The sequence below is a fragment of the Diabrotica virgifera genome, chromosome 2 (genome assembly GCF_917563875.1).
Source record: "Diabrotica virgifera virgifera chromosome 2, PGI_DIABVI_V3a".
Classification (NCBI taxonomy): Eukaryota; Metazoa; Arthropoda; class Insecta; order Coleoptera; family Chrysomelidae; genus Diabrotica; species Diabrotica virgifera.
The window spans coordinates 92,951,773-93,095,951 of NC_065444.1; the positions used below are offsets into that span (position 1 = coordinate 92,951,773).

The 144,179-nt window shown below is 32.9% G+C and overlaps 2 protein-coding genes across 9 annotated transcripts; both read left to right on the top strand.

The window, feature by feature from the left end:
* Positions 1-4,233: 4,233 nt before the first annotated feature.
* On the top strand, positions 4,234-72,988 carry LOC114349487 (uncharacterized). 5 transcript variants are annotated; one of them, XM_028299870.2, is made up of 3 exons: positions 4,246-4,441; positions 12,902-13,250; positions 36,018-36,297. In XM_028299870.2, exons 1-3 carry the CDS (start codon positions 4,366-4,368, stop codon positions 36,187-36,189), a joined length of 597 nt encoding a protein of 198 aa, XP_028155671.2. In that variant the 5' UTR covers positions 4,246-4,365; the 3' UTR covers positions 36,190-36,297. The 5 variants fall into 5 exon arrangements, with proteins under 5 accessions (XP_050498679.1, XP_028155671.2, XP_050498681.1 ...); XM_050642724.1 differs by lacking the exon at positions 36,018-36,297 and adding an exon at positions 46,216-46,426 and having other exon boundaries at positions 4,247-4,441; XM_050642723.1 differs by lacking the exon at positions 36,018-36,297 and adding an exon at positions 46,147-46,426 and having other exon boundaries at positions 4,255-4,441.
* Positions 72,989-78,156: 5,168 nt separating this feature from the next.
* Positions 78,157-109,977, top strand: LOC114349488 (uncharacterized). 4 transcript variants are annotated; one of them, XM_050642725.1, is made up of 3 exons: positions 78,157-78,365; positions 91,524-91,569; positions 94,707-95,104. In XM_050642725.1, the coding sequence occupies exons 1-3, from the start codon at positions 78,305-78,307 to the stop codon at positions 95,065-95,067; spliced, it is 468 nt and encodes a 155-aa protein (XP_050498682.1). In that variant the 5' UTR covers positions 78,157-78,304; the 3' UTR covers positions 95,068-95,104. The 4 variants fall into 4 exon arrangements, with proteins under 4 accessions (XP_050498682.1, XP_028155674.1, XP_028155676.1 ...); XM_028299873.2 differs by lacking the exons at positions 91,524-91,569; positions 94,707-95,104 and adding an exon at positions 86,257-86,706 and having other exon boundaries at positions 78,234-78,365; XM_028299875.1 differs by lacking the exons at positions 91,524-91,569; positions 94,707-95,104 and adding an exon at positions 109,484-109,977 and having other exon boundaries at positions 78,257-78,365.
* Positions 109,978-144,179: the final 34,202 nt, after the last annotated feature.

A 144,179-nucleotide genomic window follows, 5' to 3' on the forward strand; every position in this document is an offset into this window, starting at 1 on the left:
TATTAAACAGAAACAATCTACTTAAAAAAATTCTATCGATAATTTTCTACAGTAGATTATTCTCAGTATAATTTTAATCTGATTGGACAGAATTAAACACGTGATCAAATATCTGACTATACGATTGGAAGTTAAAATCATCAAAAAATAATCAGTTTAATTTTTATTTATGTAGCTTTCTATTGGTCAGATTCTCCTATGAATGAAATAATCGCTCTAATTTTCATTCTTGTAGGTTTCTATTGGTCAGAATCTCTATGAATGAAATAATCGCTGTAATTTTTATTTCTGTCTATTGGTCAGAATCTCTATGGATGAAATAATCGCTGTAATAGACTAAGAGCCGCTATTCGCGGTGTGCAACTACTTGGAAGGGAATTGAGAAACGATCGTGCGCGAATAGCGGAGAAATATTGCAACTTTCTTAAATAATTTATATTGTCAATTTAAATTGTCAAATTGACGTATATTTCATATATACTGTCATTGAAAAAGAAAAATTATATGTTGCTCCACAATATTGATATGATATGCAATTATTATATAAAAGTAAATTTAATTAATTGTATTTTGCTTGCAGTACTGCATTTTAATAACTAATTTTATTTACTACATACAATTGTTTAGGTTTTAATAACATAACCTGAATCTTATTTTTTCTTCTTATTATTTTTTTGGACTATGGCCTTGACAATTATCCAGTAACCAGGACTAATATAATTGGCCAATATAATTATAAGTGCGAATAAAGTTGCAGAGCGTAGAAATAGGTGTCGCTTTGCCGAACTTGCACGGTCCCAATAGGTGAAATTTACTAATCATTTTAGGCACGACAAGACCATATCACTTAAATAGTAGAACCTAAAAGAAAACGTATGAACACTGTACCGTCACTTTTTAGTGGCACATGCGTCGACAGTGGCGCATCAAACTTTCCACTTATGAAAGGGAAAAATAAATTAAAAAGTACCCTCCCTCACTCCCAGAATTCAATTTTTTGATTTTTTTAAGTTCTATATGTTCATATGTTTTAAGTTCTTCATTTTTCGTTTTTATTTTTTCTTTAGGTAAGATACAATCAATTTTAAAATTTCAAAAAATTCGTAGGCATATCTGAGGCTTTAACAAAACATGTCTATTTTTGATAGATCCGTAGCTTGAGTATAACTCAAAAAAAATTTAATTTTTTTTTTTTGGAAAATAGCGTATAACTTTTTTTGGATGTGGCTGGAGGTCTAATTTTTTTCTATTTTGTGTATTTTATCAAGCACTATCTTTTAATTTTTTTCAGATTTTTGAAGAAATCTTGGCAAATATTATGGAAAAATCTGAATAAAATTTAAAACATAGTGTTTGATCAAATACACAAAATGGACAAAAAAATAGACCTCTCGCCACCTCCAAAAAAAGTTATACGCTTTTGTCAAAAAAAAAAAAATTTACATTTTTGTTGAGGTTATGTACACTCAAGCTACGTATCTATAAAAAATAGGCATGTTTGGTAAAAGCCTCAAATATGCATGCGAATTTTTTGAAATTTTAAAATTGATTTCATCCAATCTAAAAAAAATAAAACGAAAAATGAAGTTTTTGATGGTGTGGGAAAGGGTTAGGGGGTGGTGGGTTAAAATTACGCTATGTGTTATTGTTTAATCACGAATAACTTAAAAAAGCGAAAAAAACATTAATTCTAGCAGTAAGGAAGGGTACTTTTTAATTTATTTATCCCGTCCATAAGTGGAAAGTTTGATGCGCCACTGTTGACGCATGTGCCACTAAAAAGTGACGGCACAGTGTTCATAGGTTTTCTTTTAGGTTCTACGATTTAAGTTATAGGCTTTTATCGTGCCTAAAATGATTAGTAAATTTCACCTATACCGGGTCGCATCTAAACATTCCGTATATGTATTTGGAACCTAGGAGTTTTCTATTGGTTCGTTGCAGCACGCGGTCATATTTTAACCAATAGGCGGCGAGGTCCCAAACGCATATACGGAATGTTATTCGGTTCCAAATTCATATACGGAATGTTAAATATTCGTACACCGAAAAAGATAAGATTTATTAGAGTCTGTTAAAAGGAGATTAATTTTAAAATAGTTGTTATTCTATTATTAAATAAAAATAAAACAATTATAGTATTTGGAATGTTATTTGGTGCGAAATTCATATACGGTATGTTAAATATTCGTAGAACAAAAAGACAATTTTTATTAAAGCCAGTTAAAATGAGACTGGTTTTTAAACGAGCCGCCTAGCGGCGAGTTTCGTATAGAGTACGAGCTTCATAATGATAATTAAATTCAAGTTTTATACACGATTTTTTCGATGATCGTTCACTAAAAAATATATTCAACTTTATTAATTTGGTAACGCAAACAAATTAAGTAGTTTGTCAGTCTGACAGTTTGTTTACATATTGAGAACTGTCAAAGCGTATATATTTGACTCGCCATTGGTTGCTGCGCGTGTGCCACCTTTATCGCGAATATTATATCGCTATTCTATTGGTTAAAATGCTGTATCATATTGAAAATCTGTATCATAAAGTTCATTATGATACAGGTAGTGACATCATAATTGATATACCTATTATAGTATGAGAATAGAAAAATTATTGTTAATGTATTATTAAAGATCCATAACGAAAAAGGTTTTCCTGTAGTTGGTTGTATACCATATACAAAAAACGAATAAAGTCCTTTATAAAAGGTCTATATTTAAAATCCTTAAAAAGGGCTACATCACAGAACTAGTTTTCGATTGGTTGACCAATCATCATCAGTGCTTTCCTAAAATGAATATAACCTTATAAAATGGTGCAAAGGTTTTAAAATTTTGACTACGGTTAAAAAAAGTTGTAGGTTATACTCACGTGATCTTACATGCTAACCACCAAAATATTTGTAATTATGTAATATATGTAAATAAAATTTGTAATATTATATTTTGGTGGTTAGCATGGTAAGGACACGTGAGTAGGTATAACCTACGACTTTTTTTAATCGTAGTCAAAATTTTAAAACCTTTGCATCATTTTATCAGGTTAAATCCTTTTTTGGGAAAGCACTGATGATTGGTCAATCAATCTAAAACTAGTTCTGTGATGTAGCCCTTTTTAGGGATTTTAAATATAGTTTTTTTATAAAGGACTTTATTCGTTTTTTTTTATTATATGGTATACAGCCAACTACAGGAAAACCTTTTTCCTTGTGAATATTTAATAATACATTAACAATAATTTTTCTATTCTCATACTATAATATATCAATTATGATGTCACTACCTGTATCATAATGAACTTCATTATGATAAATATTTTCATTAGGATACAGATTTTTAACCAATAGAATCGCGATATGACATTCGCGATAAAGGTGGCACAAGCGCAGTAACCAATGGCGAATCAAATACATACTCTTTGACAGTTCTCAATATGTAAACAAACTGTCAGGCTGACAAACTACTTAATTTGTTTGCGTTACAAAATTAATAAATTTGAATATATTTTTTTGTGAATGATCATAGAAAAAATCGTGTAAGAAACTTGCATTTAATTATCATTATGAAGCTCGTACTCTATAAGAAACTCGCCGCTAGGCGGCTCGTTTCGTATCGCTTATACTCGCTTCATAATGACCATAATTAAATGCTCGTTGCATAATATACTATTAAAAACCAGTTTCATTTTAATTGGCTTTAATGAAAATCGTCTTTTTGTTCTACGAATATTTAACATACCGTATATGAATTTCGCACCAAATAACATTCCAAATACTATAATTGTTTTATTTTTATTTAATAATACAGTAACAAGTATTTTAAAATTAATCGCCTTTTAACAGACTCTAATAAAATCTTATCTTTTTCGGTGTACGAATATTTAACATTCCGTATATGAATTTGGAACCGAATAACATTCCGTATATGCGTTTGGGACCTCGCCGCCTATTGGTTAAAATATGACCGCGTGCTGCAACGAACCAATAGAAAATTCCTAGGTTCCAAATACATATACGGAATGTTTAGATGCTACCGGGTCCTAGTCTATAATTTTTATTTCTGTAGCTTTCTATTGGTCAGAATCTCTATGAATGAAATAATCTGAGGAATCTCCGGTCTTGGTTTATCAGGAGAGTTTCTGGACACACTGTATAGTATAGTCCATATTTTTATGTATAATAACTCTTATTTTTTAACATCTCAATTAAATATTAAATACATACACTATCTTTCTAAGAAGTGTTTTTCGAACACCTTAAAAATGAAGGCTGCAAAGAAATATTCACAGTCGTTGATAATATTTTATTAATTTAGTACAGTTGTTATAAACATACAAACTTGACCTATTAACCCAAAGCAAATATGAAGCAACTCTATTTTTTTATTTGTATTGGAATACTTAGTACTATTAACGGTATTGATGCTAGTGATAATGATGGTAAGTTATATAATTTTAAGTTATAAATTTATATGCTCGAATTTTTACCAAGCTGTTTTATGTTTTTTTCTTCTAGTTTCATGATCATTCTCGATTTTTGGGTATCACGTTGCCTACCATATCCGCTGTCCTGACTTTATTCACATTAGTACTAAATAATTATTATTAACTCGATTTTCCATACATAGTATGGTACAGTATAGTTAGACCCAAACCCAGACATCCAAAGTGAAAGTTATCCTCCAACACCAAATTGTTCTCTATTGTCCACATAATGTTCAGAAAAAAGTCACACCATTTTGAGAGTCGGGTTTGGGGGGGGGGGGGAGAGGGGGATAAATCTGCAAATTCGTAGTTTTTTAGGTTTTTCGTCAATATTTCTAAAAATAAGCGGTTTAGCATGAACAACCCTCTACACAAAATTGTTCTACATTAAATTTGAAATAAAAAAGGGTCTATGCATAACCCTTCTAAAATGAACGGTTCCAAAGTTACGGAGGTAGTATAGTATAATTGGTACAAAAAAAGGCCTAACCCAGACATCCAAAGTAAAATTTTTCCTTCAACACCAAATTGTTTTATATGGTACACATATTGTTCAGTAAAAAGTTACACCATTTTGTGCGTCCGGTTTGGGAGGGAGATGGGGAGAAGTCGGTAAGTTAGTAGTTTTTTTACGTTTTTCGTCAATATTTCTAAAACTGTGCTTTAGCGTAAGGAATGTTCTATAGAAAAATGTTCTACATAAAATTTAAAATAAAAAAGGTTCTATACATAATTGTTATAAAATCAACGGTTCCAGAGTTACGGAGAGTGAAAAGTGGAGATTTTCGATACTTTTTATAGTTACTGATTTCTCCCCCCTCTCCCCCCAAACCCGACGCTCAAAATGGTGTGACTTTTTTCTGAACAATATGTGGACCATATAGAATAATTTGGTGTTAAAGGATAACTTTCTTTCACTTTGGATATCTGTGTTTTTGGTATAGTTATATCATAAATATTGCCCAAAAAATATAAAAAGTATCGAAAACCTCGACTTTTCACCCTCCGTGACTCTATAACCGTTGATTTTATAACAATTATGTATAAACATTTTTTGTTTTAAATTTCATGTAGAACATTTTTGATATAACATTGTTTACGCTAAAGCATAGTTCTAGAAATATTGACGAAAAACTTAGACAAACTACTAATTTACCGGCTTCTCTCCCATCTCCCTCCCAAACCGGACGCTCAAAATGGTGTAACTTTTTACTGAACAATATGTGGACCATATAGAACATTTTGGTGTTGGAGGAAAACTTTTACTTTGGATGTTTGGGTTAGGCCTTTTTTTTGGACCAGTTATACTATACTACCTCCGTAACTTTGGAACCATTCATTTTAGAAAGATTAAGCATAGGGGCTTTTTTATTTCAAATTTAATGTAGAATAATTTTGTATAGAGGGTTGTTTATGGTAAATCGCAGAAAAACGTAAAAAACTACGAATTTACCGATTTCTCCCCCCTCTCCCCCCCCCCCCCAAACCCGACGCTCAAAATGGTGTGACTTTTTTCTGGACATTGTGTGGGCCATATAGAACAATTTGGTGTTGAATGATAACTTTCACTTTGGATGTCTGGGTTATGCCATCTTTTGGATCAACTATACTATACTAACAGCTGGCTTAGATTTTTCAAGCATGCTATTGTTCTGCCAGGAACATGTTTACCTTGGATATTTCCTTGTATGATAAGATGCAAAGCTTCATATTTTTCAGCGCGTTTCATTATGTGATCGAAGTATTCCAGGTTGTAGCTCTTTAACACATTGAGTAAGTGTGGAACTCCTCACTTCAAAATCTGTCGACTCAGATTAACCTTAGTAGTCGCCTGTATACCTACATCTCAAAGTCTTCCAAGCGAGTAAGCATGTTCTCACTTAGAGAAAGATACAGCAATTAGACAATGCGAAAACGACGGGTTCGTTGGAAAAAATATTCCCATGAGATTTTTTGCATAATCACATTCGTGCGACACCCCAGAATAAGGTTCAAGAAGTCGCCCACGCGAAAAGTGGTCCATATTTTAAAAAAAATATTTTTTAACAAATTGCCAAAATCAATATTTTCGGTCTCAACAATTTTTTTTTTTTTTTAGATTTTTTGAACCATTCTGGACAAAAAAGGTATCTTGTAATGTTTCTCCAAAATTGATCGTTTTCGCGAAAACGCGAAAATGGCCATTTTTAAGACTTAAGAGGATCGGTACATATTTTTGGCTGCAATGCTATTCAAATGGGAATTCATTTTTTTCAAATCCTGAGAAAACTAATAACTATTTTTGAAAAATTTAAACGCAGAATGAAAGATTACGTTATTAGCGAGGGCCGAAAGTCCCTGAGAACTTCTATAATGTTTATTTTAATAAGTTACAGGGGTGAAAAAACTAAGAGAAAATTTAGTGTGATTTTTAATTTCAAATATCTCATTCAAAATAAACTTTTTATTTATTCTAAGGGACTTTCGGCCCTCGGTAATAATTTAGTCTTTCATTCTGCGTTTAAATTTTTCAAAAATATTTAATGGTTTTTTCAGGATTTGAAAAAAATGAACACAATGGCGTGGTAATATTTTCCAAATCTGTCTTTGTCTTACAACGCACTCAACCGAATATAATATTGTCAGCATATATTGTCAGTCAGACACTGACAATCAGTGACAATTTTAAATATTTGACATTGCATCGGGAATATTTTGAGAAATTGATTAAATATTATTGATATATAGTGTATTTGATAAATAATTGATTTAAGACGTGAACCTAATAAAAAGTTATTTATTGTGTATTATTTGTGGAAGATCCAAGCAGAGAATACATCAGATATATCCTGTGATCCAAGTATTTTGCTGTTAGAGATGTTCAAAATTGTAAGCGTTCCAAAATAACAACATATTATTAAAAAATCACTTTAACACTTTTCCTCTTTTCTCGATTGATTATTAGTTTTTGTTGTACAAATAAATTATTACAATCACTGAAAACATAGTTAGTGAAAAAATTATCACATTTATTAACTGAATTAATAATTTGCAATTATAAAAATAACAGTTATCCAAGAACATTCAAAAGCCATCCCTTTAAATTAATTATGACATTTTCAAGTAGAATGACATTCTAGTAATGTTTACATATCCACACCAGTGTGAATTTTACTACACGTAATTTGCCGTGTAAAGACAGAAAAAGTAGGGATACACGTAAAATATTTGCGAATTATGTACCCATAGCCTTAATAACTCGGTTAAAAATTAATATTATGAAAGTCAGAAAGTGAATAAATGAAATTTTAAAGCCCCCCTACATGATCCTAAAGAAATTTGAGTCGTTAATGTATTACTAAGCTGTTATTTTTAATTATTAACAATGAGCGGTAAGATTGTATTGACGCGGCTGTAAATATGTGAGTGCGAGTAAGATGCACGATTGGACTGCCGGCATGGCATCTCTTTCGCACTCAAAATTGACGGCCGCCTAATACGTGCATGGCGCTCATTAGTATTACATACCTAAAAATAACAGCTTAGTAATAAAATAATGACAAAAATTTCTTCAGAATCTTGAATGGGGGGGGGGGGGGGCTTTAACCTTTGATCACTTTAATCTTTGAGTCTCTTTCGAAAATGACTTTTCAGTCATTTTTTCATAATAACTTTTAACCGAGTTATTAAGCCTTGAAAATCGCCATGTTCGTTTTTATCAATTTTAAATTGCTTATAACTGGAAAACGATCAATTTTAGAGGAAAATTATCAGAAACCTTTTTTGGTCAGAATGGTCCAAGAAACCTAAAAAAATTGTCCGGGTCGAAAATATTGATTTTTGCAATTTGAATAAAAAAAAATTGTTAAAAAAATTTTGACCACTTTTCGCGTGGGCGATTTCTTGAACCTTATTCTGGGATGTCTCACGAATGTGATTATGCAAAAAAATCTCATGGGAATATTTTTCCAACGAACCCGCCGTTTTCGCCTAGTCTAAATGTGCATGTGCAATTCGAATGTGGGGGTAAATACTAAAAACTTTGCTTTAAATTACGTTTCTCATTTTTACAACCATCATATTATATTGTAATTGTACATAATTTTATTTGAGCTAACAACTACCATATATTTAGTTTTATTAAAGTTGAGTTTTAATCCATACTGACTATTATAGGACTGGTATATTTTTATCATTAGGTTTTGAAGGCCATCACTGTAATTAGCTTGCACTAAAATACTGTCAGTATTATATCTAATATAATATATCTAATATTGTTCAGAGTTACACCCTCTGTTAATTCCAGATAAGGCTTCCTTAAATATTTTCTCTAAATACAAGTTAAAGAGTAGAGGTGAGAGTCGAGCGTATAAAGCCTCATCTCACTTCTTTTTTTATTTTTATTTCATCCGACATGCGACAGTTCGATGAAATTCAAGTGATTCAACTTTTCATGTCAGTGTAGGTTTGTAATTACTTATTCGTAAATCTTAATCATCCAATTAAGATTTTTTTAATATATCTAAAATTTTTATGTCAAACCTTGTCAAAAAATCAATTGCTGCTGAGCCGATATACAGGGTATTTCGTTAGTAATTGGAAATATTTTAACTGTACCCAACATGTATTTAAGTTTTAACCCAAATCACTGGTCCGAAAATGCTTCATAAGGGAGCTAGAGCTTTTTGAAGATGTTGTCTTGTAATTAGTTTTTTTAACTACCTCCAGAACGCTTCTATTTAGAAGAACGAAAACTAGTAATATTTATTTAGCTTATTTAGCTTATCTTATTTATTTAGCTTATTTATCTTTCAGAGATAGGCGTTCGTTTTGGGTAGGGCAACGATTAGTTTATCGCATAGCGTTTTTGTCTTTAACTTTTAAGAATTTTTGATACTGGAATATATTAACTTCTGAGGTATTTTAGTACCATAAGGTACTCTTGAATTGAAAATTTTTCGTCTTTAGAATTTGAAAAAATTTTCAAAAATAAAACTATATATCTTTATCTGTCAAATTACTGAATGGGTCTTTTGACCTCTCTTCTTAGGTCCATGAGATTTAGTGTTTTTTCTGTAATTTACCTTTAGTTTCTTCTTGTTCTTTTTTCACTAAATTTGTTCCCTAAACTGACTTAAAATATCGTCTGTTGTCAAGTTTTCGTCAATGCTTTTCTCTTCGCTTGATGTCAACTTTATTGCTTGTTCTATTACACTGGTTATTTCTTGTTTTAGGGTATCATTTGCCATATTTTACGAAACAATAGTAACTATTTGCCTATACGCCTCTGTAAACTTTTTCAGTCACAGTGTTATTTTTCAACAAATATGTTGTTTCTACCTTCTGACGTTTTTCTAACTACGTATTTTTCTTTGTATTATTTGAAATGGATCTGTTCTCTTATGTTGTATCTGTACTTAAGCCACTCTATCCGCCACCGTCGTTGGGATAAACCTAACTAATTAGGGACAGTATTTCAAATTCACTTAATTTTTTTTTTAGTAAGTCTTATTTATTGGATTATTATTATTATTATCTCGGTTATTTATAGCGTTCTTCACATTCCGGTTATCAGTTTGCAGCTTCATCAGTCGTTCCATTCGCCAGGGTGAAGATTCCTTTCCGACATTGCCTTCTGAACGCCGCCTAGCCAGGATGGTTTCGGCCTTTCTCTCTTCCTTCTTTCCCTTGGCATCCAGTTTAGAATATTGATTTGGCAGGCTGTCGTCGTCCATTCTTTCTACACGACCATATCAGTTGTCAAAATAACTGTGTCTCTTCATTTGTAACTTCAAATATTTCGAAAAATAATGACTTTATCGTTACGACTGAAGAGTATATTATTTACAGAGTAAGTATTGGAGAACCGAAAAATTGCGATAAAATAGCAAGTTCGCTAGTGGCCTAGAATTTAGGAAGTGCCAACCATTCACTTTTCCCTGTCGTACGCCTCTGGTAGTAACTGGAAACCTTTATTTATCATAATTTTGTAGGGTGTACATTAGGGTGCATCGAAAAAGGCGAAAAAAATTTTTTTTTTGCAATGGAAAAGTAATACCTCACAAAAGTTGCCCAATCAACTGTTAAGTATTTTGGTAAAATTTTTTCGAAATTGGAAAATATCTTCTTTCCCCCCAAGGCAATTAAAAATTTTGAAAAAATGTTAACAGACGACAAAAATTTTTATTTCGAAACGAAAATGTAATAGCTCATAAATGTTGCTTAACACACTATTTAGTATTTTAGTAAAATTGCGTTCAAATAAAAAGATATTTTCTGCTCCCCACGGCAACTAAAAATTAGAAAAAATACATTAATACGCGAATTTCCTTGGTAAGGGAAATGTAATACCTTATATAACTTTAATAAATAAATTCGGTTTAAATTGGAACATATTTTATGGTTTCACAACGCAATTAAAAATTTTACTTAGAAAAGTATACTAAAACATTATTTTTATAACAAAATAGCCTAACTTATCCGTCTCTCTGACGTCACCTAAGTTTTTTAATACTAAAATAAATATAAAGCAAAGTGCAAAATTAGGTATATAAATATTACAAAAAAATATGGTAAAAGCATCCTATTCGAAGATGTCTTCCGATTATAAGTGGAGCATAGTTTTTCTGGAATTAATTCGAGTTTTTATAAATCCATCCCTCGAATACGCTCCACAAACTGCTAGAGAAGCTTGTGTCACAAGTTTGACACATCGTTCTACACATTGTTTGGGACCGCGATTTTTCTCAATCTCAATGGTAAAACGGTCTAAGTTAGGATTCTTAATAAAATCTCGCAGATTGTCACTCGAAAATCTAGAGAGTATAGATGGTTCTGTAAGGTGATATTCTTGTTAGTTAATTAACTCGAAGTAGTGGTTTGAATCAAAATTTTTTTGAAAGAAAGTTTTAAGACCCTCACGTTTTTTGATTTGGTCACTGGCAAACTTCTTTTTATATCCAAGGGGTAGATCATTTCAATGTCGAAGACATACAAACCACTGAAGCGGTTTTTTAAGATGTTCTTGTAACAGCCGTATTACATCACCCTTAACGCCAGTATTTACGACTGTTTCGTCACATGCAATAGCTGGATTTGATACTTTCTGATATACCAGACAACGGATACCCATATTCGAAATATTTGCACCCTGGCTCATGCACAAGTGTTATGTGTTCTTCCACGATCGATTGACCATAAAACTTGGTACTGTTTTTTACTTGAGCTAAAGTTTTGTCTTTGCGTCGGTAACTTTCTTCTTTTATCGTTGTTCTCTCTGATTATATTTGTTTTTGTTTTCCCTATCAATCAAGCTTATCACCATTTTTCTGGTACCTCTTTGATTTAATATAAATTCGCGCTCATCCAGAGGCACTTTTTGAGATTTGCTACCAAGAAAATTAATCAGAGTGTCACATTTGCATGCTGGAAGATCGAAACGTGTAGTTTTACTTTTGTTCTTAAAGCATTGAATTTTATTTTTGTAAAATTCACTGTTTTGCCTGTTCTTAAATGGTTTCATAAGTTTCATATATTTGTCATGGTAGGCTTTTAAGAGCTGAATAATTCTTGTATGTTAAATTATTGGAATTAAAACCTTTTTCTATATTTTCTCCAATTTAATTGCAACCTGTTCGGCAATACCAGAAAATTCTGGCTCTTTCTTGTTGAGTTTTTTATCCTCTTGCAACCCCAAAACTTCATCGCTTGTTTGTATTTCGGTAAAACATTTTCAGGTATATTTGGCGGATGCCCAAAAATGGGGCGGTCCACAGCACATCTTGATTTTGTTCCTCATGTTCCTGGTTTATCTATTTTAAAAATCTTTAATTTACAAACAACAATAATAACAAAGTAAGGCATCACACCAAACATAAGTGAAAATTACACGCACGGACTCACGAAGCGGGACATTTCAAAGAGGTTGGGGAGACTGAAAAAACACATAAAACTTTAAATATCGTTTAAATTTGTAATTGACAACATTTTAAGTTTTCTTCAATTGATCTTAGATCGACTTAGCACATATTTTATTCCAAATAATATAAATTGAAATTTCCATAAAAATCAGATATTTAATAAAATTCAAGGTCGTTGGGGAGGCAGAAAATTCGCTTAAAAAAATTAAAAATACTAATATGCTGAAAAATAACACTAACAACTTTTTCACGCTATTAGATATAACATTTTCAACTTTTATTTTTTCAACGCACCCTAGTGTACAATACCTACACATCCTGTGTGTGACAAGTAAATGGTTTTAAAGTACTAAGTACAAATAGTTTTTAAATTATTAAATAAACTGCCCTGTAAATCAGGAAGGAGCTATATTTTATTTAAGTAATTTGGGTTAAATCATAATAATTTGAGCCCAGGAAACTACAGTTAAAATATTTCCAATTATTAATTAAACACCCTGTATATGTATATTTTTAGTCGACTTATATAAAGAAAAAAACCGATGCGTTAAAGTCTATTACGTCGATGATGGTTTCTACAATGTAAATTGCTTCGCCAATCTTTCAAATAATGACTATGGTATAGTAACTAACAAAAATGACACAATTGTTGTAAGTGACGCACAGAAGAACAGGCAGTGCTTTAAAATTACTAGTGGGCAACACAGTGGAACATCTGTAGCATGTGTGCAAGAGGTCGACAAAAACTGCATAGAAACGAGAGCAAAAATAAAAGATGTTACGAAGATTAATGAGATACCGTGCAAAATTCAAGTTGATAGAAGAGAGTTGGGATTATCATTTGAGAAGATGCATGTAATTTTTAGGTAAGTTAATATAAAAACAAACTGGGGGTGGGCGCAAAATTTTGGTCCAATGCGATTTAAATGCATTCATTTTTTTTTCGAATCCTGAGAGAACTAATAAGTATTTTTGAAAAATTTAAACGCCGAATGATAGATTACATTATTACCGAGGGCTGAAAGTCCCTGCAAACTTCTATACTATTTATTTTAATAATTTGCAGGGGTGAAAAAGAAAAGAAAATTAAGTGTGATTTTTAATTTCAAATATATACAGGGTGAGTCACCACTAATGGGACGGAAGATTACAGCGAAATGGTAATAGATTTGGAAAAAAATTTAAATTAGTAGTTTGTAAGTTGATAAGAGCTACATTTTAAAGTTATTTTGAAATATACGGGGTGTCCCAATAACTGGCGGCGTATCAAAGTTATATTGTTCTTATGGAACACCCTGTATTTTATTGCATTTTAATTGTTCACAAAAAATAAGGTATAGTTTCATAAGGCTTCCCTATACCTATCTACAGAGTGTTCTGAGTTATGTTGACTTTTCTTAAAATTTAAAGTTTTAAAAGAAGGCTTATTTTAAGTTATTTAAAAAATTATAAAAAAATTACTTTTACATCTAAATAGTTGAATATTGGTTGAATTTACTTCATGATTGATTATTGCTCATTTATTTACAGGGTGTTCAAAATTTATAGTTTCATTATTGGATTATTCAATGTGTCATATGATCCTTATTTTAAATGGAACACCATGTATATTAATAAATAATTATACTAAATAAATTAACCTTTTTCGAATGGTATATGGATATCGTATACCTGAGTCTCATAGTTTTTGCGTAATTTAAAATTATTAAAATTCTTAATCTGTAATTCGATTTTAAAACAAAAGATGTATCTAGTTAATTAATGGCATTGTATGACATTGTCATTTTATGACAGTACGGTCTGGTAACTATCTTGTAATTAATGTATTCAATAATTGATTATTACAAATTTATTTACAGGGTGTTCAAAATTTACAGTTTTATTATTGGATTATTTAATGTGTCATATGATGCTTCTTTTAAATAGAACATCATGTATATTAATATATTATTATTATACTAAACACAGGTTCCTTTTTCGAATGCTATAGGGATGTTCTATAACTAGGAATAATATTTTTTGAATAATTTACAATTTTCTTAAACGGTAAATTAATTTTAAAAATAATATTTATAGTCACTCTCGATTTTTAAACCCATCATCTTGGCATAGTTGTTAGAAACGAGTGTAGTTGTAAATAAATTACTTTACTTTTAGTTGCTGATATGTAATAGCTATTTGTATAACAAGGGAGGAAGGTGTTACTGTTCCTCCCGAGAATGAAGTTTACTGCCCGGCGCGTAGCAGAGGGCAGTAATCATTCGATTGAGGAAAAGGCACTTTACTCCCATGTTATACATATGATTTTTCCACCTTCCTCAAATAAGAAGTCATTTTTTCATTTTTAAATCATTTATTTATGTAACTAACTAACAAAATTTATTACAGTACTAAAACTAACAAGTAGGTACAGTAGAACTGTCAACTGTCAAATATACGTCAAATTATTAATGTAAACATTGTTAAACCAAAGTAACAGTTTACTGTTTTTTACCTTTCTACAAAATACAGGTTGTTATTTCATCAATGACATACCATGACGTCACTTTTAGGAGGAAAAGAACTTTTATTCCCTAGGGAGGAAAAATAAGACTTGGCTCCCTACAATCAGGTCAGGTAAACTTTCGGTAGAGATAGCTGGAAATAGTTATTTTTCTACAACCACTATTCAAAGTGCACTTTTCTGCACGCTTTCATGTTAGCAAACTTGATATTTTCTCACAGTATAAGATATTTGACATTAGTGTGCAGAAAAGTGACGTTTCTGTGCCGCAAAGTGACGTTTCTGTGCCGCAAAGTTCTTTTCTGCACAGTTGACTACCTCATACTGAGTAATGTTATATTCTGTTTACATCCGTGGTTAAACTTTAGACAAATATATAACCTATAAGACAATTATTATATTTAACTATAGCATAGAAATTAAATTATAGATGTTACAACTGTTTTATTTTACAATTTTATTCTTATTAAATATTTTATAATTATCAAATAACCAATAAGGATTTAGCAACTTGTGCAAGAGACGTCGAATGAAGTAGGTTTTGTGTAAATCCGTACCTGCATAAATATAATGTCAATAATGTGTAATAATTGTTTAAATTTAAACAAATTAAGGCAGTGCATTAATTTTTTAACTGATTTCTGTGCAATTTATTTAGGTATAAGGAATTTAAATTGATTAGTAGGTATTAATTAAATACAGTTTAAAATTTATCACATTATTATATTTTTTATTAATAATTAATATTATTATATTAATATTATATTAATATTAATAATTTATTATAATTAACCTATTATAATTAATCGTCGTTTGGAAATTGTGATTTTTATTTTTAGGAAAAACTGTGCTTGTAGAAAAAGTATAGTGTGAAACACGTGCAGAAAGGTAATTTCTCACTCGTTTGAATTGCGGCACTCGCTTGCGCTCGTACCGCAACTTTTCAAACTCGTGAGAAATTAGTACCTTTCTGCACTTCTTGCACAATATACTATTTCCTAACAAGTGCAGAAAGTCATTCTTTCCCGCGCGCGACTGCAGTTTGCCGAACCACGCGAAGTGGGAGTTCTGCAAGCAGTCGAATGCGGAAAAGAGACTTTCTGCAGGAGTTAGGAACAATATTTTTCTACAACCACTATTCAAAGTGCACTTTTCTGCACGGTTTTATGTTAGCAAACTTGATATTTTCTCACAGTATAAGATATTTGACATTAGTGTGCAGAAAAGTGACGTTTCTGTGCCGCAAAGTGACGTTTCTGTGCCGCAAAGTTCTTTTCTGCACAGTTGACTACCTCATTCTGAGTAACGTTATATTCTGTTTACATCCGTGGACTACCGCATTCTGAGTAACGTTATATTCTGTTTACATCCGTGGTTAAACTTTAGACAAATATATAACCTATAAGACAATTATTATATTTAACTATAGCATAGAAACTAAATTATGGATGTTACAACTGTTTTATTTTACAATTTTATTCTTATATAAACATTTTATAATTATCAAATAACCAATAAGGATTTAGCAACCTGTGCAAGAGACGTCGAATGAAGTAGGTTTTGTGTAAATCCGTGACTGCATAAATATAATGTCAATAATGTGTAATAATTGTTTAAATTTAAACAAATTAAGGCAGTGCATTAATTTTTTAACTGATTTCTGTGCAATTTATTTAGGTATAAGGAATTTAAATTGATTAGTAGGTATTAATTAAATACAGTTTAAAATTTATCACATAGGTACCTATTATAATTAATCGTCGTTTGGAAATTGTGATTTTTATTTTTAGGAAAAACTGTGCTTGTAGAAAAAGTATAGTGTGAAACACGTGCAGAAAGGTAATTTCTCACTCGTTTGAATTGCGGCACTCGCTTGCGCTCGTACCGCAACTTTTCAAACTCGTGAGAAATTAGTACCTTTCTGCACTTGTTGCACAATATACTATTTTTCTAAGAGTGTTTAAAAAATTACCAAATCATAAACAATTAATTTAATTAATATGAAAATTCCACACCTGTAATTTTGAACCAATCAAAATACGTTATTTTGACAGATCACCATGGCAACGGAGGTATTTTATCGGAAATTTTTTGCTCGTGGGGTACCCAACAGCGAATTATAGTGGAAATTTTTTGACGTTTACAATAACAGAACATTTTTGACAGACTGGTTTTTATTTGTTTATATAATTTAGTTTTCGTACTTCCGGGCCTAAAGTGACAACTTCACTCCCTTGTGACAGGTACTAAAGTGTCACATTTAATCCCTCCGGGATTAAATATTGACGAAACTCCCGGAACGATTAAATCACAAACAAACGAATTTAAGGGATATTTTATTGAAAAATATAATTAATTAGAATGGTAATTACTTCGGCTGCTCTTTTATCAATATCAGATACACCTTCTTCACTCATGATACCAATAATTATCAATAACAATGTTTCTTTACAATGACACTAGTAATGACAATGTTTCTAAATTATAACTGTCACAACGCAATGTTACTATGGTAACTTATTTTAAAGACAGTTTATTAAATGAGTTGAAGAGAGAAAAAACTGATTGAAATTATTGAAATAATTAATAAAATCATACCGGAAGTACGAAAAGTATCGTATATACCTTGCGACTGAAGTACATTTAATCCTTCAGGTAAATTATGGCCCTCCCTGCGGTCGGGCCATAAACTTTACCTTCAGGATTAAATGTACTACTTCAGTCCCGCGGTATATAATGTACTATTTGATTCATTTTCTATCACTTGTAGTTACTCAAAACTTATGTAAAATTAAAGAATATACTATTTTCTATCTTGAAATGGTATTCCCATGCAACTACAATGAGTAGAAATTACGAATTTGAAAGCCTAAATAATTGCTGACAAATAGTCCAGGGTAATAAGGTTTTTTCCATGACACTCGAGCAGCCAGGGTACTGAAGCGTTTTTTCGACAGGTAATACCTATGAGAACAAATTGTGACTATTTCCTGCGTAGGATCTGGCGGCCATTTTTATTTATAAACAATTTAATGTCGAAAAACGGCATTTTTTCCGATTTTTTTCAAATCAATGGAAAACAGTGCACCTTCTGGTTACATTAGAACAAAAATCTTCGAAAGCATAGAAAAACCTTTAAAATGACGTATTACAAAGGTTGATACACTTATTTATTGTTAATATAATTGAGAAAAAAGTCTAAATTTCAAAAAAATTAATTTTGCAATAACTATTGTAAAAATTAGTGTACAACTTTGAATTTTTTGTCAAATGAGGGTTAATTAGTGCTTAACACGTGACAAAAATTTCAAAGCGATTCATTTAATTGTTTATATTTTATTCAAATTGTTTATCCCAGAGAGCTTTTTTTTGCAATAACATAAGTCAGAAAAACAGAATGTTAAAACCACTCTGCAGGTGTCAAATGTAAGAGCATAAGCTAAACTTTCAAACCTGTTTAAAAAATGTTAATAAAGAGTGCACTTATTAGTAATAAATAATTATGAAAAATTCTCGTTAATTTTTCCTTATAAACAATTTGAATAACTTTCTTGTTATGGCCGGTACAAACATTTTTTTTGCACATTCTAAAAGATGGCATTTTTATACGAACTTAGGAAAAAATAAGTTAGCCTAGGTCAATTAGGGCCAAAGTTAGCAACATTTTTTTTTAAATCCACAGCTAATTTGTTTATGATAAATAAGAATCGAAAATAGCGCTCTTCCACTTTTAAAGACACGAAGTATTCAGAAAAAATTTTGGATTTATTTGCTCTTTAAGGGAGTCGTCAATAAAGCTTCAAAAATGAAGTAGAAGCATAAAATCCGTGCGACCTAAAATTGAAATATCAACTTCAAAATCCTACAATTTTTTGTAACTTGGGAACCAACCAATGGATTTTAATGTTTTTTTTAATTTGTATGTACTTTTAGCGTACTTTACAAATATGGGGTCTGTTGATTTATAAATTATTTAATAAACAATTTAATTTGTTTAAAAAAATTTTTTTCAAAAAAAAATTTTTTACCGTATTTTAGGTGAACAACTACAATGTTATGTATGTAATAATTGAAAAAAAATTGTAATAAATATATTATTACGACACTCACCGGCACAAAATTCCACCACCCAAAATTTTTGATTAAGTTTAATAGTTTATAACTTTATTATTTGTGCTCCGATTTTTAAGATTCTTGCACCAATTTGTAGATACATATATTGATATCGTTTCCTATTTTTCCGGTAACAAAAAAATTTGCTTGCGTGGCATTATACAGGGGTGAATGGAAGCGTTGTATTTTCTACTAACTTTAAAAAATTCTGTGGAAAAACGGAAGGGCTCATTTTGTGTCATAGTGCTGTCATATTATCCCAGAGACATCACTAAAATTTTGTTTTTTGAATTATCCGAATATCTCTTTTCGTGTAAGAGCTGTACCATTTTTTGTAAATAAAAACACTGATTGACTCATAAAATAGAGGTTGGATTGATAAGATTAGAATGGCCCGCATGCAGCCCAGATCTCAATCCTGTTAAGCATTTATGGGATGAATTAAAAAGAGCTATTCGCCGTTATCCCAGGCCTCCAGAAAATTTGGTACAGTTATGGCCTTGGTAGAGGAATATCGGACTATTCCCCAGGTAATATTATTTTTTATTCATATAAATATAAAATCTAAGACATAACAATGATTTGATAAACAATGAATCAAAAAAATTACTGCAACTGTAAGCTTATAGAGTAAAAGTCACACTTTTATAGAAATTTTTAAAAGTCACACTTTTATAGAAATTTTTCTTTTATTATAATAATATATACAGAGAGGGCTAAATTATGGAATAAATTCATTTTCTCTAAAATCGACGACTTTGAAGAAAAATCCCGAAACAGGTCGATTTTTATTTTTAAATTACAATTTTTTTGGCATATATTTTATACTAGTGTCGTCATCCATCTGAGCTTGATGACGTAATCGATGATTTTTTTAAATGGGAATAGGGGTCATGTGACACCTCACTTGAAAGGGTGTTCAATTGTCTATTCAGTAATATAAACAATTATATCCTTATTTATACAGGGTGACCAAAATAATAATTTTTGGAATAAATTAATTGACGCAAAAAGAAGAATGTGTGTAATTTATTTAACTCAAAATACATTGTACTGCTGCCAGTAAATAAAAAAAATTATTTCACAAATAAACATTTCTTTTCGCTTAAATTAAATCACAGACAACCTCTTTGCAGTTTTAACATTTAATTTGAGCGAAAATCAATGTTTATTTGCCAACTAAACATTTTTTTCAATTTTCTGACAGCGACAGAAAGTATTTTGAGAAAAATAAACTGTATACATTCTTCTTTTTTTGTCAATTAATTTAATTCAAAAATTATTTTTTTGGCTACCCTGTATAAATAATGATATTAATGTTTATATTACTGAATAGAGAATTGAACACCCTTTCAAATGGGGTGTCACACGACCCCTATTCCTATTTAAAAAAATCATAGATTACGTCATCACGCTCTGGTGGATGACGTCACTAATATGAAATATATGCCAAAACATTGTAATTTAAAAATAAAAATCGACCTGTTTCGGGATTTGTTCACAATCCTCCATTTTAGAGAAAATTAATTTTTTCCATAATTTAGCCCCTCCCTGTATATATTATAATATATTCATAACAATTTTTTATCAATTATTATATACATAACATTACTTGGTAGTAGTGCACCTAAAACACGGTAAAAAATTAAATAAATTGTTTTTTTTTTGTTTAAATAAATTAAATTGGTTATTATAATTTATATCAACTGACTCCATACTTGTAAAGTACGCTAAAAGTACATACAAATTAAAAAAAAAAACATTAAAATCCATTGATTGGTTCCCAAGATACAAAAAGCTATAGGATTTTGAAGTTAATATTTCAATTTTAGGTCGCATGGATTTACATACTTCATTTCTAAAGCTTTATTGACGACTTCCTTGAAAAGCAAATAGAGCAAAACAATTTTTATGAATACTTCATGTCTTTAAAAGTGAAAAAGCGCTATTTTCGATCCTTATTTTTTATAAACAAATTAGCTGTAAATTTTTAAAAAAATGTTGCTAACTTTGGCCCTAATTGACCTAGGCTAAATTATTTTTTTTAAAGTTCGTGTAAAAATACCATCTTGTAGAATATGTAAAAAAATGTTTGTGCCGACCATAACAAAAAAGCTATTCAAATTGTTTATAAGGAAAAATTGACGAGACTTTTGCATAATTATTTATTACTAATAAATGCACTTTTTATTAACTTTTTTTAAACAAGTTTGAAAGTTTAGCTTATGATCTTTTATTTGCCACCTGCAGAATGGTTCTAACATTCTGTTTTTCTGACTTATTTTATTGCAAAAAAAGCTCTCTGGGATAAACAATTGGAATAAAATATAAACAATTGAATAAATCGCTTCGAAATTTTTGTCACATATTACGCACTACAGAACCCTCATTTGACAAAAATTTCAAAGCTGTACACTAATTTTTACAATAGTTATTGCAAAATTAATTTTTTTGCAATTTAGACCTTTTTTCTCAATTATATTAACAATAAATAAGTTTATCAATCTGTGTAATACGTCATTTTAAAGATTTTTCCATGCTCACGAAGATGTTTGTACTAATGTAACCACAAGGTACACTGTTTTCCACTGATTTGAGAAAAAACGGAAAAAATGCCGTTTTTCGACATTAAATTGTTTATAAATAAAAATGGCCGCCAGATCCTACGCAGGAAATAGTTACAATTTGTTCTCATATGTATTACCTGTCGAAAAAACGCTTCAGTACCCTGGCTGCTCGAGTGTCACGAACAGGGTATATTTTTGCCTTATTACCCTGGCCTAAAAGCTATGGCGCGCTATTAATCTGTTCATGCAGCTTTGGATTTTCAAATGCAAATTTGGTGTGGAATTTTCTTACCGAATACCACGCGAAGTCAAATTAATATCCGGAAATTTTTTTTGATCATGAATATTTTTAGAAAATTTCCCTCGTCTGCGACTCGGGAAATTTTCAAAATATTCATGATCTCAAAAAAATTTCCGGAAATAATTTGACCTCTAGTGGTATTACTAGTGAAAATACATACACAAATTAATTCTTTGACAAGGTTGTCAAAACCAAACTTTCAATATAATTAGTTAGCATGACGACGATCTTGGTTTCCATGACGATGATTCAAAACGACTGTTATTCTCTACCGATTTGACTTTCGAATATTATGTCAAAATAATTTTATTTCATCGAATTGTCGCGTTAATTTCATTAAAACAGGAACACAATAAGATATACTTGAAATAAATTAGTAAATAATATCTAAATATTAGTTTATTGCATGTATTATAAGTACTTTAAGGCCATATTAAGATATCTAAATTAACACGCGTGCGGAAAAGTAAAAACCGCGTGCGGAAAAGTAACACGCGTGCGAAAAAGAAACACGCGTGCGGAAAAGTGAATCTTTCTAAATTAAAATGCGTGCGCAAAAGTAGACATTTTTGCACGCTCGTAGAAAAAATAATTTTTTTCCTTTAAAATATTTAAATACCTAACGAGACTTTGCCTTATCCCTATGCGGGGTCGGCTTCCCTAATTACATTTCTCCACACAATTCTATCTTGGGTCATATCAATGTTAATCCCCTTTACCAACATGTCCTGCCTTATCGCCTCCCCCCAGGTCTTCTTTGGTCTTCCTCTCCTACTCCTTCCAGGAATCTGCACTTCAGCTATTCTTCGTATTGGGTGATTAACGTCTCGATGTTGAACACGACCAACCCATCTTAACCTATGCTCTCTCATTTTGGCATCAATTGGTGCCACACCTAGACTTCCCCTAATATAATCATTTCTAATTTTATCCTTCTTTGTCACTCCACTCATCCATCTAAGCATTCTCATTTCCGCCACGTGCATTCGTTGTTCCTCTTTCTTTTTCACTGCCCAACATTCAGTTCCGTGCATCATAGCCGGTCTTATGGCTGTTTTATAGAATTTTTCCTTCAGCTTCATTGGAATTTTTCTGTCACACAACACACCACTCGCTTCTTTCCACTTCATCCATCCAGCCATAATTCTACTACATGCATCTTAATCTATTTTTCCATAACTCTGTAATTCCGATCCTAGGTACTTAAAACTATTACTTTTCACAATCATTTCACCATCCAAAGATACCATTTTATTTGTAGTAACTCCATCTTTAAATGAACATTCCAAATAATCTGTTTTTATCCTACTTAATTTTAAACCTTTTTCCTCCAGAGCTTGTCTCCACTGTTCCAGTTTTTGTTCTAAGTATCTTTCACTATTTCCTATTAACACTACATCATCAGCATACATTAGGCACCATGGAATACTATCCTGTAGTTTCGCTGTTATCTGGTCCAAAACTAAAGAGAATAAATAAGGATTAAGCACCGAGCCTTGGTGCAATCCTACTTTCACCTGAAATTTATCAGTCTCTCTCACACCTGTTCTAACACTAGTCGTTACTCCCTCATACATATCTCTCACAATCTTTACATATTCGCCCGGGACTCCTTTCTTATTGAGTGCCCACCACAGAATCTCTCGAGGAACTCTATCATATGCTTTCTTAAGATCAATGAATACCATATGAGCGTTGGTCTCTTTATTCCTGTATTTTTCCATCAATTGCCTTACAATGAAAATTGCATCTGTTGCTGATCTGCCCTGCATAAAGCCAAATTGATTATCGGATATATCGGTTTCTTCACGTATCCGTCTATCAATTACTCTCTCCCATATTTTCATGGTGTGGCTAAGTAGTTTTTAAAATATATACAATATTTTTAATATAACGCCATAAAAAATCCAGATTTGTCAATCCTGGTGACCTAGGTGGCCAAAATATGGACCGCCTCTACCTATCCATTTATTTTTAAATTTTTTGTTGAGGTACGATTCCGACACCGACGCGCGACGGCATGCGGGAGACGGCAACTGCAAACGGCAGTTACAGTTGTTACCATGAGATACGTATTTACTTTAATGTCCGGCAGAACGTCAGTTGCTAATAATTATACAAAAATAATAGTGCAAAGTAATGACGACTGTCATGGTAACAACAACTGTTACTGCCGTTTGCGGTTGCCGTCTGCCGCCTGTCGTCGATGTCGGAATCGTGCCTTTAAGGTAGTCCTTAACATCACGTCAAAAATGAGCAGGAGCTCCATCCAATTGGAGCCACATGAAACGTTAATAAATTCATTTTTTAGTAAAGTTGTGGCTTATTTCCCATAGAAAATAATTCATTAGGAAATTTAAAAAATTGTTCCATTCAGATTTTCGTAAAAAAAATACGGGTCGATAACGTACTCGCCCAGAATACCGCCCCAAACATTAACACTCTGTCGGTGTTGGCGATCAACAGTGGGAAATAAATGTTTGTTTACTGTATCATAATGAAATGAAAATTATGTATATTTACTAGACAATTATTATGAAAAGTAGGTAGATGGTAGATTGGTCTGTATACAATACATTTAAAAATATCTTCTCCAAATTCTAAAGTCCATAAACGATAAGTTAAATATTTATCATAATCCTGTTCGATCTAATACTGGTGGAGTTGAGTTTTATACGGATATTAGTGGTTTCTCTTAAGTACTCTAACACTCGTTTGACTGATTTCCAATTCACCCGAAATTTTTTCTTTACTAGTATTTGAGTTTTCCGTAACAGAACGCAGGACATCAAGTTCCTCGACGTCATTACAAATAACTGGTTTATTTTTATTTATCGGATGCAACATTACCAGTAGCACGGAATCTATTGAGATATCTCTCAAAAACGTCCTTTTTTGGGTGTCTTCTATCAGGATACTTTTGAGAGTAAACTTTAGAAGGGAAGATACAATTTTGGAAACACTCCCCAATGCAAAGTGCCATGTCTACTCTTTCGTAGATAACGTTATTATTCATTTTTGGGAAGAATTAAATTTGAATAACATACACGAATGTTTATATTTTTGATGATTACCCGACCGTAGTCATAAAACGACAATGTCATACAATGAGATACATCTTTTGTTTTAAAATTTATTTACAGATTAGGAATTTAAATAATTGTACCTAAATTACGCAAAAACTATGAGACGTAGGTATAGGACATCCATATACCATTCGAAAAAGGTAAATTTGTTTAGTATGATTTATTAATATACATGGTTTTACATTTAAAATAAACATTATATGACACATTGAATAATCCAATAATGAAACTGTAAATTTTGAACACCCTGTAAATAAATGTGTAATAATCAATAATGAATTACATTCAACCAATATCTAACTATTTAGATGTAAAAGTAATTTTTTTATAATTTTTTAAATAACTTTAAAATAAGCCTTCTTTTAAAACTTCATAACTCAGTCAACATAACTCAGAACTATACCTTATTTTTTGCAGACAATTAAAAAATTCAATAAAATACAGGGTGTTCCATAAAAAAATATATAACTTTGATACGCCGCCATTTATTGGGACACCCCGTATATTTCAAATAATTTTAAAATGTAGCTTTTATCAACTTAAAACTACTAATTTAAAAAAAATTTAAATCTTTTACCATTTCGCTGTAATCTTCCGTCCCGTTAGTGGTGACTCACCCTGTATATATTAGTATGAAGTTGCAGTTTTTACATAAAAAAATAATGACAATAACAATAATAAATAAATAAGAAAACACAAACATAGAACATATAAAATTAAAATTATTTTAAAGTCGAAGGTTACATCCTCGAAGGCAATCTTTTGCCTTGGCACGGTGTTCAAGAGAAAATCTAAATAAAAGTTGATCGAAACCCCTATTTTTTTTGCTTTTGTGCTTGCATTATCCCTTGTAGATCAAAAATACGTCAAAATTAAAATCGGCTACGGGGCACTTTTTTGCGCATGCATAAAAGAAAATTTTTTCTATTTATTTTCCTGTTTTTTTATTTTCCTTTATCTGTATAATCAGATTTTCATATATTTTAATATGTGTGAGTATGTATATGATATATACACACTCACATATATACACACAGACATACACATACACACACAAATATACCGGGTGTTGAATAGTCAAACGGGTAATAGGAACCAATGGGGAATCCTAAACTGTTAAATTCCTGCTTCCCTAATTCTTTTAAATCGAAAGTCATGAGAAACTATTTTGTAAAGGACTGAAATCTGTATTAAAAACATATGTTAAAATTGTTCTACGAATTAAACACATTTCAAAATAAAAATGTATAACATTTAAAACTTAGAAACTTAGTCTTACATTTCAAAATGTTGCAAAAATGTAAAACAATTGCCAGAGTATTATTAGTCCAATCGACCTCTAAAAGTCAGATTTGACCTCTAAAAATCTTATGAACAAACTGACTTCATTTGCTACAAAATGAAAAAATTAGACACAAAAGCTGAACATATTTTGTCTTTAAAATGCATTTGGATTTTTGTCAAAAGGTCGCTCTGATCAAAAGATATCGAATTTTGACCGTCTAGTTGATACAATTTCTATTTAAAAAATTGAGTTCGCGAGCGTAACTGACATTTAAAATCGCCGGTCGCTTCAAGCGTTGTTTCTGAAAGAACGGTTCATTCTGCACAAAAAATGCTAACAAATATTTTTGTTCAATATCTGAGCTGCATTTTGTTTAAATCATTTTTTTATACGGCGTAAACGTATTCTTGGTAATATGAAGTTTTCGATTTAACCCTCTACGACGGGTGGTTTTAGGGGGAAGCCCGGGGGTAGGACTGGCAATCTTTTTTGCATCTTTTTTGGGGTACCAAAGTTGATATTTTTAGCAAAATTCAGCTAGTTCGTATGGTTTTTAGAGGTCAAATCTGACTTTTAGAGGTAGATTGGACTAATAATTCTCTGGCAATTGCTTTATATTTTTGCAAAATTTTGAAATGTTTTTAATTCGTAGAACAATTTTAACATTTGTTTTTAATACAGATTTCAAGTCCTCTACAAATAGTTTCTCATGACAATTGATTTAAAATAATTAGGGAAGCAGAAATTCAAGAGTTTAGAATTCCCCATTGTTTCCTATGGCCGTTTGACTTTTCAAGACCCGGTATATTTGTGTGTGTATGTGTATGTCTGTGTGTATATATGTGAGTGTGTATACATATCATATACATACTCACACATATTAAAATATATGAAAATATATGAAAATCCGATTATACAGATAAAGAAAAAAAGGAAAATAAATAGAAAAAATCTTCTTTTAGGCATGCGCACAAAAATGGCCCGTAGTTGATTTTAATTTTGACGTATTTTTGATCTACAAGGGATAATGCAAGCATAAAAGCAAAAACTAGGGGGTTCGATCAACTTTTATTTAGATTTTCTCTTGAACACCGTGTTGGGAGTGAGTTGGTGGATTTCTTGAAGACTGCCAAAGAACTTGGTCGCTGGACATTCGAAGACAATATGGTTAATTGTTTGTTCAACAGCGCTGCATTTATCACATCCCGGACTGGCCTTTATACCCAATTGATTCAGCGATTTGTTACAAATTCCGTGACCAGCTCGTATTCTATTTAGGTTGTACCATTCACGATGAGGAAAAGAAAAGCCTAGCCTTAGTTTAATTGTGGGGTTTTCTATCAGATTAGAATATCTGATGTCTGGATTCCATTTGTCCATCCAGTGCTCTTCTGTAGTGAAATCAGCCAATCTTGTAGCAGTTCTAGTAGGTGGATGTCTGGATTTTAGTCTTAACTCTCTTTGATCTAGTTCAGCGATGTCTGTATTTATCGGTAGTGCTGGGTTTTGTTGGCATTTTTGAACTAGGGTGTTGAGGGCGGCTAGTCGTCTTGTTGCTGGTGGAGCGATGTTGCTTAAAACTGGAAGCCATTGGGTTGGTGTGGGCTTTATAGTTCCCGTTATGTGCCTCATTGTTTGGTTTAATTGGGTATCTATGACTTTTGTGTGATGACTGTTTAGCCAGACAGGAGCGCAATATTCTGCAGTAGGATATACTAAGTACAGCGCGCTCTTTCTGATTACCTCTGCATTAGACCCCCATGATATATTTTCTAACTTATGGATAATGTTATTGCGGGTCTTAATTTTTGCTAAAGTGTTTTCCAATTCCAAATGCTGTTTGAATGTTAGGGTACGATCTAGAGTTACTCCGACATCGAGGTATTTTGGGTTCGAACTGTGCTTTAGAATGGTTCCATCGCATTCTATATTTAGTCTGTAATTTGCCTTGTGGTTGGTTTCAGATGGAAAGCTGTTACTTCAGTCTTCAATGGGTTTGGTTGTAGGCCTCATTTCTTAAAGTATCTGTTAACAGTGCTTAGATCTGTTTCTATGTTGGTTTCGGCGATTTTTATGTCTTCTTCTTAAGCACCCAGAGCCATGTCATCGGCATAAATAAATTTGCACTAGGTGTAGTTGGTACATTTGACGTGTAAATATTAAAAAGAAGAGGAGACATAACTGACCCTTGTGGTAAGCCTTTTTGCAGGTTTTTGAAATTACTATTTTTTCATTTAGGTGTACTTGGAAAAGTCTGTCACTTAGCATTTGGTTTATCAACCTGTTGAACGAACGGCACGGTACCATCTGGTATATTTTAATTAAAAGACCCTCCTTCACACTGTGTCGTAGGCGCAGGTCAAGTCTATGAAAATTGCTACTGTTTTAAGTTTCTTTTGGAATCCTTTCTCAATAAATGTTGTTAAGGAGAGGACTTGGTCGCCACAGTTTCTTCCCGGAATGAATCCAGCTTGTTCTTGATGAATATTTGACTTTGTAAAGTAAAATAGTTTCTTTTGGATTATCCTATTGAATATCTTGTAGCAGACGCTTAAAAGAGCAATTGGTCTGTAGCTCTCAGGTAGTGCAAGGGTTTTGATTTCCCAGGTTTAGATATTGCGATGATCTTACTTTTTTTGAAGGATTTTGGAAACTTCTGCTTAGTCAATATTTGATTGTAAAATTCAAGAAGCCACTTACTGGTATTCGGGCCCATGTGTTTTATAAATTCAGGATAAATGTTGTCAACTCCTGCGGCTTTACATTTAATTAATTTTAGAGCTTCTGTAAGTTCTCCTGGCTCGATGAGCATCATTATTGGTAGGCTTTGTTGTTGAGCAATTTTGTCTTCTTTAACTGAGATCGAACTTCTCTTTTATGATTTTTTTCTATTACTGGTTTTGAGAAGTTGGCTATGCGTTTACCTGTATCTTCCGGTTTTGGGGCTGTAGAATTTGCTGAAGGGTTGTTTGAGCCAGAGTCTAGTTTCCTTAGAAGGTTCCATGCGGTGCGGCTACTTTGTGTGAAATTGAGATTCTCTAAAGTTTCCCTCCACCTTGTGGTTCTCGCGGAGTTTAGGGTTGATAAGAGTTGTTCATCAACTTCAGCATCTCCAGATTTCTCATCCTGATCAAGTAGTTCTTTACATTCGTCGTTCGAGCATGGGATGTAGGATTTGGTAACTCCACGTGCAATGTGCTTTTTTGCACATCTAATCACTAGTGATGCAAATCTTTCATAATTTTGAACCACGGGTTTAATATGTCTTATACCACATTTAAGATTAATTTAAACTCTTCCCACCTTGCCTTCCGGAAATTCCATCTTGGCAGAGGGATTGAATTTATAATAGGGATGGTGGTGCCCAAAGTTGTAATTATTGGTCTATGTTAGGATTTAGGAAACTTATCGAGAAAAGTTGTTTTTTGAGCCCTTTCCGCTGGAATATATAAACGTGAGTTCGGGATTGTAGCCCCTTCTCCATCTTGCAGAATGGAAGGTGGGTTTCTGTTTTGCGTCGTATAAAAGTCTGAGATGGTGAAACTCGGCCCATTCGGCAATCTGTTCTCCTTGTTGGTTACATTGGTTATATCCCCATGTCGTATGGTGGCAAGTCTCTAGTGTATATTTTCGGGTGAGAAAATGTGGGAAGTACGTTTGGTGGTCATCCAGCACTTGGTGGTTTTTATATATTGACTACAGTTATTTCGTCTACTTTCACAGCAAGTATAAAAATCTCTTGTGTCGAGTAAAAGTGAAAGGTGCGGTAATGTTTTATGTCTGCTCTACAATAAGTCGCAATACCGTACTGAGCGTGGTTGAGTGAGGCTTTTAGTGTATATCCAGGGATTTGACCACGGTTTTTTTAATTGTATGTCGTCTCCAGAATGTGTTTCTTGAACGGTAACCAAATCAATCATATTATTTGCCAGGAGCTTGCCAAGATACTCGCTCTTGCTTCGGCTGATGCCTTCAATATTCACTTGGTATACTCGAACCGTTGGTCCGATCGTTAACTGGCTCTGACAAGAGCCATCATTTGGTCGTTGCGTGTTGTTTATTGCAATGTGTTCGTCAGGAGATCTACGAGAGACAGGTCTGGCGGTTCTATTGTTGCTAGTTCATTTGGCGGTACCCAGGGTGCACCTGTAGTATTCTACTACGGACGCGAACTAGCTTTACACCTCACATATTTCATTCCAAAGAAACCTTTTGTTTACTTTAAGGGACTTTTGGCCCTCAGAAATAATGTAATTTTTCATTCTGCGTTTAAATTTTTCAAAAACACTTATTAGTTTTTTCGGGATTCGAAAAAAATGAATAAATACATTTAAAACACATTGCACATTTTGACACGCGATATTTTGCGCCTATGCCCTTAAGGGGGTACGCGCAAAATCTTGGTCCAATGATATTTAAATGCATTAATTTTTCTCGAATCCTGAGAAAACTAATAAGTATCCTTGAAAATTTTAAACGCCGAATGAAAGATTACATTATTACCGAGAGCCGAAAGTCCCTGAAAACTTCTATAGTGAAATAAGTTATAGGGGTGAAAAGAAAAGAGAAAATTTAGTGTAATTTTTATTTTCCAATATTTGATTCAAAAGAAACTATTTGTTTATTCTAAGGGACTCGGTAATAATGTAATCTTTCATTCTGCGTTTAAATGTTTTTAAAATATTTATTAGTTTTCTCAGTATTCGAAAAAAATTAATGCATATAAATAGCATCGGACCAAGATTTTGCACCTACCCTCTTAAGAAAAAATATTGTACCTACTTCAAACGGTTAAGATGAACAATATTTTCAAGCTTTAAGTAACATAAACAAATAAACATTCCGTTCTATTTCTCTTTCTAGCTTTTATTCTTTGGTTTCTTGTTTCAAATTTTCTCAAACCTATCTGTACTTAATATACAGGGTGTCCCAGACTAATTATTTATCCAGGCTATATCTCTTAATCGAATAGAGATTTTCGAATGGGACACAAACTGATATATTCCATTTGTAATACACTTTAATATGAACTAGAAAAAATCATTCTCTAAATATTCATCCCTTTGTTACAACCCCTAACTTTAATTTTTTAATAGCACCCTGTACATTTTTTTATAGTTTTGGATGTGGTCTTCTATCATCTATTGAACAGATTTTTTAAAAATCAAATCGTTTCGTAAATAATCAAGAAAATATCAGTATATTTTTTATTTTTGTGATGTGTCCCAGACTAATTTATCCAGACTGTATCTCTTAAACGAATAACGATTTTCGAATGGGACAAAAACTGATCTATTCCATTTGTAATACACTCTAATATGGCGTAGAAAAAATCATCCTCTAATATTCATCCCTTAGTTACAACCCCTAACTTTAATTTTTTTAATAGCACCCTGTACATTTTGGATACGGTCTTCTATCGTCTTTTCAACAGATATTTTTAAAAATAAAATGGGTTCGTAAGTAATCAAGAAAATATCTGTTCATTTTTTATTTTTGTTAAATTAATCAAGAGCCTTAAAAAATAGACTAGAAAAGAAATAAATATGCTTTATTGTCACTGAAAATTTTACAATTTTATGGGTAATGCTTACATGTAGAGTCAGAAAATACCAACTTTATTGATTAATTTAACACACATAAAAAATAAACTTTAAAGACATCCGAAGATAAAAAAAATGTACAGGGTACTATTAAAAAATTTAAAATTAGGGATTGTAACTAAGGGATGAACATATAGGGGATGATTTTTTATTGTTATTTTCTGACACTACATAATATGTACATAATATGTAGTGTCAGAAAATAACAATAAAAAATCATGTAAGCTTTGACCATAAAATTGTAAAATTTTTAGTGACAATAAAGCATATTTCTCTTCTATTTTATTTTTAAGGCTGTCTTGATTAATTTAACAAAATTCAAAAATAAACTAATATTTTCTTGATTCTTTACGACCCCATTGTATTTAAAAAAATCTTTTGAATGGACGATAGAAGACCACAACCAAAACTATGGAAAAATGTACAGGGTACTATTAAAAAAATTAAAATTAGGTGTTATAACTAAGGGATAAATATTTAGGGGATATTTTTTCTACGTCATATTAAAGTCCATTACAAATGGAATAGACCAGTTTTTGTCCTATTCGAAAATCTCTATTAGTTTAAGAGATTATAGTCTGGATAAATTAGTCTGGGACACCCTGTATATATACTTAATACATACTTAATATCTATCTCGGAAATAATATAAATGATTCAATGGAAAAAATGAATACATTTAAAACGCATTGAAAATTTTGTCAGGCAACATTTTGCGCCTTTCCCCTTAATGCTCATTTTAGCCACACCTTGAATAGTTTTCTCATTATGTCATTGATATTGTTATTAACCCCTCAACGCATAATTTTTTTTCAGATTTTAAAATTTACTTAATATAATAATTATCATAACTATTGTTCTTAATATTAAAATATTTTTATGAAATTGTTTTCTATCTTTGTATTTATGAATTTTGACGCATTCCTCAGTGTGTCGCATTTAAGATGAAGACAGCCCTATAGTTCGGCTATCAAAATAAATACCAGATTTGAAATTTTGCACAGGGTTAGTGATTTTTGCAAAAGTTAATGGTTAACATTTTTAAAGATAGTCAATTGAAATTTAAATTTTAAACGCGGCCTACTGCGAATCCACACACAGGGTGAATTTTCGACATTTTGCTTCGCGTTAGAGATATCAGAAAAAATTATTTGGAAAAGTTGTTTCAAATATTATTTTAACCCCACGTACCAAATTTCATGGTAAAATTCGCACTTTTAATTTTTTCAGTATTTGTAGTCAGGATCCTAAAACCGACAATTGGCTATCCCGAGATGCATCTCGGGACAGTGCATAGTCCCATTATACTGTCCATAGCTGGATAGTGCAATTCCAAGGTATTTTATTTTCATTACTTGTTTAATAATGTAATTGGTGCCTTCTAGCCTTCTATCGTCCACGTTTGGACATATGCCTCTCCCAACTCCTTCCGTCGGTCTCTATTCTGAGCAACACATTTCCAATTTGTTCCGGCCATTGATTTAATATCAGCAACCCACCTCATATGTGGTAAAAAAAGCAAACGCGGACCCGGAAGAAGAAGATTCTGATGGCTTCAAAACTTACGTCAATGGTTTGGACTAACATCGATCGAGCTATTCAGAAACGCCGCAAATAAAATTAAAATTGCTATGATGAAAGTCAACGTCCACAACGAACAAGGCACATGAAGAAGAAGAAGTGTGGCCTGTGAAGCTCCATTTAAGTTTGGCAATTTTTGTTGTTATGTCCTCGACTTTTGTTTTTGATCTTACCCAGTCGTTCTTCTTTTTATCTGAAATTTGTATACTTAACATTGCTCTTTCTATTGCTCTTTCTGTTGTGCCTAGTAAAATGGGCGGAGGACGAACATCTCTTACTTAAATTTGATGCTAAAGACCGACCTACATTTATGTCAGCAGCATGGAAAAAGGGGTACAACCCTGATCTATGTTTTGTCTCTACTAATAGGAGCGGGCACCCTCTATCAGTCTCACGAAAAGTAATGGACGACTTTCCACACAGTCAACACCGCCCAGTAATCATAGAGGCAGCAACCCAAATTCCTATAATCACAGCCATCCCTCGCCCACGGTGGAATCTGAAGAAAGCTAAGTGGAGTAGGTTTTCTACAGAACTGGAAAAGACTCTAGGATGGATACCCCCTACCGGCAGAAATTACAAAAGATTCGCTGGAGCTGTAATAAGCACGGCCAAAAAGCATATACCAAGAGGCTATCGAAAAGAATACATTCCCGGTTGGTCCCATAATAGTGAAGAACTGTACCAAAATTTCCTTGAAAGTGGCGATCAAGAAATAGCAGATGAACTGCTCCATAGCCTAGATGCAGCGAGACAACAAAAATGGACCGAAACTGTAGAAAGTTTTAATTTTCAAACATCAAGCATGCAAGCATGAACACTATTAAGAAAATTAGGAAGCGGAACTCCTATAACAAGGAACAAAAGAACAATTAACCCAAACACTATTGCCTCACATCTGGTATCAAGATCTAGAGCACGTAAAGACAAGCCACATACAACCAAGGTAAAACGAGCGCTCAAAACTTTAAAATTCCAATCTACAGACACCGAATACTCCCGCCCTTTCAATTCCGAAGAAGTCACTATTGCTCTCAAGGATGTAAAGCCAAGTAAAGCCCCAGGTTTTGACAATATTCATCCCGAATTCTTAATTAACTGCGGCAAATATGCGAGAGAATGGATAGCCCACTTTTTCACGGACATTATGAAGACCGGTATCATACCACAGGAACTCAAACGCTCGAAGGTCATTGCCATATTAAAACCAGGGAAACCAAATGATAACAACCCTAAGAATTACAGACCAATAGCCCTACTATCGGTTACGTTTAAGCTTCTAGAGCGCCTTATCTACAATAGAAGTCCCGCTCTCCTAGTAATTTCAGCACTTTGGTTCTCTTTGTCAAGTTTCAGGATTTGGCCTAGGTAGATATTTTATATTCCTGGACTTTTTCTATCTCACTGCCATTTATAGTTATACGTCTGGGGTCATCTGTGCTTGTCATTATTTTTGTTTTTCTTTTTTTCTATTCATTTTGAAGATGACGTATTGGGAGCTGCACGCGAGTTCCTCTATCATAATTTGCAGTCCCTCGAATGATCTCGCTATAATCACAATGTCGTCAGCAAATCTGAGGTGATTTAGCTTGTTGTCATTAACGTTAATGCCATAGGTTGACCAATTTGTAGTTTTGAAGACGTCTTCTAGGGCTAGGTTGAAAATATTTGGCGATATTACGTCTCCTTGTCTTACGCGTCTCTTAATGGGGATGGGATTTGTATTTTCGTCTAGTTGCATTTTCACATACAGGGGTCGGCTAAGTCAGGCAACAAATTTCATTATGTGAAAAAAATGCAGTGTCAAAATGAATTTATTCAAAGAAATTGTAAAAGGGATTCAAAAAAGTTTACTAAGTGTTTAAACTGATGTCCATTTTGATCAATGCATTTATTGCAACGTTTCGCAACAAGGAGGCAGGTTCGACGAGGCACATCAAGCTGCCCGCGAAGATTTTCAAATTCTTCTTCAATTGGAGTTCGGAGGTCGGGAAGGGTGCCTAGTCCTCTTGCAAAAAGAGTTCTTGAGAAGGTCCCACAGGGAAAAATCACAAAGTGTCAGGTCACATGACGGTGCGGGCCACTCGACGATTCCTCGTCTGCCTAACCATTCTCCAAAATGAACATTAGGGTTACTCCCGCACAAATGCCACGTAGTTCAACGCCCACGTGCTATCATGACACCAACACAACTGTCTGAAGCACAAATATGCTTCGTTTTAATCTTTTTCAATAGCTTTGCCAGACTTATGAGCGTTGACGGACTTATGTCGATTTTTCAAGTGCCTTGCCTGTGGCCCACATCTTGATACTATCAAACATCTTTTCATAGTCTACGAAGGCAAGAAATACAGGTAGTTGTATTTATTTACCTTCTGTATCAACATTCTTATTGTCAGCAGATGGTCTGATGTACTATAACTATATCCTTTGAGGAAGTCAGCCTGTTCCACCGGTTGGTAATTGTCCATTTTGTATATATTATTTAGTGAATCCTCTTTAGTTTGTCTCCTATTATTTATTTATTTGATACCTGATGGAACTGCGATTATAATTTTTTTCACCTAGTATACCGGTATCGATTTATCTTTTAGGTGCAATATATCTTTTGAAAAAACCCAAGTGATTGGGAGCAAAGAAAGGTTTACTGTTAAATATTGCAAGAGTCCTCGCTCAAATAAAAATCGAATGGAAGACTTCGATGATCCACATACCCATGGTTTTATTGCATATGTTCCTGACCTATACCCTAAACGAGAAAAGTGAAGTGAAATATTTCAGGAAGTTAAAAATAAAACATTGCAAATAAAAATACTACTAGGATATAATTTATAAATAAATAAAATAAACCATAAAGACCATTTTATTCACCAACATTGCATTTTTTTTAATTTTCGAATATTTATCTTAAGTTACGGTTATTTGGCTATTTTATTACAATTATTTTTGGTCAAAGGGTTTAGCCGGTTAAGGTAGTCAAAATTCCCCCAGCGATATTTCAACAATAAAATTACCACGCTGTTCTACATCAAAAAGTACTCGAACAAAAAAAATGTATACCCTAGTCCCGCCCATAACGCCCCAAAAAATTAAAAGTTTTTTTATCATTTTTTTATCATATCGCCAGTATATGGCGATATCTTCGGTTTTCTTCATCGTAAAAACTTCTTTTTTTCTTTCGTTTTGTAGGATTTTTTATTGCTTATTAGGATAAGCCGGAATCGTACTCCCTTCAAATTGCCAAAGTGTCATGGCGGCCGTCGGGTCCTATTCGGCTGGCATTTACATTGTTTACATATGTACATAATAATATTTATATGAAGGGCCACGAGAAATAACAATTAGAGCCCATTTTTGGTGGGAATTTAGATATTGGCGCCATATTTAAGCTTTTTGTGAGCTACTTTTGATGAAGCTACTCTTCGTTCGTACCGATAAAATCATTAATCTTCGAGATATGTGAAGTTTAAAATTAAGGGACACAATATATTAATCAAAATAGCTGTGCCCTTTCATTTTCAACTTCAAATATCTCGAAAACTAATGACCTTAACTTTACGAATTAGACCAGTAAGGATCTGTTTTTAGGTGGATGTGAGAGGTGGCATTCAGATTTTTGCGGATAAAGTTAGGTGATAACTTCGTTAATAATAATTGATTTATGCTCCTTCTCAAATATGCCCGGAACATTAATAAAAAAATTCAAATATTTAAAAATTTCGAATAACATCGATTTTTTTCTAATTTTTGTTTATATCTTTAAAACTATTCATTTTGGAACAAAGTCGTATAGAAATAAAACAAAGATAGTTAAATTTTCTATCAAATATGATTGGTTAAAAATGTCTTAATTTATCACCCTTGCTGCAAAATAGTAATCAATATAAAATAAGGGGGCAAAACAAGCCTGTCTTTATTCAATAATTTTCCATCACTTAGATTACACTTGGAATCTTCCTAATTCGCTTAGAAAATTTTTGTAACGTGCTAAAACCGTACACCAAATTTCATTAAAATCGACGTACTAGATTTTGAATAATAATTTTGCAATCTAAACTTTTTTTTTAATTAAAATTTTTTAAAATCTTGCACAACAAAAACTAGAACATACAAAGATTTGTCAATTTTTTTACATATAAATAAGCACTCCACCTATCTAATGCACTTTACAGGATTGAAATCGGATTATTTAAGCAGCCTCAGCAATGTTTTAAAGTTATAAACAATTTTTTGGCTTATAAACAAATTAGTGCTGTGGCCACGAGGGGGTGCTACGCGCTCCTTTATTTAGATGGACTTACCGAAGATTTTTATGTATTTTTTGACCCGTAGAACACGATTTTTTTGGGTAACAGTTGTTGATCCGGATGTCGATAAGATTGTTATAAACAAAGAACTTGAGGAATTACATAACATCGATTCTTCGCAAAATAAAACATTTTTTTGTATTTTTTGGGTAATCCTAAAGGCGGAGATACATATGCGCTCTGCTCGGTGTGCGAGCCGCTCGCGCGCAGCGTATTCGTCAGATTAGTACGTGTTTTCAAGTGACGCACAAACGGCACGCACACGGCGCACCACGATCTAAATTCTGTCGGTTTTTCAACAAACGCTTTGATGGTTCGCAATACGTATTTGGACGGGTTTGCGAGTGGTTTGTTGGTTTTGGCGCGCATGAGTTGAATATTTGTTAGTAATGGAATAGTCGGAACTGTCGGAAGGAAATTGATGTTTACCGTGGAAAATCATTATTGTGGGATCCTCAATAAAGAACCATTTAATTTAAAGAAACAACTTAAATCCGATCTGAACGGAAATAGAAGCTGAAATAAAAAAATGTACATGCGGACCTTTTTAAAAAATGTTAGTTCATTGTTGTACTAAAAATAACATGTATTAAAAATAAGATTTACTATTTTATTTGTGCATAAGCCACAATTCGAGTTTGAAATCAAGTTTACTTGACGTTTCGACTTTCACTTCGGAAATAGTTATCAATATAAAAAAAACATTCATAAGCAGATATATATTATGTGTCACCGGAAAGCGAAATAGGTAATGCACGACTTGGAGAACCTATAGTTTTCCAACTTCGTGTCTGGTGAAGCAACGCAGTTGAAACAAGCGGATATATTATAATTGTGTCACCGGAAAGCGAAAAAGGTAAGGCACAACTTGGAAGACCCAATAGTTTTCTAACTTCGCTTCTGGTGAAACAACAGAGTTGGAACAAGCAGATATATTATAATTGGGTCACCGGAAAGCCAAAAAGGTAACGCACAACTTGGAAGACCCAATAGTTTTCTAACTTCGCTTCTGGTGAAGCAACGGAGTTGGAACAAGCAGATATATTATAATTATGTCACCGGAAAACGAAAAAGGTAACGCACAACTTGGAAGAGCCTATAGTTTCCCAACTTCGCTTCTGGTGAAGCAACGGAGTTGGAACAAGTAGATATGTTATAATTGTGTCGTCGGAAAGCGAAAAAGGTAACGCACATCTTGGAAGAGCCTATAGTTTCCTAACTTCGCTTCTGGTGAAGCAACTGAGTTGGAACAAGCAGATATATTATAATTGGGTCACCGGAAAGCCAAAAAGGTAACGCACAACTTGGAAGACCCAATAGTTTTCTAACTTCGCTTCTGGTGAAGCAACGGAGTTGGAACAAGCAGATATATTATAATTGGGTCACCGGAAAGCCAAAAAGGTAACGCACAACTTGGAAGACCCAATAGTTTTCTAACTTCGCTTCTGGTGAAGCAACGTAGTTGGAACAAGCATATATATTATAATTGGGTCACCGGAAAACGAAAAAGGTAACGCACAACTTGGAAGAGCCTATAGTTTCCTAACTTCGCTTCTGGTGAAGCAACGGAGTTGGAACAAATACAGTAGGAAAAATGAAAGAATACCCATGGACGAACATATAAAACACGCTGTATTTTCCTGTCACCGTGTCACACAAAAAATTGGCCAACGCAAGTACATGTAATAATTATTGTTACATGTACTTGCACTGGACAATTTTCTTTGTGACACGGTGACAGGAAAATACAGCGTGTTTTATATGTTCGTTCATGGGTATTCTTTCATTTTTCCGACTGTAGATATGTTATAATTGTGTCGTCGGAAAGCGAAAAAGGTAACGCACATCTTGGAAGAGCCTATAGTTTCCTAACTTCGCTTCTGGTGAAGCAACTGAGTTGGAACAAGCAGATATATTATAATTGGGTCACCGGAAAGCGAAAAAGTTAACACAGGGCTTGGAAGAACCTATAGTTCTCTAATTTCGTTTCTAGTGAAGCTACGCAGTTGAAACAAGCAGATACATTACAATTGTGTCACCGGAAAACGAAAAAGGTATCGCACGACTTGGAAGTACCTATAGTTCTCTAATTTTGTTTCTGGTTGTAGGAACAAGCAGATATATTATGGTAGGGGAGCAAAGTATGCTAAATGTGCAGTCACTCGAGCGATTTGGGGACCTATTGGGTTGTGATTATTAGGTCCTAAAACCAAAAAAGTTAAGTAAAATTTTCCATTTTAGTGGGGACTTCCCATTTTTTAATTTAATTTTCCATTTCCAACAATCTTTTTTCCGATTATAGCGCCATCTATCCATAATTCAAAAAAATGTTTCGAATAAAAGTTGTTTATTTTTATACAAACAATCCAAATCTGCAATAAGAAACGGGGTCTACCATTTAAGATTTTAAAGTAACCCCCCACCTCACCTCCGTGGGGGGGTCGTGTTTGGAACCATTCGATAGATTTTTCAAAAACATTGATAAAGTGTATTTTGCAGTTTTTCGATATGATGTTTATTTTGCGAAAGATCGCGGGATTTGTATTTAAAATTTTAAATTTACCCCCCACCCCTCTCCGTGGGGGGTCAAGTTTGGTATTTTTCGATAGATTTTTGAAAAATATTGAACACGTAGTTTTTAGTTTTTCAATCTGACGTTCATTTCGCGAAATATTCGTTTTTTTTTTGTGAAACTTTTTGACTCACCCATTTCCGTACGCCCCGCTCAAATCGTCATATTTTTTAAATATAGACTCTTTTGCATGTACTTAATTTACCTTATCTTAATCTGACAATTTCGAGTATTTTAAGGATAGATTTTTTTCGGGCCCCCCTGAACGAACTCCCCTGTGTTAAGAGCCAATATATGGTGGAGGCACATCTGCAGGGTACCACGTTTCTCCCCATATGATAATCTGACGCGCTCGAGTAACTGCAAAAATCCCCGCTTGGGCTCCCCTACCATTATATTTGTGTTGCCAAGAAGCGAAAAAAGTAGTTCCCGAAATGTTCCCAAACTGTGGCTTATTCCACATAAAATAGTAAATTGCATAAGATGACACAAGAAAATAGTTTCAGAACAATACCAAAATAAGATGTAGTAGAAGTACAGGACAGAGACATGATTATCTACAATTACTAAACGTTCGTAAGTTTCCTCTGGATGGTCAAAATGAAAAATTTTAACGAACAATAACCGCGCACGAACGCGCGGCGCACACACGGCGCGGAGTTCGCGGCGCGGATATCTGTGTCCGCCTTAAGCAAAAAATGTTCTTACAAGTTTTTTCGTAGGATGCATAGTTTTCGAGATAAACGCAGTGGAACTTTAAAAAAATCGAAAAATTGAAATATTTGAACGCGAATAACTTTTGATTAAAAAATAAAATAGCAATTCTGCTGACAGCATTTGAAAGTTTAAGTCAAATTATACCGGTTTTAATTATTTACATCGCTAAAAATTATTTTTCTTTTTTTTTATTAAACAAAAGTGTATTTAAAGTGTATTAGATAGAACAAAAATGTATACCATTTTTATTCAGTTGCAATGCGAAGGCAAAACAATCTTATTTTTCAATTAGAATAGAGATCGCAGTCCAGTTCTCTAAATCGACAATTTTTGACTCTTATTTGAGTCATCATCGGAGAGGCGTAGGCGTGCTGCTCTCTGCTCAAAGTGACCAAACTATGAAAGTTTATCCCCCATTGCAACTAACGTGTATGGATAAGGTGACTAGCGTCATCTGACAATTGAAAACTAAAGTTTTCAATCCTAATAGCCACATTAATAATATTGAAAAATATTAAAAATATTACTAAAAGATTTTTAAATTAAAAAACTTATCGGTCCATTTCCCTGGTAACACCTCCAAGGCCTCTAAAATTTGCAAGCCAGATGGATGCTGCAGTGAAGACAACGGGAGGGAATTCTAAAAAGTTGCAATTCACAACCCCCGTCTGCAGCTTGGTAAAGTTCCAACGGAAAATGGACCTAGTTACTCTATAGGAGAAATACTAATATAACATAAAATAAAAATGTATACCATTTTTATTCAATTGCAATGCGAAGGCAAAACAATCTTATTTTTTACTTAGAACAGGGAGCGCAGCCCAGCCGAAAATCGTCGATTCAGAATGCTGGACTGCGCTCCCTGTTCTAAGTGAAAAATAAGATTGTTTTGCCTTCGCATTGCAACTGAATAAAAATGGTATACATTTTTATTTTATGCTATATTAGTATTACTCTTATAGAGTAACTAGGTCTATTTTTCGTTGGAATTTTACTTGTGAATTGCAACTTTTTAGAATTCCCTCCCTTTGTCTTCACTGCAGCATTTATCTGGCTTGCAAATTTTAGAAGCGTTGGAGATGTTTCCAGGGAAATGGACCAATAAGTTTTTCAGATTAAAAATGTTTTAGTAATATTTTTAATATTTTTCATTATTATTAATATTGCTATTAGGATTAAAAATTTACCTTACATAAATAATTATATATAATATATAACAGCACTGCAGGCTCAGGGGCCCATGGCTTGAAATTTTTCAACTGCCTTTCTCCACTTTACTCTGTCCAGGGCAGCTGTCTTCCAGTTTACAACACCTGCTCTTTGTAGATCTTTGGCTGCTTACAGCCACTTTTTCTCGGTCGACGGACCACAATAAACCTCCTTCTTCTTCCCTCGCCTCTTGGTAATATACTCTTCGCCCATTGGTCCATTGACATCCTTTTCATATGTCCCAACCAACGCAGTCTTCTAGTTTTAACCATATGGCTGATTACTGACTTCCCAAATAGTGTTTGAACTTTCGCATTCGTCCGTCTTCTCCCTTCCTTCTCTCCCACTTTCACACCACCGAAAATCTTCCTCAGCACACTTCGCTCCCATATTTTCAATGCATTTTCTTCTCTCTTATTCAGAACCCAACAAGCACTACTATACAGTACGGTAGGTTGTATCACCGTACTATACAGGGTGTTTCATTAATAATTGTCCATATCGTAACTGGAGAAACCTTAGCAAAAAATACGAAGATTTAACCTAAAACACTTAAATAAAATGTTGTTCCTTACTGAGTTACAGGGTGTTTTATCTAAAAATTTAAAAATTATTTTAGCTTAGCATTTTAAAACTATTAGACCTATCCTTTTTATACTTGGCAGAAAGTACGACTACTAGACACCCTACTAAATCATAATAAACAAACGCTTCTAGCTACTACTAGAGGCGTACGACAGGGGATGGTGAATGGTTGACCCTTCTCAAATTCTACGCCACTGGCGAAATTACTATTTTAGTGCCATTTTTAGATTTTCCAACACTTTCTACGTAAATAATATACTTTTCATTGGTAACGATAAAGTCGTTAGTTTTCGAGATATTTGAAGCTAAATATGAAACGGCACAGTTATTTTGATGAATTTATACGATTCATATGATTAAAATTTAAAAATTATTTGTACCCAGTACATACTTTAAAACTATGTGGCGTATCCTTATCATACTTGGCACTAAGTATAGGTACTGTACACCCTACTAAATTAAGATAAATAAACGTTTCTAGCTACTACCAGAGGCGTACGACAGGGGATAGGGGCTGGTTGACCCTTCCCAAATTCTACACCACTGACGAAATTGCTATTTTAGTGTTATTTTTTGATTTTGCAATACTTTTTACGTAAATAATATACTCTTCATTCGTAACGATAAAATGATTAGTTTTCGAGATATTTGAAATTAAAAATGAAGGGACACAATATATTAATCAAAATAACCGTGTTGTTTCATTCTTAACTTCAAAAATCTCGAAAACAAATGATTTTATCTTTACGAATGAAGAGTATATTATTTTCATAGAAAGTATTGGAGAATCCAAAAACTGAACTAAAATAGCAATTTCTCCAGTGGCGTAGAATTTGGAAAGGGTCAACCGTTCACTTTCCCCCGTTGTACGTCTCTGGTAATAGCCAGAAACGTTTGTTGAACGTAATTTGGTAGTTTTTACAGTACCTATACTTCCTGACAAGTATGAAAAGGATACGTCGAATAGTTTAAAAATGCCGAGCAAAAATAGTTTTTAAATTTTTAGATAAAACACCCTGTAACTCAGTAAGGAACCACATTTTATTTAAGTGATTTAGGTTAAATCTTCGTATTTTATGCTAAGGTTTCTCCAGTTACTATATAGACAATTATTAATGAAACACCCTGTATAACCACAATTTTGCTGCTCTTGAGATAAAACTACATTTTAAAAGTTTGCTCAATGCTCCAACTTCTCGTCTTCCCTTCGCAATTCTTTTTTCAATTTCTGGAACTTCATCTCCTTTCTCTGTTACAGTCACCTCAAGGTTTAAATTCTTTCACTTTCTCGAAACAATATTCTTTTCCATCGTTATCAATTCTAATTTTCAAAACCTGTTCTTCATTTACTGTATCTCCCATTTTCAAAAATTTTGTTTTGTGTTCCTTAATTGTCAGACCGTACTGATTGCTTTTTCTTCAAAAAGGTTAAGTACTCTTAGCAGTTGTCTTTTTGTTTTTATTATCAATACTATGTCGTCTGCATACGCAAGTACCTGAGTTCTTCTATCATGGAAAATGCTAGGTACTTGCCAGTTCAATGGGAACGGAGTTGGTCTGTGCCTTACTTTTCAATTAGAATACGGAGCGCAGTCCAGTCCTCTGAATCGCGATTTTCGGCTCTTATTGGAGCCTCATCGGAAAGAACGTAGGCACTCTTCTCCATACCCTAATTGACTAGCGTCGAGAGTTTTTCCCACCCATTGCAACCCAAGTGAAGTTATTAGGTGACTAGCGTCATCTGGCAATTGAAAGATGAAGTTAGTTTTCAATCCTAATAGCAAAATTAATAATATTGAAAATATTAAAAACATTACTAAAAGATTTTTAAATTGAAAACTTATTGGTGCATTTCCCTGGTGACACCTCCAAGGCTTCTACAATATGCAAGTCAAATGGATGCTGCAGTGAAGACAAAGGGAAGGAATTCTACACTATGCAATTCACATCCCCCGTCTGCAGCTCGGTAAAGTTCCAACGGAAAATGCACCTGGTTACTCTACGGAGTAATACGTATTAGATAGGTAAAGCACCTCTTTATATGTAAAAAAATTAGCCAACTTCTAAATGGTTTACTTTTTGTTCAGAAAGATTTTAAATAATTTGAACTTTTTTAAAAACATTTAGATTGCAAATTTATTATGCAAAATCTATTAGGTCGATTTTAATGAAATTTGGTACACGGTTTAAGTATGTTACAAAGAATTTCCTAAGCGAATTACTAAGGTTCTAAGTGCCACCAAAGTGGTTAAAAACATTGAATAACAACAGGCGTATTTTGCCCCCTTACTTTGTATTTATTGCTATATTGCAGAAAAGATAATACGTTAAGACATTTATTTACGTTAAGACAAAACGAATCGTTTTAAAGTTATAAGCAAAGAAAGCAGAAAAAAATCGACGTTTTTCGAAATTTTTAAATATTTTAATTTTTTTATTAATGTTCCGGGCATATTTGAGAAGGAGCATAAGTCAATGGAGGCGTAGATATAACTTTGAACTGCAGAATATCTACAAGCATACGTTTGGTGGAAAAGATATTATCACTATAATTAAGCGAAACCGCCTGCAGTGGGCAGGACATGTAGCCCGGGCCCCTGAATCGAACATGATAAAAAAGATTCTAACAGCGCAACCCGTGGGAATGAGAAGACGGGGTAGACCAAAGCTGAGGTGGATGGACGGGGTAACACAGGATGCCGAGAAGATCGGAGTCGGCAACTGGAAAATGCAAGCAAGGGACAGAACAGAATGGCGTAGAAAGCTTGAGAAGGTCGAGGCCCTCTAAGGGCTGTAGCACCAAGATGATGATGATGACATAAGTCAATTATTATTACTGAAGGTGTCAACTAAGTTTATCTGCAAAAATCCGAATGCCGCCTCTCACATTAAAAAATAGACGTTTTTTCACAGATCCTTACTGGTCTAAATGAATAGTGTGTAATTTACAAAAAAAGTTTTGGAGAATCGAAATATTGTGCTAAAATAGCGATTCCGTCAGTGGCGTAGAATTTGGTAAGGGTAAACCATTCACTTTACCCTGTCGTACACCTCTGGTAGTAGACAGAAACGTTTATTTTTCATAATTTGGTAGATTATACAGTACCTACATTTTCTGCCAAGTATAACAAGAATATGTCAAATAGTTTTAAAGCTGTGGGTAAAAATAGATATTAAATTTTTAAATAAAACGCAGTAACTCAGTAACGAGCCACATTTTATTTAAGTGATTTGGGTTAAATCTTAATATTTTGAATTTTGAGGTCTAGAATCTACATCTCAGAGATTGGATATTTTTAAGAATCACCCTGTGAACATGTCTATATTTTTTAGGTGCGATGTTTCTTTTAAAAAAACCAAAATAATTGGGAGTAATCAAACCGTTATTGTTAAATATTGCAGGAGTCATAAGAAGAGACTTTATTTATTTGATGATGACCCTTCACCGCCATTTATTGCAGATATTCCTGACCGATTCCCCAAACGAGAAAAGTGAAAAATATTTCAGTAAGGGAGAAAAAATTAAGCATTATCTATATTTTAGAAAATAATAAACTGCAGATAAAAAGTACGATCATCTTATAATTGGTAAATAAATAAAATAAACCAAAAATTGAGTATTTGATTCACGTAACACCAAAAATTAAAAAATATAAGGCTCAGAGGCGTCTACATATAGAAACTTAAAATGGGTGAAAATTTATGAAAAAAGTCTATCATAACAATTCTTTTAGTAAAATAAAAATGTATACCATTTTTATTCAGTTGCAATGCGAAAGCAAAACAATCTTACTTTTCAATTAGAATACGGAGCGCACTCCAGTCCTCTGAATCGCGATTTTCGCGGAGTCCTTGGAGGTGTCACCAGGAAAGTGTGCCAATAAGTTTTCAATTTAAAAATCTTTTAGTAATGTTTTTAATATTTTCAATATTATTAATTTTGCTATTAGGATTGAAAACTACTTCATCTTTCAATTGCCAAATGACGCTAGTCACCTAATACCTTCACTTCGGTTGCAATGGGTGGGAAAAGCTCTCGGTGCTGGTCATTTAGGATATGGAGAACAATGCCTACGTTCTCTCCAATGAGCCTCCAATAAGAGCCGAAAATCGCGATTCAGAGGACTGGACTGCGCTCCGTATTCTAATTGAAAAGTAAGATTGTTTTGCCTTCGCATTGCAACTGAATAAAAATGGTATACATTTTTATTTTATAGTCGTATTACTCCGTACAGTAACCAGGTGCATTTTCCGTTGGAACTTTACCAAGCTGCAGACGGGGGATGTGAATTGCATAGTATAGAATTCCTTCCCTTTGTCTTCACTGCAGCATCCATGTGCTTGCATATTTTAGAAGCCTTGGAGGTGTCACCAGGAAAGTGTGCCAATAAGTTTTCAATTTAAAAATCTTTTAGTAATGTTTTTAATATTTTCAATATTATTAATTTTGCTATTAGGATTGAAAACTACTTCATCTTTCAATTGCCAAATGACGCTAGTCACCTAATACCTTCACTTCGGTTGCAATGGGTGGGAAAAGCTCTCGGTGCTGGTCATTTAGGATATGGAGAACAATGCCTACGTTCTCTCCAATGAGCCTCCAATAAGAGCCGAAAATCGCGATTCAGAGGACTGGACTGCGCTCCGTATTCTAATTGAAAAGTAAGATTGTTTTGCCTTCGCATTGCAACTGAATAAAAATGGTATACATTTTTATTTTATAGTCGTATTACTCCGTACAGTAACCAGGTGCATTTTCCGTTGGAACTTTACCAAGCTGCAGACGGGGGATGTGAATTGCATAGTATAGAATTCCTTCCCTTTGTCCTCACTGCAGCATCCATGTGCTTGCATATTTTAGAAGCCTTGGAGGTGTCACCAGGAAAGTGTGCCAATAAGTTTTCAATTTAAAAATCTTTTAGTAATGTTTTTAATATTTTCAATATTATTAATTTTGCTATTAGGATTGAAAACTACTTCATCTTTCAATTGCCAAATGACGCTAGTCACCTAATACCTTCACTTCGGTTGCAATGGGTGGGAAAAGCTCTCGGTGCTGGTCATTTAGGATATGGAGAACAATGCCTACGTTCTCTCCAATGAGCCTCCAATAAGAGCCGAAAATCGCGATTCAGAGGACTGGACTGCGCTCCGTATTCTAATTGAAAAGTAAGATTGTTTTGCCTTCGCATTGCAACTGAATAAAAATGGTATACATTTTTATTTTATAGTCGTATTACTCCGTACAGTAACCAGGTGCATTTTCCGTTGGAACTTTACCAAGCTGCAGACGGGGGATGTGAATTGCATAGTATAGAATTCCTTCCCTTTGTCTTCACTGCAGCATCCATGTGCTTGCATATTTTAGAAGCCTTGGAGGTGTCACCAGGAAAGTGTGCCAATAAGTTTTCAATTTAAAAATCTTTTAGTAATGTTTTTAATATTTTCAATATTATTAATTTTGCTATTAGGATTGAAAACTACTTCATCTTTCAATTGCCAGATGACGCTAGTCACCTAATACCTTCACTTCGGTTGCAATGGGTGGGAAAAGCTCTCGGTGCTGGTCATTTAGGATATGGAGAACAGTGCCTACGTTCTCTCCGATGAGGCTCCAATAAGAGCCGAAAATCGCGATTCAGAGGACTGGAGTGCGCTCCGTATTCTAATTGAAAAGTAAGGCACAGACCAACTCCGTTCCCATTGAACTGGCAAGTACCTAGCATTTTCGAGCAAGGAAACATATTGCCCTTTGAGAATGTATTCTACTATATCTAACAATATCGACTTGTAGTCACCATATTCTATTAAAATATAATATGTAAACCATATATTATGGGGTTACCACTTTAAATAGTGTTCTAGTTTCAAACTACTCAGCAGAATGCACTGAAGATGTTCTGAATTAGAACGAAAACGTTTTGCAATCCATTTGGATGACATTTTAGATAGTTTTTAATAAACGATTTTATACCAGAATACAATTTGAAGTTTTTACTTCTGTGTGAGTTTTTGAAGTTATACTTCTTTACCGGCGATATGAAGGTGAATTTTTATATGTTAAAACCTATGATCCCGGCGCATGCGCATTATAACTTTGTTCTGATTAGATGTTCAAATGACATGTCAAAAATTATTCAATATGGCGGCTGTGGCACAGCTGTAGTTAGATTATTTATGGCTGTTGCGTTTTAAAATTTGTGTGAAAAGAAACAAAAACAAAAGTTAATTAATAGTTATACTGCCTTTTTAAATAGTTTTCATATACCTATATTTTTGGACTTTTGGACTATTTTGGACAAGGAAAACTCATTCTAATTCGGTAAGTAGTTTTTATTATAATCATATTGTAATTATACATTTGGATTAGGTTGAAATACAGTAGAGCGTCGATTATCTGAACTAATTGGGGGACATAGGTGTTCGGAAAACCGATTTGTTTGGATAATCGAACTACAATATATTGATACATGTTTATAGTCATACATATTTATCCACAAGTGAATAAAAGCCATATTTATATACCTACATATTTATTTATATTTTGATAATAACAACTAGCAACTAAACAAAAAAGTGCAGTCTTTGCAACAACATAATTATTTTTGGATACAATATTGAAGAAAATTGAAGATATTTTAAGCGTCAATTACTAACGCTTGCTCGGTATTCGAGTGCGGGACGCGGGAGTCGATAGTTCGAATAAGCGGTCGTTCGGTTGATCGAAGTTCGGATAATCGACGCTCTACTGTACATTTATTTTCTCAAGAATGGGGATTTTAGAGAGAAATCCCAAATTAGGTCCGATTTTTATTTTTAAATTATGATTTTTTGGCGTAGATTTATTTATCTAGTAGGTATGTAATGCTTTGACTTACATACTTAATTTGACTACCAACAAAAGTTCTACCAATCTTCATCTAATATATTGTTTTCTTACTGTTTTGTTATATTTTAATATTTTCTTCCACAAAATTTAAACTACATAATTTAATGATATTCAAAACAACTGTCAAACAGTAAAACGTTCAGTTACCCTATTTTTCCACATGACAAATAACGTGGAATTGGACGAGTGAGTCTAGGCTTCGATTACGAATCAAAGCGCCACGAAATTCATGGGTTCGATTCCCGATGCAAGTTTTTATTTTTTATTTTTTTATGCATTTTATGATTGTAAGTATATTTGTTATATAATTTTTTTTTCAGAAAATGAGTATTTAAAATTTTTGCCAACAATTATTATCTTTCAGAAATAATTTTTTCTTTGTGGCATTTTTCAATGTGTTTTTGTGCGTTTTATTCTTTTATTTTTTTAAATTTTTGGTATTGCCTTAAAAATCACATAATATGTAGTAGAAGTATAACTACTTACGTGCGTACAAAGTACACACACATTCTTTTTTAAACTATGGTATACAGCCAACTATTGGGATTTTCCCATTGATTTTATTTTTTTTTTCTATTTTCATCTTTTCCTGACAGCACTAAAATGTATTTTCAGTTAAATAAATTAGGTATGTACATTCTTCATTTGGTCAATTAATTTAATTCAAAAATTATATTTTTTGCCACTTTCTACAATAATGTTGTTATTGTTTATATTACTGAATACAGAGCTGAACAACTTTGCTAATGAGCTACCACACAACCCTTATTCCCATTTAGAAAATTTATCGATTACGCCATCACGAGCAGACGAATCACGTCAATAATATGATATATATGCCACAAAATTTAAATTTAAAAATAAAAATTCACCTTTTTCGGGATTAATCTCAAAATCGACCATTCTAGAGAAAATGAATTTATTCCATAATGTTGCTCCTCACTATATATCATGAATATACGAAACGTGATGTCTAATATATCGGACTTCTTAACCGATTCAGTAATTTGCTTTAAAATGGAAATTATTAAATTGGTAATTAATAAAATGATGTGCCATTCATTTATCAGAATAAACTTCGCACATAACAGTTTATACATTCAAAAATAGTTTGCGGCAAATTTAAATCGTGTAGGTCAAACATTCTAAATTTATCCAAGTTCACCAAATATCCGCAACTTTACAAATTGTTAATCTATGTTCATCACGATGAAGTCGTATCATTTTTGCCTTGTTGTGTCCCTTAGTATTGTGTTTAAAGCATCTTGTGAGCATACAAAAAGTAAGTAGGTATATTTGTTAATAAATAGTTTATTAATAAATAACTAGCGGTTTACTATTGCAAGAAACATCGATTGCTGGATTTTAATTTCATAGAAATAAATCTATAACCTTTATAACGATAAATTTATCTATGTAATTTTGATATCTTCAATGACGCCAAAAAAACTATTAAAAAAAGTATTCAATTCAAGAAGAACAATTTAAATAAACGGTGGAAGATGGAAAATGTCCATGAGTATATTTACTTGCTTGAATCACTAAGGATATACCTTGTACCAAAAATCACAATATGCGCCCGCCTTAAACATTGATCTTAATTTTTTGTTTGATAACAAAATCTTGAAAAAATCGAAAATTTTTGCTTTTTTTGGGTCTATATTTTCGCCTATAACTCGAGAGATATTGCTGCAACAAAATAATTATACAATGTTTAAGTTTTGTTTTTCAATTTTAGGCAAAGACACACAGTAAACATTAAATTTTCAATTTTTATCTAGTCACTAGAAAAACCAATTCTATATCACTGACCCGTTTTGAGCTGGCCCCACCCACTTGCAAAAATTAAAAAACAAATAGCACTGATTTATGAGCTATTTATGAGCTTTCATATTCCTCACATCAAAAATTTTGAGCTCGTTACACTGAGCAGGAATTTAATATTTTAGTGGGAGGGGGGCTGACTCAGGGGGCTGACTACTTAAAAATAGGGATATTGAATCGTTCTTTGCAGCAAAATTACGAGCTGTTTATGAGATCTTGAAATGATATAGTTTCGATTTTTGAGCTCAACCCCTTCACCCCAAACAAACCTTTAATTTATTTAACTTAAGAGAAACATGCTGATAGAAATTAAAATATATCGTATCGCGGGTAAATATCATGTAGCTTATGTATTCTAAGAATAAACTCTTAAATCACGCGCATTTCGATTATTGAGCTACAACCCCTTCGCAAGAAAACCACCCCAACTTCCCGGCTTAACAGAGAATTGAACTTAAAATGCATTCAATTAATTATTTGGCGACTACATATCATTTAATAATTTATGAGCTCCCAAAATACGCGCATTTAGATTATTAAATTGCAAATCCTTTTGTATAGTGCAGTCACTGAAGGTAAAAATTAACTATTACCTTCAATTTCGGTGAACCTTCATCGATTTTCACGAAAATTGGTGAGTGGTTATAGGATACCTCAAGAAATAAAGGTGACATGGTGCTATCTTTCGCCTTTACCCTGGGGTGGATACCGCCCCTTCTCGGGGGTGAAAATTATTTTATTAAAATTAAGTCCACAAATCGATAGGACAAATTATAAGCATATTTTTTTTATATAGAGTTATTAAAATAAGTCAATACTTTTTGAGTTATTAAAGTTTAAAGATTTTAATTATTCGTGAAAAAAATGCATGTTTTAAAGCGGTTTTTTGTAAATCACTGAAAAACTGTAAGTTTTTCCAAAAAAGTTAATAGTAGTTTAATTCGAATAGCTTATATTCTAAGAATAAACTCTTAAATCACGCGTATTTCGATATTTCGATAATTAAGCTGCAACCCCTTCTCAAGAAAATCACCCCATCTTCTGGGATTAATAAAGGATTGTACTTAAAATTAATTAAGTTAATTATTTGGCGACTACATATCGTTTAATAATTTATGAACTCGCAAAATACACGCATTTCAATTATTGAATTTCCATCTCCATTAATTTTCACGAAAATTGGTGAGTGGATAGAGGATACCTCAAGGAACAAAAATAACACGGTACCAATTTGCAGTTTCTGCCTAGGGTAGATGCCACCCCTTCTCAGGGGTGAAAATTACTTTATTAAAAATTACTCCACAAATCTATAGAGAGACAAATTCTAAGCAAAATTTGTTATATAATGTTATTAAAATAAATCAATACTTTTTGAGTTATTAAAGATCAAATATTTTAATTTTTGTTAAAAAATGCATGCTTTAAAACGATTTTTCATAAATAACTCAAAGATTATGTTTTTGCAAAAAAGTTTTCATCCCTAAAATCGAAGCTAATAAAAACTATAATAAATTCCTTACTTGTAAAACCATTTAATGTTACTTTAAAGTAAGTTATATAAGTACATAATTGAATATATATTTTTTTTCTGTGAGTATTTAAATCGAAGGATCCAAGCTTATATAACGGGAACACGATGAATTTTATAACACTTACTAAATACTTGTCAAAGTACTTAGAAATACTTATCAAATGAGCTCTATAAAAAGTTGATCAAAATTTATACTCCAAATTTTTTCCAAAAACTTTCAAACCAATTTTTCTAGAAAACGGTGTGGCCTACCGACTTAAAGCAAGAGTACCTTCTAGTACCAGAATACCTCACAATTTAATTACAGTGTCAGAAATGCTTAAAAGTTAAAGAAAAAAAAGTTACTAGACGGTACTAGAAATTCGTAATGGATGAAATCGATCCATCTCTGGAAAGTAAATAAGCATACCAATTTTCGTTGTTCTAAATAAAAGCGTTCTGGAGGTATTTAAGAAAAACTAATTACATGACGCCATCTTCAAAGAGTTCTAGCTCCCTTAGGAAGCATTTTCGGACTAAGTGAATTGGGTTAAATTATCTTAAAATTATCTGAGGAATCTCCTGTTTTCGTTTGTCGGTAGAGTTTCTGGACACCCTGCATAAGCTACAGGATTTATACCCGCGATACGATATATTTTAATTTCTTTCAGCATGTTTCTCTTAAGTTAAATAAATTAAAGGGTTGTTTGGGGGTGAAGGGGATGAGCTCAAAAATCGAAACTACATATATCATTTCAAGAGCTCATAAATAGCTCGTAATTCTGCCGCAAAGATCGATTCAATATCCGTATTTTTAAGTGGTGGGGACTGAGTCAGCCCCCCCCCCCCACTAAAATATTAAATTCCTGCTCAATCTAGCTCAAAATTTTTGATGCGCGGTATATGAAAGCTCATAAATAGCTCATAAATCAGCGCTATTATTTTTTTAATTTTTGCAAGTGGGGGGGCAGCTCAGCACGGGTATATCGCTGCCTCAGTACTAAACTGTAACATCTCAAAGTAAGTTTGTAATTGTCACTGTTTTATTAAATCAAAGGTACAGACATGAAAAATAAAGTTCATGAACCAAAGTGATTTTTGTTATATACTGTCATAAAATAGCTCAGGTATTATAATATTTTGAATTATAAAACTAACAAAGAAAAACTAGAACCAAAAGCTTTAAATTCATTTTTCTCAAAATAGATGATTTTGAAATGTTACAGTTAAGTACTAAGACAGCGTTATACTTTTTTGATGGGTTAGTATAAAATATGCTACCTATCAAGATTTAGCCATACGGTTCACACACCCTCTAAGGGGAAAATTCACTCATCCCAGATACCTAGAGTATCAAAAGGATTGAGCTCGGTGGGACTCTTCCTGTGTTATCGAGCCCTAGGTGTTTTGATACGCCGAAGTACCTACCAAAAATGTTCTTACGAATCTGAACGTCGAGAGTAGGACAGCTTTCTGCATAATCTTGCAAAGATGTTCGTTAGACCCAGCTTTTTGATATTTTTTATGAGGTTCTTCGGAATGACTCCAGTAATAGAAAGAACAATAGATATCGTCTGGGTACTTTCCATTCTCCCTTATTTTTATTTCGAGATCTCTAAAGTCCATTCATTTTACAGATTCCCAACTGTAAACAAACGCGCATGGAAGCTAAACAGGGTCGTCCTGAAGTGTATCTTAAAAACCAACACGCTACCTACAATTTGAATTTGCAGACTGGCCAGTTTGGACCTGTAAAATGAGAATCCGCCTCGTTTAGGGCAATAAATTACATTTAACAGCCTCTTGACGAATGAGACGGCGAATACTAACACGTGCGTTTGTTTATAGTTGGGAATTTGCTATTTGAATGTGGTTTATACTTGGCGATCTTTGCGTTGTGCTTAACAAGCAGATTATTATTGTTCGGTATTGCTACATCTATTAATTTTGTTTGCTTATGTAGTAAGTTTATTAACTATATATAGGGTGAGGCAGATAAAGGGCCTATTAGAAATATTTCGAGAACCAAAGGTAAGAAAATCATGAAAATTGGAATACATGGGTTTTGAGGTATGAATGTATGAACTATTTAATGAAAATATTTTGGTCTTTTTGCTACTTGCGGTTATACCGGAAGTTGATTGTAACTTCGTTTTTTTAAATGGGAAATACCCTGTATATTTTTATATTTTTGGATTCTGCTCAATGTCTTCTTTCCTAGAATGTGAGATTTTGTAATATTATACAGGGCAGTTTAAAAGATAATTACGGTTTTTTATAAAAGTTGTAGCAAACTTCACACCCTGTAGAATTGTACTGATTTGATATCAAAAACTCCTTTTATGTTCAAATGATTTCTAATATAGTCTATTATTATTAAAAATTATTAATATAGTGAAATGATTAATTTTAATATACAGGGTTGGTCGAAACTCGGAATGAGTATTTTCTGAGTTTTCTTAAATAGAACTATTTTAGTATTTTAGTATTGTAATGAAATTATATTTTATAGTACTTTTTTATTTCTTAAGCATTCCCTATACCTAACTGCTTTAATTTGTAAGTTATTCGTAGTTCTTTAAACCAAACATTAATTGTAACCAAAATTACGTGAAATTTTATTAGGTTTGCCGTGAAAATATTCAATCATAAATAATTTTTTGAAAATAAATACATGTTAATCTAGAATGATCCGTAATTAATTAATAATGGATGAGATACCAAAATGCCGACGTTGTAAGATTGTTGGTGCTTAAAATATTAATAAAAACAAACCATATTCTACCTGGTTGGCTATGGCTTTGACACTAAACTTGATTAAACATTAGACATTATATTATTTTTATAGTTTCAGTGGCCTTGTTACCACTACTAATATAAACTTTTGTAATGGGGAACTGATTAGTAAAGTTTTTGTTCTAGAAGGATATAACAAAAATGTACTACTAGCAATAAGAATTTATCATCTGTAACTCTTTGATAGACGACAACCAAGAAGAGAAACTTTTCTAAGTTTACTAGAATATTCTCGACGTACTAGAAACTTAGATTACAAGAACGTTCATACGAATATGCAGATTCTCATTGCCGCTAACATTTCATTCATTTTAATCATTTACTAGTTTTTGTTTGATCAGATTTCTCGTAATCTAAATGTCCAGTTCGTTGAAACCGCTCTAGCGGTTCCATGACAACCAAAAAGAGAAACTTTTCAACATCTACTAGAGCGGTTTCAACGAACTGGACATTTAGATTACGAGAAATCTGATCAAACAAAAACTAGTAAATGATTAAAATGGATGAAATGTTAGCGGCAATGAGAATCTGCAAATTAGTCTGAACGTTCTTGTAATCTAAGTGTCTAGTACGTCGAGAATATTCTAGTAAACTTAGAAAAGTTTCTCTTCTTGGTTGTCGTCTATCAAAGAGTTAGAGATGATAAATTCTTATTGCTAGTAGTACATTTTTGTTATATTCTTCTAGAACAAAAACTTTACTAATCAGTTCCCCATTACAAAAGTTTATATTAGTAGTGGTAACAAAGCCACTGAAACTATAAAAATAATATAATGTCTAATGTTTAATCAAGTTTAGTGTCAAAGCCATAGCCAACTAGGTAGAATATGGTTTGTTTTTATTAATATTTTAAGCACCAACAATCTTAACAACGTCGGCATTTTGGTATCTCATCCAATATTAATTAATTACGGATCATTCTAGATTAACATGTGTTTATTTTCAAAAAATTATTTATGATTGAATATTTTCACGGCAAACCTAATAAAATTTCAAGTAATTTAGTTACAAATAATGTTTGGCTTAAAGAACTACGAACTTACAAATTAAAGCAGTTAGGTCTAGGGAATGCTTAAGAAATAAATAAGTAGTATAAAATATAATTTCATTACAGTACTAAAATACAGGGTGTTCTATTTAAGAAAACTCAGAAAATACTCATTCCCAATTTCGACCAACCCTGTAAATTAAAATTAATCATTTCACTATATTAATAATATTTAATAATAATAGACTATATTAGAAATCATTTGAACATAAAAGGAGTTTTTGATATCAAATCAGTACAATTCTACAGGATGTGAACTTTTATAAAAAACCGTAATTATCTTTTAAACTGCCCTGTATAATATTACAAAATCTCACATTCTAAGAAAGAAGACTAATCATTCTAAGCCGACCAAACTTCTAGAACCTATGAACAATACATAAATCAAAAAAACCAAATCAAGTCAATGAAAAATTTTAATTAGGGTGGTGATTAGGGGGTTGTCTACGATCAATTTTTTGCTGATAAAAATAGGGACTGACATTATTTTCATTATAAGTCTCTTAATTTTTTTAGCTAGAGATTTTTTTTATTTCTGGAGATACATATTTTTAAATACTTTAAATTAGTTTGAATAAGTTATCCTCGATAAATGCATAGTATTCCCGTCCTTTGACTTTTTTTTCCTTACATTACGCATCAACCACGCAGGGTTATTAGCGTGTATGGATTGTGTTACAAAATTATAACTTAAAAACAGATTTTAAACATAACAATAGGAAATTATAGAAAGCTCTAAATCTATACAAAGTAAAGTAAAATACTATATTTTTGGTAAGAGGTTGCAGTCTTTGAGGAATGTGAAGATGCTTTTTGTATCACTGTCTTTTCCGAGTGCACTATTTAATGTTGGTGGTATGTTGCACCTTTTTCGTTGCGCTTTATACTTCGGACACTGCAATAAACAATGCTTTACGGTAAGGACACTTCTACACAAATCACACACAGGTTGATCGGCCCGTTGGAGTATGTAGTCATGGGTTAATCGAGTATGGCCAATCCGGAGACGAGTGAAGATTACTTGCTCTCTTCTGTTTTTGAAATGTGGAATTTGATTGTGGTTAATGTCAACTTCGTATAGCTTGGTTGATGAGTCCCTCCATGTATCCTGCCATATTTTAAAAGTATTTACTTTGAAATATGCTTTCAGGTCGGTGTTTAGGGTTTTCATGTTCTCTTCTGCGTTTGGGTTATTAGGTGCATTCTTTGCTATTTTGTCCACAACCTCGTTACCTTCGATTCCAGTATGAGATGGTACCCAAATAAAATTAACTTTAATATTCATATTTTCTGCATATTTCAGTTCCTTTTTAATGAAAAATAGTAGTGGATGATCAGAATAAAGTTGTTTTAATGCCAATATTGAGCTGAGAGAATCTGTGATAATGATGTTTCTCTTATTATTTTTGTTAACTATCAGAGCCAATGCTTTTAGAATAGCAAACAGTTCAGCGGAGAACGTTGTTGTATATGAAGGTAACTTATAAGCTGCTGTGTAATCTGACGAGTAGATTGCTGCGCCAGTTCCGTCTTCGTTTTTGGAGGCATCGGTGTAAACTTTGAAGCAGCTACCATATTTGCTTAATATTTTAAGAAATTCTTGATTGATTTGACTTGCAGGCGTTTCTGATTTGTTTAGTCGCAATAAGCTGGTATCAGTAGAGGGAAGGCGAATTGTCCAAGGAGGAGGGGTTTGGATTGCGGAAATATCGTAGGTGTCTGAAAAATGAATACCTATTTTTGATAAGTAAGTTTGTATGCGGTAATAAAAAGGTTGATCAGTTCTATTTAAGTTTTGGAAACAACTTTTAAAGCGGTCAGCAAATACGTTGTGTATAACTGGGTTATCTTGATTAGAGGATACTGCAGCGGCATAAGAAAGACTTAGATATTATCTTCTAAACGTGAGTGGGATCTCTCCAGTCTCACAATATAGAGTTTGGATTGGACTTGTGTAGTGTGCTCCTAAGGAAATTCGAAGACCTGTATTTTGAATCACATCTATTGTTTTTAAGTACGTCTTTTTTGAGGAGTTGTAAACCATTGAGCCGTAGTCAAGTTTGGAACGTACTAGGGCCTTGTAGATATGTAGTAATGTAGACGAGTCGGCGCCCCATTTTTTGTTTGCAAGTGATCGTAACAAATTTATTCCAGGCTGACATGTCCTTTTTAAATATTCTAAATGTATTTTCCAAGTTAGTTTTTGGTCAAATATCATACCAAGAAATCTAACTTCGTCTACATATTTAACCTGTACTCCATTTCAGTATAAGTTCTTCAGTTGTATTTGGTGACTTTTCGTAAAACACACTGCTTTGGTTTTAAGGGTATTAAACTGAAGTCCACTTGTGGATGACCATTCTTCAATATAATTTATGTCTTTTTGGACATGGTTATGGATGGTTGTTGGGTTCTTTCCTCTACAAAGTATAACCAAATCATCTGCATATAGCCTAGCTTTTACAGGATGTTTAATTTTTGCGGTAATAGAGTTCATAGCTATAAGAAACAGAGTTGTGCTAAGGTTCGAGCCCTGTAGTGTACCATTTTCTTGATTTCTTGTTGAGGAATATACGCCATCTACTCTGACTTGAAACTGTCTACTTTTTAAAAAGTTTAATATATATTTGAGTATATTACCTCTAATTTTCCATTTGCTAAGGGTTTTTAATATTGATAATTTCCACACTGTGTCGTAGGCTTTACGAATGTCGAAAAATATTCCGATACAATGTTGTTTAATTGCAAAAGCCTCATGTATTTCCGATTCTACGTCAATAAGATTGTCTACAGTAGAACGATGTTTTCTAAAGCCACTCTGTTCTGGTATAATTAATTTTTTTGATTCCAGATACCACATTAGTCTGTTATTTATTATTTTCTCTAGCATTTTGCCCATACTACAAGTAAGAGATATTGGCCTATATGTTTCGGGATCTGATTTTGATTTACTTTGCTTAGGAATAGGAATTATTATTGAATTTCTCCACGATTTTGGAAACAAACTTTTCGAGAAGATTAAGTTAAAAATGCTGAGTAAGTGTTCTTTAGATGGGTAGGTGAGGTTTTTTAGAAAAATAGTGGGTATATTATCTGGTCCAGGGCACGAGTTCTTACAGTTTTTTATTACCGCTTCTAATTCATCCATCGATATTGGAAAGTTTATTTCACTGTTATTTTGATCTTCATAATCTATGGTATATCTTTCTTCATTTCTTTTGTTCCTTAAGAAATTTGGTGAATAGTTTGCGTAGTTTGAATTTTTTTTATAAACTAATGCCAGTATATTTGATATTTCCTTTTGGGATTTATATATTATATTATTTTGCTCTAACAGATTTATTGACTTGTGTGATTTTGCACCAGATATTCTTTTTACTTTTTTCCATAGAGTTGTCATTGGAGTAGAACTGTCAATTGTTGAAACGTATGTTTTCCAAGATTCGCGCTTAGCTTTTTTGATAGTAAATCTAGCTATAGCTCTTAATCGTTTAAATTCTAAAGAGTTTTGTTCATTTTTCTGTCGTTTGAATTTATTAAACGCTTTTTTGGATTGTTGTATAACTTGTCGACATTCATGATTCCACCAAGGAACTGGATGGAATTTACTATTGAAGTTAATTTTTCCAATATTTTGATCTGCTGAATCTATTATTAGTTTTGTAATGAAATCTACCTCTTCGTTCACATTACTATTTTCATTTATGGCATGCAAGTTGCGTTCGATATGATTTTGAAATTTCGTCCAATCCGCATTTTTTAAGTTCCATTTTGCTTTTGGTATAGCTGTAGATGCATCTTCGTTATGGATTAAAATAGGATAATGGTCGCTGTCGTATGGCTCTGGTAATACATCCCATGAAAGTGTATGCGTTATTGATGGTTCACATATAGATAGGTCGATAGCAGAACCCTCGCCCGTTCTTATGTCGAAACGGGTATCTTGTCCATCATTAAGTAAATTTAGGTTGAGTTTTTCCAGAAGTACTTCTATTTTTCTACCAAGATGTGTTAATTTTTTTGAACCCCATAAAGGATTATGTGCGTTGAAGTCCCCGACAATTAATCGTGGAGTAGGTATTTGTTCTAAAAGATCCGATATTTCGTTATCGTTAAGTTCTTGATTGGGGGGGATGTATATGTTACATAGGGAAAAACTAGTTACGTCTTTGATTCTGACTGCAATTGCCTCAATGTTTGTTTCTAGTGGTATTGCTGTGCTATTAATGTCGTCCTTTATGTATATGGCTACTCCTCCACTGGCGATTTTAGCATGTTGTCGATTTTTAAAGAAACAATTAAAGTTTTTTAAATCTTGAATGGGTTGCATGTGAGAGTTCATTTTAAATGAAGTAAAAGTCAGACTTACTCTCAATCTTTATTATAACTTCCGACGACCGGTTTCGCTCTTTAAAATTTGTAGAGCATCTTCAGGTCAAAGGTAACAAGTTACAAAATGATTCGGATACAAGGTACTAACAACTTGTTGACCTGAAGATGCTCTACAAATTTTAAAGAGCGAAACCGGTCGTCGGAAGTTATAATAACGATTGAGAGTAAGTCTGACTTTTACTTCATTTAAAGTTTTTTAGTTTATGTGCAGTGTTGTTTTTAAAATTAGTTTCTTGTAAACATAGAATCATTGGTCTGTATTTTGAGATTAGTATTTGCAACATTTCTAAATGGGTGTAATACCCATTCAGATTCCATTGAATTAAACTAGTGAATGGTATTGATATTTTAATATGTGTCCGTAGAGGTGTCGCTTTCTGGTTCGGTATGGAAGTCCGGATCAATCTGTCGTAAAATTTTATTTCTTATTCGGGTGCATGTACTTTTAATTTTTCGGTCAAAGAGCCTGTACAATTTTCGAAGAAATCTATTAGTTGATCATAGTTTAAGGGATAACTGGAATTTTGGTCTCTAAATAATTCTTCTGTAGGTTTCAGCATTTCCTCTAACTTCTTTTTTGGTTTATTGCCTTGGTTTAATTTAGTCTTTTTCTATTTGTTTTTTGGTACTTCAAAAGCGTGTTCTGATGAAGGAGTTGGAGAACGCTCAGAAACTGTACGTTTTTGTGGTATTGGATCTGTTTCTATTTGGTTAGTTTGGAGTTCTGTGCTTAGTGTTTCATTTTGTACAACTTGATCGTTAAGTTCGGTTTTATTTTGTGGGATGCCACTCGTTAGTTCTTTAGTCGCCTGATTGTAATTATTTTCAATAGAGTTCTCACCTGATTCTGTATTTTGAAGAATTGAAGTGGTGTCACCTATACAGATGCCTTTGTTGGACAGTCTTTTGCTGAATGCTTGGTGTTTTTGCATATATGACAAGTCTGGTTGTCTAAAGATATCCATATTCTATATGATGTCTCCTCGTGGGTTATAATAAAAGAATCGGGTAAGGTATGGTTGGTTAAAGGGGATATATAGGTTTGTCGCCTAAAGCTTTATATATGCTGGAACTCAGGACTGGAAGTCCCTATACGGAGAAATGATAAGGGTGACAAAAGGTTGACACCAAGTGCTTGCAATTCGGATTATAAGATTAAGTGTGGAATAGATGGACATACGCCTGAGAGTACTAGTCGTTGGCTGGGTGTGATTAGTCGTCGTGCTTGTAAGAGTTGTTGATTAACTTTGATTTTTCCGTGGTTGGTAATAAAATCGTCCACTAATTTTTCATTTGCTAAGTAAATGCACATTCTGTTGTTGGATAGCTTTGAACAGAAAATAATATTTATTGGTCGAATAATTTGGCTTAAACTGTGGAGGTAATCTTCAATTTTGGTGTTGTCAATTGCGTCGAACACAATTGCTTGGTTTCTTGATGGAAAAACATTAGCGGTTGGTTGTCTGGTTACGGAAGAGTAGCTTTTAGGTTCTAGAGATTGTTGGTCTGGTGTAGAAGTAGGTTTAGTTGACGTAGATGAGGATGCCATGATGTAGAAATTGATATTTTGTATGCCAAAATATAAATTATTTGGGGCCAGTAAATACTGGCCTATTTTTGAAGTCGTCTATAATATTTATTTAAATAAAGTCACCTTACCAATGTTTATCGTTAAAATAACACATTCACAAAACGCGTTTTTAACTTTTGCAAAAACTGTAAGCGAATATTAATTAGAATTTAACGTCTTTACTCGTCGGCTGGTATGATAAGACTCGTCCTTTGACTTTGAAACTACAATATTTAGCATTTCACAAAGAAGAGCCAACATTCAATAAAGTATAGCTCGATTACTATTGGTCTTAAAGAAAAAAAAAGGTTTTGTTTATTTTTTCAAAAGGTACATTTTTGTTAGGTAAAGTTGTTTTGATAAAACGAAAACTTTTTGAGTTATTAGCAGAAAACTGATTAAAAACATTGATTTTTTTTATATAAAACTAACACTTTCGATAGCGAATAAATCGAAAACTATTAATTTTATCAAAAAAATGTATAGAACGTTTTTTGATTATTTTTTTATTTAAACAATATAAATACACCTAACCTACAAGATTAATCAGTATTTTTTCTTTAACCTAATTTCCCTAAATATGTTTGTAAACTAGATGTCACCTGGTCCATCCTAGCTTTTTTTTTACATGAAATGCCCACTTCTTTGTTGTGGCTACACAGCACAGCACTCACTCTGCTTTTCACTAATTGATCACGTCTTTGTTGTGGCTACAATACAATGCACAACACTAACTAAGCCCGGCACAACTTCACACATTACACGAGCTCGAACGGTTTAGTCCTCTTGAGCCTTCGCATCTGGGGTTCGTTGACAAGAAGCTAAAGTGCTTCATGGTTGGGATGCTTATGGAGCCTCTCTTCATGTCTCCTGGCGACTTTCTTAATTTCATTTGGAATAGATTCGATTTTAAGATCTCTACGCAAATCGTCCTACCAAGGAGCACATACAATATTCCTTAATATTCGGTTCTGGAGCGTTTCTAAATTTCGGTAATTGCTTTTTTTGGTACAGCCCCATAATTGTAGGCCATAGGTCCACACCGGTTTCAATATCTGTTGGTAAATTAGTAGATTAGTACTTTGTTCTGGATCAGTGCCGTTTTATCCATTGGGCGCTTGGGGCGGGCGCCCAGGGGCCCGTACTCCGGAGGGGCCCGTATGGACCCTTCCTTTTATTAATAACAAATTAAAGCCCGCTAAATAATCGAGGACCATATTTTTTTAAATAGAGAAAAAGACTACGAAATACCTGCGATTTCGATATGGTCTGATTTTAAAACTGATAAATAGGAACTGTGACAACTTTTAAACCAAAGAGCGATTCTTTAGAAAATTGTAAAAAAATGTATGAAGCTGGAGACAAAGCTTATTATAGAAGATTAAATGAAAGCATCTCTTATAAAGTAAAACCAAATGGAGGCAAAGATAAGTGTTAAAGCTGTTTATTGTTACCTGTGCAAATTATTTTCAATTGAAAAAAATAGTTTAACTGATTTTGGATATATTTTACCCACTGGAAATATTTGAATAGTTTACTCAAATCTCACGAAGAAAGTAAATTTCATCTGAACCATAGACGTAACCAGGGGGTGGTTTTGGGGGATATAACCCCCTCTTTTGGATGTACTTTAAGCTCTATACGCTTAACACCATTATTATTCCATACCCCCAGAGACTTTCAAGTAGGTATAACCCCCCCTTAGGACCATCCTGGTTACACCTCTGATCTGAACTCTATGGTTACATTAATAACAAGATCATCAGTTGGAGTTAGATGGATCATCAGTTAAATTGGAGTTATAGACGCTGGCTTGAAAGAGCAAGTAAAATGCGAAGCTGACTATTGAGCAAAGGTCATAAGAAGAGTTGTTGTCGCCATTAAATTACTTGCTTATCAAGGACTAGCTTTTCATTGATCCCATGAGAATTTAATCGTCGTCATAAGGGAAATTACTTAAGTTGTCTTGTATACTTTGCTTTTGACAACTTCTTAGGTCAGCATTTACAGCGGAATGCGAATAAAGAAAAAGGTTCAGTTAGCTATCTGTCTGACCAAACTTGAAATTAATTCCTGGAAGCGATGAAAACAAAGCATGTAGAAACTTTTGACGCTGTAAATGCTTTACATTAAAACTACGGATCCATTAAACATATTTTTCCAGTTAAGCAATACCTAATAGAGACAAAAAATCAGCAGTTAGAAGTGAAGCCAAGGCACTGCATAATAAAATGGATACCTTTGAGACAGGTTAACTTGGATACTCTATTGACACTGATTTGGGCAAGGATTTTAAAACGAGTGAATGCAACAAACAAAACGTTAGAAACTGTGGAATTTAACGTGTCAATTTTAGTAGAATTATGACAATTGAGCTTTGTTGGAGACGTAAGAAATAAATTAAGCGAAATTGAACTAGAAGCCAAAAATATTTTTTTGCGAAGGCAATAATCTCAAACATATTCCATAGAATTGGCCTTAGAAAATAAAGAAAAAACATTTTTCGATGAAGCAGTTGAAAGTGAAACAATTTTAAAGGGGCAAGAGTTATTCAGAATTGAAGTACCTATCTACTTAATGTTATATGTCACAATATTTCTCAAGATCTTTTAAAGAGAATATAATGCTACAAAGATGTTACATCAGCTGTTAGATGTATTTTACGCTAAATAAATAAGAAGTCAAAAAGTGAATTAATATTTTATGCGAGGAATATAAAATAGATGTTGATGAAACCAAAGAGAACTTGCATAATATGGAAATTATTCATTTTATAACGTTATGCCAAAATTTGAATAAACATTTGAAAATTTGGTGTCATCCATAGTGTGACCAACTAGTCCGGAAAATCCGGGACATGGCCCGAATTACGAAGTCATGTCCCGGCGGCCCCGACAAGGCTTCTGGGCCATCCGAATTCTTAAAGTTTTGGAAAATTTCTATTTTGAAATTTTGAGTACGTTATTCTTCTAAGAATTCACATCAAATTGAATTGGTGGGACGAAAATTGGTGGGAGATTTCCAGATTGGAAGTCGAAACGTTAAAAACGGACAAAAATGTAAACCATAAAATATAATGGCAACATAAAAATGTTAAATATGTAATGAACAGAAGCATGATATAATATTAAAGTTCTATGTTTAAAAAAAATGGCCCGATTTTCATTGAAAAGTCCCGGATTTTAGGTATTTTTTCAGCCATGTCCCGAATTCGACTGAATTGGAGTTGGTCACACTACCAGGATGTAAAGGCAACTTTTGCCAATTTTTGACTTTACTGCAAGTTCATTTGACGATACCAATTTCTAATGCTTTTTGGCTTTAAAAAGAATAAAGATACATATATTGAAGGTCAAAGGCTTAAAAAAACCTAGACGCATTATCACTATCGTATTATAAAAAATGAAGAAGTGGAGCAACGGATTTTGATAGTATTAATATGCCAGTTTGCTAATGCCTAGTCAAGAAAAAAAGTGAGCTAATTTTTGTCTTATATATTTTTCAGAATATATTTTTTTGTTTGTCATGTGTTGTTCTGAAGAACTTTCTGCTTTTTTTTTATATTTTTAAATGTATTTTTTGGAATATTTTTTACGTTTGCTATTTTTCTCGTTTGTTTTAAAAGTCTTTTTTAAATTTTTTAAAAATGGGTTTTACAATAAACGTTTATAGTTAATGCAGGTTAATGCATATGTTTTTTTTGTTAAAAAAATTGACAACGAATAGCAATGAAGGAGCCCCTAAATCTCTAGTGCCCAGGGCCCGAAGTTAGGTTAAACCGGCACTGTTCTGGATGGAAAGTTGAGAGTACCTACCTATTAGCCAATACATATTTTTGTACTTTATCTTCAACTGTTCAGTTTTCTTTTTAACGTGATCCTTCCATTTTAGTTTGACGTCGTGATTTAAACCCAGGTATTTCGCAGTTTTTTTTATTAGGAACAACGTTGTTGTTTAGGATAATTGGAAGATTATTGATTTTCTTGTTAGTGAAGTTAATATGAACTGACTTATGTTCATTAAACTGTATACGCCATTTTTTGGACCAGCCTTCTATGCCATTAATTATTGCATTTTGTAAGTTAATCGTAGATTCCTCTATAGTTGCTCCTATTGTCAGGACTGCTGTATCATCAGCAAATGTGACCAGTTGGATATTTTCCCCCTCCGGAATGTCAGATGTGTACAAAAGGTATAGTATTGGTCCAAGAACGCTACCTTGCGGAACCCCTGCATTTATTTGCTTTACTCAGAGTACTCGTTTTCCATTTTAACTCTAAATGGGGTGTATTCTGTAACATTTCCGTTAAATTTAAGAGGCCTCTAAAATTTAACTTTTAACGGTCCTCTAAAACTTTTGGGTTAGATTGACATTCTGTAGACACATATTATAGAGGACCGCTAAAATAATATTTTTTTAGAGGAATCCTCTAAAAGGTTTTCGAACAAATACGGCAACGTTGCACGTTGATCGTTTTTGAACTACTTTTAACCTAGAAATTGACCGAAAACTGACTGTCAGAGGCCAAAAACCTTAAGAAGAAGAAGAAATTGACAGTTTCCTAGAAAATAATATTTATTGGATTTTGGATTTAATTATTTTTTAGTAAAACTCACATTTTCCAATTAAATATTTTTATTTATAAAGTACCTACATTAAAATATTGCTGAAAAATTGCATACCTATCTTATTTCTTCTCCCCTTCGACACTTTTGGTCAAATGGTCTATTTTCAATAACAGTAAGGTCATCTTATTAATCTGTATCTGGTTATAACCCTTCTGAAACTTCACCTTTATAAACATTGGTACGTTTTGTAATGTTCCACAATAAGTTTAAATAATTTTACCTGCATTAATAGGATTTAATTGCTTTGACAAACATCTTTGACTTCCACCACTTTTTCAATCACATTTCTAGGTAGATAGGTACCTACTTCCTTTGAAATGGTAATTGTAGTTACTTTCAGGTCAATTACTTTTTGTTTTTGTTGTAATCTAAAATCAGCTCTACAAAAAGAAACAGCAATTTGAATTTTGTTGCTTATAGGTGTACTGTGTCGATTGTAAAGTAAAATGAGACTTACCTTTCATTATTATTTATTAAGTGCTTCTTCACCAAATACATTTTATAGAAAGCCATTTGCCATTTTTAAATATTTATCTCCAGTATAATACAAGAATAAACTACTATTCATACACACATAACCCAACAAAAATAATTAAACCACATTTAACGGACTGCTAAAAATTTAGCGGGTACGTTTTGACATCCTCTAAAATATTTTTATTTAGAGGGAGTTTTAACGGTTTAGGTTATGATTTTAAGGGATGTATGATTTACAGAATACCAAAATATTTTTAACGGGCGCTAAAATTTTAGAGGCCTCTAAAATTTAGCGGATGTGTTACAGAATACACCCCAATGTTCGCTGGTGTAGGTATGACTGCAATATTTCAACGAGTTGCATAGGAAATATTTTCTTTAACTTCATTAACAGACCGTCGTGCCAACTTTGTCAAATGCTTTTGCGATATCCAGGAATACTGGTGAACAAATTTTGTCCCCTTCCAATGCTTTCTCTATTTCTGTTATTATTCGATGGATCTGGTCAATTGTGGAGTGTTTATCACGAAATCCAAATTGGTGTGTTGGAATAATATTTTTTTGTTCAATTATATGGTTCATTCTTCGTGGTAGTAATTTTTCAAACACCTTTGAGTTTATGGATAGTAAGGAGATTGGCCTGTATGATGTTAATTCATGGTTATCTTGTCCTACTTTGGGTATCATTATAACCTCTGCAGTTTTCCAAAGGATGGGAACATATCTAAGCCTAAAGAATGCATTTATTAGTGTAGTAAGCTTTACTATGGCTTTTCTAGGTAATTTTTTTAGTATCTCACCATTGATCAGGTCAAACCCAGGCGCTTTTTTTGTATTGATGTTCTTGATTAATTTTTGAACTTCTTTTGTAGTAGTCAGTTGTATGTTAACAGAATCAGTAACTATTCGTTCATCGTCTACATGAGTTTCCCCAGGGTTTGGTTCAAATATGTTTTCAGTAGTAATTGCACAAGAGCTCTAAAATTCTATATTAATTTTAGAGATCGAATGCAATTTGTTGCCATTATTTTATTAATAAAACTGTTAAAAACCAAAATTTTATTGTGATTTATTTATGTAAGTACAAATTAGTACAATTAAACACACAGTTGTTATAAATATTTTACGGTTGAAAGTCATCATTTTATAATTTTTAAAACATTAATTGTCATTAATATCACTCAATGTATTTTTTCGTAGCAACGAAGGGCACCTGACGTAATATACTTGACGACGGGAAATTATCAAAAATTATCGGTTTAATTTAGATTTATGTATTGGTCAGAATCTCCTATGAATGAAATAATCAAAAATTATCAATTTAATTTAGATTTCTGTAGATTTCTATTGGTCAGAATCTCCTATGAATGAAATAATCTTAATAATCAGCGAACGCATCGACTTTCTCTTTAGGATTTCTTGCCCTTGTTCTGTTTTCTTTTCGTAAAGGAGGTATATGCTGAACTGGCTTATTTATCTTTTTGGCTGCCTTCCAGAGGGAGAAATCGGTGCATTCATCATCAGTTATTTCTCTCAAGTACTTATTGATTCGTTTTTAATTTTCGATATTTTTCTTTGCAGCTGTTGTGTGAGCCTATTTAGCTTATTTTTATTTTCTGTAATTCGAGTTCTTTGCCATACCTTCCGAGCCTTTCGTTTTTCCTGTATCAAGTCTCTAATTTCTTTGGGGCAATTGTTTCCTACTGTTTTTCTTTGGATTATAGGTGTGTTGTTCCACGCTGCCTACTGGATGTTTATCATAAATAGCTCGGTTTCTTGTTCCAATTGTTCTATCGTTTGAATAAATCCACGGAACTCAATTTTCTTATTCATTTCTGATTGGAAGTTTACCCAATCCGTAATAGCTATTTGTATAACAAGGGAGGGAAATGTTACTTTTCCTCCCGAGAATGAAGTTTACTGCCCGACGCGTAGCGGAGGGCAGTAATCATTCAAGGGAGGAAAAGGCACTTTACTCCCATGTTATACATATGGTTTTTCCACCTTCCTCAAATAACAAGTCATTTTTTCATTTTTACTTAATTTATTTATGTAACTAACCAACAAAATTTATTAGAACTAAAACTAACAAGTAGGTACAATATAACTGTCAACTGTCAAATATAAGTCAAATTATTAATGTAAACATTGTTAAATCAAAATAACAATTTACTTTTATAAATAAACGTTAAAATGTATAGATACTTCGTAATAGAAAATAGTTATTGTACAGGGCGTCAATAAGTTATATTTCATGAATGAAATACCATGACGTCACTTTTACTTTTCCTCCCTAGGGAGGAAAAGTACAACTTTGCTCCCTACAATCAGGTCCGGAAAAGTATACTTTCGGTAGAGGTAGGTGGAAAACTTATTGGTCAACGCGGATTTCATTTCAGTGGTAACAATTTGCTCACTAATTGTTAGTAGAATTGGAGAGTGGTCAGATATAAGCTCCTCTACATCTTATACTTTTATAAAATTTGTTGCTACACCTCTAGATATGAAAAAATCTAGGAGGTCCGGGATTCTGTTTGCATCACTTGGCCAGTAAGTGGGTTTCCCAGTAGAGTGCCATCTACAATTGTGTCCGGTCACAACATGCTGCAATTCTTTACCTTTAGGTGTTGAGAGTCTGGAGCCCCAACAAGTATTTCTTTCATTAAAGTCTGCGCCAATTATGTATTTTTCACCCAAGTTTGACAAGAAGTTAGCATAGTCTTCTCTTTTGGGGTTATGTCTAGGAGGGAAATATGCAGCTGCAATGCTAAGTGTGTATTTCTTAGTTTTAACACTGATAGAGGCACATTGTATTTCTTTAGTTTCAATTTTTTCACGTTTCCAGTGGAGAATACTATTTTTAACAGCGACAGCAGCTCCGCCTCTGGCTGAATTTTGTGGATGTACGGCATGATAGATTTGATAACCTTGCAGCTTAATAAATGATTGTCTAATTAGATGTGTTTCTGCAATTAGACATATGTCTATTTTTTGTGTTTGTAGGGCTACTAATAACTCTTGATGGTGTTGTAAGAGTCCATTTGTATTCCATTGGAGTATCCTAAGGTCCGGGGGCATTATAGTCTGATTATGATCGACTTCTGATATTTTCAAGTCTGTCCAGCCTTTCAAGTACTTTTTTGTTAAATTCTTCTTGTTTGTTCCTTTTCTCCATTATTTTTTGCAGCATTTCAGGTACTGTGTCTGTATTATTTTCTGTTTCTGGTTGTGTTACTTGAGTATAAGATAGTCCAGCTCCTCTTAAAGTTCGGTGTCTATTTTCGATATTTTCTATATTTAATCTGCTCTCAGGAGCCTTGTTATTTATATTTTTATTTCTTAGTCTTTGCAGAGCTTTTGCAGTGCTACATCCTTGATAATTAGCTGGATGGTCATTGCCGCAGTCAACACATTTTGGAGCTATATTTTTGGGTTTTTTACAGTCTTAAGTTAGATGTTTTCCAATGCATTTGACACATCTTGGCTCCCTTTTGCAGTAATTCTGTGTGTGCCTATATTCCTGGCAGCGCTTGCATTGGGGCAGCAATTTTGGTTTTCTGAAAGCCTCTATTTGTACTCTCATATTTAATATTTCATTAATGGCATAGATGTTTTTTATGTCTTCATCTTTATCAAAGGATAAAGTAAAAAGCGGAAGTGGCGTTTTATCTTTCCCGGTTAGTATTTGATTTACCTCCAGTATATTGAAGCCTTTGTTCTTTAGGTCTTTCAAAATTTGTTTAACTTTGCATGACTGGTGTAAGTTTCTTGCAACTACCTTGACAGGTCTTGACTGTTTGTTTTCAAATAAAAACCATTTCCATTTCCATTTCCGTATTGTTTAAGACTTCAATTAGACTCCTGTATGCATCTGACTCAGTGACATGGTTTGCTTATAATGAATGTCACATTTGCAATGTCAATGTTTTTTGCTTGTAATAAATGTTTCTACCAACTCTTATGGTCAAAATATAATACAAATTTCCACCCCCGAGATGGGGTGGCAACCACCCCCATGGTAAAAGCGTCTTTTGGTATGATATAGATTTTGATCCTTGGACTATTCATTACTTATTCTCAAACTTTCAAGCAAATCGATCCATTCTGTAAAAATTGTGAGGTTTTGTCCTATTTTAAGCTTCATTACTTGGACTATATTCGGTCCTACACATATTTATCTTGGGTCAACATAACTAGGAAATTAAGGGAAGCGTATGAGCTATGGGGACTATAAAGCGGGATTTAAAATAAATAATGTAAAATTCAGCAAAAATCGCAGTCAATATACTATACGATATGTCGTGTTCTCTTTTCAATATTTGCTTTAAATTCTCATTATTTAGTTACAACATCTATTTTTAATTTTTAGCATTTTACTATACCTATACCCGAAATGGCACCTGTGTGAAAGCATACTACACCGAAGAAGAATTCTACAAAATATACTGCTTCGAACCCTTGGCTGAACAAAATGACGCCCTTGGTATAGTTACGGACAAAAACGATACCATCATCTATAAAGGCTACGGAGAAATTTCTGAATGTTTCGAGTTATCCCACGCAAACTCGACTAATAAAACATCGATATGTCTTGATTTATTTCCCGAAAACTGCATGCACGGACAAGATGATGAAAAGAGAAGAAAAGTGGAAGATGTACCAGAAATTCCTTGCAAGAAAGACTCTAGGTTTCATTACTTGGGTTTACGTTTCGATAATTTAAATTTGATTTTTAGGTGTGTAATATTTTCTGTAAGGATACCGCCTGCAGATCAAAATCAGGTCGCAAGATATTGTTCTAACAGAGCTATAGTTAATGTTTCGAAAGCAAAGGACAAAGGTTTTTCTTTCCAAAAAATAATTAAAATGTTTCAAAATCCAGAGAAATAAAATATCTTTACGAAATGAAAATGTCCTTTATGATTTTTATTTTGTTAGAGTAGTCAAATTTTATTAAATTAAAATAATTTAAGACACTGAATATTATGTTTCACCTAGTATGTATTTATTTCATAAAATTAAATGAATTGTAATTTTGCATATCGTTGTTCTTTATACAACCATTTAACTGAAAGCAATATATACTGCGAGGCATCTGTTAAATTAGTCGTTTTTCGTGAGTCATGGCAAATTTTTTGAATGGTCTTGGCAACAGTAACCATTTCTAGGACCCTATGGAGGCCACTGTTCCTGTAATACCGAGGAGTGACAGTGCTCCGTAATATTTTGTTTTGGAATCTTTGGATGATGTCTAAATTACTCTTACTAGCAAAATCCCACAGCTGGATCCAATATGTCCACATGTCCAGATATAGTAGGTTTTAGAATCTGTTTATACAAAAGTATCTTATTGTAGATTGACAGAGTGAGACGCAACTCTAAATTTTTCATTTTTTGGGTTTATCGAATTATTGCGTTATGGACTTTAAGAAACTTCACTCTATATACATGTTATACATCTTAACATGTTAACTTTAATGGGTTTTCCTTAGATGGTAGTAGTGTCGCTTCTACAAAACTGCTGACTGCGCTAGGCGCCAGCACCTGAAGACACACATAAAAAATTAAATCAGTTGATGCTCAACATTCAGGATTCAGGACGCTTGTATGCGTGGAAGTATATGGATTTCAAACCATATTATGGTATTCTTTTTCTTATGAGCATCTTTCAGTGCGTCACAGTTTTTCGATTTCTTTCTAACGCATTAAATTGTATGTGACAGAAAAAAGCCACGTCGGTGATTACAGACATTTATAACATTTAATCTAGTTATCGATAGATGGCGCTATAATAGAAAAAAATTATTTACGAATTATATAATATATCTACGAATATAATCTGTACAATTTATAAGACTATACAAATCAAAGAAAATACCAGTTTATAAATGCAATAAACACAATTGATTTTTATTAAGCCAAATTGCAAATAAAATGTGATAACTGTCAGATTTAACTAAAATGTCATGTTAGAATAAATGTTATAAATGTTTATTATCACGGACTTACCTTTTTTTCTATCATTTGTGGCGTACTGAAAAATGCTGATGAAAAGGATCATATATGATTATTATTTACATTAACGTTTGTTTAAGTAGTATATTCGTACATTCCTGTCGCTTAATGACTTATCGTCATTTATCGTAGAATTATCATATAATAAATAATATGATACAAATATGATAACAATATTATTGTTTCTAGCTCCTCCGCTTTTATTGGTATATCAAGTTTTCTATTAGCCTGTAGACATTAGTATTTGAAATCTTTAAAACGTTTTTTTTAGTCTGATTTTACAAAATATCTTTCCTTTTTTTTTGGAAACTAAGATGTTACGCTCGATTAAGTATTCTAGATACTTTATTTACTTTCTGTTTTTTTACGATATGTAATTTTTGTGTTTTATTCATTGCCTAGTTATTTTTTTTGTATTGCGACAAGTTCCATTTTATACTCTCCTCATGCATTGAGGATAGACACTTCTTCAGCTCCTGGTTTCTTCAAACTGGGTGTTCAGCCAATTAGCAAGTGACACCCTACTGATATTATCGGTTATAGCATTTAAAAGATCATTAAACTCCTAGTCTAGTCTATTATCGCCGAATTTAAGAAACCTTTATTAATTTAAGGTTCAACCGTCTTAATCTTACATTGATATATTGTTACACTTTAACCCAGTAAATGAACGGGAAATACGGCGATACCGTGTAATTTTCATGGACAACTCCGAATTTCATGAAAATTTGGATTTAGGCTCTACTTACCCTCCACTTCAAAGTTGAACTTGTGCCGTTGGTTGCTTTTTCTTGGGTGGTGATAGTCAAAACAGTGCAGACAACTCCTTCTCGGGGGTGAAAAAACGCGCGTTTAAAATAAGCCCGGAAATGGATAAATTGACTAATTCGAACGTCGAAGCAACTTACGTTCTATAGAGTTCTTAAGTAAGTATTTGCAATACTTTTCGAGTTATTTGCGATTGAAAATGTTTATTTTTCGACAAAACAACCACATTTTCAGGCGGTTTTTCGCCAATAACCCAAAAACTAAGAATTTTATCGAAAAAATATTTTTAGCAAAAATGTGGCATGGAACAAAACCTAAAGAGTTGTGTATTTGTGAAGCCTATAGACCCAGCAGAAGAAAAGTTGTAGCTCATGAAAAAAAATCTTATTCGTCAAAATCCAATTCAAATAGTTACCTAAACGTGAAATAACCAAACAATTAAGCCTTTTTAGGTAAAACCCATTAAAACTTGTTTAATGTTTTTTAAAAAAAGCTTTATATTTGTTTTTTATAAAAGTTTCTAGAATCCCAAAGTTGGCCATTTTGTTTAGTAAAAAAATCGTATAAATCATTGCCGCTTTACAAAAAATTTACTTTACTTATGTATTTTTTATATGATCTGTAAGTATCACCGGTTTAAAGCAGGTTATCAGAAAAACAAAATAAAACTCAAATTTGTAAAAGCAAAACCTACATTTTTTTACTGTTTGAGATCTTTCGTATCACCAATACTTTTAAAGTTATTTGGAAAAAAGGGCTATTTTCCAAAATTTTTAGAAAAATTGTTTACTAATTTTTTTCAATAATAAGCACATGCATAATAATTTTCTTTACGGTGATAAATAGGGGGAGATTTTTACGATTTTTTTACCAAAAAAGGGCCAACTTTACTTTGAGCGTAACTCGTTTAGTTTTGATGCTAGAAAAAATAATAAAAATAAAATTTCATGTTTTTCCCGAATATTGTTTAGCTTTTTTGTTATTTCACGTTGACATATTTATTCGATTTACAATTTGACGAATAGGAACGTACTTTTTATGAGCCGACAACCATTACCATTGGACCTCATTAGTACACCATATTTTTCGACTTTTTATAAGCTACATTTTCGCTAAGAACAATTTTTTCGATAAAATATTTACTTTTTGAGTTATTTGCGAAAAACCGCTTGAAGAAGTGTTTTCTGTTGAAAATTAAACATTTTCAATCGCAAATAGCTTGAAAAGAAAGTTGCTTAGTATTAGTCAGTATAGCCATTTCCGGGCTTATTTTGAGCGCGCGTTTTTTAACCCCCGAGAAGAGGTGACTGTCACCCCCTAAGTAAAAGCAACCAACAGCACAAGTTCAACTTTGAAGTGGAGGGTAAGTAGAACCTAATTCCAAATTTTCATTCAATTCGGAGTTGACCCTGAAAATTACACTCCAAAACGGTCATTTACTGGGCTACTTTGGACTGACATAATTATTTGCCAGGGTCAATCCATAGCCCAATAAATGACCGTTTTGGAGTGTAATTTTCAGGGGCAACTCCGAATTGCATGAAAATTTGTATTTAGGTTTTACTTACCCTCTACTTCAGAGTTGAATTTGTGCCGTTGGTTGCTTTTACTTGGGGGGTGACAGTCACCCCTTCTCGGGGGGTGAAAAACGCGTGTTTAAAATAAGCCCGGAAATGAATAAATTGACGGATTATAAGCAACTTTCGTTCTATAAGGTTTTTTACGTAAGTCAATATTTTTCGAGTTATTCGCGATTGACAATGTTGATTTTTCGAGAAAAAAACTGTGTTTTCAGATCGTTTTTCGCAAATAACTCAAAAACTAAATATTTTATCGAAAATAATTTTCTCAGCAAAAATGTAGCCCATAAAAAAACGAAACAAATGGTGTATAATTAGAGTCTATAAATTGAGTAAAAGCAAAGTTGTAGCTCATGAAAAATACTTTCTTATTCGTCTAATTCCAAATCGAATAATTCAACGCGAAATCACCGAAAAATTAAGCACTTTTCGGGAAAAGATTATTAACATTTTTAAAGTATCTAAAAAAGTAATATTTGTTTTTTTTTTACAAAAGTTTTTAGCATCAAAAATAAACGAGTTACACTGAAAGAAGTTGGCCCTTTTTTCTGGTAAAAAAAAATCGTAAACCTCCCTCTATTTAGCACCCTAAATAAAATTAATCGTTACCGCTTCACCATTTGTTTTAACTGTATGGGTATTGTTTATATGATCTGTACGTTCGACTGGTTTGAAGTGCTTATTTATAAAAAAATCTGGTTTTATAATTAAAAAAAATTCTAAAAATTTTTGAAAAATTTCCTTTTTTCAAAATAACTTAAAAAGTATTAGTGATAAGAAAAATCTTAAGGAGTAAAAAAATGTAGGTTTTGCTATTATAAATATGCTAGTTTCATTTTGTTTTTCCGTAAGACAAAAATTGGTTAAGATATGGCTGTTCAAAATTTGCATACACTCGTGATTATTGACCCGTTCAAGCCTTTTCAACTATGACCCTTTTAAAAATAAGCACTTTAAACTGGTGAGACTGACAGATCATATAAAAAATGTAAAAGTTAATAAATTGTTTGTAAAGCGGTAGCGATTAATTTCATTTGGGGAGCTAAACACGGGGAGATTTTCGTAATTTTTTTACCAAAAAAAAAGAGGGCCAACTTTATTTTGAGCATACCTCGCTTATTTTTAATGTTAGAAACTTTTTATAAACAATCAAAATAAAGCTTTTTATAAACGCTTTAAAAAAATGTTAATTGGTTTTTCCCGAAAAGTGCTTAGTTTTTCGGTGATTTCACCTTGAAATATTCAATTTGAAATTAGACGAATAAGAATATATTTTTCATCAGCTACAACTTTGTTTTTACTCGATTGATAGACTTTACTGATATAGCATTTTTTCAGTTTTTTATGAGCTACACTTTTGCTAAGGATATTTTTATCGATTAAATATTTACTTTTTGAGTTATTTAGGAAAAACCGTCTGAAAACGTAGTTTTTTGTCGAAAAATAAATATTTTCAATTGCAAATAATTCGAAAAGTATTGACTTAGATAAAAAAACTCTATAAAACAAAAGTTGCTTACAATCAGTCAATTTATCCATTTTCGGTCTTATCTTAAACGTACGTTTTTTCACCCCCGAGAAGGGGTGACTGTCACCCCCAAGTAAAAGCAACCAACGGCACAATTTCAACTTTGAAGTGAAGGGTAAGAACCTAAATTTAAATTTTCATGCAATTCGGAGTTGCCCCTGAAAATTACACGGTATCGCCGTATTTCCCGTTCATTTACTGGACTACAACGTAGTTAAAAATCTTACTTTTTTAAGTTGATCAAACCTTACTTTTTCTGAAATCAATGTACGTTGTGTTTATCGATGCTATTCTCATTTTGTCGACGACCACCTTATATTACAAAACAGAAATATTAAAACTTGTATTCAATTATGATTAGTGAGATTATTGATACACTTTGACCTAGGGTAAGATTATCTATTTGCTTTATTAGGATCACATATATTTTTAAAAATAACATTTAAAAACGTAAAGATAACAGTAATGCAGCCTATACAGGTGTACCAATTTTTAGTTTTAATTTTGACGTTAACAGTCACTTCAGGTGAGTAAATATCTATTCTAGTTTATTTAAATAAATCCTGTCCAAAAAGAAGTGTTCAGTTTCTGTATTTGTTAAAAATTAGGAGATAGAGTTTTATCTAACAATAAAATACTGAAAGAGTTTTGTGTTCATCACTTTTGTTCGATACAAAATTTATTATAAATTAATGTCACTACAGCTGTTTCGGCAGAGTGCCTTTCTCAAGTGGTGTGTTTATCTATAGTATGTATATTTGTCTGCACTTTAGAGCCTCTAACTGAATAGGTTAAGGAGTGGGGAGCTGTTTGTCTTATGTTGGTCATTGAGAATTATATATTATTATGCAGTATTAAATTTATTAATTTCCATAGATTCTAATAAAGATATAGACCTGGATCCCGCGTACCAAAAAAAAGTTGATTAATAGCAAGCTGAAAATTTGTTAATAGCTTAACGCTGTCTAGTCGGACCTAACTTTGATGTACGGGAACACTGGAACAGTGAAAGTTATAATTGTGGAACTGTTTAAAAATTTGGAACGTCAGATGACGAAAACGTTCCATGTATTTTGTCGGACAGAACTTCCAATTGATTTGTTACCATTTCATTAAACTTTCATGCAAAAATCAGGCTGGTGCTTATCACCATATGGGCATTTTAATGAGTGGAACACGAAGAACATGTCAAATGACAGGAATCATGTTGGTTCGTAATAGCAGTCTTATTTTTGGATGAAAGTTTAATGAAAGGGTAACAAATCAATTGGATGTTCTGTCTGACAAAATACATGGGACTTTTTCGTACTCTGACGTTCCAAATTTTTAAACTGTTCCACAATTAAAACTTCTCCTGTTCCAGTGTTCCCGTACATCAAAGTTGGTCCGACTAGACAAAGTTAAGCTATTAACAAATTTTCATCTTGCTATTAATCGACTTTTTTTGGTACGCGGGATCCAGGTCTAATAGCACAAAGCCTTAATTTTGAATATAAGTAATTTGATATTAGTCCATTCTTTCACGGTTTTTGCTGTAAATTTTAAAGAACCGCTTGGATTGACACGAAATTTGGCATACGCATAGCTAACATGTCATAGAAAAAAAGTGATATGGTGCCGATGTGTGCTTTTGCCCTGGGGGTGACTTTCACCCCATCTCGTGGGTGAAAAAATATATGTTCAAGATAAGTTCGGAAATGGATAAACTGACTAATTTTAAGCAACTTTTGTTCTATAGAGTTTTTTCACCAAATCAATACTTTTCCAGTTATTTGCAAGTAAATATGTTCATTTTTCTACAAAATAACCACGTTTTTAGACGGTTTTTCGCAAATAACTCAAAACGTAAGCATTTTGTCGAAAAAAATATTCTTAGCAAAACTATAGCCTATAAAAAAGTGAAAAAAGTGGTGTATATAGTAGGTCCCTATACCTAGCAAAAGCAGAGTTATAGCTAATGAAACATAGGTTCATATTCGAAAAATTCCAAATAGAATAATTCAATGTGAAATATCCAAATAATGAAGAATTCTTGGGGAAAACACATTACAACTTTTTTAGTTTTTAAAAATTTTTTATTTTTTATAAAAAAATTTCTAGCATAAAATGTAAGCAAGTTATGCTCAAAATAAAGTTAATCCCTTTTGTTTTGGCAAAAAAAAATCAGGAAGATCACCCCCCAATTAGCAACTTAAACGAAATTAACCGTTACCGCTTCACAAGTTACTTTACTTATGTTGTGTTTATATGAGCTGTAAGTTTCATCGATTCAAAGTGCTTATTACTTAAAAAAATTTGGTTTTAAACTAAAATTTTAAAAATTTTAATTTTGAAAAAATGCTTTTTTTCAAAATAACTTATAAATTGTTACAGATACACTTAGTCTTAAACAATAAAAAAAAGTCGGCTTTGCTTTTCTGAATATTTTGTATTTTTTCGTTTTTCTTTAAGACAAAAATTGGTCAAGATTTGGTGTTTCTAAATTTGCATACACTCGTGATAAGTGACTCGTCCAAGCCCTTTTAACTACAGCTCTTTCAAAAATAAGGACTTTGAACCGATGAAACTTACAGATCGTATGATTAATACATACGTGAGTAAAAAACTTGTTAAGTGATAACAATTAAGTTCATTTGAAATGCTAATAAGGGGTGATTTTCCCGATTTCTTAACAAAAAAAGGGACCAACTTTATTTTGAGCGTAATTTGTTTACTTTTTATGCTAAATTTTTTTTAAAAAACAAAAATAAGTGTTTTTTAAACACTTTAAAAAAGTTAAAATGAATTTTCCCCAAAAAGTGCTTCGTTATTTGGTTATGGCACGTTAAAATATACGATTTGGAATTTGACGAATATGAACCTATTTTTCATTAGCTATAACTCTGCTTCTAGTAAATACAGTGACCTAATATATACACCAAGTTTTTCACTTTTTTACGAGCTATATTTTTGATAAGAATTTTTTTCCACTAAACACTTACTTTTTGAGTTATTTGCGAAAAACCGTTTGAAAACGTAGTTATTTTGTAGAAAAATTAACATATTCACTCGCAAATAACTCGAAAAGTATTAACTTATTGAAAAAACTTTATAGATCAAAAGTGGCTTAGAATTAGGCATTTTATCCATTTCCGGACTTATTTCGAACAGATATTTTTCACCCCCAGAAGGGGGTGAAACTCACCCCTAGGGCAAAAGCACACATTGGCACAATATCACTTTTTTTCTTTAACTTGTTAGCTATGTGTATGGCATACTTCATGTCAATCCAAGCAGTTCTTTAAAATTTAGAGGTTTTGCAATATTTTACCTTCAAAGAACGTACTAATAATACTGTTCATTAACAGAATGATTATCTAATAGGTGAAGTGCGTACCTATGAAGTGCGTAGGGGAGTCCAAGCGGGGATTTTTGCAGTTACTCGAGCGCGTCAGATTATCATATTTTATCAGGAGAAACCTTGTACCCTGTAAATGTACCTCTACCATATATTGGCTCTTAATACAGCGGAGTTCGTTAAGTGGGGTCCAAAAAAAAATCTATCCTTAGAAAAACTGGAAATCGTCAAATTAAGATAAGGCAGTGGTCGTCAAAGTACGGCTCCGGAGCCGCATGTGGCTCCTTGTCTCCTTAGGTACGGCTCTGGCACAAATATCCACGGAAAGCGCAATACTATGTTCCTTTAAAAAAAATTGGTAGGAAAAACATTACATCTTGTTCTAATAAATTAGCTTTTATCAAACTTACAAACTTTAGCATTTGTCAAAAATTCTCTTAATGCTTCAACAACTAAGTTGAAATTTTCTCCTTTTGAAATTGGCATTAATAGCTTTGAAATACAATTTCTGGATTTAAAAAACAAGGAGGTACGGCGCTCTAAATGCGAACGTCTTTGTGTTGAATTGGAAATATTGGAGAAGAAAAAATAGTCACAACACAAGGAGTGGTCTGCTTTGAATGACCTGGAGAAGTAGTCTGGGCTGATTATCGGAGAATAGGCCATTTTTGGGAAAAGTTATTTACCAGCAATTTTATTACTGGAATCGAATTATAAGATCCTATATATTAATAATATAGGTATGCAAAGTCCTCAGATAGAGTGCTACTTTTTTTATAAACAAAATGGCGCACGAATATCGTGTTTTTTTTAATTATTGCTCTATACCTCCGAAGATTTTAACTTTACAACAAAAACACCAAAATAAAAATTCACCGTAATTAAATTCTGCATAGAGACGCGTTTCTCCCGATCTGCTCCGACGAAAATTTTCCTCGGAAAATGCGGCTTTTCCCAACAAAATCTTTAATTTTCAAATAAAGTTTTAGATAAGTAATTATCTACCAATAATTAAATAATTTGGTGACTTAAAAGCCTTTTTGGTTTAGATTATAGTTACAGAAGCTGATGAAAATTAAACGAATATTTTAGCAACAATTCAATTGTTAATTAATAATTTACGGTCGCAATAATAACCAAAATAATTATGATACACTGATCAAGCTTTGAAATCTTATAAAGATGAGATGCCTATTTAATATTTTGTCGACAAAATATGAATTTTTTATTTTTTTGCATAATCTTTAAATGTTTAAAAAAAATAGTTATAAACAAATTAATGTTTCTCAAAAAGTTTTTATTATATTATAATTTTAAAAAATAGCTAAAATGCGCATTTTAAATATCTTTAAAATAAATGCTTTAAAACTTTTTTGCAACCATTTGTAAAAAAGTTATGAAACAGCAAAGTAAACATACGATCACTACTGCGTTTATAATATTTTTTAATTCTTTCAAAGCGTAGAAGTGAGTTTAAAGTACAAGCTAATTATTTACAAAAAAATATCGATTATCAGTTTAATAGTTATATTTTAATTAAAGATTATAAATATATTTTTTTGTAATTTACACGCGCGAAAGTAGAGTAACACAGTACTGTAGCTTAAATTTTTCACTCGGAGCGACGACCGGCCGCGTGATGTACACTTTTAATAAATAATGCATGCTGCGTGTCAGTCGCTTCGAGTGAACATTTTAGCTCCGACTCTGTATCAGGCCTACGTTTGCGCTAAAAATTAAAAAAAAGTATTTTTAATCTTTGATTAAAATATAACCATTGCACTAATTTTCGACATTCTTTGTGAGTAATTAGGTTGTACCATAGACTAACTTTTAAGCTTTGAAACAATTAAAAAAAATTATAAACAACGGAGATTTGGTATATTTATTTTGATGTTTCATAACTTTTTTGCAAATGGTTGGAAAATTTTTTTAAAGCATTCATTTTCAAGACCTATGAAATACGCATTTTAAGTATTTTTTTAAATTAGAATATAATAAACAATTTGTGAGAAATCTTAATTTGTTTATAACAATTTTTTTAAGCAATTAAATATTATGCAAAAAAATGAAAAATTTATATTTTGTCGACAAAATATTAAATAGGCATCACACCTTTATAATCTTTCTAAGTTTGATCAATGTCTCATGATTATTTTGGTTGTTATTGCGACTGTAAATTGTTAATTAACAATTGAGTTGTTGCTAAAATATTCGTTTTATTTTCACCGGCTTCTGAATTTATAATATATAACAAAAAAGCTTTTATTTAACCAAGCTATATAATTATTGATAAATAATTACTGGCCCAAAAAATTTATTTGAAAATTCGAGATTTTGTTGGGAAAACCCACGTTTTCCGAGGAAAATTTTCGTCGGAGCAAATCGGGAAAAACATGACTCTGTGCATAATTAAATTGGGGTGAATTTTTATTTGAGTGTTTTTGGTGTAAAGTTAAAATCTTCGGAGTTATAGGGCAATAATTGAAAAAAATACGATTTGTCGGCGCCATTTTGTTTATAAAAAAAGTAGCACACTATATGCGGACTTTGCATACCTATATTAATAATACATAGGATCTTGTAATTCGATTCCAGCAATAAAATTGCTGGTAAATAACCTTTCTTTGTACTTTACTAATTAGACCAGCGTATTATAACTATTTTTTTTTTCAAAATTGAAAGATTATGCAAAAAAAAGAAAAATTTATATTTTGTCAATAAAATATTAAATAAGCATCTCATTTTTATAATCTTTATAAGTTTGATCAATGTATCATGATTATTTTGGTTATTATTGCGATCGTAATTTGTTAATTAACAATTGAATTGTTGCTAAAATATTCGTTTAATTTTCACCGGCTTCTGGAATTACAATCTATACCAAGAAAGCTTTGATGTTACTAAGTTATTTAATTATTGATTAATAATTACTTACCTAAATCTTTATTTGAAAATTAGAGTTTTTGTTAGGAAAACCCGCATTTTCCGAGGAAAATTTTCGTCGGAGCAAATCGTAAAAAACATATCTCTATGCAGAATTTAATTGCGATGAATTTTTATTAAGGTGTTTTGGTTGTAAAGTTATAATCTTCGGAGTTATAGAGCTATAATTGAAAAAAATACGATTTGCCGGCGCCATTTTGTTTATAAAAAAAGTAGCACACTATCTGCGGACTTTGCATACCTATATTATTAATATATATGATTTTATAATTCGATTTCAGCAATAAAATTGCTGGTAAATAACTTTTCCATGAATTTTGCTAATTAGCCCAGAGTAAAGGAAGATAATATGATCATTTTCAACGCTTGAAATAATATTCCTGATTCTTATGATCAGCTAGAAAAGCTAACGTTTGCTGTTCTTTGCCTTTTCGGTTCTACATATCAACATTTAAAAAAAATTGGATTTTGCGCCAACAATTTTTTAAAAAATACAGTGTTGTAGGAAATAAAACCCTACAAAACGAAAGAAAATAGAAGTTTCTACGATGATTAAAAACGAAGATATCGCCAAAAAATGAAAAACACTTTTTAATTTTTTGGGGGTTTATGGATGGGGCGAAGGGTTTAAACATTTTATTGGTCGAAAACTTTTTGATGTATTTACAACATGTGGTTCTTTTATTTTTGGAATATCGCTGGGAGCATTTTTCACTATCTTAACCTACTGACCATTAGACCCTTTAGTTTTATTTAGCGTAATAAAAGTTTGCTGAACAAGCAGATTTGGTTTTTTTAATTGTTTTAATGTTCATATTTAGCTCTTTGGATTAAAAGTTTGCCGATCACTCAGATAAGGTAAGTTAAGTACATGCAAAGGAGTGTAAATTTCAAAAATCTGACGATCTGAGCAAATGGGCGAGTCACAAAGTTTCACGAAAAAAAAACGAATATTTCGCGAAATGAACATCAGATCGAAAAATTGTAAAATTACATATTTAATATTTTTGAAAAATCTATCAAATGGCACCAATTACGACCTCCCACGAAGGTGGGGTGGGGGTTACTTTAAAATCTTAAATAGAAACCCCTAATTTTTATTGCCGATTTGCATTCTTTACGTAAAAATAAGCAACTTTTATTCGAGACATTTTGTCGAATTATGGATAAACATCAACATCGGATAATCGGAAAAAATAATTGTTGGAAATGGAAAATTAGCTTAAAAAATGGAAAGTTCCCACTTAATGGAAAATTTCACATTTAAGTTTTTTTTGGTTTTAGAACCCACTCTTCACAACCCAATAGGTCCCCAAAGCGCTCGAATAACTGCAAATAATTTAGCATACTTTCCTCCCCTATTACTACATAGAATCTGTTTTTCTATTATTGAAATCCCTTCTGTGTTCTGCTCTGGGTTTTTCAAAGGTTCTGCCCGTTTGACTGATGTACGTTTTTGGATAGTCACCACTGTGCGTTGTTTTTATTAATAAAGTGGACTGTAGTTATGTACACTATATTTATTAGATTATTTTACATTAGTTTACAATGGTAAATCGGTAAAATTGCATGTATATGGACATGCTTTCTTTCTGTTTCTACTGTTTTCTTGTCAACTAATTTTTACTTAATGACAGCAAAAATGTCACAAATTAATAGCCATCAATTCAGTGTTGTCCACTTTTCCTTGTATTATAAGGAGAAGTAGATGGTATTTAGGTCCTTTAATTAGATGTCCGAAGTATTCTGTTTTTCTCCTCTGTGTGATAGTTTCCTCATCATTTGGAGAACATCTTGGAAGTGTGCGAAACCCACGATATCTTTAGGATTCGTCGATATCACCAAAATTCGAGTGATTCTAATTTATTTAGCATCGTGATTTTTAACGTCCATGTCTCACAACCATACAATAATATAGTAATATAGATGATAAAAAATCATCAACTGTACCTAATTGAGGTAAAACCATTTCAAGCTTATGTAGGTGCAGGTGTATCTTATAATAATATGTAACCCACGTATGTACATAAAAATTACCAATAAAATAAAGGTTCAGAAATATCTTGAGCAAATGACAGCCGAGATTGTTCGGTCATAGGACCATTCCTTTTTCATAATTATATCTTTGTTTCAGTTGTATCATTGCAATGTGTAAAGGCATTCTACGATCAAGACAATTATTACAAGATTTACTGTTTCAAAGAAAGCGAAGGAATTTCATCAATAAAATTATCAAATAATATAACAATCGAAAAAGTAAAATCTACCAATAACGAAGAGTGCTTCAAAATAATAAAACCGCAACAGATTATTCACGAAATAACTTGCATACAAAGACTTGAAGAAAGTTGCTTAGGTGATAATGAAGTTCATCCAACAAAATGGACGGAGGAGAGTAATATAACTACGTGCAAGAAGATCAGTTATGAGAACGAGTTATACAGAGGAATAAGAAACGGAAATCTAACAGTTATATTTGAAGAAGAAGTTTTTCGGCGACGATGTATGATTATTTATGTACCAAACATACAACCAAAAAGAGAGTAAATTTAATGACTGTAAAGTAATACAAATATTTTGTATATTTTGGTTTTTATTGCAGATTCTCCTAGGTTGATACTATTTTTCTCCATCTATTTCCATTTACTTATGGATTTTGCTCTTAATTTTAAAGAATCGCTTGGCTTGACATGGAATTTGGCATACACATAGCTAACATGTCAAAGAAAAAAAGTGAGATTGTTCGATATGTGCTTTTGTTCCGGCGTTAGTTTCACCCCTTTTCAGGAATGAAAAAGTATACGTTAAAAATAAGACCGAAAGTGAATGAACTGACTAATTCGAAACAACCTTTTTTTACTAAGTCAATACTTTTTGAGGTATTAGCGAGGGAATACCTTCATTTTTTAACAAAAAAACACGTTTTTATTGTTATTAACGGATATTGATTCCGAAAATGTTTTGTTGTGATACAACCCTTTTTAGGGATTTTAAATATACCTTTTACAACATAATAGGTATTTATGAAACAGTTCGTGAAGTATGCTTTTTTGCGAACGCACGCGTGTTTAGAGCACGAGCGACAGCGGAGCGAGTGCTATACATTGCGTAAGTTTGCAAAAAGTACTTCAGGCACAGTTTCATACAATATTTAATCTACGATAAACAAATAAAAAAAACTGTAACTTTTCGTCACTGGAATTCATTTCTTTTCTACAATTTTTAGACCTTTGACATTTAAAAATTCTAACTTCTTTCAAACCACAAAACTGTCAACACTTTTGTTGTAATTTATTGCTCAAATGTTATCACCATGACAACGCGAGTTAAGGATATTTGATTATAACGACAGAGATAGCTATACCTACAGTACATGTCTATTCTTAATTCAGATATACTTGGCAGTGTACGTCATTATCAAGAAAAGTTAGGTTATACAGGGTGTTTCATTGGGAAAGTAACATACGTTAACTACAGAAAGAGGACACTTAGGCGGTCTCAAAAATACCATACTTAATGGGTCTTACTCTATTAATAACAAAAATACTGAGTGTTTTATCTATTTTGCCATTTTCTTAATTGGTTCATAACATTTTAACCACACTGTATATTTATTTTATATTTGGCACGCAAATATCGTTTAAGGTGTACAATAAATTAATTTATTTACAATTGTAAAAAATCCAGGTCCGCATTAAAAAAAATTGGAAAAATTTTCCAACCCAAAAACAACACCCTGTACATTAAATTTTTTTAAAATAGATTTTTCAGTTGAAAAGAGGATGAAAAACTAAATTTAGTGGTATACTTTGAATTTTTGGCAAAATGATTTTTCTGGTCAAATTTTGAATTTAAATTCTCAAATTATGTGAATTTCGAGAGCTCTAAGTAGAAAAAAATTGAAATACAGCTTACAACTTGTCAACCGCACTGTATATTCATTTTATATTTAACACGCGAATATTCTTTTAGGTGTCCAATCAATTAATTAATTTACAAATAAAAAAATCCAGGTCCGGATTACACCCTGTATATTAAATTTTTTTAAAATGGATTTTGCATTTGAAAAGAGGATGAAAAAATAAATTTAATGGTATACTTTGAATTTTCGGCAAAATAATTTTTCTGGTAAAATTTTGAATTTGAATTCTGAAATTATGTGAATTGCGAAGCTCAAAGAAAAAAAATTAAAATATGCTTTAATTTTAATTTTACCATTATTTAATCTAAATTGGTAAAATATTAACATTTTGACACATAACAGTAATTTTTGATGGTGGTAATTTTGAATAAGTACTTTAGTTTTGAATAGTTATGCTGCATATTTTCTCTGTTTTGTTATAATTTTTAGATACTTTGTTGATTAAAGTGATGTATTCTTTATTAACTCTTTATTATTTATTCATTATTTAAAGATGAATATTCGCCATAAACTATTTGTCACAGATAATAAAAAAACACTGAAATGTTTTTACATTTTACCAATTTAGATTAAATAATGGTATTGATTAAAATTAAGTCGCATTTTAATTTTTTCTACTTAGAGCTCTCGCAATTGACATAATTTCAGAATTCAAATTCAAAATTTTATCAGAAAAATCATTTTGCTGAAAATTCAAAGTATACCACTAAATTTAGTTTCTCTCCTCTTTTCAAATGCAAAATCCATTTTAAAAAAAATTAATATACAGGGTGTTTTTTGGGTCGGAACACTTTTACAATATTTTTTAATCCAGACCTGGATTTTTTATAATTTTAAATAAAATAACTGATTGGACACCTAAAATAATATTCGCGTGTTAAATATAAAATAAATATACAGTGCGGTTAACAAGTTGTAAGTTGTATTTAATTTTTTTTCTACTTAGTTCTCTCGCAATTCACATATATAATTTCAGAATTCAAATTCAAAATTTGACCAGAAATATTTTCAGAATAGTATAATATATTATATAAAAGAGACACAAATAGGCATTTATACTTATCTTAAGTGCCATATTATGTATATACGTGGCTTATATGTGCAATGTGCATAACAATAAAGTAACTTTTAAAATCGCGATATCTCAGGAATAGCAACTCTTAGGAAAAAAATTGTAAGGACTATTTTTGTAGAGAATGTTAAGATCTACAACTGTGGTTTGATGTTTTTTTTATAAAACCTACCGTTTTCATGAAAAATCGAAAAAATCTCAAATTTTGACATTTGACCCCGAATAACTTTTGTTGCACACATGGGATCGATGGGGACTTTTAAAACTTTATTTGTTATGGTAAACTCTAGTTCTCCACCAAAATTTGGCTCTCCGGCAATTTTTGTTATTTGCCAACTATTTTGATGTCTAAGTTGACCGGATTATTTTAGAATTAACTGTAGAAGTCGGTACTTATTATTACGCATAATGTGGCCGAAGTAAGCCAATTTTCTGTTCTTTACGATTTATTATTTCGATACGAATATATACGAATTACGTTATATACGAATTATTTCTTTGTCGTTTTTTAGCCTCTGGAGAATAGTTATGTTAGTTGTGTGGTTTATATAAAATATGAGACCCTCAACATACGTCGGTAGCACCATATTTTAAACGCCTCTAATCGTTTTATGGCATCTTCTGTAACACTCCAGCTTTCTACTACGTAGTGGAGGACACTAAAGACGTAACATCTAAGAATTGTTATGCGTATATTGATACTTAAAGATCAGTTGCAGAGAATCTTCCTCAAACTGCAAAAAGAGCTTCTGGCGTTGCCAATGCGAGTTTTTATTTCGTAACTGCGATCCCAAGTAGTATTGCAGCCCAGATAGCATATTTTCTGTATTTTTTCTAAATGTGTATTGTTTACTGTAATTTGGGCGTTTATGTTGCTGCTATTACAACGATCATAATTTTTGTCTTCTTACAATTTAGTTTTAGGGCGGATGTGTTAGATGCTTCTACAACCTTATCCATCATACTTTGGAGCCCCTGCGGACTTCATTTATCATTTATCATTAATCATTTATCAATCAATTCGAGGATACAAAATAAATCAAAATTTTCTGCTCCAAAATTGTAAACAAGCCTGATAAATATAAGACCGAGGCCAACTAAGTAAGCTGTCAAATTTGTATTACCTCTACCGATAATATAAACATCATAATTCTAATTTCAGATTTTTTTATTAAGGTGAAACAGTAGCGATCAACAGGTAGCGAAAACGCGTTCCAAGATTGCGGCTGAAATTTTGAATATTTTTTCGAGATATTTGGCACACATATTCGTAATACACTAAAGAATGGCGGTACAGAGCCCAATTTGAAAAATATATGGATATGTGGAAATTACTCTGTAATTAAACACAATATTAAAAAAACGAGCCTGTACCGCCATTAAGAAGAACAAAAAAATACACTTTCTTCAAATAAACTTTTTTATCCGATGCCTAGATTTTGTGTCATTTTGGAACTACTAATGAAATAAAAAATTTTAGTAGTTCTAAAATGACACAAAATCTAGGCATCGGATAAAAAAGTTTATTTGAAGAAAGTGTATTTTTTTGTTCTTCTTAATGGCGGTACAGGCTCGTTTTTTTAATATTGTGATTAATTACAGAGTAATTTCCACATATTAATATATTTTTCAAATTGGGCTCTGTACCGCCATTCTTTATTATATTACGAATACGTGTGCCAAATATCTCGAAAAAATATTCAAAATTACAGCCGCAATCTTGGAACGCGTTTTTGCTACCTGTTGATCGCTACTGTTTCCTCTTAAGTCACATTCTTTAGCCATCAAAACACAAATAAGGTTATATCAGCTAATTTGCTGGCTGCGAAACAAAAGGGCACCTATTGGCTTGGTGAGGTCTTCTCAAGTGACAAGACCACTTTAACCGTTTCTAAGGTCAGCGCTGGCAAGTTCCTTTTGAGTCTCCTATTGGCATGATGTTCTATTAGAGTTGAAGTAGGGGGTTAGCGAGTAGAGGTTTTTACTAGTATAATGCGATTATTTTCTATGATCTTTTTCGGATATATTCCTAGGTATTTGATGCTAGAGGATTGAGGAGGTTGGATATTGTTAAGTGAAACTGGAAAAGATTGGAAAAGTTGAAAACAATCTCTAGAAATCGAAATGTGAAAATAAAATAATAAAATGTAATTATCATACTCCAGGTCTATCTGGCTTAGTTTTAATATAATTAAAGTATTATGTGTGAGTATATTTAGAGCAAACAGAGTCTTTTACGTAAACCATTCGTGAATCCTGACTTTGTATTGCTCATATATCAAGTTTCAGCTTTTGGTGAACACAGTTTAAAATAATTAGTTTAAGAAATATTTTGAGCAAATGATTTATTACTGAGATTGTTAGTACATTGGGCCATTCCCTTTTTGTAATTTTATCTTTGTTTCAGTTGTACCATTACAATGTGTAAAGGCATTCTATGATCAAGACAATTATTACAAGAGGGTCTAGGACATTTCGGCGTCGCCGTTTCGGCGTGGCCATTTCGGCGTGGCCGTTTGGGCGTAGAGCCGTTTCGGCGTAGGCCGTTTCGGCGTAGGCCGTTTCGGCGTCGGCCATTTCGGCGTCAGAGATTTTATTTTAGTTGACTAAATACCTACATTGGAGTCTATTAGTAAGACATTATTTTGAAAAAAATCTTTTAATATAGTTATTTAAATAGATACATTGGAGTCCATTGATCACAAAATTTTAATATTAATGGTAGATTTGTATATGTCAATTTTATACTTATGTGTGTGTGCTTGTTATTTAGCTCATAGTTAATGTAATATCTGTAATTGGCTTCTAGCTGTAGATATTATATATAAATAAATGAATAAACAAGATTTTGGAAAAATGAATATTTTATTTTAGTTATTATTTACATGTTATAATTAGATATGTGCTAGTCCAATTAAAAATCCTGAAACATTTATATTTACATACAAAACATTTATATTTAACCTACAAAACTTATTCACGAAATATTAATTAAAATAAAGTATTTACATGTTATAATTAGATATGTGCTAGTCCAATTAAAAATTCTGAAACATTTATACTTACATACAAGACATTTATATTTAACCTACAAAACTTATTCACGAAATATTAATTAAAATAAAGTACCTACTTACATATTATAATTATGTGCTAGTCCTCTTAAAAATTCTAAAACATCCCCGTTTGCATCAAAATTTCCCACAAGCCGTGAAATGCGATCATCTGCGTCTCTGTATTTTCTTAATTTCAATGGTGGGAGATTACCTGCCACAAGTTGCTCGAAATAGACATCTCGACCTTTCTGCACCTGACGCAGGCCATCTATAAATTTCCATATGGTTGGATGATCTGCTCCCAATTCCATCTTGAGTCTTCTACGGGCGGCCTCAGCGTGATTATTTGTCCGGTCTTCTCCATCCAGAGTTCTCTGGTAGAGGTTCCACATCCTTTGGGGAAATAAACTTGGTCTTCTGCCATTTCCCCTTCTGTTCATACGTCCAATATAGTAGTCTTCAAACCAGTCTACAAGTGGTTGGTGTTCAGCAGGTAGAGCTTCCGCTAGAACGGCAAAGGCATCATCTAAATGTTCGATAGGAACAAATGCTAATGCTGTCAACATTCTGCAATTTAAAGCGAATTGTGGATCAGCATTATACTCTCTCGTATATCCCATAGCAGCCACTTGTTTCTTCATATTTTGTGCCAAATGGAAAAAACATCCATTGATGTCGACGCCTGGAAAACAATCTTCCATTGCCTTAAATGCCGCCTGTTCGAAATCGCAATGGATTGCTCTGGGTTGCAAATTTGGTACAATTTGTCTGATCAATTCAAACATACGGGTATATGTGGATCTTGTTTTATTCGGCAGCATGGCATAAAATATTGGATGGACTCCATTATATTTTGTGGCCATAACTGTGTATACTTGTAAAAATAGAGATGGTGCTATAGCAAATGTACCGTCACCATACCACACATCTGAGGTCTGTAGATGTTGCAGCCACGATTCTCTCCCGAAAATCAAAATTCTTTGCAATCCTTCTCCATCATCTGCTAATAAAAAATTTTCTTCTACACCATCTTGTAACGTGTAAACACGATAAGACTCGGGAATTACTAACTCTTCAACAGTTGTCGGATTTGATGGGGCTGCATGAACTTCGTTACGTTTTCGTCTGATGAATTTTCTCATCGCGCCAGTGTTTGGGAGCCGACCATGACAAGCTTGACTTGTATTTCTCAGGCACTCATTGATTACCACTATTGTCCCTTCGTTTGTTTCTGTAGCACGCTTTTTCATTTTTGTAACAACTTGTGCTACTTCCACGTCCATCGCCGAGGAGTCGTGAGTGTGAACATTTACTTTCTTGATGGCTTCACCATCTCTTGTATGTATTCTTGCTTTGCACGTTTGTTTCCTCTCACACCTCCAAAATTTTAGGGATTCATCGCTTTTACTAACAGCGTCAAAAACATACATGAAACCATCAGTGGTAAATTTCTCTCTTCCTCTGGTCGATAAAATTTTTCGTTCCATAGCTTAAAAATTCTTCGTCTGTATATCGTATAAATACTACTATGAAATATTATAAGACACTACATAAACTCTTAAACTGATCTCTGTTTATATAGCTGTACCCTCAATAATCCAACCAATCAAATCAATAATAGGTAGGTACCTACTTAAAATTTCCCTTAAGATTAAAAATCAACAAATTACTTGCATCTCTCGTTAATGACATTATAATGTAATTTTTGAAATCAACAACTAATTTAGTTTTCGAATATTTAAAATCAACAAATAACTTGCATCTCTCGTTAATGACATTATAATGTAATTTTTGAAATCAACAACTAATTGATACATGATAATGTCATTTGGAATTAACAGGTAATTTAGTTTTCGAGGAAATGTTAATAACATTATTATGTGATTTATAGAATTTTGTATTTAAATTTTCGAAGAAACTGCAATAAATATAGGGATAACTATTATTATACTAACTAATGGTAAATATTTTAAAAGCAGATTCCTTTCAAGAAAATATTGTATAATTTAATTTTTTTTAAAAATATACATTCTGCAAATATTTTTGCTTAAAAAAGATATTTTAACAATATTAAAATTCTCCGTCTATATACCATATAATGTATGTCTAATTAAAGTTGAAAAATGTCAGTTATCATCTAATTAGCTCTGGGACAATTAAGAGAACAGCAATTATTATTAATATGCATTAATAAAAAATCCAATATAGGTATTTGCAGAATAAAATATAACAAAATGTTTATAAAAGAAATATATTTAGTTTATTTTTCTACTTGACCATTAATGTTAAAATTGTGTGACCAATGAACTCCAATGTATTTAAATAACTATATTAAAAGATTTTTTTCCAAAAAATTGCCTGACCAATAAACCTCAATGTAGGTATTTAGTCAACTAAAATAAAATTTCTGACGCCGAAATGGCCGACGCCGAAACGGCCTACGCCGAAACGGCCTACGCCGAAACGGCTCTACGCCCAAACGGCCACGCCGAAATGGCCACGCCGAAACGGCGACGCCGAAACGTCCCATTCCGTTACAAGATTTACTGTTTCAAAGACAGAGAAGGCATTTCATCAATAAAATTAACAAATAATATAACAATCGAAAAAGTAAAATCTACCAATAACGAAGCGTGCTTTAAAATAGTAAAACCACAGGAGACTATCCACGAAATAACTTGCATGAAAAGACTTGAAGAAAGTTGCTTAGGTGACAATGAAGTCCATCCAACAAAATGGACTGAGGAGAGTGATATAACTAAGTGTAAGAAGAGCAGATATGTCAACGAGTTATACAGAGGAATAAAAAACGGAAATCTAACAGTTATATTTGAAGTCGACGTTGTTCTATATAGCATTATGTATGTACCAAATGAACAACCAAAAAGAGAATGAATTTAATAAATGTTAAGTAATACAATATTATTTTGTATATTTTGCATTTTTATTGCAGATTCTTCTAGGTCGACATTTTCTCCATCTGGTGTACTATGTAACAAATGATCTGCTAATAAGTCAGTCCGTTGTCGAATTATACTTCTATTTCTTTCTTTTCTTTAAATTATCACTTACACAGTTTATCACAGTTTTTTTCGCTTTAAACAATATAAACAGTATACACTTTAACTTTGCTCTTATGGGGCCCGGATAACTCAGGCGGTAGCATGTCTGACTTGGACGCAGGTAGGCCGGGGTTCAAAACCCAGCGCCGGCGAGAACATCTAGACATTTTAAAAATGTATATAGGCTCCAGGTCGACTCAGTCTGAATAAAAATGAGTACCTTGGGTAAAACCAGGGGTAATAATAGGCGGCTGAAGCGTTGCACTGATCCTGTTACCTTCCTTGCATACCGTAGACCCTAGATATAGCAGCCTATCCTGCTATAATCCCAAAGCCGCGTTAGCGGTGAAAAACGGGAGACTATTATTATTATATTAACTTTGCTCTTATGAGTGACTAGAATTTAACCATTTTTATCTACAATAATGTTAGGTATTAAATTTTCACTAATGGTACGAGCTATGGAACCAAAAACAATGGTTTAAGTTTTGAATTTGACTTGTTTTTAACTAATACTTTGTCTTCTGCTTTATAAGTTATATTACTAGTTTCCGTGTACACTCTTTTCCTGCTAGATTTTCACTGTATTATTTGGCGATTCTCTGGTCGTTTCTCTGGTCTTGTGTGGTTACTTGTAATCAGCCACAGACAAGCAAGGATGGAGGCAAAAAATAAAAGAGGCCAAGGCTCAATTTGGGCTGTAGTGCCGTAAAAGAAGAAGAAGTCCTAGATATTCTAATTTTTTGTTTTGATGGTTATGAGAATTTCACACTATTTTCCGATTCTACGCAGGATTTCCAAATTAGTAATTCGGTCAACCCAGGATATACGTAAGATGCGCCTATAACACCATATTTCGAAAGCTTCGAGCCGATTTATAGATGCAGCAGTTAGTGTCCACGCTTCCATTCCGTAGAACAAAACTGTGAATATGTAGCATTTCAACAGACGGTATTTTGTTTTTAATGATATGTCCCGACTGCTGAAAATGGGTCACATTCTAACGCATGCTGCTTTCGCTTTTATTATTCGCTGTTTAATTTCTGTTGAGTGGTCCCACTGGCTATTTAAATTCGTGCCCAGATATGTATATTGCTCAACTCTTTCGATGTTTTGTTGGTTGATTGTAAATTGATCGTTTAGTATTGGTTTTTTACTAATTGTCATAAATTTGGTCTTCTTTATATTAAGAGCTGTGTCATATCTGATTTATCTTTTATTTTATTTAAAACTATCATTAGATTGGGCCAGGCGCGGATCCAAGGGGGGTCAATGGGGTCAATTGTCCCCTCCTTGAGACTTCGCGTGGTGTCGTCTTTTTTTAAGAAAGAGATAATTACTATTGAAAATAAATAGTGAGTTTTGTGTCCTGTTGACAACTGGAATAACGGAATGAAACATAAAACAGAATTCCTTCTCCAAAGTATGTGTTCTCGGTCTTACTGTATGGTATCGAGTCTGGACTGTAAATAAAATCGATCTACCTAAATCGCCTTGAGGCTTTCGAAATGTGGTTCTATAGAAGAATTTTAAAAGTATCTTGGGTGAAGAAGATTCGAAACTCCACAATACGTCTCAGCAACACTACTGAGATTATAGAAGGCATCAAGAAGAGAAAAGTGAAGTATTTTGGACATATAATGAGAAGTTTCAAATATAGGTTGCTACAAAATATTATGCAAGTGAAAATAGAAGGCAAACGCAGTCCAGGACGAGAAAGTACTTCGTGGTTGATTTAGGGTGGCCGTGAATAAAATTAAGATAGCTATGATAGTAACCAACGTTCTGAAAGCACATGGTAAATGAAGAAAAATAAAGTAACAGCCCATACCGAAAAAGAATCCTGCGTCCGCGAGTGACGAGAAAATTTTTATTTCATTGCCCCCTCCTTGCAAGGTTGCTGGATCCGCCGTTGGATTGGGCAACTGTATTAGAACCCCAAAAAGAAAGACCATATCGAAGATCAGACTCGACCAAGGAAAAATAATATGTTAATTTGGAAGATGCTAAATTGCTTTCCTTCCAAATAGATCTTATTGCCTAGCAACTTGAGACTAGCTTCTTGCTTAACAAACCGATATGAAATGACCATTTTAGATTGGTGTCTAAAAAAATATCAAGAAATTGTACAGAATCAACGTTACTGATCTGGCTGTTATTAAGAAACAAGGGTTGAAGGGCTACATTAATAGGATCATGCTACTGTCTTAGCTACGTTAAAAGAAAGTAAATTAGAGTAGGACCAGGTTTTTATTGCAATTAGATTAGAACTTATAGTTGCATGAACAGTTGCAATATTTGGGTTGCTCCAAATGATACTAGTATGTATCATCAGCAAAAATAAAAAATTTTTATCGATTTTTAAATTAGTGATAAACCATATGGAGAAACAAATATCTGACCATGGAAAGCAAAATAAAAGTATACAAGACAACAGTAAGACCTATCCTAACATATGCAGCGGAGACAAGGACCGATACAAGAAAGACGAAACAACAAATCAACAATATCGAAATGAAAGTATTAAGATCAATAGCGGGCATATCATTAAGAGACAGACAAAGCAACAGAAGTATACGAGAACGTTGCAAAATTCAAAATATTAACAGGTGGATAAAAACAAGAAAGAAAAACTGGAACGAACATGTAAACCGAATGGAACCAGATAGATTAGCGAACATCTGTAAAAACAACAAGCCGTATAGCAGAAGACCCGTTGGAAGGCCGCCGAAAAGGTGGAAAGACAATGTACAGTCAACAACAACTGAAACAGAATAAGAGGCAGACAAACAGGAGTAATCCTAGTCGCACGAAGAAGAAGAAGAAGAAGAAGAAGAAGAAGAAGAAGAAGAAATTAGTGATGTCATTATTTATAAAGATAAGGAAAAGTAAAGGACCCAATAGTGAACCTTGTGGTACCCTATATACAATGTTTTTGAGATTAGATAGAATGAGTATCATTTTGATCTAACCATTTGTTTCCTCTTATCCAAGTAAGATTTGGGCCAATTCAAAGAAAAACCTCAAATTCCTTAAAAATTTAGTTTTTTTATCAAAATGTCGTGATTTACACAACCAACAGCTTTGGAATGGTCACAAAAAAGTGGCAAAGTGGGAGTGTAAAGTTTATTGTTTAGTTTTTAGTAAACCTCATGTAGTACAAAAAACAGTGGTACATTTATTAGTAAAAAGTCTAACTGATTTCGTGATATAATTATTGTTTTCAACGAGAAAGAACATATTATGTCGGGCTATTTTGAGTTCCAAATTATTTTGGTGAGTACCGGTAGTAAGGAAGAGCCCCCTTATGAAGAGAGCCCTCTATTAACCTTTAACTACCCGCGTATCAAGTTATAACATAACTACACGCGTGGCGTACTTTATACGCCACAAGAAAATACACTTAAAAACAGCGGATTTGTTTATTTTTTTTTTTTGAAAAAATACATTTAGTTGTTTGTTATAAACCTTATTAGGCATTAGTGAATACTTAAAGTTCCTTCTCAGTAAGCCAATTCGGATTTATAACTGGAATCATGGAATAACTGGATTCCATGATAAATAAAATTACTATTAAAAAATTTTTTGAAATGTGAATTTTTACATGAGAAAAGTATTGTTTATAAAGAAAAATATATTTTGTGCCACAATGACTAAAAAACAATTGAATTATGTACTTATATTACTACGACTTATATTAATATAATCGTGGCGTATATTGTCAACCACCGGAAACAACAAATAATAAACTGTAAATTACGATCCTCCCAGAACGCCGATTATAACGAAACTAAAACCAAATTGTAAAGCACATTTCAGTGATAGGTTAGAGAGATAAACAAGGTCAAAAATTAAATTTTTAAATATATTTGCAGAAGAATTCTTATATTTGGCGTACAAAATACGCCAGCGCGTGTAGTTAAAGGTTAATAATGGAGGTATTTAAGCACTCTGGATATTTACCTTTTTTTCCTGAGATGTCAAATACACCAAAACAATAAATATGTAGATATGAATTCGAACTTCTAATAATCATCGTTTTATTGACCTGTGACATTTCAGACTTTGAAAATAATCAAACAAATGATAAAATACATTCAACAGAATTATTGTTCTTAAAAAAGGGAACTCATGATTAAAAATGAAAAATTTGTACATAATTTTCTTTGTGGCTATTATTTTAGTTGTGGTTAAAAATGTGGAACCAGGTAAGTGAAATTGTTAAAACTGTACACATTCTTCAACACATTAGCTCTCCATATCTTTGAAAAGGTAGCAGAATTTACTTATTTACAATCCCTAGTATTCCAAAGTAAAAATATAAGTGCAGAAATAAATGGCAAATAAGCAAAAAAATCGTATGTACCCATTTGACGACATTAAAATGTGATAACCTTGAATTATCCACGTATATCTGTCCATCCATCCGTAAACTCTAGTCCTACGTTATTGGAACAGATAATAATGGCCAGTGAGGTGTCCAATGAGCGGTTATACCCGAGATATGGTCTTCTTCTTCATTAGTCCATTTCTATCCAACTTTGGACATAGGCCTTCCCCAAATCTCTCCATATTTGTCTGTCCTTGGCTGCGCTTTTCCAGTGAGTTCCTGCAGCTTCTACAATATCATATTTCCGTCGCATCTGAGGTCGTCCTCTACCTCTCCTTTCTGTACACGGTCTCCAGTTTTGTATTTCAGCATTCCATGTTTTGTCTTCCTGTCTCGCATTGAGACCGGCAAATCTCCACTTTAACTCTGTTATATGTTCAGTTACATTTTTTACTTTTGTTTTCTCTCTTATCCATTTGTTTGATTTTCTTTCAGTTTTATTCCCAGCATGGATCTTTCCATTTTTCTCTGAGTTATTTCTATTTTGTTTATGTTGGCCTTTGTTAATGTCCATTTTTCTGAGCCATACTTCAAAATGTTCAGATACATGGGTTTTTAGGTATTGTTGTATTTTTGTGCTTTTTAGTATCCATCTTAACTTTCCAAATGCTGCCCACGCCAATCTGATTCTTCTTTGTACTTCAATTGTTTGGTTCTCTTTACTAACTTTGATTATTCAACCCAGATATATGTATTCGTCAACAACCTCAATATTTACATTATTTATATTTGGATTCAGCAGCCCAAAATACATAGAATGGAAGAAAACCGAACTACCCCAAAACTTTCCTAGTGAAAACACAATTTTATTGAATTAAGGTCCTTTTTTGATGGTTACGTTGTGATTGAAGTGGTAATTTAAGTATCTGTTGGTGTGGGTTGCTTTTCCGTAGACTTTGGTTACATATCCTGTGTCTTCTGATATAACTAGTACATCCAGAAAAGGAATTGATTATTGTTTTCCGGTCCCAGGATCAACTCGATGAATTCTTCTTTATTGTTGAGGTCCATCAAAAATTATTTAAATGCTTCTGGTCCGTGAGACCAAATAAGAACATTTTATCTACTTTACCACATTATGGGTTGTTTATCTGTGTACTGTGTTGTGTTCAACAGCTTCCATGAATATATTAGCTAACAATGGAGATAAGAATGAGCCAATAACTAATCCGAAATTTTGTTTATAGAAGTTACGGTATACGGCAAAATAAACAGTACTGAATTTCGTATGCCTCAAATTTGTATGTCCAGGCGCCGAAACGTACTGAGTGGTTTTCGAACGTCGTTTTAACGTGTGTGAATGTCGTGATAATGATAGGTGCTTCAGAATGGTTCTCAGTTTTGCAGATAAAAATTTGATGGCTGAGTATAATTTTTTTCATTTTTTTTTCCTTTTTTAATACGGAAAAGGTAACGAAAACGGTCCAAGATTAAAATTAACAATGGTTTCAGCAGGACGGGACAACCTTTCAAATACCAGGTGGTCTCTTCGAATAGTGCTCTATCATTTTTGGAGTTTCCACTCACCAGAACTAACGCCACCAGAGGCGTAGATATGGGGAATGCTGAAGGAGTCAGACATATCCACCGCCTGCCATTTCGGAATTGCGAACTAGAATTAAAAATTTCTTCGTGCCAGATTCAGTTGCGGATCTATAAATTTGCCTTGGGAGAGGAAATTTGACTTAGGGGAACTTGGCCAATGAAAAACCAACCAAAAGACATAAAAAAATATAAACTTGGATTACATTAAAGACATAAATAATAACTTATAGGCATTAAGGTCCCTTAATTTTCCTAACTAGCGTGTTTATTGGGTGGAATATGTCTTTCTGTGGTTTCGGTTTCATGTCAGCTAATATATTTTTAGGTTTGAACAATTTTCTGTTTGGTCCTCTGGCCTGGATGCCCTCTGAACAGTGGCCAGACGGCATCTTTATCATCTGTTTTATCCGCAACGCCTCCGTCGTGAATAATGTTTGTGATTTAAGTGATTTTTTAATATATTATAGCCTTATTCTTTAATAATATCGTTGTAATAGCATTGTTGCTAAAGAGTTAAATTTTCATTGTATACCGGGTGTACAAATCCAACTGTGACTTTTTCTCAAAGTTCGCATCACCCTGTGGAATATTCTAGCATCTATAAAATACTGAAAGTAAAATCAAACTATAGCCTCGTGTTTTCTCAACATTTTGTTTTTTGATTCATTCGCTTATGTTGGATAATAAAAAAAGTTAGGTACCCAGCTAACATTGTTCGTATATATGACGTCAAACAAACGTCAAAATTTTGGTAGAAGTTACGTCAAAAGTTACATCAAATTTTATCTGAAATATACGTATAAAAGTCACAGCGATGTTACGTAACAGTTTTACGTAATTTCTACGTAACCTTTTTAACGTCACAAAAACGTCACTTTCTAGTTGAATTTTCGGTATAAATAATATATAAGAAGGACTTAAAATTATTGTGTAAATAAAACTACATACATGATGCTAACACATTTATTAAATATTTGAAATAAACATTTATTATATATTTGACTTTTATTTGAGAGGAAGAGACAAAATGATTAATAGCTACTTTATATAATTCATAAACATACCCTTAAAGTAATCTTCATTCTTAAAGTGTAAACTGCACACTTTCATATAACGACTAGGCTGCTTTTCCATCTTTAGAAGATATTTCCATACATTTCGTTTTTCAACTAAACTGCCATTGAATAGAATTCTATCTTGTTTATCCTTTTTAGGGAAAGAATGAAACGATAAATTACTATTACCTACGCTTTATCCAAGAATCACATTGAGGCACACAACAATCATAATTCGATTTTTTTGCCATAACTCAATAAAAACAAACGCTATTTTAAGCACGGACATGTAAGGTTATGCAGTAATGTATATAATGTCTATTGGAAAGGTTCGAAATAAATACGCGATGGCGCTGCAATCTTAAACGAGATTGCCACGGTGGCAATGCCACCAAAAAGCCACGTTTTAGGGACGAATAAATTCATACGTATTGAATACCTACCAAAGAGCCACGTTTCAGAAACGAATAAATACATCCTTATAATATACGTGTTAAAATTTCGTATCACTAACGTAATTTTTTTGGTAGATGTTAAGTAACAATACAAAAAAACCTAAATTTAACGTTAAGGTAACGTTATCTTGCTAGCTGGGTACATTAACAACTAGCCATGTTTTTCATCAATACAGGGTGTTTTTAAATAAGTATGGCAAACTTTAAGGGGTAATTCTACATAAAAAAATAATAACAGTTTGCTTTATAAATGGTATGTCTGCAAATGCTTCGTTTGCGAGATAGGGGGTGTTGAAATTTTTCTTACAAACTGACGATTTATTATTTGCTTTAAAGCCGGTTGAGATATGCAAATGCAATTTGCTGGGTTTTAAGACGTAGTTGCTGTACATTTTTTCACGTACAAGTAAGAATTTAATATTCACAATTGGAGCGCATACGGGTAATATGACGGCTCATATTAACCGTATGCGCGCCAATAGTAAATATTAAATTCTTACTTGTATGTGAAAAAATGTTCAATAAATACGTCTTAAAACCCACCAAATTTCATTAGCATATCTCAACCGGTTTTAAAGCAAATAATAAATCGTCAGTTTGTAAGAAAAATTTTAAAACTCTCTATCTCAGAAATGAAGCATTTGCGGACATAGATTTATAAACCAAACTGTCATTATTTTTTCATGTAGAATTACCCCTTGAAGTTTGCCATACTTATTTAAAAACATCCTGTATTGATGAAAAACATGGCTAGTTGTTAAAGTACCTAACTTTAAGCGAATAAATCAAAAAACAAAATGTTGAGAAAGCATGCGGCTATAGTTTGATTTTAATTTCAATATTTAATAAATGCTAGAATATTCCACAGGGTAATGTGAACTTTGAGAAAAAACACAGTTTCATTGGTACACCCGGTATACAATGAAAATTCACATATTTAGCAACAGTATTCTTACAGCGATATTGTTAAAGAATAAGGTTATAACATATTAAAAAATCACTTAAATCGGACAACAGGTTTAGAAAATTCGAGGCATCAAAAATGACCCATTTTTAAGGTGTGCTGTTAATTTTGCACCCCAGTGTATTTTCCTGCATTTCATATTAAGAGGATGGGTACGTATTTTAGGCTGCAATGCTATTCAAATGGGGATTCATTTTTTTCGAATCCTGACAAAACTAATAAGTATATTTGAAAAATTTAAAGGCAGAATGAAAGATTACGTTATTAGTAAAGACCGGATTATATGTTTTTTGCATATCGATAACCATCAAAGATACAATCAAACGCTTCAGGATGTGGACGAATTATGATAATTAAAGGCGTTTGACACTAATTTAATTTTACATATTTAGAATATTTTCGGTTTTTTAACATATTTTGATGGTTTGAACATATTTTCGACCGTTTGACATATTTTGGCATATTTTTAACATATTTTGGCATATTTTGACATATTTTTGGCTGTAAACAGCTTGACACAGTTAACCATGTAACAATGGTTAGGTTTATAAATGATGCTTTCATGAACTTTTTCCTTCCCGACATTGTTCCAACTAACAAAATCTTGCTTATGGTTTCCGATGCTGCGTCATACATGGTCAAAGCTGGCCAACAACTAAAAGTTTTATATCCCAATTTAATTCATGTGACGTATTTGGCGCATGGTTTAAACAGAGTGGCGGAAGAAATTCGAAATTTATTTCCTACATTTAACCTTCGGATGACCAAGCGGGGAAATTGTGACCCCAGCGTTTATTTTTCTTTAATAAATTCAAAAGTATTTTCAATTTTTAACTCATTTTTTTATTTGACTTTAATATCATTCTAGATATCCTCGTATTTTGAAATAAAAAAAAATTCCCTATATTTTACGAATAAAAAATATATTCTGAAGTTGATGTTTAGTAAATACCGTCTATTATGTGTAATTCCAACTAGTTTTACGCTAATGACGTCGAATTTGCAAAGTAACAAGACACTTACTCAACATACACACTACACGTGACACTAATACTCATGTTGTGACTGGCTTAATGACATAAAGTCCATGCCAAAAAAATTAAAAGACTTCATTTTTTTGTTAATTGTCATTTTTGACATTTTTGACCTGGGGTCATTTTCATCCAACCTTGGTCCTTTCATCCAACCTTGGTCATCCGTGTAACAAAAAAAGGTTGGTCATCGGAAGGTTAATAGTTTAATTAGCAACGTGAGAAAAATATTTTTAAAATCGCCTTTAAGGATTCAGATACATGAAGAAAAATTACCAAAAACTCCTTTGCTACCGGAGCCTATAATCACAAGTTGGGAAACATATTTAAAAGCTGCCTGTTTTTATGCGGAACATTTTCTCCCTATAAAAGAACTAATTTTATGTTTTGAAGAAACAAATATTGGTGCGATTTCAAAATGCAAATCAATTTTAGAAAACAGATCACTGCACAATGAGCTTTGTTTTATTAAATCGAATTATGAATTTGTTTATAAAACCATCCGCAATCTTGAAACTGAATCGTTTCCACTACAAGAGTCTCCTAATTTAATTCAGAAATTTAAGGAAAACGCTGAAGAAGTTTCTGGAAAAATTGAATAATCAATAAATAAAAAATGAATTGAAACTTTACAGAAAAATGATTTAAAATTATTATTACAGGAAGCAAACCAAATTATTTGTGGCGATCTTGATGTTAATACCAATTTAAATGCGGAGATTTTTAATGTTATAAAATTTGCACCAATCACATCAGTTGATGCTGAACAAAGATTTTCAACACACAAATTACTACTAACGTATAGGCGACATAATTTTACTATTGAAAATATTGAAAAACATTTGATTGTGAATTGTTTTTATAAGAAGGAATAAAATGTAGAAACGTAAGTAATAGTAATAGGTACTAGATAGGTATACATTGGTATTAGTATAAGAGCTGTGAGACATTTTTGAGTAGGTATTTTAGGCAACCTGAAAATTTTTCAGGTGACTTTTCTATGATAGCCTAATACAAAAATGCCGGTCTGGCTGGAGGGTAGCGGTTATTTTCCCCAAAAATCCCCCCCCAAAGTTAAAAAAAGGGCAAAAATTGATATTACAAAAAATACCATTGACGTGACTTTAAAGTAAATTTAAATATTCAAATATAAAGAAAATAAACAGACCAGGCGATTTGAGGGCGATTTTAACTCTGCAAGATACTTGCATGGGCGTCCCAGGATTATTTTCAGGGGATGCATCTGAACTTCACAAGATTTCATCTGAATCTGTACATACTATTAACGAGTATAAAATATACAACTATACATGCATAGCTATGTACACTCCTTCCGGGCAGGGAGGTGCAATTGTTATTTTGACAGGGTATTTTTTAATATTAAAAATAAATATTCTAAAAAAGACAGGTTTTTTTTGGTGAAATTTTCCAACTGCCATGTGATCAAACAAATTACGGGTGCATATAAATGAAAAGCGCTATAGGTAAGCACCAGTGTGAGAAAGAGCGTATACCGATAGCTGTTTGCGTCCTCTGTTCTAACTGAGCGAGTCCGTTCGCTCGAGAAAAATCACGTGACCTAGCGATAACCATGTTGTTGTAACTTTTTCTTAATTAAAGGAAAATAATACGTACTATACAATACAGTGATGAGCAAGCTAATAACCGGCAAAATAGCTCAAAAGGTTGAAAACATAACACATTGCGAAACAAAAAGAGTTTCATCTCTTTTTGTTTCGAGATGTATTATGTTTTCCATCTTTTGAGCTGTTTTGCCGGTTATTAGCGCGCTCATCACTGTAGATTTTGCAAATATGATAGAAAAAAAAAAACAAATGTATTATTATAAATATATAGGTAGAAAAGTATTAAACTATAGACTAAATTAATTCTGTGTCTTGTACTTCTTTTTCAAACTCCTCATCTGAGCTTAAATATTCATTCTCTTTTTCTTTGTTAGACTCCCCTCAAGACTCAGATTCGTCTTCTACCTAATCTGTAAATAGTTATAATATGTATTTAGAGTTAATTAAAAGATTATTAGTGATTAATTAATTGAGTTGCTACGTATTCTTTCTTTTAAAACCAATACTTAATACTTTTCCTTATATAACCAATCACATCAGGTTTTTTATTTCTTAGTATATGACCAAAGTAGCTCATTTTTTTCCTTCATAGTGTTGAGTATTTCTTGTCTAATTTTCATCTTTCTTAATGTTTCCGCGTTTGTTACGTGTTGTGTACATTATTTTTTTACATTATTCGATAACACCACATCTCAACAATGGCAAGTCTTTCTTCAGATGCGCCCGTGGTTGTGCAGGCTTCGACTCCGTACAAAATGACAGAGAATACGTAGCAAATCAATTAATTAATCAGTAATTAATTTTTAATAAATTCTAAATGCATATTACAACTATCTACAGTTCTTGTAGAAGAAGAATCTGAGTCTCGAGGGGAGTCTGACGAAGAAGAAAAGAATGAATATTTAAGCTCAGATGAGGAGTTTGAAGAAGAAGTACAAGATTCGGACACAGAATTTATTTAGTTTATAGTTTTATAATTTTCTACCTATATATTTATAATAATAAATTTGTCATTTCCTATCATATTTGCAAAATCTATTGTATAGTACGTATTATTTTCCTTTAATTAAGGAAAAGTTACTTAAAAAACTATAATATATAACAATTACTCTAACGTTTCGAGGCACAACAACATGGGTATCACCAGGTCACGTGATTTTTCTCGAGCGAACGGACTCACTTCGTTAGAACAGAGGACGCAAACAGCTATCGGTATACGCTCTTTCTCACACTGCTGCTTACCTATAGCGCTTTTCATTTATATGAACCCGTAATTTGTTTGATCACATGGCAGTTGGAAAATTTCACCAAAAAGCTGCCTTTTTTAGAATATTTATTTTTAATATTAAAAAATACCCTGTAAAAATAACAATTGTACCTCCCTGTCCAGAAGGAATATACATAGCTATGCATGTATAGTTGTATATTTTATACTTGTTAATAGTATGTACAGATTCAGATAAAATCTTCTGAAGTTAATATGCATCCCCTGAAAATAATCCTGGGACGCCCATGCAAGTATCTTGCAGAGCTAAAATCGCCCTCAAATCGCCTGGCTTGTTTATTTTCCTAATATTTGAATATTTAAATTTACTTTAAAGTCACGTCAATGATATTTTTTGTAATAACAATTTTTACCCTTTTTTTAACTTTGGGGGGGATTTTTGGGGAAAATAACCGCTACCCTCCAGCCAGACCGGCATTTTTGTAGTAGGTTATTATGGAAGAGTCACCTGAAAAATTTTCAGCTTGCCTAAAATACCTACTCAAAAATGTCTCACAGCTCTTGGACCATATATTTAGGTTAATTTTGTCATTGTATGTACGTACCGTAATGTAATAAAAGTTCTATACATTTTTTAATGCATATTTTCTTGTTACTTTAAGATGTTTTTCACATATTCCACATATTTGGAACATATTTTAAACTTTTAGGGAATATTTTCAACATATTTTACTCATATTTCAGACATATATATGCACATATTTCAGTCAAAACAGGAACATATAATCCGGTCTTTAGTTATTAGTGAGGGCCGAAAGTCCCTGAGAACTTCTATAATGTTTATTTTAATAAGTTACAGAAGTGAAAAACTAAGAGAAAATTTAGTGTGATTTTTAATTTCAAATATCTCAATCAAAATAAACTTTTTATTTATTCTAAGGGACTTTGGCCCTCGGTAATAATTTAGTCTTTCATTCTGCGTTTAAATTTTTTAAAATTATTTATTAGTTTTTTCAGGATTAGAAAAAAATGGTCCGTGGTAATATTTTCCAAATCTATCTTTTTCTTACAACGCACTCAGTGGAATAGAATATTGTCAGCATATTGTCAGTCAGACACTGACAATCAGTGACAATTTTAAATATTTGATATGGCATCGGGAATATTTTGAGTTGTTGATTAAATAATATTGATATAATATAGGGTATTTGATAAATAATTGATTTAAGACGTGAACTTGGTAAAAAGTTATTTATTGTATATTATTTGTGGAAGATCCAAGCAGAGAATACATCAGGATAATATAATCTGTGATCCAAGTATTTTGTTAAAGATGTTTAAAATTGTAAGCGTTCCATAGTAACAATATATGATTAAAAAATCACTTTAACACTTTTCCTCTTTTCTCGATTGAGTATTAGTTTTTGTTGTACATATAAATTATTACAATCACTGAATACATAGTTAGTGAAAAAATTATCACATTTATTAACTGAATTAATAATTTGCAATTATACAAATAGCAGTTATCCAAGAACATTCAAAAGCCATCTCTTTAAGTTAATGATGACATTTTCAAGTAGAATGACATTCTAGTAATGTTTACATATCCATACCAGTGTGAATTTTACTACACATAATTTGCCGTGTAAAGACAGAAAAAGTAGGGATAGCCGTAAAATATTTGCGAATTATGTACCCATGGCCTTAATCTTTTTGTGTAGAGCAGCGGTTCTCAATCTGTGGTACATGTACCACTGGTGGTACATATCATTATTTGCGGTGGTACACAAAACACAAAAAAATTAAATAGTAGTAGTTAATAACACATTCTAAAATTACAGGTGATACCAAAAATAATAAAAATAACTGTAGGTGGTACATGACTCAAAAAGTTTGAGAACCGCTGGTGTAGAGCATATACTGTTTATGATACTTACTATTTACTTATAAATTTTGATATATTTTCTTTATTAAACATAATATTTATCATTTCAGGAATGCAACTTGAAGGCCACTGTGTAAAAGTTTTCTATAAACAAAACAATTACTACAACATAAAATGTTTTAAACTAGAAAACGACTTTTTGACTATTAGAACGGACCAAAATGACACAATACAGCTAAAAGAATCGGACGAAATAGACAATTGTTACACCTTATTAAGAAACGGTAAAGATGAAAATGTAACTTGTTTAGACATAAGTACCATCAATTGTGTTAGGCCAGGAGAACCTTCCTGGACTAATGCTAAGAGAGAAAGTAGACAAGTTTCTTGTACAAGACAAGAATCCGAGTCCCAATTTTACAGCCTGGCACACAAAGACCTTGTAATATTAATTAAAGAAGTGGGTCCCCACAGGCTCCTTATTCATATTCCAAACTTAAGACCACCCCGAGAGTAGAATAGGCGCAGAAGACATAGTTTAATAAAATTGTAAAAATAGTTCAATTAACATGTATAGTTTTTGTTGAATATATTTTAAAATATTTTGCTTGTTTTCTTTTATTCCACTATATATTATTATTTTATAATATAAAGACATGATCATTTTCTGTTTTTATAATTTCTTGTCCTTTTTTCTAGTTTCAGTTATTGTTAGTATATCGACCCCTGTTTTTTTCAAACTTCATCTCTAGTTCTGTTTCTTTGCCTTGTAGGTGTACTTCTAATATTCCAGGTTTCTAGTTTCCATATTTCTTTTCTATTCTCCTTCGTCTTTTCTTTTTGGCAATTATCTTTCCTTTCCATTAAGATTTATTGTACTTGTATCCTTATCCATTGTCATGTTCGTTACCTTATGTGCCAATTATACCATTTACTCTTAGTTTTTGTTTTTTTCTAGTTTTCCTTCGTTCCTGTTCTATTTACATCCTTCCTTTCCTATAGTTATATTAGACCAGGATATTTAGCACAAAATAAATCGATTTTTAAATACAGCACTTAGAGATGTGAAACTTTTTGAATTCTGTTCAGAAAGTGTGGAAATGCATAGTTGCATTTTTAATGTGCATAAGATGCAACCAAAAGTGCATAGATATAATAGATATAATACATGTCAAAGTACATAAGTGGTTTGAGGTTGTAACGTTACAAACGTCACATCTTTGATATTTTATTTTTAAATAATTATTTTACTTTATTTTCTTTAATATTTCATTAACAATAATTTTCTTCTATTTATTTTACCAGTTTTATTCGTTAAAAACTCGTTGCGCCCTCTTTGATTATACTCTTTGATTACCCTCTTTTATTATCATCTTTTATTATCCTCTTTTATTATCCTCTTTGATTACCCTCTTTTATTATCTTCTATTTAATATATCTCTTTTCATCTAACATCTAAATCAACATACTGAACATACCCCGTACATTGTTACTCTGTAAGTATCTGTTTTTCAATACGGAACATGCCCGCCACTGCCTATGTCGCACTGTCATGAAAGTGACACTTCATCCCAACTCGCTGTCATTTCAATTCTCCAAATGGCGGTAGTAATCTTATAAAATGCATATAATGTGAAAAATAAATCTTTTTTATTCAAATCATCTTTCTCTTGGGGTGAGTTTTTCATACAGCTTGTTTAATAATTTCTTACAGTCATTATATTCCATCCATACCTAGTTTCTTATAACAGTCTTTCTAATATTTTTTATACCTAACCTTCAAATGTTCAACCATGTGTTTGGTTTCTATATTTCTTTTCATCTATTAATATGCACGTGTAAATCAAATTTTAACTATTCTCCTCATCTAAATTCCATTTAATTTACCCTTGCCATCTACTATTTTTGGATACTATTTGGCAAAGCTACAATTTGGTTATTAACTTCTTGACTGTTGACATGTGTGTTTTTATCTTATAGTTTTTTGGATAAAAATCAACCTTTCTCCCTTCGGGAGCTTCAAGCCATCCACGCCGGTGATGGAACATAAGGCGAAGACAACCATGATATCCAGACTGCAACGACCACCATCTCTACCTGCAGGGCCTAGGGCCGAACATCCGCCCAGGCCTACAAGAAGTATACAGCAGTACCATACATCAAGAAGTTACCATCAGCTACCAAAAGCCATAAGTATAATCCAGAATTGTTAGTTTTTGGCAAGAATTTGAATATATTTGTTAATGCAATTTACTAAGTCATATTTTTATTATGTTTTTATGAACAATAAACATGATTAGGTAAAATTATTGTTTTGTTTGCTTCCATTCTAAATCTTCATAGTTCATTTCTAAGATTAGGACAAGACGAGCACACACCTGAGTGACTGAGCTAAGCTAAGGGTGTAACGATGGCTATCTTGGATGATTGAGGTAATATTTTCGGATATTATTTCAATTAGCTGGGGTAGTCCATCGCTTTTTTCGTTTCACGGTAGCTGAAGACAAATACGCCATCAGAACCGACCACCAGAACACCTGGTGCCCAGGTGTTCTGGTGGTCGGTGCTAAGGCACCTGCCCAGGTGCTAAGGCACGTCATCTGAAGTTTTGGAGGTCTTCGGCACTAAATTGATGCAAACAGATTACTCGGTATTTTTGGGGTAGCTGAACAAGAATGCGCCATCAGAACCGACCCCCGGTGCACCTGGTGACAAAACCCCTCCAAACTAGAGAGCACCGACACCAGATGGTCAGGATGTCACTTCGGATGACGTATTCGTATTCAGCCACCCCAAAACCACCTAATAATATATTTGCATGCTTTCAAGAACAAAAACCTTCGAAACTCCTTAAAATGACGTGCCTTAGCAATAACCGCGAGTATCAGGTGCTGCGGGTGTCAGTTCTGACGGCATATTCGTATTCGGTAACCCCCAAAACCATTCGTGTAATCTTTGTGCATCAATATAGTGCCGAAAACGCTCAAAACTCCAGAAAATGACGTGATCCTAGACACTAGGTGCTCAGTGTATCGGTTCTGATGGCATATTCGTTTTCTGCATCACAAAAACCGCTCGAATAATCTATTTTCATCAATATAATGTCGAAAATCCTCGAAACTCCAGAATATCAGGTGTCTTAGCAAAGATACTGGGCACCATGTGCTTCAGGGGTCGGTTCTGATGGCGTATTCGTGTTCAGCGACTCCAAAAACCTCCAAGTAATCTGTTTGTATCAATATAGTGCCGATAACCCTAGGACCTCCACAAGACGTGCCTTGGCGGTGATCCTGGGCAACAGGTGCTTCGGATGTCGGTTCTGATGGTGTAGTCGTGTTCAGTGACCCCAAAAATCCCCCGAATAACAAAATCTGGTCCTTTCCTTAATAAATTGAATTGAAATAATAGCATGAAGCTCTGATGATGGCACGTTATGTGCATTTAAACGCATTTTTATATAGTAGACTTTTTTATTGACATCATTCTGAACACAATGCAAAAAGTTGAAAATCTCTAGCTCTAGGTGCTGTATTTGAAATTCCATTTATTCCGGTGGTTTTATTGCTGAATGCCTTGGTTTTTAAGAACAGTATTTTATAAGTGCTAGAATTCCACAGACTGTTGGGAACTTTGAGAAAAACACATTAATAAATTTTCAATAACAATACCCAAAACTAAGAAAAGTGACCATCAGAATAATTAAAATATTCACGACACGCCTAAATCCAGATCCATACAAATAGGGCAGCCAATGAGGGTATTTGGCTCCGAATTCCATCCCACTACATCGATTTACTTAATATTTTCTCAGTAAGTAGGGAATATCCCAAGAAACAAAGTCTACCCTATATATTATGGCGCTTTTATCTTGGGGGAGGTTCCCACCACTTCAAGTGTGTGGAAATTTTTTTGGTCAAAATAACCACGGAAGTGACTAAAAAACATAATTCTAAGCAAAAACTGTTCTATAATTTTTTTTGAAAACTCAATACTTTTTTAGTTACGCCTGGTTGAAATTTGGCAGTTTTCATTGAAAAAGACACCTTTTCGGACGGTTTTTTGCGAATACCTTAAAAACTATGCATCTAACCAAAAAACTATATAAAATATTTTTGTAGCTTATAAAAAAAACAGAGAGATTAGGTTCTTAACAAATCTTCTAGTTATAATACAAAAAGAGATATGGTAGGTGAAAAGAGTTTGTTCTTTTTGTGCTTGCTCAAATCGGTATATTAAACTTAAAATAACAGGGCAACGGTCTATTTTAGGTGTAAAGTGTTTTTGTAGTGCTTGAAAAGTCCTTTTAAATGAGCGATATTAAATGTAGATTACATTTAAAATAAGCGAGATATCTAACAATAAAACACTGAAAACGTTTGTTTTCTATACTTCCACAAAATTTATTACAACTAAGTGACTACAGCTGTTTCGGCAGAGTGCAGAGTGCCTTTCTCAAGTGAAACAGCTGTAGTCACTTAGTTGTAATAAATTTTGTGGAAGTATAGAAAACAAACGATTTCAGTGTTTTATTGTTAGATAAAATGAACTTCCATGAAGTAACGGTCGAATCCATCAATTATTTAAGCGAGATATGCTGCAAAAAAATTGGTGACTATATGTGGATGTATTTTAAGAAAAAATGAGAAGTATAATTAACCCATCATCCACCACAATTTAAATGCATCGTTTTCCTTCGACAATAGTTTTTATTATAGTGTTATTTCTATGTTCAAAAAGTTGGACTGGTTTAAAATGAATAGTTTTTGAAATTCTAAGATCAAATTATAGAGCACATTTTTAAATTTTCTTAAAAATCTTCCGTTTTCTCCATGTAACTCGAAAATGATAAGAGATACGAAAAAAAGGTGCAGTACAAAAATATAGCGTTTGTTTAGAAAAAAATCTTGTTTTTTCCATTACCGTATCTCTTATCATTTTCAAGTTATATGGAGAAAAAGGAAGATTTTTAAGAAAATTTAAAAATGCCCTCTATAATTTGATCTTATTTTTTTTCAAAAACTATTTATTTTAAACCCGTCCAAATTTTTACATATAGAAATAACAATATAATAAAAGGTATTGTAGAAGAAAAACGATGCATTTAAATTCTGGTGGATGAGGGGTTAAATATACTTCTCATTTTTTCTTAGAAACATTAGTCATTAATTTTTTTTGCAGCATACTTCGCTTAGTTTTAATGTAATCGACATTTAATATTGCTCATTTTAAAGGTCTTTTCAAGCACTGCAAAAGGTATTTGTAGTATTAGACATCTAAAATCGACCGTTTCTCTGTTATTTCAAGTTGAATACACCGATTTGAGCATGCACCAAAAAAACAAACACTTTTCACCTACCATAATAATATCTCTTTTTGTATTATAACTAAAAGATTAATGAAGTAACCAATCTCTTTGTTTATTTATAAGCTACAAAAATGTTTTATATAGTTCTTTTAATTAGATGCATGTTTTTTAAGTTATTCGCAAGAATCCGTTCGAAAAGATATGTTTCAATAAAAAATGGCCAATTTTCAACCACAAATAACTCAAAAAGTAGTGAGTTTTCAAAACAAAATTATAGAACAGTTTTAGCTTAGAATTAGGTTCCCGAACTACTTCCGTGGTTATTTTGACCAAAAATTTTTCTACCCCCGAGAAGGAGTGGGAACCACCCCCAAGATAAAAGGGCACATCGGCATAGGGTAGACTTTGAATTAGGAGATAAGTGGAGGCTATTCCCAAAATTTCATTAAAATCCATGCAGTAGGATAGAATGCGGAGGTAATATCCTGTTCTTGCTCTCATTGACTGGCGTAAAATAAATGATTCATTATATCAGGTATGAGTAAAATATTTTTTGTCATACGAATTTGACAGTATATCACCTGATATTTATTTTTGAGTCAGTGTGTTTTTGACTATCGCATCGGCGGTGTATGGTCATTTTGGTACTATGTAAACTACAGTTTGTGTCACAATTGTTTGTAGTTATTATCTTTACATTATGAATTATATATTTAGGAACAGTTCTATAATATTAAGAGTTTAATCAAGTTAAAGAAATTTCCTAATGTGGTATTTGTCCAAGACGAAGTTAATGGATTATCGTGAAGCTAAACATAATATTATGCCATCCCTTTGTATGAAGTTCCATGGACAGTTGGGGTGTACCAATCTCGACAATAACTCTTCAGATGCATTGGTAAATATTTAGAATTCAAGTTTTGTTACTTTCATCTATACTACATATTATATCTACATTTTTATGCATTTACTTTTCAGTATTACCTATAGTGGAGTATATATAGATTTTCACTTCGGAAAAAACCAAACAAGATATAACTTTTTGTAATTTTATTAAGAAATGTTTAATAAACAACATATCAAAAAGTTCTACTCCAGAAGAGGGTTTTTAATTTTTTATTAAACAAATGAACTTGAAAATTAGATGTTTTTATATAACTCCGAAAATATAAATTTTAGAAAAAGCTGACAACCATTGAAAAATTCAGGAAATTTTACAAAAAAAAACCTTAAATAAAAATGTTTCTGAAATTAAATCTATAGTTTCTATATTTTTTTATTTATAACGCTAAAGTCACCCTCTCACAAACATTGGCGCACTGTAAACTATAGCGTTCGGCGAAGTGCACGGTTGAGTTATTTTAATGTAATTCTTTAACTAATGGATCAAATGAAATTTTACAAATTGGACATCAAAGAAGAACAATTAGGCTATCTTATGATTATAATTAAAAGGAATAAAATGTATGGTATAAGTACCCTGTGGGCGGAAAGAAATATTTACATGAATTTTTTTTAAAAATGATTTAAAAATGTGTAACTAATACTTTTATTCTTTCTCCCCTTCCTTATACCCTTTCAGGTGTCGGATTTGAGTTTAGGTTAGCTACATATTCACCCATCTCTTTCATTATTTTCTGTCTAATATAATATTTACAATGTATGTGTAACTAATATACAATTTTACTTACAAAACTCTCAAATTTGCACAACTTACCTTTCAGACACCTTACTAAACGAGGTTTCGTTCAAAAACAATCTTAAAAATTTAATTCAAATGATACGGCGCCTCAAAAAATGTAATTTTTTAAAACTTCGTAGGTTTAGAGAATTACTACCATTTTAAGACGATATTACTCAAGTTTGAACATATTTATTACAATTTTATAGGTGTTTATTTAAAACTTAGAATGTTGTCTTTAAGATGCACTAAATTATTTTACTCTAGAGATGAAATAAACAATTTCTTTTTGAGAAAATTAAGAAAGATAAAAAATGTAATACAAAAACCGAAAATTACGTGCTAAAAGAATGTTTATACAAAGTGATCAAAACTTATTTCTGTAAAACTTACCTAAAATACAGTTAACAGTAAGCTTCAACAATAATAAATGTTCAACAAAAAAACTTTTTTTGTGGTCTTATACAGTATGTCGGCGTAAATTGGAATCTATTGATAACTTTTTTTATTACCAGTTTTACGAAAGTAAAAGTTTTTCTTTATAAAATACTCTGCATCATATAGAAGTTAAGATGCAACCGTGAGATATCAACTTTTATTAATTTTATACGAGGTATGTCAAAAAATGTGAATTTAACTCAAGAGTAAACTAACTTTAAATTTCACAATATCGAAAATTGTTATTAATAAAAGTTGTTTGGAAGTAAAAACTAAGTTTCCATATTCAATGACATCCTTCTAACTGAAATATTATGCACTATAAGGGCACTTAGTATGCAGTAAGCATTTTATGGAGAATAACTTTCTTTCGTTAAATTGATAATAGAAAAGTTTCCCATATGGTTCCTATCTACGCAGACATACTGTATAAGAGCTTCTACATACTGTATAAGAATTTTCAAATGGTAATGCCATATTTGGATTCAGCATAATCAAAAACAAAAAAAAAATATATTTGATCAAAGTAAAAGGATGAATTCAACAATATTCTTAAAATTATTTATACAAAACAATAATTCTTATTGTTTAAACAATTAGCGGCAAAATCTGTGAGTGCAACTTTTTACTTTTTATAACTGAATATAAACTAACAAAAAAAGTTTTAGAAAAATATAAGCTTGTTTGAATTATTCCAAAACAATGCATGTTTTCGTTCTATCTTGACTCCCGTACTAGTTTTATGTTAATCATTTAAGTAACTTTTTGCAAAAATTAATTATTAGATAATACCTATGTGTTTAGCAATTTTTTTTGTGGATTTGTAATAAAACAAATTACTAAAAGGATAGTTGCGTTTTTGCATTTAATTTGCTTGGGCGTTTCTTCACTTTAATTTTTTGTATTAGAACATACACTCACCAGCACAAAATTTCGCGACTAAAAATTTTTATTAAGTTTGACAATTTTATAACTTTATTATTTGTACTCCGATTTTCAAGATTCTTGCATCAGTTTGTAGGTACATGTATTGATATCGTTTGTTATTATTCCGGTAATAAAATTTTTTTGCTTAGATGACATTATACATTCGAGGGTGAATGGAAGCGTTGCATTTTCTCCTAATTTTAAAAAAAATTGTAGAAAAATTGAAGAGCTGATTTTGTACTCCTTTCGTAGTATCTCGAAGGTATTCCTAAGATTTTGTTTTTTGAATAATCCGAATATGTCTCTTCTTGTAAAGGTTCTAAGTAAAAACACTGCTTTGAAGGTTTATTTAATTAAAAATATGAAACGCCCCAAAATTAACAACAAAACAAAAAAATTCAATATAATAGCGGGTATGTCCACTGTCCACCTCTCGCAGCAACGACTGCTCGTAATCTGTTTGGCATCGAATAAATAAGGTGTGTTATCCTTGCCTGGGGAAAAGCCCGATATTCCTCTACCAGGGCCATAACTATACCAACTTTTCGGGAGGTCTAGGGTGACGACGAATATTTTTAATTCATCCCATAAATTCTCGGTAGGATTGAGGTCTGGGCTGCATGCAGGCCATTTTAGTCTTATCAATCCAACCTCTATTTAAGACATATTTACATTTATGTTTATAAGTCAATCAGTGTTTTTATTTACAAAGAATTGTGCAGCTCTTACAATAAAAGAGATATTTGGATAGTGATGCCTCCGGGATAATGTGAAAGGACTACGAAACAAAATCAACCCTTCAATTTTTCGACATAATTATTTAAAGTTAGGAGAAAATACAAAACTTCCATTCACCCCGTATATTACCATCTAAGCAAATTTTTTTAGTTACCGGAATAATAAATAGTAGGGGAGGAAAGTATGCTAAATTTGCAGTTACTCGAGCGCTGAGGGGCCTATTGGGTTGTGAAGAGTAGGTCCCAAAATCAAAAAAAGTTAAGTAGAATTTTCCATTTGAGTGGGGACTCCATTTTTTAATATAATTTTCCATTTTCAACAATCGTTTTTCTTTTCGATTATTGCGCCATCTATCAATAATTCGAAAAAATGTCTCGAATAAAAGGTACTTATTTTTACGTTAGGAATCCAAATCTGCAAAAAAAATGGGAGCTCCTATTAAAGATTTTAAAGTAACCTCCACCCCACCTCTGTAGGGGGTCGTGTTTGGAGTAATTAGATAGATTTTTTAAAAATATTGAATACGTGTGTATTGCAGTTTTTAGATCTGATGTTCATTTCGAGAAATATCGCGGGGTTCCAATTTAAAAATTTAAATTTACCCCCACCCCTCTCCGTGGGGGTCGTGTTTGGTATCGTTTAATAGATTTTTCAAAAATATTGAACAAATACTTTTTAGTTTTTCATCCTGACGTTTATCTCTCGAAATATTCGCTTTTTCTTGTAAAACTTTGTGACCCACCCATTTCATTACGCCCCGCTCAAAACCGTCAGATTTTTGAAATATACACTCTTTTGCATTTACTTAACTTACCTTATCTTAATCTGACGATTTCGAGTTTTATAGATTTTATTTTCGGGCCCTCCTTAACGAACTTCCCTGTATTCAGATCCAATGTTAGAAGTACAATTACAGGGTATAAGTTTTCTCCCCATATGATAATCTGACGCGCTCGATAAACTGCAAAGATACCCGCTTGGGCTCCCCTACCAAAACGATATAAATGCATGTACCTACAAACTAATACAAGAATCTTGAAAATCGGAGGGCAAATAATAAAGTTATAAAATTGTCAAACAATAAAAAAATTTTAGTGGCGGAATTTTGTGCCGGTGAGTGTATTAGGTAAGTTAAGGGGGAGTGATTTGAAATCAACATAGATAGATAGATAGATAGATATTTGAAAAAGACTAAGTTTTCACTCTAATGGCATATAACATATCCCACCAGAATGAAAACAATGGGAACCTTCTCTGGTTACACCTCTGAGGCTTCTACAATTTGCAAGCCATACGGATGCTGAGACTAAGGAAGATGAGGGAATTCTACAATTTACAATTCACGTCACATCTGCTCAGCGCGGTAAAGTTCCAACGAGACTGGTTCCCTTCATACTCCACACAGAGTAAATGTAAATCAAAAATGAATAACCATTTTCAATTTCGTTGCAAAACGAAAATACAGCCGAAACATATTCCAGTCCAATCAGAGAGTGCTGCAAGCACCTCTACCGGTTTCGAAACTTATCAGTCTCTCATCAGGAGGCACATATGCTGCTCTCCCTGATCCAACCAAAACAAACCCCAGCGTGCAGTCCCGAATTGCAACGAACGAAATGGCATAGATGCCCTAGCGGCAACTGCTAGCAAAAGACTAAGTTTTCACTCTAATGGCATATAACATATCCCACCAGAATGAAAACAATGGGAACCTTCTCTGGTTACACCTCTGAGGCTTCTACAATTTGCAAGCCATACGGATGCTGAGACTAAGGAAGATGAGGGAATTCTACAATTTACAATTCACGTCACATCTGCTCAGCGCGGTAAAGTTCCAACGAGACTGGTTCCCTTCATACTCCACACAGAGTAAATGTAAATCAAAAATGAATAACCATTTTCAATTTCGTTGCAAAACGAAAATACAGCCGAAACATATTCCAGTCCAATCAGAGAGTGCTGCAAGCACCTCTACCGGTTTCGAAACTTATCAGTCTCTCATCAGGAGGCACATATGCTGCTCTCCCTGATCCAACCAAAACAAACCCCAGCGTGCAGTCCCGAATTGCAACGAACGAAATGGCATAGATGCCCTAGCGGCAACTGCTAGCAAAAGACTAAGTTTTCACTCTAATGGCATATAACATATCCCACCAGAATGAAAACAATGGGAACCTTCTCTGGTTACACCTCTGAGGCTTCTACAATTTGCAAGCCATACGGATGCTGAGACTAAGGAAGATGAGGGAATTCTACAATTTACAATTCACGTCACATCTGCTCAGCGCGGTAAAGTTCCAACGAGACTGGTTCCCTTCATACTCCACACAGAGTAAATGTAAATCAAAAATGAATAACCATTTTCAATTTCGTTGCAAAACGAAAATACAGCCGAAACATATTCCAGTCCAATCAGAGAGTGCTGCAAGCACCTCTACCGGTTTCGAAACTTATCAGTCTCTCATCAGGAGGCACATATGCTGCTCTCCCTGATCCAACCAAAACAAACCCCAGCGTGCAGTCCCGAATTGCAACGAACGAAATGGCATAGATGCCCTAGCGGCAACTGCTAGCAAAAGACTAAGTTTTCACTCTAATGGCATATAACATATCCCACCAGAATGAAAACAATGGGAACCTTCTCTGGTTACACCTCTGAGGCTTCTACAATTTGCAAGCCATACGGATGCTGAGACTAAGGAAGATGAGGGAATTCTACAATTTACAATTCACGTCACATCTGCTCAGCGCGGTAAAGTTCCAACGAGACTGGTTCCCTTCATACTCCACACAGAGTAAATGTAAATCAAAAATGAATAACCATTTTCAATTTCGTTGCAAAACGAAAATACAGCCGAAACATATTCCAGTCCAATCAGAGAGTGCTGCAAGCACCTCTACCGGTTTCGAAACTTATCAGTCTCTCATCAGGAGGCACATATGCTGCTCTCCCTGATCCAACCAAAACAAACCCCAGCGTGCAGTCCCGAATTGCAACGAACGAAATGGCATAGATGCCCTAGCGGCAACTGCTAGCAAAAGACTAAGTTTTCACTCTAATGGCATATAACATATCCCACCAGAATGAAAACAATGGGAACCTTCTCTGGTTACACCTCTGAGGCTTCTACAATTTGCAAGCCATACGGATGCTGAGACTAAGGAAGATGAGGGAATTCTACAATTTACAATTCACGTCACATCTGCTCAGCGCGGTAAAGTTCCAACGAGACTGGTTCCCTTCATACTCCACACAGAGTAAATGTAAATCAAAAATGAATAACCATTTTCAATTTCGTTGCAAAACGAAAATACAGCCGAAACATATTCCAGTCCAATCAGAGAGTGCTGCAAGCACCTCTACCGGTTTCGAAACTTATCAGTCTCTCATCAGGAGGCACATATGCTGCTCTCCCTGATCCAACCAAAACAAACCCCAGCGTGCAGTCCCGAATTGCAACGAACGAAATGGCATAGATGCCCTAGCGGCAACTGCTAGCAAAAGACTAAGTTTTCACTCTAATGGCATATAACATATCCCACCAGAATGAAAACAATGGGAACCTTCTCTGGTTACACCTCTGAGGCTTCTACAATTTGCAAGCCATACGGATGCTGAGACTAAGGAAGATGAGGGAATTCTACAATTTACAATTCACGTCACATCTGCTCAGCGCGGTAAAGTTCCAACGAGACTGGTTCCCTTCATACTCCACACAGAGTAAATGTAAATCAAAAATGAATAACCATTTTCAATTTCGTTGCAAAACGAAAATACAGCCGAAACATATTCCAGTCCAATCAGAGAGTGCTGCAAGCACCTCTACCGGTTTCGAAACTTATCAGTCTCTCATCAGGAGGCACATATGCTGCTCTCCCTGATCCAACCAAAACAAACCCCAGCGTGCAGTCCCGAATTGCAACGAACGAAATGGCATAGATGCCCTAGCGGCAACTGCTAGCAAAAGACTAAGTTTTCACTCTAATGGCATATAACATATCCCACCAGAATGAAAACAATGGGAACCTTCTCTGGTTACACCTCTGAGGCTTCTACAATTTGCAAGCCATACGGATGCTGAGACTAAGGAAGATGAGGGAATTCTACAATTTACAATTCACGTCACATCTGCTCAGCGCGGTAAAGTTCCAACGAGACTGGTTCCCTTCATACTCCACACAGAGTAAATGTAAATCAAAAATGAATAACCATTTTCAATTTCGTTGCAAAACGAAAATACAGCCGAAACATATTCCAGTCCAATCAGAGAGTGCTGCAAGCACCTCTACCGGTTTCGAAACTTATCAGTCTCTCATCAGGAGGCACATATGCTGCTCTCCCTGATCCAACCAAAACAAACCCCAGCGTGCAGTCCCGAATTGCAACGAACGAAATGGCATAGATGCCCTAGCGGCAACTGCTAGCAAAAGACTAAGTTTTCACTCTAATGGCATATAACATATCCCACCAGAATGAAAACAATGGGAACCTTCTCTGGTTACACCTCTGAGGCTTCTACAATTTGCAAGCCATACGGATGCTGAGACTAAGGAAGATGAGGGAATTCTACAATTTACAATTCACGTCACATCTGCTCAGCGCGGTAAAGTTCCAACGAGACTGGTTCCCTTCATACTCCACACAGAGTAAATGTAAATCAAAAATGAATAACCATTTTCAATTTCGTTGCAAAACGAAAATACAGCCGAAACATATTCCAGTCCAATCAGAGAGTGCTGCAAGCACCTCTACCGGTTTCGAAACTTATCAGTCTCTCATCAGGAGGCACATATGCTGCTCTCCCTGATCCAACCAAAACAAACCCCAGCGTGCAGTCCCGAATTGCAACGAACGAAATGGCATAGATGCCCTAGCGGCAACTGCTAGCAAAAGACTAAGTTTTCACTCTAATGGCATATAACATATCCCACCAGAATGAAAACAATGGGAACCTTCTCTGGTTACACCTCTGAGGCTTCTACAATTTGCAAGCCATACGGATGCTGAGACTAAGGAAGATGAGGGAATTCTACAATTTACAATTCACGTCACATCTGCTCAGCGCGGTAAAGTTCCAACGAGACTGGTTCCCTTCATACTCCACACAGAGTAAATGTAAATCAAAAATGAATAACCATTTTCAATTTCGTTGCAAAACGAAAATACAGCCGAAACATATTCCAGTCCAATCAGAGAGTGCTGCAAGCACCTCTACCGGTTTCGAAACTTATCAGTCTCTCATCAGGAGGCACATATGCTGCTCTCCCTGATCCAACCAAAACAAACCCCAGCGTGCAGTCCCGAATTGCAACGAACGAAATGGCATAGATGCCCTAGCGGCAACTGCTAGCAAAAGACTAAGTTTTCACTCTAATGGCATATAACATATCCCACCAGAATGAAAACAATGGGAACCTTCTCTGGTTACACCTCTGAGGCTTCTACAATTTGCAAGCCATACGGCTTAGATTAGAGTGGCATTATATGCCATTAGAGTGAAAACTTAGTCTTTTGCTAGCAGTTGCCGCTAGGGCATCTATGCCATTTCGTTCGTTGCAATTCGGGACTGCACGCTGGGGTTTGTTTTGGTTGGATCAGGGAGAGCAGCATATGTGCCTCCTGATGAGAGACTGATAAGTTTCGAAACCGGTAGAGGTGCTTGCAGCACTCTCTGATTGGACTGGAATATGTTTCGGCTGTATTTTCGTTTTGCAACGAAATTGAAAATGGTTATTCATTTTTGATTTACATTTACTCTGTGTGGAGTATGAAGGGAACCAGTCTCGTTGGAACTTTACCGCGCTGAGCAGATGTGACGTGAATTGTAAATTGTAGAATTCCCTCATCTTCCTTAGTCTCAGCATCCGTATGGCTTGCAAATTGTAGAAGCCTCAGAGGTGTAACCAGAGAAGGTTCCCATTGTTTTCATTCTGGTGGGATATGTTATATGCCATTAGAGTGAAAACTTAGTCTTTTGCTAGCAGTTGCCGCTAGGGCATCTATGCCATTTCGTTCGTTGCAATTCGGGACTGCACGCTGGGGTTTGTTTTGGTTGGATCAGGGAGAGCAGCATATGTGCCTCCTGATGAGAGACTGATAAGTTTCGAAACCGGTAGAGGTGCTTGCAGCACTCTCTGATTGGACTGGAATATGTTTCGGCTGTATTTTCGTTTTGCAACGAAATTGAAAATGGTTATTCATTTTTGATTTACATTTACTCTGTGTGGAGTATGAAGGGAACCAGTCTCGTTGGAACTTTACCGCGCTGAGCAGATGTGACGTGAATTGTAAATTGTAGAATTCCCTCATCTTCCTTAGTCTCAGCATCCGTATGGCTTGCAAATTGTAGAAGCCTCAGAGGTGTAACCAGAGAAGGTTCCCATTGTTTTCATTCTGGTGGGATATGTTATATGCCATTAGAGTGAAAACTTAGTCTTTTGCTAGCAGTTGCCGCTAGGGCATCTATGCCATTTCGTTCGTTGCAATTCGGGACTGCACGCTGGGGTTTGTTTTGGTTGGATCAGGGAGAGCAGCATATGTGCCTCCTGATGAGAGACTGATAAGTTTCGAAACCGGTAGAGGTGCTTGCAGCACTCTCTGATTGGACTGGAATATGTTTCGGCTGTATTTTCGTTTTGCAACGAAATTGAAAATGGTTATTCATTTTTGATTTACATTTACTCTGTGTGGAGTATGAAGGGAACCAGTCTCGTTGGAACTTTACCGCGCTGAGCAGATGTGACGTGAATTGTAAATTGTAGAATTCCCTCATCTTCCTTAGTCTCAGCATCCGTATGGCTTGCAAATTGTAGAAGCCTCAGAGGTGTAACCAGAGAAGGTTCCCATTGTTTTCATTCTGGTGGGATATGTTATATGCCATTAGAGTGAAAACTTAGTCTTTTGCTAGCAGTTGCCGCTAGGGCATCTATGCCATTTCGTTCGTTGCAATTCGGGACTGCACGCTGGGGTTTGTTTTGGTTGGATCAGGGAGAGCAGCATATGTGCCTCCTGATGAGAGACTGATAAGTTTCGAAACCGGTAGAGGTGCTTGCAGCACTCTCTGATTGGACTGGAATATGTTTCGGCTGTATTTTCGTTTTGCAACGAAATTGAAAATGGTTATTCATTTTTGATTTACATTTACTCTGTGTGGAGTATGAAGGGAACCAGTCTCGTTGGAACTTTACCGCGCTGAGCAGATGTGACGTGAATTGTAAATTGTAGAATTCCCTCATCTTCCTTAGTCTCAGCATCCGTATGGCTTGCAAATTGTAGAAGCCTCAGAGGTGTAACCAGAGAAGGTTCCCATTGTTTTCATTCTGGTGGGATATGTTATATGCCATTAGAGTGAAAACTTAGTCTTTTGCTAGCAGTTGCCGCTAGGGCATCTATGCCATTTCGTTCGTTGCAATTCGGGACTGCACGCTGGGGTTTGTTTTGGTTGGATCAGGGAGAGCAGCATATGTGCCTCCTGATGAGAGACTGATAAGTTTCGAAACCGGTAGAGGTGCTTGCAGCACTCTCTGATTGGACTGGAATATGTTTCGGCTGTATTTTCGTTTTGCAACGAAATTGAAAATGGTTATTCATTTTTGATTTACATTTACTCTGTGTGGAGTATGAAGGGAACCAGTCTCGTTGGAACTTTACCGCGCTGAGCAGATGTGACGTGAATTGTAAATTGTAGAATTCCCTCATCTTCCTTAGTCTCAGCATCCGTATGGCTTGCAAATTGTAGAAGCCTCAGAGGTGTAACCAGAGAAGGTTCCCATTGTTTTCATTCTGGTGGGATATGTTATATGCCATTAGAGTGAAAACTTAGTCTTTTGCTAGCAGTTGCCGCTAGGGCATCTATGCCATTTCGTTCGTTGCAATTCGGGACTGCACGCTGGGGTTTGTTTTGGTTGGATCAGGGAGAGCAGCATATGTGCCTCCTGATGAGAGACTGATAAGTTTCGAAACCGGTAGAGGTGCTTGCAGCACTCTCTGATTGGACTGGAATATGTTTCGGCTGTATTTTCGTTTTGCAACGAAATTGAAAATGGTTATTCATTTTTGATTTACATTTACTCTGTGTGGAGTATGAAGGGAACCAGTCTCGTTGGAACTTTACCGCGCTGAGCAGATGTGACGTGAATTGTAAATTGTAGAATTCCCTCATCTTCCTTAGTCTCAGCATCCGTATGGCTTGCAAATTGTAGAAGCCTCAGAGGTGTAACCAGAGAAGGTTCCCATTGTTTTCATTCTGGTGGGATATGTTATATGCCATTAGAGTGAAAACTTAGTCTTTTGCTAGCAGTTGCCGCTAGGGCATCTATGCCATTTCGTTCGTTGCAATTCGGGACTGCACGCTGGGGTTTGTTTTGGTTGGATCAGGGAGAGCAGCATATGTGCCTCCTGATGAGAGACTGATAAGTTTCGAAACCGGTAGAGGTGCTTGCAGCACTCTCTGATTGGACTGGAATATGTTTCGGCTGTATTTTCGTTTTGCAACGAAATTGAAAATGGTTATTCATTTTTGATTTACATTTACTCTGTGTGGAGTATGAAGGGAACCAGTCTCGTTGGAACTTTACCGCGCTGAGCAGATGTGACGTGAATTGTAAATTGTAGAATTCCCTCATCTTCCTTAGTCTCAGCATCCGTATGGCTTGCAAATTGTAGAAGCCTCAGAGGTGTAACCAGAGAAGGTTCCCATTGTTTTCATTCTGGTGGGATATGTTATATGCCATTAGAGTGAAAACTTAGTCTTTTGCTAGCAGTTGCCGCTAGGGCATCTATGCCATTTCGTTCGTTGCAATTCGGGACTGCACGCTGGGGTTTGTTTTGGTTGGATCAGGGAGAGCAGCATATGTGCCTCCTGATGAGAGACTGATAAGTTTCGAAACCGGTAGAGGTGCTTGCAGCACTCTCTGATTGGACTGGAATATGTTTCGGCTGTATTTTCGTTTTGCAACGAAATTGAAAATGGTTATTCATTTTTTTATTTTTTATTTTTAGATAGATATTTATTTATTTATCATAATAGATAATACACAAAACAGAAACATTACTCTCCACACCTGTACAAATTACATAAGAATTGTCAAGGCAAGGAGCGCTGTATAATTATCATAAAGTATTACAAAAATTAATAACATGAGACTAAACAAATAAAGAAATAAGCATTGTCAAATTAAATTAATCAGAAACATTCAATATATAAATAAAAAAAGAAAAAAAAATAAAATAAAAATAAAAACACTGGAAGTACAACAAACATTGCCAATTGGTTTCTAGGTCTTAGTTTTAATATAATGGACTAATAATCTCTTAAAGATAGTTGCATAAGGCTATTTTTAATGTGATAAGGTATATTATTGAACTGTACAATTCCTTTATGAAACAAGCTTTTCATTGAACTGGACTTGTTGGTTGTTCTAACATAAAAATTTATTGAATTTGCAGCTCTAGTGCTATGCTCATGAACATTTTCTATCGGGACCAACTGACTGTTCAAATACTCAGGCAATAAATGGTTTACCATCTTAAATAAGAATGTCATAGATTGGACATACATAAAATGTTCAACTTTTAACCAATTTAAAGTTTTCAGCATATCTTGAATTCGAGTATATCGATTGCATCTCAATATTACTCGCATAGCCTTATTTTGGAGAATTTGAAGCCTGTCATAATTAGAACATCCTGTATAAATCAATGAACAACAATATAAAAAGTGAGGTAATATTAACGAATTATAAATTGTTAATTTAGTTTGAAATGTCAAAAATGGTGATACTCTTCGAAAAAAACCTATTTTTTTCCCTATCTTTCTGCAAATGTAATCAACATGTTTGCTAAAAGTTAGTTCCCTGTCCAATATGAATCCCAAATACTTTATTTCCTGAACCATTTCAATTTTTTCATTATTTAATTTAATGTGAACATCCAAACTTAAGAATTTCCCGAAAAGAGTATTATTACCAATAAACATGTATTTGGATTTTAACTCATTGACTTTCAATTTGTTTAACTTAAATCTTTCAGTTAATAAATGCAATTCACGATTCATCGTGTCCACTACATCAACAAAATCTTCCCCATAAAAATATATTAATGTGTCATCAGCAAAAAGATGAATTTTACATTTGCTTAATACGTTTCCCAAATCATTAATGTATAATATGAAAAGTAGAGGTCCAAGTACACTGCCTTGCGGCACACCAATATCATTTAACTGTGGATTTGACATTTCACTATTTAATTTAGTCCTTTGGTACCTATTTGACAGATAATTTTCCAGCCAATTAAAAACTGTCCCGTTAAAACCATATTTCTTTAACTTCAAAAGAAGTATATGACGATCTATTGTTTCAAATGCTCTTTTGAGATCTATAAAAACTGCGCATATACCGACCCCTGTCGTATCTAAAATACTTTTCATATCTGAGACAACTAACTGTAATGCGGTCTCACATGAATGAGAATTTCTAAATCGAGACTGGTAATTGTACAGGATATTATTTGAAGTAATAAATTTAATCAGCTGATTGTACACCACAATTTCTAAAACTTTTTCACAAAATGGGAGCATATTTATTGGACGTAATTGATCAAGTTTATTAGTATTAGGAACTTTTGGAACAGGAACTATAGTTGATATTTTAAATTGCTTGGGCACCAGGCCCTTCTCTAAACTCATATTAATTAAATTTAATAAAGGATAACCTAACACATGAAATAGATTTTTGATAATATCAAGACCTACTTCATCCGTACTATTTTTTTTATATTGTAATTTGATTATATCATATAGTTGGTTTAGTGATATGCTCTCAAAAGTTTCAAAATTTACATCAGATGAAACAACTGTCTGCAAATTTAAATTAATATCACTATTTTGGTCAAAACTTACAATAATATCTTTAATACTATCAACATAATATTGATTTAATATGTTTGCCAAATTTACACTATATGTTACACCTTCATGTTCAAGACTTTGAAATTGTGATATAGTTTTATTAGTTCCTACTAACTGTTTGAGATGTTTCCACATTTGTTTAGAATTACCCCTATTTCTATCAATATTTGACTCATAAAATCTAATTTTAACTTGTTTTAAAATTCTAACATAGTTATTTCTTTCAATTTTATAGTTATTCCAATCTACGCAATCGTTTGTAAACAAAAATCTTTTATAAGCAATATTTTTATTCTTTACTGCCAATTTACAAGTGTTGTCAAACCATTTATTACCAAAGTTCTTAACTTCCACAGTTTTAACTGGTGATACTCTATTCAAAACATCTACGATATTATTGACGAAAGTATCAGTAACTTCATCGATGTTTACCGAAGAATATGCCCAATCTTTTTCAATCAACATGTTTACCATATTATCATATATTATTTTAGAACGAATTTGTTTTGTTTCAATGACTTCACTTTTAGTTACTTTATTATTGAGCACATGGACAATACAGTGATCAGATATTATGTAATTTTTTTCTACATGAGCAGTTAACGTATAGTCATTACTTATGACAAGATCAATCATAGATTTTGAATCTTTAAAAATTCTTGTATATTCATTTACAAGTTGCTGCATTCCATTATTTTCTATATATTCTTTCAATTTACTTTTACCCTGACAATTTTTATCATAATGTATGTTGAAATCTCCAGCAATGACTATACTACAACTACTATGTGATTCATAATAATCATCCATCCACTTGAAAAATACATCAATGAATTCACTTATACTACCACTTGGCGATCTATAAATACCCACTATTCCATAATATGATCCATTAATTACAACATCCAAAGACAAAACCCACAAACTCTTGTCAATAATAAATGTTTTGATATTATTCACTTTTATGTATTCTTTCGTATAAATTAGAACTCCTCCTGTATGACGACTACTAGAATCACAACGCGCCATTACATATTCAGGGATCTGTAGCTCAGAATCTGAAAAATCGCTAGTGATACAAGTTTCCGTTAAACATAAAATGTGTGGGTCATATACCTGAACATAAAGTTTGATTTCATCGCAATGTTTATAGTAACTTTCAGCATTAATACAAGAAAGAAGAAGATTATCTATACACTTTTTATTTGTGCGTGTAATATTTGAAGGCGTCTTTGATGGCTAGATATTATACCCTATTCTTTCTTTGGCTTTTAATAACTGTCTTTGATAACTACTACAATTTCTATCAAATACATTATGGTTATAATTAACATGTTTAAGTTTAAGAATTTCATTTGCATATTTACAGTTAACACAAGTAAAATTATCGTTAGTAATTCTGCACTCAGCTTTTTTGTGTTGACCTCCACATAATGGACAAACATCCTGTGAAGTACATTTATCTGCAAAATGTCCAAACTTCCAGCACCGAAAACAACGAATAATATTTACGTGTTCAAAAAATCTGTAGCTATTCCATCCTATATGTATTTTTTCCTTTTCATTAACTAGATAATTAAATATATCTGCTGAAATTTCCACTATTACATTAAGTGCATTACGGTTATTAGTTTTCGATTTATATTTACGTAATATTTTAATGTAAGTTTCTATACCGTCAATCAAATTTTGTTTTTTAAAACTATCAACAAAGCTGTCAATATCTTCAATGTCTTTTTCGTGGACATTTATGATCTTGATCTTAGGTTTAGATATACTTGCAATTTTTATCTCATAATCTGCTCCAAGAACTTTTTCAGCATTAATTTTCAAATTATCCAAAGACTCCTTATTATTACAATGAATTGCAATCGACCCTTTAGCACAAGATTTAACATTTTCAACCGACACATTTATATCGACTGGACTAAATTTTTGTGCTAATACAGTTTTTGTTGTTAAACAATTTTGATTTTGATTTTTTGGTTTTATAATAAGTGGTTCGGTTTTTTTCGTTTTTACAACATCGCTCCGTTGACGCTGACTGTTTGTTAGTGTACCATTATTTTCAATAAGATCAATTAACTTACAAGTTTTTCCAATACTTCTTTTGTTTTCTTTTCATTAAGTTGATATTCAGACTCGTTTTTGTTAAGTCTATTTTCAGCTGTCGTAAAACAATTGCCACAAAACCACTTTAAATTAACACAATCTTGTTTAATTTTTAACACTTGATCTTTCACTTTAGCACAATGCAAATGATATGGTTTAATACACAAATCGCAAACGATATACTTATTATTTACAATAAAATTATCAGCACATTGGACACACGTCTGTATGCCCGGCGCCATCTTTGACTACGAATATCGGATATCAAGCAGATTTTTGTGAATTTTTTTGAAGCTATGGTAGAAATATTTTATTTTTACAATAATAAAAATAAAATATTTCTAGAATAAAAATAAAAATAATGCAATCCAAAATATTGAAAAATAAGCCATTAGTGACAAATTTTGACAGGCAGCTAAAAAAAATGGATTTTGAGGTGGACATCAGAACTCGTCACTGGATCATAAGAAACAAAAAATTCAAAAAGATTTAATTAGCTTATGAGTTTCACGAGGTAACAACGTCGAGTTTTTTTATTTGTAATGATTTATTAATTTTTGGTATCACTCAGAAGTCAAAAATACAAAAATTTTGGTAAAAATTTTGTGAAAATCAACAGATTTATTATTGTTGAACAAAGAGTAAGCACAAAATGAAAAATATCTCGACGTGCCGCTGTTATCTCATGAAATGTCCAAAGAAAATATATGCAAAATTTCAGGTAGATCGGTCAAGTAGTTTTTCAGTTACAATGTCCACCGCATTTGTAAAAGCATTTTTGAGAAAAATGCGTTTAAAGTTTTCACAACTGCATCTTCATCTTCCTATTTGTCTGCCAAATCGTAAATGTATGCACATTGGAATATGTTTTTTTGAATCGCGGAGTAATCTACAAAATAGAAGGCGAACAGTTGTTTAACGTTTCTCACTACGCTCAAGCGTGCTGGCGCAAAGCGAGTAGAATAACAGTAGATAATTCAACTCGCTGTATTTCTGGTAAATTTAATCCGATCAATTGAAATTTTCAGAGAGTATTTTTGAGATTATGCAATTTTATTGAAAATAATAAAAAAACTAAATATTTCAAACAATACCCCCCCACCCCGTACCATGCCAATAATATAACAATAATGTTATTTTGTTTCTTTTTCAGTACAAATGGTACAATGTGGCCGGTGAGTAAGGGAATAAGTTAGGGGTTTTATATTACTAACATATTTTTTATGTACCATATACTTGAAAAATATTCAACTTGAACACTATTTTACATTTAGATATGCACCAACTAGTACTTACTGGTACCTACACTTAATAATAGCCTAAAAAGCCTAATAATAGCCGAAAAAAGGGTATCTCAACTGTTTAATTACAGTATGCATCATTTGATGCTTACTTCCAAAAGATTCAGTTGCTGTAGCCTTCGCGGTCTATTTTTGTTTTGTTTTGAAGTTATACTTCTTTAGGCGCGATTGAGAGTAAAATTTCATAATACTGCGCGCATGCGCACACAGACAGTATGACGTTTAGTTGCTATCTTTCAAGTTATGTATAAATATATCAGTGCAAGAAAAGGTGTGAAAAGAATATATTAGTGTTTTTAGTAAATATATTTATTATAATTTTTGTGTCTTTGGATTTGTTGTCCTCAGGAGTAAGATGAGTATTATTAAAACATTTTATTGTATATTTATTATACCTCACCTTGCCTGTTTGTTACCGTGAATTGTCATTAGGTACGTCCGAACCGATACCGACACAGTCCTCTTATCGTATTTGGTATAGCATTCGGCCAGAGATCGAGAGGTCTTGAATGAGAATCCGGAGCAATCCTATATTTGTTTTATTTCTTTTAAGCGGTAAGCACAAAATTGGTTTGGTGTTTAAAAAAATTAAAACAAACTGTTTAAATTATATTTATTTTTAAGAAATCCTATAATAGAAGTATAACTTCTTAAGGCTGGTATACATATGCGCTCCGCTCAGTGTGAGAGCCGCTCGCGCAAAGCATGTTTGTTAGATTAGTACGTGTTTTCAAGTGGCGCACAAACGGCTCGCACACGGCGCACCAGGATCTAACTTCTGTCGCTTTTCAACAAATGCTTTGATGGTTCGCAATACGTATTTGGACGGGTTTGCGAGTGGTTTGTTGGATTTGGGGCGCCTGAGTTGAATATTTGTTAGTAATGGATGGTCGGAAAGAAATATCAAACTTATTAATGTTTACCGTGGAAAATCATTATTGTGGGATTCTCAACAAAGGACCATTTAAAAAACAACTTAAAGCCGATATCTGAAGGGAAATAGAAGCTGAAATAGAAAATATACATGCGGACCAATGTAAAAAAGGTCATTTCATTGTTGTCTTCTTATCGGCATGAGAAATACAAAATTAGATTTACTATTTTATTTGGACATATAATAAGCCACAATTCGAGTTTGAAATCAAGCTTACTTGACGTTTAGACTTTCACTTTGGAAGTCCTTATCAATATAAGAAAAACATTCATAAATTAAAAATTTAACTTTGTTTCTGGTAAAGCGACGCAGTTGGAACAAGCAGATATATTATAATTGTGTCACCGGAAAGCGAAAAAGGTAGTCCCTAAAATTTTCAGGACTGAAACAATCCCTTAAAATTCGAGAATTTTTACGATTTTGACAAGGTAAACATTTGGTCTTAGGCCGCACCTACATTGGATCCGTTCTTCTCCGATCCGATCAGATCAGATCAGATCCGATCCAATCCGATAGGGGGCACCTACATTGAATCCGTATTTCTCCGATCAGATCAGATCCGATATACGCTGTGAGCTCGTACGTAGAGGGGATATTTATAAATTCGCGAGCGCCAGTAGTGGCAAGTCTGTAAACGTTTACCGGAAATTTGACATAAATGTCAAAGTGATTAATTTAAAATTAAAATTAAGAACATTAATTATAAAAAATATTAGTTGGTCAAAGCTGTGGTATATATTTTTACCTTAAATATACTTACGTTTTAAATACTGAATTTACGTCTTTTTAATGTTCCGTAATATGTAATTATAATATTAAATCTTAGCGCCATCTACACGATAATTGTGAAAGTATCCGAAATAAGAAATTAATATTTCATCAATAGAACGTCAAAATGATTAGCAAAATCTTAACAAAATATGTTACAATTTAATTACTTTTTAGCGTTGTAAATATTAAGCGATAACAATTAAATAATGAATTTAAAAATTACCGGTGAAAGTTGAATTAGTAATCCGCCAGGAGCGACACCAGCGAAGCTCAGAGTGTATAGACCGATTTTCCGGCGAGGGTGCCTATATAGGGCTTTTCATTAACAGTCATTTGTTTCGAGCTTGTATCATGTGTCACATAATATTAATATATTTACGTCATACGTTATTGATATATACCAATGATACAAACAAGGTTCAAACCAAAGACGTATGACGTAGACATATTAATATTATGTGACACATGACAGAAGCTCGAAACAAATGACAATCGATGAAAAGTCCTATTGGTTCCGTTAACTTCCGACCACCGACCACCGACAATGAGTTCCGATGAAGATGTGTTAAGGAGATGATGACATTGAATATATTTAAACATGTTAGCTTGCAAACCCCCAACTTGCAACAAGCTTGCAACCAACTTGCAACCAACGCGCAACCAACTTGCAACCAACTTGCAACTATCAACCAACTTGCAACTCAACTTGCAACCAATCGGAATGAAACCAAACTCCCGACGTCGGCCGATATCGGATCTGATCTGATCGGAGAAAAACGGGTCCAATGTAGGCACCCACATTTAATACTAATTATCTACAATTACTAAAGGTTCGTAAGTTTCCTCTGGATTGCGGAAGGTTCGTCAAATTGAAAAATTTTAACGAACATTAACCGCCACGAACGCGCGTACAAAGTACACACACATTCTTTTTTGTTTTGAAATTTCGTTTTTACCGATAAAAATCGAACGAGGTGCATAAACATGTAGAGCTCTGTTCATGACTGGCACCCTGTTTCAACCAAAGGCTCTACATACATGTTCGGAAATATACCGTAAGATGTGCCTAACAATAAATTTTACGTAAATATGTTTTGACTTGTACATATGTTATGTACCTACGCATTCTTTGTCTTGGTAACAGTCTTAGTACTTTCAGCAATTTGATTAAAACTTACTGAATGTTACCAAGAGAAAGAATACGCTCATATGAAAATTAAACATGATTAAGGTGTACAATTTATTCTATGTTAGGCACATCGTATTTTATGACTTTTTGAAACTAAAAACCTAAATATAATTATAAGGATTAATATTAAACTCGATCAGATTTGCGTTAAAAGATTAAAAGGTTAGGTCGCGTTGAACATTGCATTTGTGTGAATATTGCTTTTGGCTATTATCGTATCTGCATTTTTTGAATGTTGTCTTTTGTTCCTTTGTTGTAAATGTAAATTTGTTCCTTTTTTATTACACATTTCTGCACTTGCAATGTCATGCTTTGTAATAACAGACTTCCTTCCATATTGTCCACTATACTTAACCATAAACTACTTCAATTCCTTCGATGTAATTAAACATATTTTAATATTTTTCAGACTTTGTAACAAACCGTTTATCTTTCTGCCTTTCTCCCCTTCCTTATACGCTTTCAGGTGTCGGACTTGGGTTTAGTTTAGCTGCATATTCACCCATATCTTCCATTCTTTTCTGTCGTGTGCTGTCATTTTCATCTCTTCAAGCGTTTTCTGTTTAATCTTTACATGTACTATTTTGATGTATCCATTTTTCTTCGGTCTACCTTTTTTTTTGTGATATTTCTTGTTTCGAGAATTTTTCTCGTTAGCCTACTGGGTTTCATTCTCATCAGATGTTCATAGCAGTTTAATTGTCTCTTTATTATTTTGTTCATTATTGGTCCCTGTTTGTTTATCCCTCATAATCCATCATAATCGTGTCGTATATATTCATTTATCCCAAGTTTTTGGAATAATTCTTTTTTTTTTCTCAGAACTGGCGTTAGTGAGTAGTACAGTTTGTTTGGTCATTTTGACCTGTTAATTTCCACTTTTAGTTTCTCTATTTCCTCTGTCCATATGTTTATAAGTTTTTGCAGTTTGGTCACGGAATCTGCTATAAGGACTACGTCATTCGCACACAATAAGGCTTCTATTTTTACTGTTTGTAATCTTTGGTATCCTATTATTTTCCGTATTTGGTTGATTCTTTCTCCAGTATATCTAATCAATTTGTTCATGACTATTATGAATAGTAGAGGACCAATACTGTATCCTTGTTTGATACCTCCTCCCCAATTGAATTCTTCAGATCTTATTCCTGCTAGGTGTACACGTCTTTTTACTCCTCTGTAAATACTTTCAATTATTTTTATCACTATAATTGGTACTTTAATTTTCTGCATGCATTGCCATATAATTTTCTTTCTGCATTGCCATACTTTCTAGAGAGTCGAACGCTGCTCTTAGATCTATGAATGCCAGAATGAGCTTTCCCCCGAGTCAATAATTCTGTTATATTTGTAATGATGTAAGTGTTACCGTTTATCTATCTTTCTGGTCTAAACGCTCCTTGTTCTTCTTCCACTTCTTTTTCTACCTCTTATCTGAGCGTCTTCTCTACTATTTTCGTGCATATTTTAAAACATACCGATGACAAGCATATTGCTCTATCATTTTCGCAGTTGGTGTGTTCTTCCTTTTTGTATATTGGCACTATAAGGTTACTTTGTCCATATTTTGGGACTTGTTGCTTTTTCCATTCTTCTTTGTATATTTTCCACAACCAGTTTATCCCTTCTTCTTCCATGGGTCTATGTGTTTGTTGAACCCAATTCTCACTAGATTATCTTTAATTTTTTTCTTGACCCTTTTTCTTATTTCTTTCTGCACTTCTCTTTCAGTGGCAGTTAGGTCGTGATTAATGTATATGCGTTGGTATGTAATTTTTTGCAGCTTGGATTTATTTTGCAAGATTTTTTCTTTGTCTTCAGCATTATCAAACTCCAGTTTACATACTGTGTCTCCTATCTTTCTTGCTGCTTTTACCTGAACTTGCACTTCTAATTTTTCTGCAATAAAATTGGTCATAGTGCTTTTTAATGTTTTTGCCATTATTTTTTGAAAAATAATAATAGTAGTTTTAAGTTACTTTTTTGGTTTTTGAATTCATGGACTAGTAAGCTCCTGGCTCACCCTTCACTCACCACGACTAGTCACCATTTGAACTACATTTTTCAAAATTATACAGTATACAGTCGAACCCGCTTATTGGAATAGCCTTTGTGCAAGGCAAAAATATTCTTATAACCGGGATATTCTAATAACCGATCATTGGTGGCTAATCGAAATAAGTGTTACCGAATATACGTAATAATATTATTTACATACTATGCCAATGTGTAGTTTTACATACTATGCCAATATGTAGTTTTATTACATACTATGCCAATATGTATATCATAATATGTACCTACATAATCAGTGTATGTAAATGGTTTTAGGTCTTTTTACGTCAATAATACAGTAGTGTAACTAGTACTTATCTATGTATGTGTTCAATACCAAATTTCATTACGTGTATGTGAATGAATACATTAGGTAATTAATATGAAATGTATGCGATATGTAGATATGTAAATATTTTCTTATTAAAATGCATATATAACAAAATAACTTTTTTTCTTTAGAAATTATTGGTAATTATAGCTTTTTCGTTGTTAATCCGTGTGGTCATCCTTAATCCTTAATCCATTGGTTGAATAGAAGTTTTATTGGCTTCAAGAAATGGATTGTTACATTCTTGTTCTTTTCCCTTCTTTTCGAATTTAACAAAGCCATAATTCGCATCTTGCAAACAAGTAGGTACTCTCTGAGTGAATTCTAAATAAACTGCTTCTAACAATTTTATAACAGACAACAGTGCCTTTGTGTAGACAAATAAAAATTATTTTATGACCCATGCATTTGTCGGCCATGCTAAAGATCGAATTGGTATTCGTAACAAAGTAATAAATATTTATTACCCTAATAATATCTAATCCAGCACTACAGGCCGTTGACGACAAACCATAATACCAAACATAATTTAAATTTTTAGCAAATTGTAAAAAAATATTCTTTGACCTGCAAAATATGCTAATAAGCGGTATTATCTAGTTAGATCCTATTCCAATAAACAGATAAATTTATTAAGGCGTAAATGGAAATGTTTCGGGAACTTGAATTTATATTCCATAAACCGGGATATTCTTATAACAGGGATTCTAATAAGCGGGTTCGACTGTATATAATGATAAATATTATACATATGTAAAAATACAGCTTTGTGTATGTGTAAATAGTCCAGGGCGCATCTGTTTTGAGATGGACGTTGAGAGGTGACTCAAGTTTTTTTGCAGAAATTGCTTGAAACTTACTCAAATAATATTTGAGTTATCCTTCCACTCAAAATGGTCCGGAACATTGTTTAAATAATCACAATTGCAAAATATGAAGGAACAAAATTCGATTTTTTTATTGGTTTTTTGATTATAACTTTAAAACTATTCATTTCTGAGAAAAGTTGTACTGACATAAAAGTTGCGTAACGAAATTTACTACAATATAGAATTGGTTAAAAATTTAAAAAATAGTCACCCTTGTTGCAAAATAGTAATAATTGCGAAAAAAAATATACAAAAACAAGTATTCGCATTTTACGTTTTTCAACCATTTATGCTACACTTAGGACCTTCATATTTCACCCAGAAAAACTTTATAATACAGTAAAATAATATTGTAAATTTCATTAAGATCGGTTTAATATATTTTGCAAAATAAATTTTGCAATCCAGCTTTCGCAAAAAAAATTAATTTTTTCAAAATGTTACAGGACTGAAAATAAAGCAGATCGAAAGTTGAATTTTTTTTGCTTATAGCAGTGTATTGTACCTTTCATTTGCAATTTGCAAAATTAAAATCGATTAATTACCACGGCGTCAGGAAATTTTTTAAATAAACATTAATTTTTGGTGCTACGCGCAGGACAGCGGTGTTCGATTCACACAAGTTGATTTCCGCCAAAATGTCTTCCAATCTTTATCTAATATATTATTTTCTTATTCTATATTTTGTTGTATTTTAATATTTTAATTCCCCAAAAATCAAACTAATTTTATTATTGTTTGTGAAATATTGTTTAAACAATTGCATGTTTAAAAATAATAAACTTTTATTCTGTAAGTTAAAATATACGAATAAAAAAAGTTTTTGCTAAAAAAAGTGTTATTTCAAAGGATAGAGTATGTGTTTTTATTTTGCAATAAACAAATTTATTAATTTATATCGAAATGTAATAAAAATTAAAATGTATCAATCATTGTCAAAGGTCACTGGAATGCTCAATCAGAGCAAACTATCCCCTGCCCTGCGCGTAGCACCAATAATAAATGTTTATTTAAAAAATTCCTGACGCCGTGGTAGTTAATCAATTTTAATTTTGGAAATTGCAAATGAAAGGTACAGTACACTTATATAAGCAAAAAAAAATTTCAACTTGCTACCTGCTTTATTTTCAGTCCTGTAACATTTTGAAAAAATGAATTTTTTTTGCGAAAGCTGGATTGCAAAATTTATTTTGCAAAATCTTTTAAACCGATCTTAATGAAATGTACAGTATGATATTACTGTATCATAAAGTTTTTCTGGGTAAAATATGAAGGTCCTAAGTGTAGCATAAATGGTTGAAAAACGTAAAATGCGAATACTTGTTTTTGTATGGGTTTTTCGCAATTATTGCTATTTTGCAACAAGGGTGACTATTTTTTAAATTTTTAACCAATTCTATATTGTAGGAAATTTAATTATGCAACTTTTACGTCAGTGCAATTTTTCTCGGAAATGAATACTTTTAAAGTTATAATCAAAAAACGAAGGAAACAATCGAATTTTTCCTTCATTTTTTGACATTTTGATTATTTAAACAATGTTTCGGACCTTTTTGAGAGGGAGGATAACTCAAATATTATTATTTAAGTTATTTTCAAGCAATTTCTGCAAAAAAATTTGAGTCACTTCTCAACGTCCAAATGTACTAACATTTTTACAGATCCGCCCTGGTCTAAAAGTGATTTTACAATTCAAGAATGAAGTTATTCTAAATATTTATAAACTACCAAATTTCAAAAATTTGGTATTGGGATTTTTGACTATAATAAATATTTTTTGTCTGTTTTTTACCCGGGAGCAGTCCCGCTCACTTCTGTCACGTAAGTAGTCGCGCATAGAGAAAAAACCTCACAATACAAATTTAAATACGAATTTAAAACATTTAAAACATAATTTCTATTTTATAATATTTTTATTTAGTTGTTTTGTTAAAAATATCTATTTCTAACAATTTTAAAGCTAATTGGTTCTCACCAAAGCCATAAATTAAACAAAAAAAAACAAATTTTAAAAAAATTCCAGGAATTACTAGGATCCTCCTCGAGGCACTTACGAGTGGAAAGCAATTTTGCAACATTTTTCATCAACTTATCAGGGAAAAGGATAAAATGTGAGATTTTTTCTAACGGCGCGACTACTCCCGGGTTAATACACTTTGATAGTAAAAATCTTCTATCTTCATTTAGCACACGCAGAATTGACATATATTCATTATTTTCTGTCTTATGTTATTTCAAATCAAAGGTCTCTGTGATAAATCAATAGAATAACTTTTTTAAATTACATTATAAAATTAATGCATGAGTCTAAAATTTTAAGGGGTTGTTAATCCGCCAGTGGTCGCTATATGAGATTTTCTCTCACGGTTTCAGAAAATTGCGCACAACATTTTTTCTGGGAAATTATACGCGCTGTAGTTCCTTCTAGTCTCCTAACTATCCTCCGTCGACAATCTAATAGACCCGTCCGCTCAGATAGTGACTCAGTTTACTAAGTATCACCATATTGTTGATTCAGTGCGCTTCGTGTGAGAGATTCTCTCATCAAGCGACCACCGGCGTCACCAACAGTGTTTAAAAATTAATTTTATTTTTCCCCTTAAAACCTAAAATAATATCCTTTTAAGATGTAATAAAAGGCGCCGTGGATGTGGTCGATGATATTAAAATCCTATATTCTGTTTTACGGGTTAGTTGTAGATGGTCACTTACCATATATTTTTCAAAAAACTCAAACATGAAGTAAAACCTAGGTAACTACCCCTTTTTAGTTCATATATTTTTCAATGTTAAATATTGGCGGCCTCAATAGTAACATTTTACATAAAGATAATAATAATTAAACAGAGAAACGTCGTGTCTTTTTAAAGCAAATGATTTTGTCGTTGATGAAACCTCATCTTTTTTGTAAAATTTTGTAAAGAAAGGCAAAAGTTGTATGTGAGAGAAAATCTCACGCGCGACCACTCGCATAACAACCTACCTAGCCACCAATGCCGGGTTAAGTACCCCAACACCTAACTTTGGATGAAACACCAAACTTCTACCTCATTTTTTGCACGAACTACGCGATTTTTAAACTAAATTGTTAATAATTATTAAAAACGGCCTCGAACTCTAGGCACGAAACAGGTATTAGTCTAAGAGCCGAAAAATCATCGTCATAAGTAATATGGAGTTTGGCATGTGAAATGTGTCTATTGTATATTGATAATTATGACCCCTTTCAGGCTGACACCTCAGTGGATACAGGAAGTAGCAATAAGGGAGGAAAGGGGAAAGTTAGTGTAGTCTTTAAAGGTTTTCACCTCCTATTTTGTTAAACCTCCATCGATTTGCATTAAAATTGGTGATTAGTTAGAACATACCTCAAGAAATAAAAATGATTTAGTGCTAACTTGCACTTTTACCCTAGGGGTGGATACAACCCCTTCTCGGGGGTGAAAACGATTTTATTAAAAATAACCCCACCAATCGATAGAAGGACAAATTATAAGTAAAATTTGTTATATCATGTTATTAAAATAAATCAATACTTTTTGAGTTATTGTAGATCAAACATTTGTCTCTTTAAGAGCACATGCGTGAAGTTACGGATGATAAAATAACATATTAATTAATTGTATGTTACTAAAATGTTATTTTTATATTATTTCGATATTATAAATTTAGCAAAAGTGTATTCGAATATGTCAAATGTACCCATTATTGGACACACCCACTTTATGGACATATTCAGTTTATAATGGAAAAAAAAATTCAATTAAATATCGAAATAATATAAAAATAATATTTTACTAACATACAGTTAATTAACATGTTCTTTTTATCATCCGTAACTTCACGCATATGCCCTTAAATAGACAAATATTTGATCTTTAATAACTCAAAAAGTATTGATTTATTTTAATAACATGATATAACAAATTTTACTTAAAATTTATCCCTCTATCGATTTGTGGGGTTATTTTTAATAAAATTGTTTTCACCCGCGGGAAGGGGTGGTATTCACCACCAGGGTAAAAGTGCAAGTGGCACTAAATCAATTTTGTTTCTTGAGGTATGCTCTAACTAGTCACCAATTTTCATGCAAATCGATGGAGGTTTAACAAAATAGGGGGTGAAAACCTTTAATGACTGCACTATCTTTCCTCTTTCATCCCTTATTGCTACTTCCTGCATCCACTGAGATGTCAGCCTGAAAGGGGTCATAATTGTCAATATACAATGGACACATTTCACAGGAAAAACTCCATATTACTTATGACGATGATTTTTCCGCTCTAGCTCTCCATCTATATGTATAGGTCTATAATAACTAAACAAGTTATCAGATACCTGGATAATTCAGTGTCCCGAACATAGTGTATCGAACATAATCAAGTACTTTTTGCTTATTTCCTGGAGTACTACAAGCGGTCCGTTGTAGAAAATATTTGAAGAGATTGAGAAAGGCCTATATCTAGCAGTGGGCACGATTGGATGAATGATGATGATTATACTAAGATAACACAGAAATAATATTTAAGTATCTGTGATTCAAAACTTAATAAAAAAATTAATAAACAAATGCAATATGTAGCGAACAGTTTATTGACAAACAAGGAATTTTAAAAGCAAACAGATTAAAAACAGCCAAGTTATGACAAATGTTTTGCACATGAAATAACTCATAAATCAGAGCTAATGTCACGGGCATGTATGTTGTTCCCATTAGCAATATTTTCAACTTCATAAACTACACGAGAACCAGGCTATACTGTGTATTGTAATTCCTGTATGTTAATTTTTTTAGTTGTTTTCATATTCACGTATTTTATGGTTTTATAAATGAATAATACGTTACCGGAATCAAATTTAAAAGTGTTTGAATATTTTCGCTCTTTTCTATTTTAAAGAGAAAAGCTGTAGAAAACACTGGTCCAAAAAAGAGGCAGACCATTTAGAACATTTTTCAGAAGAAGGTGAAAAAAGACTCCTAGTTGTTTAAATTTATTTGTTTTATAGCCCAGTCGGGATAGCATTTGACCTTGCATTAGGAGCTGCCCCAAATTTTATTTTTCTAATCTTTAGGGAGGGTCAATATTAGTATAAATTTAAAATATCGACTGAATTTCACCGTTGCGTTAGCCGCCATCTTGATTTTAAACGAGAACCGTTTTTGCTCAATACTTCCGCCATTTTCAATTTTTTGGCAAAAAGTGTACAAACTGAAATTGTTGAAAATACGTTTTTCTATAATTTCATT

What these genes read in the sequence shown, in the direction of transcription:
- LOC114349488 (XM_028299873.2), top strand. Translation starts at nt 78,305, where the DNA reads ATGCAGCCTATACAGGTGTACCAATTTTTAGTTTTAATTTTGACGTTA. An exon ending in GACGTTAACAGTCACTTCAG is followed by an intron (nt 78,366 to 86,256) that starts GTGAGTAAATAT and finishes TCTTTGTTTCAG; the next exon opens with TTGTATCATTGCAATGTGTA.
- LOC114349487 (XM_028299869.2), top strand. Translation starts at nt 50,900, where the DNA reads ATGTTCATCACGATGAAGTCGTATCATTTTTGCCTTGTTGTGTCCCTT. An exon ending in ATCTTGTGAGCATACAAAAA is followed by an intron (nt 50,985 to 72,317) that starts GTAAGTAGGTAT and finishes TTTAATTTTTAG; the next exon opens with CATTTTACTATACCTATACC.